Source organism: Sciurus vulgaris (assembly GCF_902686455.1).
Source record: "Sciurus vulgaris genome assembly, contig: HiC_scaffold_261_arrow_ctg1, whole genome shotgun sequence".
Lineage (NCBI taxonomy): Eukaryota > Metazoa > Chordata > Mammalia > Rodentia > Sciuridae > Sciurus > Sciurus vulgaris.
Window position 1 is genome coordinate 7,723,339 of NW_027632793.1, and position 144,179 is coordinate 7,867,517.

The 144,179-nt window shown below is 37.7% G+C and overlaps 1 protein-coding gene across 1 annotated transcript; it reads right to left on the bottom strand.

Moving 5' to 3' along the window:
- Positions 1 to 112,869: 112,869 nt before the first annotated feature.
- LOC306652518 (sorting nexin-19-like) lies at positions 112,870 to 115,745 on the bottom strand (the record flags this gene model as incomplete). The annotated part of the gene is made up of 2 exons (XM_079125369.1): positions 113,544 to 115,745; positions 112,870 to 113,031 (listed from the first exon to the last, which is right to left on the bottom strand). Exons 1-2 carry the CDS (start codon positions 115,233 to 115,235, stop codon positions 112,870 to 112,872), a joined length of 1,854 nt encoding a protein of 617 aa, XP_078981495.1. The 5' UTR covers positions 115,236 to 115,745.
- Between the last annotated feature and the right edge of the window lie 28,434 nt (positions 115,746 to 144,179).

A 144,179-nucleotide genomic window follows, 5' to 3' on the forward strand; every position in this document is an offset into this window, starting at 1 on the left:
AAGAAAAGACCAGGTTTGCACAGGATACCCAGGAAGACTTGCAGTACTAGGCTGAGGACAGTACCATCTTAGCCCTTCTCTCTAGCTGCTGCTCAAATATCTGCCAGAGACCAGACTCCATGAGAAGATGGAGAAGCCCCCAACTACAAAAGCAAGAAGGGCCTTTGAGAGCATGAGGGTGGTGGGATCTGCTCATGGTACAGAGAAGAAACCCAGCCCTGAAGACCCTTGTCTCCCCCCATTGCACAACCAGTTAGGGGAGAGCTGTACTGAATCAATGTCCCCTGACTCCTGGAACACGTTTATCTCTTATTCAATGGAGAATATTTCTACCCTAAATTACATTGAGCTCCTAACTCCAAAGACAGAGAGTGCAAACCCCTAAGTATAGTATGATCTAGTCTCTGTAGTATGACCATGCAGTCACAATGACCTTCTCTCACCTGGGAGATAAACCACATGACCTGCTAGGCTCTAATAATCCTATAGAAAGAGAAATCAGATGCTTGGGTTACTTAAAAGATTTAAACAGCCCCACTCCACCCTGCCCTCATCCTGGAAACTCCAAAGTTTCCATCCTGTGGTTGGGGGAAGGCCTTACATGACTGCTTACCCTACTTGCTGCACACAGACAAAATTTTATTTTTGTAAGAAAGCAAAATGCAGTCACTGTGTCTTTCAGGAGACAGACTGTGGCATGAGCCCTTTTCTCTCAGAGTTGACATCTCTGCTCTCTGTTGATCAGCCCTGTTCCACAACTGAGCTTCAGTCTGGCCACCTCTATTCTTTCCCAGTGCTGGTGGTGGATGATCAGGAGGGGACACTACTTCCCACCTGAACAGATTCAGAACAACTACACCTACAGAACAACAACTCCCTACAGAGGGAGCTGAGTAGGGTGTGACAGACACAAAGAGGAAAAGGGTGCAGAGGTCTAAATCATTCAAGGACAGAGCTTATTCTAAGGAAAAAGAATTCCAATGAAGGATCATTTTGTGGGTAAACAATTGGAGAGAGCAGAATTTCTTCCCCAACCAAAAATCCTTCTCTACTCTCACTCTTAGCTTTACAGTTTTGGGTAAGATCTTTATATTTTACAGGTTATTTTTATAATAGCTAAAACTTAGAGGAACCTAAATATTCAAGAGAAGCAGTGGGGTTGGGTAAACCATGGAACAGGTGCTTACATGCTCCTCTTCGTCCTTAAGAATGATGTCTTTAAAATATGAATGGTTTAAGTAACTTACATGATTCTCAAATGTAAAAAAATAAGAAATTTCATGTATGATGAGATTACTACTATGCTATTTGATGCTGTACTTTTTGAGCAAAAGGTCTTGAAGTATATACAACTATAGTGGTGCTAATGAACCTCTGGAGTAGTGTCTAGTAATATAGAAGTATATGACCCAATTACTGTCCCTGTCCCTTCACAGCCTCAGAGTTGCATGGGACACCCTACTGTGCCCTGCAATCCCTACAAAGCTGTCACCTGGAACTCTGTCTAGAAAGCTCATCCAGGTATGCCTAACCTGTCCTTCCTCATGGGAGGTGCCATCAAAGAAGAATGGCACTGTATTTTGCAGAATTCAAGTTGTCTTGAGGAATTCTTTTTACCTAAATATTTAGTCTTGAAGTTGATATTCATATGGGTGTCAGTGTGTCAAAGTTGCATGGGCATTGAACCCTGATCCTGACCTCAGGGAATTTACAATACAGGGTCAATATTCACAAGTGAACACTTTCCTTCTCTCTGTCCCTATTGTAATGGAACTGCAGGTTGCCAGACCATGCCACCAGCCACTGCCACAGTTCTCTGTGTCTCTTTCTTTTCTTCTCTCCCTGCTGCCTGGTCCCCTAACACGACCCCACAAGGGAGTTCCTTCATCAGCGCTGCTAAAAGCCATAAGTTGGCATGCTGCTTGTTAACACTAGGATGAAACGAAAGTCCTGGTCCCTTTACTGTCATTGATTCTATTTGGATCTGCTATTTGCACTGGCCAGAAAAATCCTAGGAGAGTTGGCACCTTATTCTCCATGCCCAAGAGTCTGTGCCAGTCTTCAGCACAGTACCTGGCCCGATGTGCTAAGAAGGGATGACTGCCTTAACTGAACTTCAATAAACCAGGAGTGCACTCACCTCAAGTTGTGACTCCCAGAGGCACAAGGCACACCATGGTTGGGAGGATCTTGGGCACATTTGTTATCAGTTTAAATTTGGTTTAGTTATAAAAGTGGCCTTTAGGGAAATGGCCTTAGCTAGGAACATGCCTATCACTCTCATCAAGATATGATGACCAGTCTTGGCTCCAATCAACCTATATTTCATGGGGAAAGGTAAGCCTCCTGGCCCCATCATGTGGCATTTTCTATCCTGCCCCCTGGCTCTCACATCCATTTTTCTCATTATCATGGGCAAGACAACTATGTACTGGGCATCACTGGAATTCTTGGCATGTGCCTTACGCTTCCAAGTCAATCCATCAAAAGGAATGTTTCCATTTCATAAATGGACCAAAACTTGTCTCAAAAATACCTTGGAAGATGTTACTGAGAAGTGAAAGTAAAAAATCCTGAAAAGGAACATAGAACCAAATTAATGACATTATAGCCTGATGAGTAAATATCTTTCAGTACATTTCAATATTGTCTGAATTTCTCCCCCAGTGGAGGCTGCAAAAGGTGTTAAAGACTGAGAGAAAGGTAGAGGTTCAGGGTGCTATGCAGAGGAGCAGAAAAGATCCCATCCCAACTGCACTGTTGCACAAGTGAAAGGATCCCAGGAAGTAGGGAGTCTCAAGGCCTCTCACATTCAAATACAGCAAAGAGAAGTAGTGTGCATTTTAGTACATTAGTGAGAGGCCATATGTATTTGTTTATTGGCAAGACTATTTACACAATGAAGAAAATCCAAAATCAGCTTTCATAGACTCACAAAAAAGCCAAATATATTTTTTCCTTAAAGAGAGAGACACTTGAACCCCTCTTAACAATAAACCTTCTTTGTATTATGTGACTTTTGACATCACTGAAATTTTGAGTGCAAGGCAGAGCACATAGCTCCCTTTTGAAACAGATCAGTTCTGTATGCATCAAGTCAAGAAAATGGTTGAATGGCTTAATGATTCTGTCTTTTTTTCCCTTGTAAAACACAGCGTGTCTGACTGCAATTAAGGATGTACAACTGGGCAGGACCTCTGTGGTTTTCCGAAGAAGTCAGGGGAGAGCCCATTGTATGGGATGCAGGTGACTGGCAGGCAACCTAGGAGAGCACCCAGTTTGACCTGGGCTTGTGCAAGCCTGCCATCATGTGGCCACCACAGGTATTTCTCTGAAAAATGACCCACTAGCAAGCTTGGTTTTAAATGGGTCTCTGCTCTCTGACCATCTCTTGTGATGATGGCTGTTTTCTGCCTCCAGTCAGAATGCAGCCTCAATATACAGATTAAACTCAGTTGGAAAAAATTCAGGTTCTAATGTTGCCAAACAGGTCTGAGTCTTCTCCAGGGCACCACCTGGCCTGCTGTGAACCACCACCAAAGTGGGTAGCTATGCATTTATATCTTCCCAAGGGAATGAAATGCCATTTGTTTGTATAATTTTGCATAGATACGATGTCAAGTAAGCATCACAAAAACAATTTGGGGATGTCTTATTATATGAAGAGAGTCCCATGTGATCAAAATTTGAAGGAACCTCAATTTCTTAGCATTAGAACCCAATAGAATTTAGAACTCTGGTAACAAGTGACACATATTTTAAAGACAGTCCCTTATTCAGCTCATGTTTGAAGAGAGATGTGCAAGAGAGTAAGATTTTTTCTTGATTCCTCCAAACCTTCCAAGATTCTAGACACAAAAAGTCCAGATGTTGACTCAGCCCTCACATCAGACACTTATGGCCTCTTATTGAGAACCACTCACAGGTAAAAGAGGGTAGTTCAGAGAAGATCAATGAGGTAAGTCCTCATCTGTGATCACATCTGAGAAGTCCTTTGATCTTCCCCCTTTTTTTAATGGGGGCAGGAATTGGAGGGGACCTGCAATCACAGGAGAAGGTTATTCCATGTTTAAACTGTGGCAGTACTTTCATGTTTGTACCACTGGATGTGGCTGGTAGGTTGGATATTTAATATTGGATACAAGTTTTTCTACTCAAATATTTATCCTAGACTTTATTCTGTGACCCAATATCACCACTGTATGGAGGCCTATGCATATGTTTATATATACCTGATCTGGGTGTAAAAATTTTCAATGGGACTGTCCTCTGTGGAGTCAGACAGGATGGCCAGCATTAATTAATGACCTACATGTAAGACAGTCTCTTTGCAGAGTTTCATGCAGATCATCATGGAGCTACTTGTTAATTCTGTCTCCTAGGGGAATGCGAAAGTGCACCACACAGCCAAAAAAATGATATCTCTGGTCTACGTTTAGATGAGAATTCTGAAGAAGGGTATCAACAGGCAGGAATTGGAGATGACCAAGATAGGTCCAGGACAAATCTCTATGTATGGGGACTCCCCTAAACCCTGTCCCAGTAATCTATCACTTCAATGACATACATTCCCATCCCTAAAAAATATCTAGACTATATTACTCTCCCTGGCAACCTAATAGGTGTAAATCTCCAGATTACATGTAGAAATAACAAAAAATATATATTTACCCATCATGTTCAATGTTTACTAGGAACTTAATATTTCTTTTCTGTTCCTACTGTTTTTGTTTTAGCTACCTGGCCTAGGTAGCCCTCAAACCCATCAGCTCCATTCTACTTCTAGTTATTTTACATTACTTAAAAACTAGCACCTTTACCACCAGGAAATTATGACACAAAGAGGAGTGAGGGTTTACACAAACAAATGAGGTAAAAGTAGTTTACATATTTTTCATGACTGTGCCATACCACAAAAAAAATTTTTTCTATAACCTTATCAGGTGATGAATGTGTTCTCACGTGCCTTTTTAATATCAAAGTAAGAAATATCATTTCTTGCAGCAGTTCAGTCTTTCAGTGCTGGCCAAATGAGATGTGATTGAGTTTACCTTCATTCAGCCATGCTGTAGCAAGAGTGTATATATTTTCTACTGGGCTACATTGGTATCATTGGGCTATCATGACAGTGCCACAGATGGGGTTAAACTTATTTGTGCTAATTCCAGAATCTGTATATCAAGGTGCTTGCTGGAATAATTTTATTTCAGACCCACTCTTTGACATGTAGATTGCCATCTTCTGTCTCTACATTTGCATGCCATTTTCCTATGGTTCTCTTTGTTCTTATTCCTGCTTTTTATGTGGATAAAATGTTAGACTTTACATCAATTAACTGGATTAACAATCATGATTTTAAAAACCATATATTTAAATAGAGTCACAGTCTGTGGTACTAGGTATTTGCAACATAAGTATATGAGATTTGGGGATAAGACACAATTCAGCTGGTAACATAGCCTAGCCTCCTGCTAAAGACAGACTCCCGGAAAAGGGAATGCTGTGTGAAGTGATCTGCATATGTAGCATTTCAATAGCTCAGTCAGATTACATCACATCACAGAAGGGCTGCTGAATTTCCATTGCCACAAGAAATCTCTGGTTGTAGCTGCTTCTCTGCATCCAGTATGCTCTGGGTGTTGGCATTTAAAAAGTTATTTTTCTTGGTTAATCTCTTCTCCATGTGGAAAATAAAATCCAACTGTTCCATTTTTTTTTTCAATTTCCCAAGTGACAAGTTTGAGCTATCTTTTAGTTGATTATCAGCTGTTTTGATTTTTTTCCTTCCCTGAGTCATACTCAGATTCTGGGCCCTGTTTTTACTTCCTTGCCCCTGTAGTCTCCAAGCATTTGCCCCAATGAAGAACCTGGGTTGACATAGCTCCATTACAGAAGAATTCCCTTAACATAAAGAAAGGATTTAAAATAGTTTCTCAAGTCAAAATTTCCTCCGGAGATATCTTCTCTAAGCTCTCTCTTTGAAATGGAGAAGGAATATTTATCTAAATGCACATCCCCTATACCAGGAAACCAGACTTTGAGAAGCTTAAAATGAATTTTAGACAGTTCTATACAGAGCACTTCTTAGTTCTGACACAAGCTGCTGAGAAGCCATTTGATATTTAGAAGCCTGTGTGCTCTCATCTCTCAAATTGGATGTTTTTAAAGGACTCAGTTGACTAATGGCTTCATGGGGACTATTGATAAAAGTAGTTGCTGTGCCTTCACAGCTGACAAAACACCTTGAAGTTACTGTGTAGACACTGTTTAACCATTATCTGACACCATATTAATTTTCTTTTAGAAATTATAACCTTTTCATCATGGGCACTCATGTCATCCATATGCTGAAATACAACATATCCACTCTTCATTGTCTGAAATCCATATTCCAGTTCTCTGATGTTTCATGGTACTGTCAATAATTATATGCCCCTCCTTGGCCTCCTTTTACTCTATGCCCTCAATAAAAAAAAAAAAAAATCTGCTGCATGCCTCTATAACCCATGTTCCTCTTTGCTTTGAAAATATAGGACTTTGTAGTCCTTTATCTCCATCTAGATAAGCCTGTTCAATAATTGATAAACACTGATTAACTTACCTCTTATGCAATATCAACCTATACTTTGAAATGTAGGGAGGTGTGTTGAGATGAATTCTAACTGGCGTTTGCTCTTGATGTAAACTGAACCAGGGTTCCCTGGATCCTGGAATGGGAGCTCCATGATGACAGAGGTATATTAGAATGTTCTGCTTATATAATGCTATGTAATACATACAACTGGATTTTATATACACAAATCCTGCTTTTTTGAATAATTGTCACTTTTTTAGTCTGATAAGAATAAGGAATGCTGCAAGAGTCTTGTGTGTCTGGTGGGGGTATTTTGGTTTTGGAATCAGACACAGCTCATCCTGAGTCACAGCCCACCTTCTTATTAGTTGTGGGAGTTTGTCCATAGGAGGAAACAGATATTACAGTCTGGCCATTAGGTCTAAAGCCAAATTGCCAGATAAGTTTGTATTTAATGTATTTAAACAATAGAGTCAAGGCTGTGGAAAATCACTGGGTATGTGTTTCCAAGCCCTTGGGATCCCATCTCCTTTCATTTGCTGTATGGTATCTGCAGTAGGAAAGATCCTGTGACCAGTATCAAGTGGGAAAGAATGATCTTCTTTTGAACACTTCCTGCTCCTACTTTTTCAGCCTGAAGAGAAATATTAGTAGGAAACTGTATCCCTCAAATCTAGCATAAAAAAGATAGACCAGGCTCTTTAACTCATTGACATCAGGGGACCCATAGTTCTCAAATCTGGAACTTGCTTACTTTGAACTGAGATATGCTGAAGAGAGTCACACTTGAGGATGTAGTTCCCCAAACACATATAGTTTATTAGTAATATTTTATTAGTCACATAAAGGTAATATTTTGGATATGCTGGGTTATGATATTAAAATTGATTTCAACTTTTTCTATTGTTATTGTGAATACTAGAAATATTTAAATTACCCTTGTGCCTTACATGTTGTTTTCATTGGATATTGTTGCTTTAGGAGATTGTTTCCCATACAAAATTCAATCTGTCTCCTAGACAAACCACCAAGACCAGAGAGCAGAAACGTTAAATGAAATTTTAGAGTAATTGTTCCTATATTATATTCATTCATGAATAATATACAGGCATATATAATCCATAAACTGAAATAACCTTATATGCAAGGTTTATTGCAAATGTTCTGCTGTTTGGAACTCTTGGGGTGCAATTCTTAGACCTCAAAAAAAAAAAAAAAAAAGAAAATCTCAACTAAGAACTGTCATTCTGGTCTTTTTTTTTTTTTTTTTTTTCTTGGCGGTGCTGAGAATTGAACCCTGGGCTTTAGTGCTTGTGAGGCAAGCACTCTACCAATTGAGCTATATCCCCAGCCCTCATTCTGGCCTTATTTATGCTTACACTGGACATTATTCCCTGTCACTGAAAAAGATGTCCACTGGTTGGTCTGAAGCACTGTCCAATCAGAAGCACCTAGTAAGAACTGTTCAATCCTAAGTCCAGTCAGAGAAGAGGGGGCGGGCTTCCGCAATCCGGTGGGGATATTTTCTCCTGTGTCTGCCATTCCTGCCACTCGGCGCTAGGATTCGCTCTCACGTTTTTGAGTACCCAGTAGTTCTACTGTGTGGTTGCTGAAGATCCCCAAGGAGCAGGCCTGGCTCCTGAGCACCAAGAAATGGTGAGTGTGCAGTGGCATCATGAGCCTGGGGAGAAAAGCTAGGGGAGAGAGAATGTTGAAACCTCAGGACTGGTATGGCGGGAATGGAAGCTGGAGGATGTGACTCTGAGCAGCCTCCAGAATATGCAGGCCTGGGTCCTCCTGTGGGGCATTACCTTCTCAGTCCCACTGGCCATCCATGTGGGGAGCATGTCAGGGGCAGAGACCCCTCACAGTCTTGCCTATCCCCATGGGTACCCTCAGCCCTGACTCAAAAGCTATCTGGCAGTTGTGTGCCTGCAACCCAGTATCTTCACAGACACTGGTGACTGACAGTGGGAATATGATCATAAGCAAATCTCCACAAGCGGGCTTCCTTCAGGAGAGGAGCTGTGGGCTACAGTGACTTTGCTTCTTCCTGAGATAGCTAGTTTTCATTTTTACTTTATTTTTTCTTTACTTTCCTTTTTTTATATATTAATTAGAGGTTGAAGGGAGGGATACTATACCACTGAGCTATTTCCCTTTTTATTTTTATTATTTTTTAAAATTTTTATTTCCTTTTTATTTTTGAGACATTGTCCAGCTACGTTGCTGAGATTGGTCTTGTGATGGTTTGTTTTTTCTAGACTTTTCTATTGCAATTAAATACATAATTTTTAATTTTTACATACATATGGATTCATGTATGGATTTTATTAATGATAAGTACTTATTTTCTTATAATTGAAAATTTTCTTAAATTTATATATATTTAACTTTGTGGATGAATTTTAGAACTCTATGCTCTGGTTCCTTCTTTCATTAAAAGTAAATCATGTTGATTTTTTAAAATTAATGCATTATAGTTATACCTAATATTTGGGCTCATTTTCAAATAATCATACAAGAATGGAATATAATTTCCTCCACTTTAGTACCCAGTGGTTCCACTTTTATCTCCTCTTACCTTCCTCTGTCTTCCTTCTATTTATTTATAGTTTTCTAAGTTACTGCTTTATAGATACACATAAAGGTGGAATTCACTGTGACATATTCACATAGGTACATAGCAGTTTTGATAGGAATATATTGTAGGTTAATTTGGGTGAAAATGTCATCTTTGTGATGATGTTTTATCATCTACACATGGGATGTTTGAGTCTTTTGTGCTTCTGATGATTTTTGTTTTCTTATAAGTTCTATATATTTTCTTTCTATAAATGTATAATATGAAATGCTACATGCATATGGTACCTATATAAAACTTAAACATGGTATTTTGTATTATTTTTTAAGCTGGATAAACTATAACCAAAATTGTGACTGGTCCCTAGGAACATTATTTTCCACAAATTATTATTTATCTTTTCCAAGATGTACATCCTCTTGAATCATCCTTCTGGTTTGCAAGTGTTTGGACAAGTATTATTGTGTTCTTACAGGTTATCATGGTCACTAGTGCTGTAATTTCAGTAAGTGTCTGTGGTAGGGAGTATCATGTATCTTCAATAGAAAAACATTTTCCACAAATAGATAATAATAACTTAATCTCCTCTTGAGTTTATGAGAATTCACTTGTTTTATATCTTCATCAATACTGTTTAATTTTGTCTTTGATGGGATTTTATTTTATATTTCTCTAATGTCTAAAGATGTTGAATCCTTTGTGATTATTGAACACTTAGCTATATTCTGAATAAATTGGCAGTTTGAGCCCCTCACTTGCTTTTCTATTGTGGTTTCTGGCTTCAAATATAAAAAAAAAATCTAAAAGGGCAGATAGAGTATGATTTCAGGGAAAAAAATTGTTCTACTTTTAATTATTAAAAATTTTTATTTTTATTTTTTCTTCCCCTGTGTATGTATTGTAGGTTTCTTCTCTGTTTTATATTAGGAGGTTATTTCAAATGGAATTCTAGGGCTTATCTTGGAAAGTCTAACAAAAAATTGATAAGAAAAATCTCTCTTCCCTTTGACTGCAGGTAAATGAATATATTTTCTCATATCATTTGGTAAGTAAATTGTTGAATGACAAATTCACAAAAACATCCACTCCTCTTCCTTGAAGTTTTTTTTTTTTTTTTTTCTTTTTCTTGGTATGTTTCTGACAATGAATCATGAATTCCACTGTCTGGATTTTGAAGTTTAATTCAAAATCATATGGGATAAGATTTGGCAAATTCTAGAAATATTCGTACATAATTTATTTTTTACTGAAAGATATTGTGGAGATAGCAACAAAAGGACATTTATTTTTAGAAATAGTTACATGATTTTTTTTTCAATTTCTTATAAGGCTTTTATATTTATTTATTTTCTTTCCTGAGTCATACTCAGACACTGTACCTGTGGTGAGCTTTCTTGCACCATGTAATCTCCTAGTATTTACCCTCAGTTACTAGCTACGTTTCTGAAGAGTTCCTTAAGGTGAAAGAAGGAAAAAAAAAGTGTTGCTCCTGGAATGCTTTCTCTAGGCACTCTCTCCAAATTGGGGAAGAAATAATATTTCTCTGGATTGACATTCCCTATATCAGAAGCTATCTAGTCTTTGAGGAGCTTTGAAGAGATTTCATACACTTGTCTCTGGGTAGTTCTCTGTGTGCTGCTGAGTTGCCATTTAATGTCCAGAAACCTGTGTTTTCTGAACTCTACAATGGGAATAATTTTTGAAGACACAGGTGGATAATGCTATTCATGGAGGCTACCAATATATGTATGTGCTGTCACCCAGAGCTGGAGAAAGAACCTGAAAAACACCATGCAGATACTAATTGTTTAACCATTATCACCACTCACATGAATTTTCTTTCAAAAAATTGTACCCATGTCATGCACATGCACAAATTTGAAAGTTGAATCCTCCTTGTGTGAATTTCAGATTTCAATTCTCTGGTGGTTCAAGATAGTGCAACAAATTGTTTCTTCTTGTCCTCCTTTTACTTTATGTCCCCAATAAATGAGTGCTCTACTCCATGACACTCTTGCCCATGTTCAGGTATGTTTACTAAATGACATAAATTCTATATTTTTTGATTTGTAAATGAGGATTGAGATTATTTCTGGCTCATGATTGTTCTTGATATAAACTGAACCAGGATTTCCTTGGATCCTGGAAAGGGAACCTCATAACAATTTAGCTATATGAAAAGGTGTGTGTTTGTGTGTAGACAGACATAGGTGAGGCAGGAATCTTGATTGCATTTCTTTCAGTTGAAAAATACAATTTCTAACCAATATTTTTTCTCAGGTTCATGAAAAGGGAGGGGCACTGCCCTGAATAAGAGCAGGGAGTGTTAATCAGAAAGTTTTCAGAAGTAGAGTTTTTCCAACAAATGCTGGCTTTGGTTCATTCCATTCCAGCATTCCAGATGCCAGATATCAAGCAAAAGATACATACACACACACACACACACACAAGTATATATACATACACACATATATATACACATATACATATACTACACATAAATTTAAAAAAAATGTATATTAGATAGTAGTACGTATACACACACTCCATACACACACATAAAAATCCTGCTTTTTATGAATAAGTGTAACTATGTCCTAAAATAATAAGAAAAGTTGTATGAGTCATGTGGTATAGTTGCGGTACTTGGACTTTCAATTTAGACACTTTTTTTTTTTTGTTTTTGATACTGGGGATTGAACCAAAGGAGACTTATCTACTGAGTCACATCCCCAGCAATGTTTAATGTTTTATTTAGAAACAGGGTCTTGCTAAGTTGCTGAGGTTGATTTTGAACTCACAAGTGTCCTACGCCATCCTCCTGAACTGCTCAGGTTACAGGTGTAGGCCACAACATCTGGCCTACATTTGAATGATTTCATTTTCATTCAAAACCCACTTGCTTATTGTTGAGTGTCTTTGATTATGCTAGATAAAAAGTGTCATAAACTGACCATTAGGTCTAAGAACAAAGTGCAAAATAAGGAGTTTAAATTTAATGCATTTAAATAATAGATTCAAAGCTGTGGAACTGAAGACATGGACTCCAGCTCCTGGAACTTCATCTTCTTTAACTTCCTGATATCTGAATTGAATGGACTGTGGCAAGCATTTGATGGAAATATGTTTACCGTGGATAACTTTCTGACTAAAGCTTCCTGCTCTCCCTCACGGCTTTGTCTCTCCTGCTTCTTGGACCTGAGGAGAAATATTGGTAAGGAATTTTATCCCTCACCTCTAGCATAAAAAGCAGTGGTCAGGACCTTCATCCTCTGAGGTTAGAGGAAACTCTAATATTTGGAATGTGTTTCTGTGAACTGAGATATTCTGAAGACTTGACATAGTTTTGAGGGTGCTGTTCCAAAAAAATGTATATTTAGTAATTTTGGGGGGACATAATTGATATATTGGGTTATATTATTTAAATCAATTTCTACTATTTATTTTTTATGCAAATATTAGAAAAAATTTAATAACCCTTGCACCTCACATATTATCATTGGATATTGCAGCCTTAGGGGATTCCTTCCCAGTTCAATGTTCAATGTGTTTCCTTACAAGACAGCAGCAAAGTTAAATGAAATTTTACAGTATAGTCACTTTATTATCTCCATCCATGAATAATATATAATCAGCAAATCAAAAAGACCTTATATGCAAGGTTAAATGCAAGATTCTCCTGACTGGCTGGATCCCACTTCTCCATGAAACCTTGCCTTAAAATTAGCCTCAGTCTGAGGACCTGGATTTCAATTCCCAGCAAAGAACCTTCCATTTTGACCTCATTCATTTATGCATTTGATGTCACCTCTTTTCATTCAGAAGACTCATTAGGTTCAATCTGAGCATGTGAAGACATAAACCCTGTCCACTCAGGAGCCCTTAGTTAAGTATTGTCCAATCCAGCACACAGGCAGTGAAGAGGAGTAGTCTTGGTCAACTGGTGTTGTCTTTGTCTCTGAAGCTTGTTAGTGTTGGTATACACCTCTAGGTTCCCTCTTTATGTTCAGGGGATTTGGTTTGTTCTTCTGTGTGGGTGCTGGATGATCTATATAAAGAACACTGGGTCCCTCAAAAGTCAGTAAATATTGACTGTGCAGTGGCATCCTGAGACTGGGGGCTGAGGGTGCTTGAAACTGGCTGCACTGACTATGGTGGGAACTGGTAATTGTGGACTAGAATCCCTGTGATAGTCTGTAGTGTCTGCAGGCCTGAGTCATCTGGAACTGGTCAGCTCTGAATCCCCACTGGCCAGTCAAGTGGGGCTTATGTCAGCAGTAGACTCTGGAAGTACTGTCCTATTCATGCAGTATATCTTCAGCCCCTACCTAAAGTCCTACATGGGAACACATGTGGCAGCATTCCAGCACATTTCCAGTTGTGTGTGGTGGATTTAGGAGTGAGATAATCTCCAAAATCACAACTCCATGTATTGTTTTCCTATATGAGGGGAACTGTAGTCTGGAGGGTGTCTCAGTTCTTTCTCCTAAGCTTGCATTTCTTTCTTTTTAGAGGGGATATTGGTACTGTGGATTAAACCCAGATGTTCTTTACCACAGTGCTACATCCCTGGTACATTTATTTATTTATTTATTTATTTATTTATTTATTTTTGAGATGGTTTCTGAATCTGGCCTTGAACTAGTGTCTCAGTCTCATGAGTTGCTGGGATTACAGGTGTGTGCCACCCTGCCCATATCCTCTTGAATGTTCTAAATATATGGGAAGCAAAATGTCAAATCCAGAACCCTGTCTCCCAGCATAAACCTTTATATAAATATATAAGTTATATATATATAATATATATAAATAATATATATATAATATTAAAATTTCACATCCCTATCCAAATTCCCAATAACAACTTCCCCTTTCCACATTATTTTTCCCATATTACATTTCAAATGATGAGCACAATGTTTTTAAATTATTTTACCCAAAACTGGATGGAAATTTTTAAAGGATTTATTTTCTTGCTGGGTGCAGTGGCACATATCTATAATCTTAGACTCAAGTGGCTAAGGCAAGGATTTTGCATTTTCAAGGTCAACATCAGGAATTTAGGTAAACCATGGGCAAGTTAGAAAGACCTGTCAAAATTTTAAAACAAGGGATGGGTATTATAACTCATATTTAAGCCCCTATGTCAAATCCCGAGCACCATAGAAAAAAATCAAAAGCAAAGGATTTTATGTTCTGTTTTGTTTATTAGCATTTCATGTTAGTAAAGTAGGGAAGCCATCACTTGACTTTTGCAAGAATATATGTATTTATATCCTCTCTTTGCCTCTCTAAGGTCAGACACCTTATCAAAATGCCTTTGTATTGAGAGTCCCACTTATGGATTTTAGGAGAGGGTTCTCATTTCCCCCTCTGTTATTTTCCTGGTCCTGTGTTTCCACAACTTTCTGATATGAGGATCCCACAGCTGGCATATCTTGAGAGTCTAGTGTATATCAGTACTTGGGTCTTATCTTGTTAGAGAAGAGTCCAAATCTAGGGGGCATAGTTTCTAAAGGAAGTATCTGAATGCCATAAAGCTGGGAGAAATATCCTGGTGTACTCTTCATTCAAAAGACACTTCAGTCTTTTACTTACCGGGCTACAGTGAATACTGCTACAATGAAGATGAGAATGCAGCAATTTATTTAATATACTGATTTCATCTACTTTAGAAATGCAGCTAGAATTAATATTACTGTGTTAGTTTTTAATGAACTTTAAACTTTCAATATTTGTTTTTTACAAAAATAGCTGTACTTTATTCATATTCTATCATTATTAAAGTGTTTCTTCCATATCCATATAAGTGGAGTAGTAGATATTCTTCAGTGGTTTGATACTAGCCATTCTAACAGTTGTGCTCAAGTTGTAGAAGGTCTTATAGTTCAGTGGTGCACTAAATTCCTGATGCAGGTTTGTTAGAATCCAGGCTGCCTTATACTCACTAGAAAAAGGCCATGTAAACCTATTTTAGAAATGAACAGGGATCTGTGGTTTTAACCCTTTTTCTTCAATCCTGGTGGGGATTGTACGCCATGGAAATGCTTGTATACCAATGTGAAGCCACTCTTTTGTAATCTAGGGAGATATGCAAATGCACAATTGCCATTGCTCCCAAAGCTTAATGGTTTAGGATTTAGTCCATTGAGTGGAAAACATTGAAGTTGGGACAAATGCCTTCAGAAATAATTGGTTAGGCCTGGAGCTGTTACTGAGGTGAGCTGGGGGAGAGGGCTGAGGCAGTGCTGAACTCCCACTTGGGTTGCCAGTGGTGGACTGTATTTTACCTATTAACTCTTTGTTGCTGGCTAGATAGAAACTCAACTGTTAGCTATAGCAATTTGGAAAGTATGCTGGCAAATCCCTTGTTGGAATAAATTTTGATCCTTGAGATATAACTCCTCTTTTGCCCCAGTACCATGGAATAAATCCTATGAATCTCAAATTGCCATAGAAAAACACCCCTTTTTCTCAGGTTCTGTTCCTTGTGTATGTCTAGTTCCTTCCTCTGTGTGCACCAGATAAATTAAAATTCAAATTATAGGCAATTAAGAGTTAAATGACTGAGTTCGATCCCCAGTACTAAAAAAAAAAAAAAAAAAGTGGGCTGGGGAGATAGCTCAGCTGGTAGAGTGCTTGCCTTGCAAGCACAAGACCCCAGTACCAAAAAAAAAAAAAAAAAAAAAGAGTTAAATGTGTTATATTTATGATCTTAATCAGTCTTCCTCTACTCAGGGTGATACTGCATTTGGGCATTCTGTCTCAATTTTATGGTACATTGTTCAAGGCAGGCTAATTTTCAGGTGGATCCCAACTTTTTCTACTCATCTGATGGTAGATTATTTTTCAGTTGTCCAATGTGTATGACTCTCAATTCATTTTAAGAGGGACTCAAAAGAGAAGTAGATATTTATGTGGTGTATTCATGAATGGAGGGAATCAGGAGGCTTATATTCTCTTATATTTTGAAAATCTTCCCTCTTAATATCAGTTTTTTGGGGGATGCTCATGTATAATTCACACATTCTGTACATAAGTTCTGCAGTGATCTATGCCTCATGTTCTAACATCTACCTTTAGGTTAGGTTGTATCATTCATTCACATTAAATATTTCTCTCAATATAGTTGGATTTATATAGGTGCTTTTATTGCATTTAACAATAAAATGATATTTACATACATATGGATTTACCTATGGAATTTTCTCTATTGTGATTTCTTGATCTTTAAAATACTGAAAATTGAAATTACTGAAATATCCAGTACTGATATTACTGAATTACTTAAATTTACTTGGTCTTTAAATTTGCTCTCATATTTTAGAGAGTTCTTGGTTAATTTCATATATATTTAACCTCCCAGGAGAATTTTAGAACTGCTTGCTTTGGTCCCTTCAATTAAAAGCAAAGCATGGTGAAATTTTGATGAAATGTTACTATAGATTATATTGGGAAAAATGGAAATCTTTTTAAGGATGAATTTTATCATCTATCCATAGGGTGTGTAACTGATTCTTTTGCACATTTCCTTTTTAAATATGCTTACATATGAACTTTTGAAATATATTACATATGAACTGCAACATTCTTGTGACATCTAAAACATACATGGTGTTTTATAGCATTTGTCAAACTGAATGTAGCATAACAAAAAAAGTGCCTGACTTCTAGCAATCATAATTTTACACAGTTCATTATTTATTTCTTCCTAACTGTACATCCTCTTTAAATATGCTCCTGGGTTTCAACTCTGAAGGCATATGGCTATATCATATGTACAAGTACTGTAATTTTAATCTCTGTTTCTGGTGGGGGTGTATCATGTGTATTCAATAACAAAACAGTTTCTACAAATGTATAAAAACAGCTTAAACTCTGCCTTCCCTTTATGAAAGTGCATTTGTTCCACATGTTCATCAGTGCTATTTAATTTTGTGTATGTGATGTGATTTTATTTTACATTACCTAATTTTGAAAGATGTTGAGTTTTTTATCATTATTAAAGGCTTAGATAGCTCCTATTTAAAGTGACTGTTCAAGTCTCTTGCTTGTTTTTCTGTTACACTCTGTGTTTTCCTATCTTATAAGTGTTTGATTACATGTGAGGTAATGACTTTTTTCACTCTGTCACCTCTTCTTTAACCCTTTCATCGAATCATTTGAGGAATAGAATTTTTATTTTAATATTACACTATTTATAAACAAAATAATATTTTGTATAACTTTGAAAAGAAATAACTCTTTGTTATTTGTTCTTTTTCCCTTTTGTGATATTGGGGATTGAAATCAGGGTACCTTATTTATGAGCTATATCCTCAGTTCTTTTTTAAATTTTATTTTCAGATGGGATTTTGCTCATTTGATTGGGTGGACCTTACAATTTTGATCCTCCTGCCTTAGCCTTCAGAGTACTGAATATTTCAGTGGGCACCATCATGTGCATCCTTTTTCTCTCTTTTTTATGTCAACTTGTGAATGCTTTATATTTTCTTATACATTTCAGTGTTTTTTATTCATAATTCTTATTTAGTATTTAGCATGTGACAATGTGTTGTTATATGGTATGAATGAAGGGTACAATAACGTTTTTATTATCACACAAATGTCCCAATATCCTAGCATATTTCTTTGGAAAAATATGATTTTTCTTCATCCCTGCATTGAAATCTCTATTATTTATCACTGTCTAAATAAATAGAGAATTTAAAAAATTTTCTTCTTGAGCCCACCATTTATTCATTTCATTATGAGGCCTACAGTGCTTGCTATAGCTTCATAGCATCAGTCATGAGAGGCATCATTGTGTTTTGGTCAGTGACAGACATCATGTACAACAATGTATATAGCAAATAGCTTAGCCATGTAGTAGTCTGTATAATCTAGATTCTTTTAATTACTTCAGACATTTGGAAAATGGCAGAACCATCTTAGAATGAGTTTTCCACAATGTATTCCAATCAAGCAAGACATCATTATATGTATGCATATATTGGTAATTATATAGTATATATAATTGACATAATTTTGACTTGTCAAATTTATCAGAGCTTTTTCTTTCTTTTTTTTTCCCTAGCGTTTGTGTTGGGTTTAATGGTAGTCACACACTTTGTTCACTTTTACACCGTTTTTCATAGTATGATTTTTAGGGGGAGGGAGTATGGGGTGATGGTTCTAAATTTACTTTTTAATCTTGTTGCAGCTGGATCTAAGTAAAATGTTTTGAAGCTTATCAGAAACTCAGTATACATTTAGAAGAACATTTAGGGTTTAGATTGGGGGAAAAAGAATAATGGTATATAATAAGTAAGAAAAGTGACCCACCTAGAAAGCAATGTGAGTTTGTCCATTGGTTGGCTGATAGCAGAGCTTTTTCAATTTCATTTGCTTTTGAAAAACACCAACATTGGTCTGGGGATATAGCTCAGTTGGTAGAGTGCTTGCCTTGCAAGCACGAGGCCCTGGGTTCAATCCCCAGCACTGCATACAAAAAGAGAAAAAGAAAAAAAACACCAACATTGACATTGGTGATTATTTCCATGGTATGTTCATTTTCAATGTCTTCTAGTTTTTGCTCTTTTTCTTAGGATTTTCTTTCCTCTACTCTTCTTTTTATAAAATTCATTTTTTCCAAATTATTGTGGTGGATGATTTTCTAATAAGTTATTAGCCATTTTATAGCTTACTAACTTATGTCCATATGTTTTCTTTTTACCTCAGCTTTAGATGCATCCCACTTTATTACAGCCTTATGGAGGTTTAATTGGCACATATTAATATGTATATATCTTAGGTATATACTTTTTATCTTCTGACAAATATATGTACCAAGAAAACCAGCACCTCAATCAACAAAATTATATCCATTATTACAATGTGTTTCCTGGTGTCCTTTTAAATGCCTGTTTTGCTCTCCCACACAACTGATTATGTAATAAATTTGATCTTATTGAGCACAGCAAGAACAGGCAAACATTTAAATTATAGAGGCCCTTGAATTACCAGAAAGGAAACACCTGTACTATTGCCTACATCAAGAAATAGAACATTAATGATGTCCTGACAACCTCTTCATACCCTCTTCCTCTTAATACCCCTCCATATTCCTTAGTGGAAAGTACTCTTTTCCTTTTCTATATAGTAGCATTTATTGCATTTTACAATACAAAAGAAGCAAACAACAGAAGTGTTACTTCTTCTTTACTCACTAATAAAAAAAGGAAGAAAAAAGGGAAAGCTGTGGGCTTGCTTCCAACCCTGACCCCATCCAGCCTGCTGCTCTCTGATAGGAGAGGATGTGAGGTAAATCTAGAGATGAAGAAAGAGAGAGCTGGGCAGGATATGAGGCTGGGGGCTGCTAAGAGAGGCTACCAAATTATAAGTGGTGGGAGACAGAAAAAGAGCAAGGATGGGGAGAAGGGCAATAGTGAACCAGTAGGAAGCTCAGATGGAGCAGGACAGATAGTCTAAGAATGGCAGAGTGAGCAGGAATTGTCAGCATCTAGACAGGTGGAAAAGAGACAGCAGGAGTGAAAAAAGTGATATTTCTGGTGCAGTTCTTCAAGATACAAGCAGATGAAATGCTCACACCCAATTTTATTCCCCACTCTGACTTCCCAAGGGGCATTCCATCCCAAACCCATTGGAAGAGTTCTCCTGCTCTGACCCAAATTTCTTATTTCTGCCAATTGGGATTCACTTTATCTTTTCCCTCTTCCTCTCCCTCTTCTCTGCATCCTATTTATTCCCCTCTCCATCCTCAGCAAGTTTTTTTTCTCCTCAGCCCCCTTCTCATTCTCATCTACCTCTTCTTTCTTTTTTTCCACTTTGCCTTTTCTTTTACTTTCCTCTTAATACTCTTCAAGCCCTTGGCACTAAATAAAAACTGCCTCATGCTTTTTTCTGAAATGGTGCTGAGACCAGGTTTGGACTGGTGTGAAAATTGGGCCACAGTATACAGAATTAAGGGTCCTGGACTGCAGAATGTGGCCACAGCTGGGGAAAATTTTCCCAGTGATAAAAGCAGCAGTGGTGGGGTCCAGTTCAAACATTCTCATGGAATCTTTTATTCCACTTCTGTTCTGTCTAGGGGTATAATTCATAATTCATAGTGTATGCTGAGTAGATAGCACCAAAAACTTTTCATAGTGGGTGTACCTTTTACCTTGCCACAGTAGGTTTGACAGTTCCAATCACTTAAAATCTCTGTGACCATTAGTCTTTTTATTGTGTGTGTGTGTGTATGTGTGTGTATTTCCCTTCCTAGTGAGTATACAATAGTCTGAATTTTAACTTCCTTAAATAGTATTGTTTTATACTCATTCATATGTTTATTTGTCATTTGAATGTTTCCTCCTTTGTGAAATCTTTTAAAATTTCTCATCTCTGTTGAGATGTATTTCCCCCAAGAAAATGTATAGTACCTCATATGTTTTGCACCCTAAGCACTTTACTAGAAATGTTTGCTAAATCATCTCCTACTTTTGATCTTGCCTTTGAACAATGGAGATACACTGACTTAAAATGTAAAAAGTAGAATTCACGGATGTTAAGTTCTAGAAATATACAGGGTGGGATCTTGGAAAGGAGGAAGTAACACAATCAGATAACCGAGGTACATATAAACTCCCAGAATTTTTAGATAAATGCCAGGGGTCACATGCACTGTGCTGGAATAACCATGAATATGCACAAAGGGTGAAGACAACATTAATTTGGATGATCCAGTGCTACATGCAACTGGGTAAATTTCTGTGGTTTTAGTCAAACACATGTGTCATATTTATTATCTAAACAGGGCTGTGTCCTCAGCTGTACTTCTGGGTTTGTCTCTGTTCTATAAGGTTTTTTGTTTGTTTTTTATTTGTTTTGAGTTGGAGATCTCTAAATTTTCTGTTAAGTATCTTGGAGACATTTTACTACACAGCTTTCTCATCTCACTATATTTTGTGGATATTTTTCTTGTCCTGCTTCAGTGTGCAGATACATGGTCCCCTGCTTTTCTTTTTCTTGTGTTTGGAGATGAATTTTCAGAAATCCTGGCAAATATTGTTTGTAAGTATATGCTTATGGGCAATGTGCCATCTTTTTTGCTACAAGCAGTTGTGAAGTTTGAGGGTAACTGTTGGTACACCATCATGTTCTATGCAAGGTGGGATTTGTCTATCTTGCTTCTGAATGCTATGTCTAAAACAGAGAAGAGAAGCTTTTATGTCCATAAGCTGAGCAATGCCAGCAGTCATTGCAAGCTAGAATTATTCTTTTATATAGTCTCTGCAAGTAGTGTGGCTCTGATAACACTGTGACATTTGTTCATCATCAAGATACCTAAACCATTCATAACTGTAAAGTAATAAATTTCTATTATTCTGAGCAATTATATTTGTGATGATTTCTTTCAGCAGCATTAGGAAAATTTTTTTTTCTGCAACTGAAGTTGACCACATGACCAAAGACTTATGGGATAAATATTAAAGCTAAGTAATAGTTGTCAAAACTGTGCAAATATTTAGCCAAATATGATTGAAGATTACTACCTATTGTCAAAAACAGCAACACCTTGGTCAGATAACTTCTTTAATCTGAAGAATTCATATGCTCTGCTTCTTCAAAATGTGAACTATGTGTTGTGTCCTTAGGAAACTTGCCTCTTTGGTGTAGACTATGTCTTATAATTTGTACCTTAAGAAACATTCTAAAGTTAAATTTGACTTTTTTTAATTTTCAGTAAACCACCTTGATATACATAAGTGGAGGTCTGATGCTGACTTAAATTTTCTGATAACATTTGTTTTCAGCTTTGGAGAAAGGTGGATTTCTTTTCTAATTTTATCTTTTACTAGATTGAGAAAAGGAGTTTGCTGGCTAGTGTTTGTGTCACCTGTTGTGTGTGGAACATATTTGTGGTGGCATGTGGTTTTGTTCTCTTGATTTATGTCGTACGAACTAATGTTTGACTGAGAGTCTCACCAGAATCTTTGACTTTGTCAAAGTAAAAGTGATTGCAACTTACATGTGTCTTTTATATCAGTTTTGTGGGTTTTCCATATGAGGTATCAGAAGTATTTTTAAAGTAGATATTTTCAAGGTAAGAATTTATTAAAAATTTTCAGAAGCTACAATTGGGCTTAGAAAGGTAACAAGATTCAAGGACAATCAGTAGTTTATGTATATAAGGAAACATTCAAATGTAATATTTAAACAATTTACAATAATCAAAAAGCAAGTACTTAGGAATAATTTTTAGAAACATAATGAAATCTTGAATACTGAGAACTAGAATACATGGCCTGTTTATAGAAGATCTAGCATGATCCCTAAGCCCCCTTCTTGTTTGTGAGGGCTATAACTTTGGAGAAAAAGCACCAAAATTGTATTTTTTCTCTGTGGTACTGAAATAGGATCTAAGTGTTTTACCATTGAGCTATATCACTATCACTTTTTATTTTGTTTTGGGACAGTTTCTTGCAAAGTTACTGAGACTAGATTTAAAGTTGTGATCCTCTGGAGTCAGTCTCACAAGTAGCTACCACCCCTGGAAGGGATTGTATTCTTTTGCTTTTTTAAAAACTAGGGATTGAACCCAGGGGTGCTTAACCACTGAGCCACATCCCCAGCACTCTATTTTTTTTTTTTTTTATGTTGAGATGGGGTCTTGCTAAGTTGCTTAGGGTTTGGATAAGTTGCTGAGACTATCTTTGAATGTGCGATTCTTCTGCCTCTGCCTCATGAGCCATAGGGATTACAGGAGTGTGGTGCCTAGCAGAGACTGCATCTTGACTTTCATATGGTTACAGGTTGACTGAAGATAAAATCTGGACCTGCAAATGAGTATTATTATCTCCAATTTTGAGGGAGAAGGTGGAAGCCAAGAAAGCATAAGGGTATCCATATTTTAGGAAGTGGAAAACCAGGTACTAATTCACCTGCCAGTTATTCAGTATTTAAATGTTTCCTAGATACTACAGAAGTAATTGTTTAAGAGAGAAATTGGTTCAAGAACACTGAAGGGGAACTAGGTATTTCAAAGTATCAGAGAGTGGACACAGAAAATCAATGCTCATCTACTTGGGTATGAAGAATAGAGTGTATGAGGTTTCATTGTAGAATCCTCAAGATATATAAGAATGTAAACAATGTAGTGAGTGCATTTTTAAAAGATGATCATGGGTAGGACTTGGTCAATAGTTAACGATCACACCCCATCCACATACCAACAAACTAACTTTTCTTTCACCTCACCCCTATGCTGTTACTTTAACCCACAACAACCCTTCTGAAGATGCAGCTTGCTTGAAGAAAAGTCAGTTTCAGTAGTACTGTGGGGATTACCAATGGAAAGAACTCCTTGCCTAGCTTGTGGCAGAATCCAGTAAAAGAATTGCAAAGTTCAGGATCTTCACTGCCCCCATGTCCCTCTTTCTGTCTCACACACAAAGAACTAAAGACAACCATAGTTGAATTGATGGATGAGGTGAACTTGGAAGTTTTGAACCAAATAATTGGAAAATTGAAAGTACTAATGTGCAGAAAGATTATGAATCAACATATCTCCTATCACCTTAATGTTTTCATTCACTATTTTCACAAAAGAAGTTTTTCTGTGTAATATAATCTACAGAAAACTCCCAAATTAGTTTAATGTGACAGGTTTAATGAGAATGAACAAATTAGCATATTATTATCTTGTTTATTAACAAATTTAAAGTAAAATAGTAATTTTTTTTAAAGACTTGGATTGCTTATTTTCAATTTGATAAAATCAGGCCAAGGAGAAGAATTTCCTACTTCTCTTAATTCTTTTTTGTTGTTGTTTTCTTTGTTTTGTAAATTTAAGTTGTAAAACAGTGTGTTTAATAATATGTACACAGAGAAAAATCAGTGATATAAGTAATTTAATTTATTTATCAGATATGCTACATACTCATCATGTTGAACCACCCTGCCATAAATTTTTTAAAAATCATGTAATGTTAGCCAAAATAGATGGATTTGGAACCTAGAAGTGAAGAAAGACATACAAAGAAAACTATCACATAGACTCATGTATGATGACTAAAATAAAATTTATTTGAAAGTGAAATATTGATTACTATGACTCAGAACTGTCCTGGGCATCAAGAGTATAAGAAAGTTATTGTACATGTGTGTGTACATAGGAAAATATCAAACTAAATGTTCTTAATATGTACAACTGATATGTGCTAACAAAATCATCATCTCACATTTTTACATCATTCTGTAGTGAGAATACATATAATCCTACTGTCTTTGGGAATTCCCTGTACATGGTGCAATATTTTAATTTTAGTCTTCTAATAACCATCATTCTCTTTCTATATATTCATCAGTTTGTTTTTTTTTCCAGATTTCATACATAGAGTATGCAATTCATTGTTTCTGTGCCTGGATAATTTCCTTTAGCTTTATCCATATATTACATATAGCAAAATATTCTTTTGTCACTGGAATTTGAATCCAGGGTTGCTTTATCACTGAGATATACCCCAGCAATTTTTTTTTTCAATTTTAAGACAGCATCTTGCTAAATTACTAAAGTTTGCCTTCAACTTTTGTCACCATTCCCATCAACAGAATCCTTATTTTAAAAAGTGAATAAATAAGCCAGATGTGGTGGCACGTGACTTTTGTAATCTCAGGGTTTAAGGAGGTACAAGAAACAAGACCACAAGTTTGATACTGGCCTCAGCATCTTACTGAGATCCTCTACACCTTAAAAGATGCTGTCTCAAAATATTTTTAAAAAGCTGAAAAAGATTATATATAAGTTTATACATTTGTGTGTATATAAACAGTTAAGTGTGTGTGTGTATAATAGTGTTCTTATTCAGTTATTCTTTCATAGATATTAAAAATCACTTCAGGAATAAATAGAATATGCTAATAGATCTAGATGTGAAGAAATATAACATAAAAGACCTACAAATTGAAATTTAAATTAATTAGAAACATTCTTTTTTTGGGGGGTGTACCAGGGTTTGAACTCAGGGGCACTTGACCACTGAGCAACATCCTATTTTGTATTTGTATTTAGAGACAGGGTCTCACAGAGTTTTTCAGCACCTCACTTTTGCTGATACTGGCTTTGAACTTGTGATTCTCCTGCTTTAGCTTATGGGGCCACTGGGGTTACAGGCATGTGCCACCACATCCAGCACAAATGTTTTTATCAGAACCTGAAAAAATGGTCATTGGGGTGAATGCCCATAGTCCCAGCTACTTGTGAGACTAAAGCAGGAGAATGATTTACGCCCAGGAATTTGAGGTCAACCTGGGTAACACAGAGAAACCTAGATACAAAAACCAACCAACAGGGCTGAGGATATAGCTCAGTTGGTCAAGTGCTTGCCTCAAAACACAAGGCCCTGGTTTCAATCCCCAGCAACACACACTCACACACACACACACAAAGTAACCAACATACAAAAGCTAAACAGCAACCACAAATTAAAAAATATATATATGCCTTCACTGGCACTGGTGATTTTAAACAAACTTTTATAAGGAATCAATAACAATAATTTATGATCACTTCTAAAAATAGAAGTATAAAATTTTACCAATTCTTTCTATAACACCAGGTTTACTAGATAACACATCACAAGAAAGAAAATTACAGGCTATCTTATATTATGAATATTTTCTAAGATACTCAAAACCACTAGCAAACTGAAGATAACAACATAAAAAGGAAAGACAGGACTCCTTGCCCAAGAGGGACATCTCTCAACTTCATCAATATTTCAAAATATAGTAAGTTTCCAAAAATCATTTTGGTAGAGAAAAGCTTTTGGAAAATAATATGACAATCTATGGTAAAACCTATGGCAAATTAGAACCAGTGGAAAATTTTTTTTTTTCAATTCACTAAAGAGCAGCTGAGAGCTATTTTCAGGTATCATATTTCATGGTAAAACCTAATGCTTTACAACTTAGTTTGGAAAAAAGGAAAGAATAGTATGATTTTCTGACTTTTCCTAAATGTTCTGAGAATATTAAACATGGGTATTGTACTTCAAAGAAGAAATAGCCTAGCAGATAATATTATCCATTATATAATTGTTCTAAGGAATTTTCATACAGTAAAAAATTATTAGAAGTACATTAGTTCAGTAAGAGCATAGGTTACAAGACCCACATAAAATTATGTAAATCACCTTAGCAATGAGTAATGTCAAAATTGAGACACAAATCCATTCACAATGTAGGAAAATAATTTTAAAAGGAACACATTTAAGAGCAGTTCACTACATAGTAAGAAGGTGAAAATCAAATGAAAGAAAATATGGAAACAAATGGGAAATAGCTAATATTCAGTGATCATAAGTTTAATTTTGACAAAAATCACAGTGTTTCACTGAGGATCTTCAGATTAAACTTAATTACTTGTAAATTCCGATGTCATATTGTAGAAATTATCCAGCTGACACTAATAATCATAAGAAAGTTTGAAGAATATCAAATAATGAAGTCAATGTTGAAATAAAGAGTTGTTACTTTTATAAAACTGTACATTGCAACAAAATAATTCATGTGGGATATTGAATTTTAACATTTTTAAGATTACTGATAGAACAGAAGTCCCCATACCTGAGTGAGGAGATCTGTGTCAACCTAGAGAATAATTAGGCTGAGATTGACATTTGTCACCATGGATATTACCTGATGAGCATAAAAGAAATTGAATACCTTTCATGATAACTTTCTTCTGCTTCCCAGATTTTCTTGCATTTTACTCAAGTATAGCCCAGTGTGTATCAGGTATTGGGCCTCAAATATATTCCTGCCCCTCCTGAAGATGCAACACAGGTGAAATAATGCATTCCAGTTCCCATGTGAATGGTCAAAAAGGTTTACTCTTGTTCCTCACACAAGCTGAAGCATATTTTAAGCACTGTTTTGTATATTTTGATTTTGATTTATTGGTGAGGGGTGGAAGTTTGCAGGGATTCAGGTAAAGTCTTATTTCCATACCTTCATTTATACAGAGTTTTCTCCAAGTATCCTTTGACCTAGATATTGATATTATTTCTCTGATTGTAAGTATTTTTTGCTCTGTAGGAAATGTGTAAAAGATTTTTCTTTTACTGCTAGAGTTCCATATCTGCACTATGTGGAAAGCATTCTCAAGGTACTACCCTATTTTTCTTCATACATCTTGTGAGATTCCTGAGAAAAAGCATGCATAATCATGGGGATTATTTGCAGGTTTGAGGATTTCACATTCTCACTCACTCACATATGTACTTTGAGACTGATATTAAAATATCAGTTTAATTTGACTAGTTTACATAGTTCTCAGGGAGAAGTTCAAGAACTGTGGCTTTCATTTTCCATAGACTCCTATATCCTAATATGCCCGGTGAGCTGTCTTGTGATATCATTCCTTTGATAGGACTCAGAAAATAATTATCTCATTCATTTCCAGTTAATTTTTTGTTATTTTTCTTGTTTCATGTTTAGGTACCACTCTTTTTGGCAATTCTCTACACCTGGAAAATTAACTCAGAAACTACTATTTTTACATATGATTTTTCTTTATTATATTTTGGAAGTTATTTTAGGACCCGGTTAGTGTGTTCTCCCTATACTAGTTTGTATTAAGTATTTTTTATATCTGTATGCTATTATCACTCCATTTTAAAATCAGATCTATGTCTGTGTTGATATAATTTACTACTCCTCAAAGGAAGCCAGATACACCCTTCAAATTTATTTGTTTATTTACTTTATTATTATTATTATGTATATATTTCTTTTTTGGTGCTGGGGATTGAACCCAGTGCCCTGTGCTTGCAAGGCAGGCACTCTACAAATTGAGCTCTGTCCCCAGATCTCAAATTTATTTTGCTATTAAAATAAATAATCAGCTGTTCAGTACCCCATGTGTTTCAGGCAACTTCACATCACTCTAACCAAATAATGTGACAAGAACATAAAGTTACAAGAGGAAACACTTATTTTGGATCATGGTTTCAGAGGTTCATTCCAGTCACTGACTCCATAGCTTTGGTTCTTAGATGAGGCAGAACATCAGGAAGGAATGTGACACAGGAAAGCAGATCAGGACATGACGATCATAAAACAAAGAAAAGACTCCATTTACTAGGGACAATATGTAATTACCAAAGCAGGCCCCAAGGAATGTCTTCTAGCCACAACCTACCTTCCTAAGTTTATAACACCATTGATCCATATCAGTAAATTAAATATCACTGATTTGTTTGCTGTGCTCATAATCTAATTATTTCACCTCTGAGGAGTCTTGCACTATCTCACACATGAATCTCTGAGGGAAACATCATATCTTAGCCATAAACCCATGTCCATGTTATAGTTGCATTTTGTTGAACTGGACAGGAAAATAATGAAACTATATTGTTTGACCTCAGAAAAGTTCAGTCCCTGGGTACTGTTAGCCATTTTTCATGTTTCTGTGATTTTCAACTTTGGGTTACCACCTTGAAATAGAAATCATAATTGAGGCAAAATTAGTAGGACTCAGTAAAATTTTAAAACATAGTTACATTGGTACCTATTAATTATATAAAGTAGTGGGTATTGTTCTGGCATATTTCTAGATGCACATACCATATTTAGATCAATGTCATGCCACAGGATTTCCCCTTGCCTTCTCTCAATTCTTACCTTTATCTTAATGCTTTATCATTTATTTGATAAAATACTTTTTTTCTATTGTTTCCATACATAAAATAAAATGTACACTTATTGTTCTGTCTGGCTTATTTGTCTCAAAATACAGCTTTTCAGTTGCATTTATTTACCTGCAAAACAGCTAATTTTTGCTCTTCTTTATGGTTTAGTAAAACTTCATTGTGTGTATATTCCATGTTTTCTTTATTCTTTCATCTGTTAATGTACACCTAGACAGATATCATGACTTAGTTTTAGTGAATTGTGCTTCTGTAAACAGAAATGTATGTATTATGTGTGCTCTTTTCTATTCTTTTAGATATTGAGGAGTGGTAGACATTGGCTGTATTATATAATAGTTCTGTCAGGGTCCAGCCCTAGCATGGTTGGGGGTCCTAGGTGGATGGGAGGCATTGGCATGGTGGAGAAAGAGCACACCAAGACACCAAGTGTTCTGAGGCTGAATCTGTGTTTATTTTTCTGCCAGTCTTTTTATAGATATTTTTCTTTACTAATGATCATATCATTTTATGGTTAGTTTAAAATAAGAAAAAACTTCAAAAGTATAATCTATGCTTCTTCTTAAAGTACACATTCTCTCTGTATGACAGCATAGACCAAAACTAAACTAAACAGGTAAACAAAAACTAAACTAAACAGGTAAACAAAAACAAAACTAAACAGGTAAACTAAAACAACCTTGTCTCCCAGCTAAACTGAGGGCACCATGATCTGGCAGCCTTCAACGTTCAGAACAAACACATCGTTAGTTTTTCTAAGAAACTACCCTGACCATGAACTCCAGTGTTTAACAGTAAGAAACTTTTACTATTATTAAAGGGCAAAGAAATCAACTTATAGTTAATATTTAGTCTATTCTAACTTCATATAAAAGAAGACTACATCTTATTCTGATTCTTAAAGAATTAGACTAAACATAGAAAAAGCACAAATTAGTCTTATGACTAACCTGAATGTTTTTATTATGTAAAGTATCTCTAGAATCAACTATTGAAACTAAGAAAGCAACAAAGGTTAAACACCACCAACCTCAGAGGAATGCCTCTTTATCCATCTATTATTATACTAAAGCAATCACAGCTCCTTTTAACTTGAACACAGCTACAATTGTTTATTTTCATATATTTTATCTGGGTAGTACTGCCAAATTTTTATTGTGCACTATTTTGTGTCCCAATACAGTAAAACATTCCCAAAGTTCTTCCAATAAATTTCTAAATGATATATTGATTATTAATATTAAAAAGCAACTACACATGAAGACATTCCATGCCTATGGCCCCCAAGAGGGAGGACAATCAACAGACCTGTGTCAAGTGTTGAGTCCTTTATTCCAACAGACTGTGTCAAGTGTCGGAGTGGCAGGAAATAGACGCAGTATAGTTTTATTTTTAGTATTCTAAGGAAGTATTTATCATGACTTTCAACAACATTGTACAAGTGTTCCCTTTTCGCCACACTCTTGCCAGCATTTTTTTGCTATGTTTACTATATATTATGGCCATTCTGACTAGAGTAAGATGAAATCACAGTAAAGTTTTGATTGAAATTTCACTGATGGTTAAAGATGTTGACACTTTTTCACATAATTGTTGCCATTTGGTCTTCTTTGAGAGGTTTCTGTTTATTTTATTTGCCAAATTAATAAATGGATAATTTGTTTTTATTTTCATGTTGACATTTTAAAATTCATATATTTAGATATTAATTATTTTTCAGAGTAATAAATGGCAAGATTTTCTCTCATTCAGTATGTTGTCTCCATGCTGTTAATTTTTTTTTCTTTGCCATGTAAAAGCATTTTTATTTTGATGTCATGCTGGTATTTCTTCTTGATATTACTTGCTGAGAGATGATTATTTTTTAAGAAGTCACTGCGTACTCCTTTAGGTTTTATTCTAGCAGTTTTGAAGTTCCTGGGCTTATTCTCAGGTCTTCAATACATTTTGGTTGACATTTATACATTGCTATCCCATTTTCCCAGTACAATTTCAAAAAGATGACTTCTCTTCAATGTATATTTAGGGATTTTTACCACTAATTAGATGAAGTAATGTTTGTGGGTATCTGTGGCTCCTAGTCTGTTTCATTTGTCTCTGTGTCTGTTTTTGTCTCAGAACCACACTGTTTTTTTTATTAGCGATCTGTAGTATAAATTGAAGTCAGGTATTTTGAGGTCTTTAGGTTAAAATTTTAAAGAATTGCTTGATTTTCTTGTCTTTTATTATTCCATATAATTTCTAGGATTGTTTTTTCTAGTTATAAGAAAAAATATCATGGATATTTTGTTAAAGAATGTGTTGATAATAGTTAATCTGATGGCACTTTTTAATCTACAGATGGCTTTAGTACAAGGTTGTGGTTGACCACATTGAATACTTAGCATGTGTCAGGAAAATAATACAAAGAGAAATTACTTAAAATATGAGAAAAGTCATTTTAATAATAACAAAAGTAAAGTAATTAGAAAAATAAAGCAAAATAGAATTTAAAAAATTGCCGATATACCTAAAAAACTCATTTTAACAGTAAGTGATATAAAATAAAACAAATATGAGAAAGAGTGACATTAGATGATCTTTCAAAAAGAAATAACCAATATTAGAAACATACATTTGTGCTGGGGATGTGACTCAGTGGTAGAGAAGTGGCCTTGCTTGTGCAAAAACCCATATTGATTGGGTTTATTTTGACAAAATCATATATGGTTCAATTTGATTTGCTCCCTTTCAGTCCTCATTACCCTTTTCCTTTTCCATTCTCCCTACCAATATTCTCCTTCCTCTACTTACTAATCTTCCTTTAACTCATTTATTTTTAATTTGTGCTTACTACATATATATAAACATGAAATTTACAGTGTTAGGTTTATACATGCATATAACATTTTGTTAAATTTATTCCACATTTCTTTTCCTTTTCTGCCCCATCTCTCTCTTTCTCAGTCCTAATCTTTCCTATATCTTTATGAAATCCAATCACCTCACTTTCCCCTTGTTTTGCTGTAGCTGCCATGCATGAAAGAAAACATTTGACCCTTGATTTTCTGAGTCTGATTTATTTCACTTAGCATAATGTTCTTCATTTACATCCATTTACTGGTAAATGTCAAACTTTAAATCTTTTTTATTCCTGAGTAAAACTGCTCTATGTGCCTATGTGTATGACATTTTCTTTCTTTATTTTTTTTTATTTTGTGGTGCTGGGGATTGCACCCAGGGCCTTGTGTTTGCCAGGCAAGCACTCTGCCAACTAAGCTATATCCCCAGCCAATGTGACATTTTCTAAATCCATTCATCTGTTAAATAGCATCTAAACTGCTTCAATAAGTTGGCTATTGTGATTGTGCTACTATAAATATAAATGTGAATGTATCAAACTATAGTTTTAATTAAATATATATATATGGGGCACTTGACTGTTATTCAATATTCTTGGCTATTCAGAGACTTTTTCTGATACAAATATAAATCAGTCATGAGGAGAACAGAAGAACACTTCACTGATGATCAAATATATAAAGCCATGGTTTATTAATGTAAATATTTCTTAATATAGAAAAAATTATTTATGTAAAATATCACCTCCATTTTTATTTGCCCTTTTTTCTTGGCAGTGGATTTGACTGTTCTGTGCCTTCTGTACACACTTTTGTTTTTTCATTCTGGTAAAATATGCATAAAATTAAATTTACCATTATAAACTTTTTAAGGGTACAATTCAGTACCACTTAGTGTACTTGCGGTGTTATCAAACAATCACAACTCTTTAGTCCCTGACATTTTTTATACATAAAAAAATTCAGGGCTGGGTTTGTGGATCAGTGGCAGAGCACTTGCCTAGCATGTATGAGGCACTGGGTTCGATTCTCAGTACCACATATAAATAAATAAAATGAAGGCCTATTGCCAACTAAAAAAGTTAAAAAAAAATTTAGTGCCAATACTCATTCCCAATTTCTCCTTCCCTCAGGTCCTAAAATGACTAAGATGCATTTTTCTCTAATATATTTGCTTTTGTGTTAAAATTTTAAATAATTTTACCTATGCAGCATGTGGCAAATTTCTTTAATTTCTTTCCCTTATCATAATGCTTTCAAGGCCATGCATATTATATATTATTCTACTTAAACCTCTTGATGAGTACAATTCTACTATGTGTACATACCAAATTTTAGTTATGACATTTGCAGTACTATGGATGAATCCAAATGAACTCTTCCATTAAGCAACATTCCCAGACCAATATATTATTATTTTTTTTTTCATTTCAAGTCTGGGACTCCATAAACCTGCTCAAACTTGTGATTTCCCTGCCTACAGCCTAGAGTTCCTGGAATTCTAGGTTGCACCACGATGCCTGGCAGTTATCAGTTAATCTGCTATTAGATATATTGATTGTTTGTACCTTTTGTTATTTTGAATAATTCAACTATAGATATTCATATACAAAATGTTTTCTATGTTTTTAGCTATTTTTGTACATGTATGGAGTGAATGCTCATTCATTTTGTAATTAATTGCTATTTTTATATTATTATTATTTATACATTTATTACATTGAATACATGAAGGTGATATTCACAGTACTTCCAACATTTTGCATTATCCCAGAGATGTAAAGAATTTGCAATTTTCCACAGTTTTGAATTTTTTAATCTTTTTTTCTTGTTTTTGGGGTTTTGGTAGATTTTAATACTATTTTTGTTTACAGCACACAATGCAACAACATTTAGATAGAAAAAATGTCAAACAATCTCTAACTCTAAATTCAGCTCTGAACAAAAAAAAATATACTATATACAGGAAAGCACAGGGCTTACACAGGCCATAGTTATCAAAATCTAGATCCCTAGGGGCCAGTTTGTACATTTCAGTTTGTTTCAGGTCAACAAAACTTTATGGAACCACCTTGATTTCATAGGCACAAAAAATTCAGGGGCTCTGGAATGTGTAAGGTATCTCTAATGGTATGGTCTCTGATATTTGGGTGAATACGAAGAATGCATAGTGGTATTGCCGTGTGAAAGCCTAAAACACCAGTGTTGTGTGTGTAGCTCTAATCATTTTCTCAAAAAGGGAAAATAACTGACCTTCAGCTCAAGCTAGAAATTTGTTGAGACAACTCTTTAAATACAAGAAAACACTGTTAACATTTTCTTACTTTCATGATAATCTTATATTTTGCACAGAACTTTTTGTTTAGTAAAGAGTAAACGTTTTTCTTGGATTAATTTTGCACTCTAAGGCTCCATTGCCAAATCTAAATTCATGAATACCTAGTTCTGCTTTCTTGTAATTTTTTACAATTTTTGCTATTAAAATTAGGTCTATGGTTCATTTTGAGATAATTATTTTATAGGAATCTCACTCTTTTGTATGTAAATAAGCATTCATCTTAACCTTATTTGTGGAAGAGACTATTATTTCTCTATTAAAATATCTTGAGCACTCTGTCAAAAATAAATTGCCCTCAGGTGTGTGGTTTATTTCCAGACCTCAAACTTTCTTCTCTTGATCTATTTTTAAATTGTGTTCCCTTAAACTCTTTTTAAAAAGCTTCAAATATTATGCTTAAGGTTATAAGATTCACTAAGTTCACTAAGTTATATGATAGGTCCAGCTAGATTGTTTTAACTTAAGGATATTAGAAATTAACAAAAATTATTAGTAAGAATAATTCTAATAGAACATTTCACATTTTCTCTTTTTTATTTTTGGGTGCTGGGGATCGAACCCAGGGCCTTGTGCTTACAAGGCAAGCACTGTACTGACTAAGCTATCTTCCCAGCCCATATTTTACATTTTAAAGAACAAATTTTCTATTATGTATGGCAAATAGAGGAACCCATTGAATTCTGTGATTTTTCCACAATGATGATTTAGAGGTAGTTCACCAAATATCTGTTGGAATGGCAATATGTTATTATGGCTTTACTGAAAATTATTGCACTTGTATTTGTGCTTTTGGTATTCAAAAACAGGGTCTTGCACATGTCAAACAAGTACTCTACCACTTAACTACAACAATAGCCCCATAAATGTTTAAACTCAATTATAAGAAAAACTTACAGAATATTCTATGTTAATTGCATAAAGCATAAATTATCATATTAAACAGTTATACAAATAATTATTGTAGGCTGTATTAACTGATGAATACAAGATTGTAGGTGAAACAAATGAAAATATTTTATTGCCTAGCTTAATGTGATTCCCCTTAAACATTCATTAATACATTTAATTTTCTTGACCTATGAATATTTAATGCAAAAATTATAACACTGTATTATGAAAATAATGCACAAACAAAACAATTCTTGAACAATGAAAGAAAAACAGTCTAAGATTTTTATATATTTCAATTATTAAATTCATACTATAGTTACTCAATACAAATTGTAATATGTTAATATACATACTGTAATCCTTAGAGCAACTAGTAAAAATCAAAAGTTGTCATATTTTAATACTGATAAGAAATTAAACTGAATCCAACAGGTATTTGTTTAAGAATGTTCATTGGCACTGTAGTCCTAATAGTGCAAAACAGAAAATAACCCAGATGTTTTTCAATACTGAAGTGGTTGAACATATTGTCATGCATCTACACAATAAAACACTGCTCAGCAATACAAAGGAGCATATTATTGAAGCACATACCCTTGTTGAATCTCACATGTATGCTAAAGCACTTGGACATGAACTCACATATATTATATGATTTTTGTGCCAAATTAGCACATGGTTCAAAAAATCATAATCATAACTTATTCATCTGGCATAGGAAAATGTTGGCTGGGAAGATCCACAAGAATTTTTTCTTGGGATATTGTAAATATTTTATGCTTAAAACAGGAAGGTTTTATAGATGTATTTGTCAAAGCTGCACAGTTAATAATTGTTATATTCAATATGTATCCATCTAAATTCACCCAAATGTAAATCAAGTGGGATCTGACTGGGGAGTGGGTAGTAACATAGAAAAAGTAAAAATAGCACATAAATAGCAGATGTTGAATCTGGATGACAGGTATATTGTATTCATTTTATTTTATGTATTTTTAAATTTTATGTAATAAACCATTTGTATAAATATAAATATCTGATCTACATTAGTTCTTAAGATCTTGGTTGTCTTTTGGACTTTGATAGACGAAATTGATTATGGGTGCTTTCTGAGCAAGACTGGTTTATTCCTTTGTTAAACAAATGTGTTTACTTTGTGAAAATCTAGAAAATCATGTGAAAGCATCACATGATTGCTTTGTGTGTGTGTGTTTTGTCTGCACATCCTATATCAATGTAAATGATAAATATGATTGATTTTCCCAAAATTGTGTATCTTAGAATAAGAGCAACAATTTGTTTTTCATTTTAAAGTAGGACATTGTTGGAGTCTTAAGCCCCCTTGCTCTTCTCGACCAGCGGCAAGGGAAGGGGACACTCCCCACCAAGGTCAGAACGGGATAGGTAAGGCCGACTGACCGCCCACACCCAGCCCTCCAGATGAAGGACGATCAGACGTGTCAGGGAGACCCGTCACAGCAGGAACTTGTTTATTGAGGAAGTCACACAGCTTTTATGTAGGGTGGGGGCTAGGCGGGAACCAATCAGCTTAAAGGTCAGCAAGGCATGGGGTGTTCACGCAGGCAAGAGTCCCATAGGACTATATGGCAAGCACAAGCTGATCACATTCACGGAACTATTGTTAACCAATCCCTGACAGTTATCCGATTCATCATCATTAACTATTGAAACCACCTTTGAGGCCTTGATCTTGCTCACTCTCCAGGGAGTAAGGAGTCAGCCTGAGATAGTTAACATGTCATTAGTCCCAACAGGACATGACTACTGATCTTATAAATTTTAATATTCTAAGGTATTTTTATATATGTCCTAACCTTGGGCAGGGGGAACACATTTACCTTTTCATTTTATTTTAACCTACATTTAGATGGATTTTTTAAAATTTATTTTTCAGTACAGGTATGATCCTCAAGGTTACTTTACCACTGAGGGCATCTCCAGCCCTATTTTATTTTTTAATTGTGAGACAGGTTTTCGCTAATTTGCTGACACTGGTGTCTAACTTGTGTTCCTCCCACCTTAGCTTCCTGAGTTGTGATTACAGGGTAAAGATAGAAAGAGCCCACACATGTGTAAATACGAGGCTCTTCCCAAATTGCCCTCAACTCCTCATAAAAGCCACAAAGAATTTTTGTCTCTTATCTTATCTGTAAAGGCCAGGTGGCTGACCCAAAAGCAAACTTTGCTGCACAAAAGCAAACTTAAAAATAACGACCACCCTCCTCTCAGTGGTCAGGGTGAACCAGAACTTAAAATAACATGCTTTGTATACAGTTTTATATGTTAGCCAATCAAAAAGAGCACTGTAAAAATGCTTGCCTTTCATTATAAAAACCCTGCTAAACATGGGCTCAGGGCCTCTTAGCGTCACCGGTTACCGAGTGCACGGAGGACCGAGCTCGAGCTTGCTAATAAATGACTCTTTGTGGTTTGCATTGATCGTGGTCTCTGGTGGTCTTTGTGGGATCTCAAGCTGCAGGGCACAACATCTTGGGGGTCATCTGGGATACCCCAAGCCCACCCAGACACCTGATCATAGAGTCATAAGTGATATCATTGACCAGTGAGTAAGGCATTGTCACATTTTTTTCTTATCTGAATTGCCTGCAGGTTCTGGTTCTGGGCTGGTAAAGTCCTGGCAGTCATGCTATAGGACCCCAGCAGGGTCTCGGGAGACGTCCCCTCGACCCATCAAGGCGACTCTTTGTTGCATCTGGGCAACTTTTGTGTTTCATCTGGGTGACTCTGTCTCAATTGGAAATTTTTGTTTTTGTCCACAAAATACCAACTAGCCAATTTTGATCTAGCACGTTATATGTCTGTCTGTTTTTGAATTGTACCATATGGTCTTTACTCTTGTCTCATATTAAATTCTTCATTGGGTTAGTCCGCTACTATTCTCACTGTTTCTTACTCTTAAATTTCTCATCTTCAATCTGGAGGAAAACGGGTCTATAAATCTCCTGATGGAAATGAAAAATACTAATAAATGGTCAAACTCATGTCTTCCTTTTGGAATTATACAGGGAACAGGCTCAGGTGACTCCTAAGACTTTCCTCCTGAGTCACTCCTCAGAGGTCTGTGCCAGAGCACGGAACTTCGGTGTAGACCACCTAAAGGAGGATGGGTTTGCTACACTCTGCTCCACGGAGTATGCAATCTTCACCAATGTCTATGCCAAGTGAGGTAAGTAAGCTTCTCTCTCCATGCATCCCACATCTGTTTGAGGTGCAACTTTCTGTCTCTTCATTTTTGGAGGGTAAAATGGGCTACACAACACTCCCACACATCCACTCCCTCCTGGATGTTCCCCTTCCCTTGCTGGTCAGACATAGGAATCCAAACTGTAGGATTAAGACCTGGGACAATTAGTATGGAAACACCCAGGTTCCCTTTGTTTGCATAGTTAGCCATCATTAGTTTGTCCTAAGCACCTCTTTGTTTGTCGGAGGATGGGCTCCCTTTGTCCTCCCTCAGGTCCCCTATCTTAGGCTTAGGGATACTCATTTAGGACTACTTTAGAGTCCTTTTCCTTGTTCCTCAGAGGTTTATTTACTCCATTGCCCCTAGGCAGAGAGCTCAGCAGCTCCCAGCTTGCAGAGCAGGCTTAAGGTGAAAACAAAAGACAAGAAAATGACCCCCAGGCCTTCACTTCAAACATTGTAACATCTGAGGAAGAGGAGACAAACACTAATTATAACAAAGGTCTCCTGCCATCTGCCCCTCCCCCTCTGTACTCTTGGAGTACTCATGGCAGTAAGGAGTATGATATAGCAGCTCCATTCCTCAAAAGTAGTGTGAAATAATGTTTTATGATTTTCTGCATTCAAACCTAACCTGATTTCTCAACCTGGAAAAAAAAGGTTAAAAGATCCTAGGCAATTTCCCCTGCCTGGCCTTGCTGAAATCTGCATTGGAATGTAAACTGCAGCAGTCTCAGCGGAATGGGGGGGGGGGTTTGACCTGAGATAGAAAAAAAAAGGTGTCCGTTTTAAACTCTTGGGCTGCTACACAGAACTAACTCATTTTCTAGGATTCTTGTTTTGTTTTTCTTTAATGCTGCATTTTTGAGCTCATAATTTTGATCCTACATACCTAAGTTAATGATTTTTTTATCAGTTCTATTTTTACCCAACTCTAGAGTTATTTTTAAGCACTTGTTACATTGCAATGGAGATAAACATTACAAGGCCTTTGATTTTGTGTTATTTCTAAGTCATGCTGTCTGATGTCATGTTTTGTCTGTATCAAAACTGAGCGCTCCTAAAATTAAAATTTAAAAATGGATCCAGATACTTTTAATTCACGTGATTTAAAGGTTCAATTCAAATTGGGTAAACTAATAAAAGTGAAATGTCTTTAGAAATAACTCAAGTCTCTAGGTGGTCAAACTAATGAAATGTTGATGTTAAACAATGTCTAATATCTATTGTTTCTAGGACTTTTCTTCAACAGGAAAGAGATGCCAAATACTGTTCAGGACACTTGTCTGTTATCTTGTTTTTTGTGTTTTCAAAATAAATAAATTAAATTTAACATATATGAGACTACTCAAATGTGTTTGTTAGCGACATCTGATTAATTTGCAAAGTTAAAATGCTAACTGTTAAATAACATTAAGTACTCTTAAGTCCTTAAATTTCATGGGGTAACATAATTAAACATTATTGGTGTTTTCATAGGTTGGTATATAAAAAGGGTTTAAACTTGCTTTGTGTCATCACTAAACTAAAAACAAGGTCCCTAAGAGTCATGTCCTAACAGGTGCAATTCTATATACAAAGGGTCCCAAAATTTCAACTATGTTTCAATTAGAGTACTATAAATAACAAAATATTTAGTCTTATTAAAATAGAGTAATTTATCTAAATTCAGAAATTTCATAAGAGTTGTTTCAGAATGTGAACAAAAAAAGGGATCAACAAATAGGAAAGACAAAATAAAAGGTTCTGGGTATGGAAATATATTTACTAAAAGGGAAAAGGTAATGATTCTGGGTAAGAAAGTGCTTGTGTGATGAAATACATGAGGGTCTAAGTAAGTGTTAAGAAAGTCTGTGTAAAGTAAAGGGCAAGTTTCAACAAGTTTCAACTAAGTTGGTTATATGTATGTGAGAGAGCTAAAGCTATTAAAGGTTTTTCCTAAGGTGAAATACTAATGTTCTGATATAAACCAAAGTTTAATCTATATGGTACAATGACAATGGTAAAATGACAAGGATTTCTTAGAAACACTAATTTACTCTTAACTTTGTGTCTATTAAGCTTTATTCTTTAGGACAATTAGTCTTAAAAGTTGGGGTTTATACAATTATGGTTAAACAAGTGTTAAAGTATTGTACTATATTAGAGCCTAAATTTTTCTTTCAAAACTAAATTTGGTTAATATAAAGGTATCAAGGTAATTGTGAAATTGTCACTCTTTGTATATTAAATGTGTTCATATTTCCAGATATATATCTTTAAAGCAGAAAATTTAACAAGCTGCTATTCTCTAGAATAAACTTGTCTGTAATGGTAATTTTAAACTTAAAGAGTACATTTTATTGGGGATTTATTTCTATCATTTAATGTTCTTATGGGACCTATTATCAATAAGGTACATGTAAAATTGATTACTTATTTTATTGAGATAAAAATTTAAGTGTAAATGTATTTCTAAGAGGTAGTGACAGCCTGATTTGTTTAAAGGTTCATATAGTAGAAGGTGAAAGCATTTCGCTACACAAAAGGAAAGTTCAAAGCTCTCTCAGCCTTTCTTTGATTGATTCCTGTTTTGGATATAATGTTAGACTGTGTTAACTAATGTTCATATAGACTCAGGAATCAATATATGTAAACTTCTTAAAATGACATTTAAGAAAGAGTGTAATGTGCAATAGCAAAATTGGGACAACAATGACTGAGATTGGGGTCTCTGACCACATGACTGTAGCATGCCTTGTGCCTGGGAGTGTTCCTGTGTAGGAGCACAAGATGCCTAAGTGCTGTGGCAGTACCCTCTCAGGGAGGCTCTGTACAGGAGTCCTATCAGCTCTTACATTGATCTCAGGCACACAGCTCTTGGGCAGATAGAAAATGTTTTGCTAGATAACCAGTGTTTCATCAGCTCCTTTCTCTATTTCCTGTCCACCTTACAGTAACTTTGGACAGTGAACTTCTTAGAGAGCTACAAAGAGTTCCTAACATTGCACTTTGCAGTTGTGAAAAAAGTTACATAGATGTTCTAGTCTCTGTAACTTTCCTGAAAACAAAGAATAATGCTTACATAGTCTTTAACCTAATAATAAGACATGTATAAATATTGCTAACATAACTCTTTAGATCTGCATCTCCATCAGAGAACAGAGCTCCATCTGATCTCAGCTTAATCTTCAAAATCTGTGTTTATGAAACTTTCTTTTCTAATACTCTTTTGCCCCTTACTGAACTTGAAAATTTGGTCATGCTGGTCATGGCAAAAGGGGCAAAAAATAGCTTCAGGATTAGAACATTTTACTTAAGATTTGTGAAGAGCCCTGCCTCATGTGAGATAAAGCTCTGCCTCACCCTGCTGCATTATAGAATCGCTCCAAAGTATGACAGAAATTAACTCATTTAAAGTTGTGCTCAAAAGTTTGATGTTTGTTGTAAAAATTACTGTGATCTCAAACAGGGTATATAATGTAGAACTCAGCCAAAATTCAAGAGAGCTAATATACAAGCTGAATATGTAGTTTTACTCTTGCTAATTTCATTTTGTAAAACTGTTACATGTTAATGTTTTGCAGAAGAAGCTGCTTGAGGAACACACAACCTAGGTAACTTGTGATAATAAGCCATCACCTTTAGAAGAGATAGTGGTAACTTCCAGTACTAATACAGACTCCAGTTAGATAAAAGGGTAAATAAAGTTATGGACATTGAACTTAAAGCCCAGTACTCTTACTTTATGACTGGTGAGACTGGCTTGCTGGATGATTTAAGATCAAACTTAGAGTTTGGAATTAAATACAGAAGGCAAGATAGACCAGTATTTGGAACTTTTGCCCTCAGTCAGCCTGAACCCACGAACAAGAGAACTTCTCTAAGGAGCGTTACAACTCTGGGTCACACAACCTCCTGATCAAGAAGATTGTTGAGACTAGAGGGTGAAAAATCACTCAGTGCATCTTCTGCAAAGGAGGGTCATGGAAAAAGGGAGACATCCCTTGATGCTTCCAAAGGAAGCCACCTCAAGGAGACTCTGCCTAACCAAAGGCACTGGTGGAGCTAAGAAGCCACTCTTATGTTCTCTATGAGTGACCCCTGTGGGAACTCAGCTGACTCTTTAACAAGACAGGAACCAGGTCAATTTGACCAGCTTGATCTTAGACACACAGCAAAACAGTTAAAACCAAACTATAGCCATTCTTGGGCAATTAAAAGAAATAATAGTTAAATGTAACTTAAGATGTACACTTGTATTAGCCCACTAAAATAAAGACTGGAAGCTACAAATGAAAGAAAGGTTCTTAGGCAAATGTGCCTGATAACTATCAAGAGAAACTGCCAGAGTCAGAAGATTTTAGTCAGTTGAAGGCCTAAAGTCACTGGTAGGCTTAATCTGTGTTTGCTAGTATGATTACCTAGCCCTATGTAACAGAAATATAGAGATCTCAACTAAACACAGGTTATACAAATAAAGGGATATTTCACAAAAATCAGATGACATTAAGTATCTCAACTATATTTTATGGGGACATCAATGACATTAAGAGTTAAATATTGTGTTTACATTCCTGATAACCTGGACAATGTTAAAGTCCCCAAATTAAGGCCTTGTCCTCTCTGGCCTTTGCTAGGCCTTGTTATGGGAACAACTTCTCAGTTCTTCCACCCCCTGGTGAGGAATTATTGACTTTTATCATCTTTATGATATTCATTGGCATGTTCCAGATGCTGCAACATTTACTTTGTACTAATCTCCTTTCAATATTCATGTCTTTTTGTTCTTCTCTCATAGAAGCACCCATCCCCAGATGACTTTACAACCTGCTCTTCCCCAGCCAGACTTCTACCTTGGACTCCTCGATTGACTCGATTTTTAATAAAGGGAACTCCAAACTGCTTGCCCCATGCTGCCCCCTTTCAGCTTCAAAGCAGCCAGAACAATCAGAGCCCCTTTCTTTTCCTTACAGCAGTTAGAAGTTACTAAAGCAAAAGGGGGAGGATGAAGCCAGAATTAAGAACAGGTAGTTAGTGTAGAAATAGGGGATTAGGTCAATTCGATGAAATGAAGGCCATGAAAGCCATCTGCCTCTGGAAGTTGGAGACTGCCCCTGTGAGAATAAAATGTTAAGGATCTCCAAAGCTTATTGATTACCAAACTTACCTGTCTTTAAAGACTGTAAGCAAGGAGGTCTATGTGCAGCCCTGGGAGAAGTTTGGTTTTATGCTAATAATTCTGGAGTAGTGAGGGAATCTATGGCAAATGTCAGAGAAGGGCTAGCAAACAGAAAGAATGGGAAGCTAGTCAGAGCTGGTTTAAATCCTGGTTCAATTTTTCCCCTTGGTTAACTACTCTGGTGTCCGCTGTAGTGGTAACCCTAATATTGTTGCTACTAGCTTTAACTAGAGAACCTTGTATAATCAATAAGTTAATTGCTTTTGTTAAAGATAGAATAAATACAGTGCAGCTAATGGTGCTAAGGGTCCAATATCAGCCCGTGAAGCAGCAAGGGTTAAAACTATAGAGACCCACGATTGGCTCTCTAAATGTTCTTGGAAAGGGGGGAATGTAAAAATAGAAAGAGCCCGCACATGTGTAAATACGAGGCTCTTCCCAAACTGCCCTCAACCCCTCATAAAAGCAACAAAGAGTTTTCGTCTTTTATCTTATCGGTAAAGGCCAGGTGGCTGACCCAAAAGCAAACTTTGCTGGCACAAAAGCAAACTTAAAGATAATGGCCACCCTCCTCTCGGAGGTCAGGGTGAACCAGAACTTAAAATAACATGCTTTGTATACAATTTTATATGTTAGACAATCAAAAAGAATACTGTAAAACTGCTTGCCTTTCATTATAAAAACCCTGCTAAACAAGGGCTCAGGGCCTCTTAGCATCACCGGTTACCGAGTGCGTGGAGGACCAGGCTCGAGCTTGGTAATAAATGACTCTTTGTGGTTTGCTTTGATCATGGTCTCTGGTGGTCTTTGTGGGGTCTCAAGTCACTGGGCACAACTACAAGGCCTTAGATTTTGTGTTATTTGTATGTCATGCTGTCTGATATCATGTTTGTCTGTATCAAAATTGAGTGCTCCTATAATTAAAATTTAAAAATGGATCCAAACATTTTTAATTCACCTTTTTAAAAATGTTCAATTTAAATTGGGTAAACTAATAGAAGTAAAATGTCTTTAAAATTAACTCACAATCTCTAAGTGGTCAAACTAATAAAATGTTTATGTTTATAAAATGTCTAATATCAATTTTTCTAGGACTTTTCTTCCACAGGAAAGAGACAGCAAATACTGTTGGTATACTTGTCTAATATCTTGTTTTTTTTTTTACACTAAGATAAGTGAATGAGTTAACACGTATGGGATTACTCAAATGGGTTTTTGTAGAGAAAATTGATTTGTAAACTAGAATCAAGGTTACTAAGAGTTATGTCCTAACAGGTACAATCCTATATACAAAGGTTTCCAAAGGTTTCAGTTGTGTTTCAATTAGAGTGCTATGAATAACAAAATATTTAGTCTTATTAAAATGGAGTAATTTATATAAATCAAGAAATTTCTTGGTCTGGGGATATAGGTCAGTTGGTAGAGTGCTTGCATTGTTAGCACAAGGACCTGGGTTCAATCCCCAGCACAGCAAAAAAAAAAAAAGAAAGAAATTTCTTAAGAGTTTCGAAATGTGAACCAAAAGGTAACACATAGGAAAGAAAAAATAGGGGGTTCTACATATGGAAATATATTTGGTGAGAAACAAAATGTTTCTGGGTGAGAAAGTGCTTCTGTGATAAATACATGAGGGTCTAAGTAAGTGCTAACGAAGTCTGTGAAGGGCAAGTTTCAACAAATTTGCATGTAACTAAGTTGGTTGTATGTATGTGACAGTTGGAGTTATTTAAGGTTTTTCCTAAGATAAAATACTAATGTTCTGATATAAATCAAAGTTTAATTTATATGGTAAGATGAGAAGGATTTCTTAGAAATGCTGATTTGCTCCTGGCTTTGTGTCTATTATGTTTTATTCTTTAGAACAATTAGTCTTAAATATTGGGGTTTGTGCAATATGGTTAAACAACTGTTAGAGTATTGGACTATGTTACAGAGTCTAGACTCTTCTTTAAAAACTAAATTTGGTAAGATAAAAGTGTCAAGGTAATTATGAAATGGTCCCTCTTTGTATATTAAATATGTTCATATTATCCAGGTGTAGAAGTTTTTAAAACAGGACATTTATCAAGCTGCTGTTCTACAAATCAAACTTGTCTGTAATGGTAATTATAAAGAGTAAACTTTATTGGGGATTTATTTCTATCATTTAATGCTCTATTTTAGGACCTGTTATCAATAGGGTATATGTAAAATTTGTTACTTTTACACTGAGAAAATTTTAAGTGTAAATGTATTTCTAAATTTAGAGCCTGATTTGTTAAAGGTTAATATTGTGAAACATGAAAACATTTTGCCACTTTTGCCACAAAAAAGGAAATTTAAAAGCTCTCTCAGCATTTCTTTAATTCATGTTTTAGATATAATGTTAAATTGTGTTAACTAATGTTCATATAGACTCAGGAGTCAATATATGTAAACTTCTTAACATGACATTTAAGAAAGAGTGTAATGCACAGTAGCAAAAAAATGGGACAACAGTGATTGAGATTGGGGTCTCTGACCTCATAACTTTGGACAGTGGACTTCCTTGAGAGTTACACAGAGCTCCTAACATTGCACTTTGCAGCTCTACCATCTTAGATCTACAGGCTCAACTTGATTTTTTGGCTGCTGTCATCCTGCAAAATCATCATGGTTTGGATCTGCCAATGGCAAAGGAAGGAAGGCTTTGCCTGTTGCTTGGTGAGAAATGCTGTTTCTACACCAACCACTCTGGCATTGTACAAGATAAAATCAAAAACCTACAAGAAGATCTGAAATATCGTAGGAGCAAGCTCCACTCTAATTTCCTCTGGACTAGGTTATACTGGTGGCTCCCCTACCTCCTCAGGCTTAGGGGACCTCTAATCACCATTATCCTTGTGTTCACCTTTGGGCTTTGCATAATCAATAAGCTTATCCATTTCCTGAAAAGATAGGCTAAGTCTGTGCAGCTCATGGTGGTCTGACAGCATTATACCGCCCTTCATAATGATGTCAGGAGCCTATAGTAACATGGATCACTCCTATTAGGACACTGGGGTCTAAGTGTATCTCCCTTAAGCCCTGCTCCTCCTGAGGGGCCCGCCTGAAGTGCTAAAGTAGTAGTCAATGACGGGTAAGATCCTCAGAGGAGGACAACCTAAGACAGGCACACCTTTGAGTAAGGCGGACTCCCAAACTGCTAGAGTAATGTTCCAAGACAGGTAAGACCTTCCCAGGGGCAACATAAGACAGACACACCCTTAATATAAAACAAAAAAGGGGGATATGTAGAACTAATGACACGTTCACTAACTCAGGCTGACTCCTTACTCCCTGGTGAGTGAGCAAGATCAAGGCCTCAAAGGCGGTTTCAATAGTTAATGATGGACCACCATCAGGATTAGTTACAACAGTTCCCTGAACAACATTGGCTCGTGCTAGCCATATACTGCTATGGGACTCTCACCTGCATAAACCCCCTCTGACTTGCTGACATTCAATGCGGGGGCACCTGGCTCTCCTTGCAGTGCTTGACAGAGTTCCACTCAAGGATGATTACAGAGACTCATCCTAAAAGGATTGTAGCCAGATGTATGCCTCCCTAGCTTGGATGTTATTCTGTGGAGTTTTACTAATAATATATTACTCACTTCAGTCTGAGGATCTTGCTAGAGGTGATGGGAATAATTCTACAAATTTCCAGAAAAACATCACGGAGACAAAACACATGTTGAAACCCTGTGATGTTAACCTCACTACAGGAGAATGTTTTTATTATGTTAAAAATCAAACACTGCATTTACTGGCACAGCCAGAACATGTTGGGGCACAGAAATTTATATATAACAATGTTTCCCCAAGTTCTAAACACAAAGCACCTCCCACAGTAGCTACTAGATATGGACTAGCTTATTTTATCTATGGCAAGCCCTGGTACCCCCCCTAAAGGCAAGCCCTTAGAGAAGGTAGATATAGATCTCCCCCTGTCTCCTACAGGGTGGTTTAATCCAGATGATGGTTGTGTTTATGTGTGATGGTAAGGTAAAAAATAAGGTTTCACAACATTCCTTCCTTCCTACAAAGAATAGCTCACCCCTATAATAAACATTGGTACACAATGCCCTGTTCTGGGAAAAAGAGCTACATAAGACAATGTAATCTATTCAGTAAAAAATCTTGGCCACGGGAACCATTGGGACTGCTGCCCTCCTGTGGCCCTTAACTCAGCAATTTAGATATTAACCAGATGGACCTAGTAGAAATGGTCATGTGAGATTATTTGTCTATCGCTTTAACTGCCAGAATAATAATAGTCTTAGGCCACATAGAGTTTAGATATTAAGGAAATAAACATTGTATTAGCTCATTGACTTAGTTAAATATTCTTAAAATAATTGTAATCTGTACTGTTTCTGATTTCTCATAATCTTTTGGTAAAAACAATTTCTTCCTATGCTTTGGAAGCTTCTTTGATTTTATTAATCATAAGCCTGTCATCATAGCCTGAAGAAAAGTGTATATAAACCCAGCCTTCCCCAGAATAAAGTGGGATTAATTTCACCAGAACTAGAGTATGTGTCTTTCATTCTCCATCCATTGCTGACGCTGTCTCCCCGCACCCCGTTTACTAGTGTGGAACCCATGGACTCCTGCTAGGGCTAGACCCCGGCACTTTAAGCTGGTTGGTTCCTACCTAGCCTCCACCCTACATAAAAGCTGTGTGACTTCCTCAATAAATGAGTTCCTACTGTGAGTGGTCTCCCTGACGCGTCTGACTGTCCTCCACCAGGATGGCTGGAAGCAGGCATTCAATCTGCCCTACTTAACCCGGTCTGACCTTGTTGGGGAGTGTGCCCTTCCCTTGTCTCTGGTTGAGAAGAGCAAGGGGGCTTAAGATCCCGACAACCCTGAGGTTCTCAGTCTGTGAAGTTCTATGCAGGGGAGTAACCCTAGACAAGCCAATCAATGACTAAGGAATTCTTAATTCTCTTTTTCACAACAATCTTGCAAATGACACTTTGCATCTCAAGACATACAATCTAGGGGTTTGTCCTGAGGGAAAGAAATATCCAGTCTTTATTAAGGAGGAAACTGGTTATAGCTAATCCCTGTGCAGAAAATTATATCATTGATCCATGGAGGACAGGGCATTAGGAGAGGCAGGGCTTTGTGGATATTCAAATATGCTCAGGTTGTCAGTATGAAAGGAGATTTTGCTGATCATTTGGCATTGCATCCACAGCCATTACAGTCACGATCATCTGACACCTTCTTTGATCTTTTTTTTCTTTTCATTTTCCTTTTGGCATTTTACTTGGAAAATTCTGAGCAGCAAAGTGCTGTGCAAAATGCACAAGTCAGTTATGGTTGTGGATCTTGCCTATAATCTGAGGTAGGGGTGAGTTAGAGGAAGGCGTTTCTCCTGGGAAAGGCCAGTTTTTTTCAATGAGGGAATGCCTCATCAACTTAGACGATGTCAGTAAATAGAAAGAGGCAAAGTGATAACTTACGTGGTCTGGCTTCCCAGAACCCACATTTGCTGGAAAAGGAAACATTCCACATCCAATTTCAATCTTCCTTTCAGTATGTTTGTAGGTTTTTCTCTCAAGAATTATTAGAATAGGATAAGGGCTGAAATTCATATCCCTGATCTCTCAATGATTCAGTTGCCCTTAGTTACCAGTGCTCCTGTGACATGAGAGCAAAATGGGAGAGCTGTTGTTATCCAGGTGGAAGGGTCAGGCATCAAGCACGTTGGGTGGGAATGGCTGGGTGATTCCAGGCTCCAATTGGAGAACAGTTGTTTTCTCTCCACAGAGGGTTTTTCGGAGCCTTTTGCAACATGGAGATTGAGCAGTGACTCCTGTGACCTGGCACCCAGACCACGGATTCTGCCTTAGGTCAGAGAGGAGAAACCTGAGAGCTCAATGGCATCATGGTTCCCATGGCAACCAGAGGACTTTCATCTCCTGGCTGCTTCACACCAAGATTGAAAACAAGCACCAGCTCAGTTGTGATGGTCACAGGAAAGAAGAAGGGAGCGAGTGCCATGGAACTTAGGTTTTCCAAAATGTGATTCTAACCTCTTCAACCAGGAGAGCACAGCCCCATGGTCCATGGATCCCTCCAGGACCAGGTAGGACAAGGTACTCCTCTGAAACCTGACAGCTCACACTAAGCCGCAAGACTGCTAGGTGTCGCTGCACTCATTTGGCTGCACCGGGCATCAGGACAGAGGGCAATTATCCCCCACCAGTTCCAGTGGGCCTGATTGGGTGGAGGTGTGCTTGGGGACACCTGGATAACCAAGCTGTACACTGCTCCAGCTCTGTTTCCTTCCGATCCCATTCCTGCAGCACTGGGCACACCCAGAATATCCCAGTCAGAAAAACTAGCCTAGCCCCCTAGCATCCACACTGAATCATGGTGGTGAGAGCTTAGGGCAGTGGAGCATGGATTGAGCATTGTGGCTTAGGTAATCTTTGAATTGGGACACTTCACACCCAATCCTGAGGGTTGCTCCTTTTTTCTTAGAAAGTTAAGCCCGGTGACAGCTGGAACCTGGGAAGTGGATCTTCTAGGTGCAGGTGGGTGACTCTTCTGAAGGCTAATATGGAGTCGTGGGAGTCATTCAGTCAGCATGTTTTACAGAGGATAGGATGGTGCTGACATGCCAGGAGAGATATTCTGTGCTCACTGCACCTGCAAGGCCACACCTCCTTGGCTGTGGCCTTTCAACTAAGCTGCACTCAAATATTTACACTGGGGCTTCAGTGATAGTAGGAGAGTGGTACCACCATTTGCTGGTGATGAGTTCTGCTCCTTCTAATGTTGAAGATGGAACACTAGAGGGGCAAGCCAAGGCAAGCATATTAAGCAGGTTTTATTTAAAAGTAATAATACATACTTCTCCCAGGAGAAAGAAGGGGGCCATGGCTGATGTTCTAAAGTCCTCAGAAGTGAGCGCACCCTACATCTTTCATAGGTTAAAGTCTCTTTTGTTCTCCAGTTCTCTCCCCCATTATCTCTCCTTCCTGCCTATGTAACTAGGCCTGGTTTTTCATAAAGTGGGAAACCATGGGCAGGGGGAAGGCCAAGGTGATTCAGGCAGATAAGGGCCCAGGGGGCATTAATTAGTAGCTCCATGCTTGCAGTCCTTGATAAAGGCAGATAAATTTGGTAATCAATTGACTCTGGAGATCCTTGACATTCCATTCTTCCAGGAACAATCTCCAACTTCCAGAGGCAGATGGTTTCATGGCTTCATTTCCTCAATTTTACCTGATCCCCTATTTCTACACTAACTACCTGTCCTTAATTCTGGCTTCATTACTACAGGTAGTTAGTACTTACTTGGCAAATAAAATCTTACTCCATTTTACTTTGTGAAAAATGGAGTTCTTAAAACCAAAGCCCTTCTCTCCAGTGCACAGTGCTCTGAAGTTCTCAGGAGTTTGAGGAACAACATTTGAAAATAGTTCAAACATTCACCATCCAAACAAATTATAAAAATAACACAGAATTTGTCTCCTTTGATAGCTCTGCTGCCAGAGATACAGCTCCTCTCTGGAGTTTCAATAAATTTTGTTGACATTCTTCAATTTTTTTTCTTAAAAGACTTATCCATTTCTTTTGTTTTGAATCTCACTGCAAGTTTTTCTACTTTTGCTTCACTGTCTATTGGAAAAAGAAGTGACCAGAATATTAACATAACTTATAAGTTGTTTTATGTTTCTATGGATTTTAGAAAAGTCCAAAAAGGAAAGAAAATTAGCATTTAAATCTAGAAACTCACCAGCATAATCTAAAGTAGTTCAAACTAAAGCATTATTTGAAACATTTAGGGATTTTAATCCCACTGTTTTGGTGATAACATGGTTTGCACACACTTTAAATACCTGGTCTCTTCTCATTAGGATCTGATAGCGTAAGGCCCCCAAAAAGGAAACCCCAACTCTGTCCCATGGATTGACGGCAACCCCAATCAACCGCAGGAGGCGTCACTTGATGCAAACCGCAAGAGGTGTTTATTCCAGCGCGCAGGGACCCGACTCATGACTCTCGCAGGAGTCCAGGAGTCGAGTCCCTAGCAGAAAATCTTGTAGGTTTATAAAGGCAGAGACCACACATCGGGAGGGGTCGCACATGAAAGGGAAAAGGGGGACAAAGCTGCCGGGAAATTTCAAAGGGGGTCTGAGTTTGCTGATAACATACAACATGTTTCACAATGTTTTACAACAGGGCATAGATTCTGGTCAATAGTTTCTGGTAATCCTACTGTTTGAGCACTATCTGGGTATCTGGCTCAATTTACCCTTTTACTCCCTGTTTGGGGCTGATTCCTGGAACAGCTTTAAGGGCTTTGTTCCCATCACTGGGAGGGAGACCTTAGGGAGTTGAGATAAAACAGACAGCTTAAAAAAATGTCCATTCTTTCAATAGTAATTCTTCATTGTATGCCAAAGAATCTTTATATCTACAACACCTCGCTCCTTCCTCTGACTGACTTCTCTATCCTACTTATAAAGTTTGGCTCTCTCTTTAAACAAAATTTCTTAATCTTCTTCTCCAGATATTATTTCTACCTATGAAAAAAGATAAACTCATCTGTAAGCTGATGCTTATAATTCCATAACAAACTTCAAAAATCCAAATTATTAAACAGATTTTCCTTGTAAAGACATTAATAGATTTTATTTTATAGGTTAAGAGGCTTCAAAAACTGCTGGATTTTGAAAAAAATATTAACTACTGACTGAGGTTGAAAAGTGACAAAATAATTCTTCTAAAACAGCATTCTTGTCCAAAAACTATAAAAGAATACTTTTTACTGAAACGACTTTGGCAAGTATGGAAATTACTTTATCCCTAGAATTACATTATGAAAATGAACATGATATTCTAAAAACATGAAAAAAATTATTTTTACCAACAATTACATATACTAATTACAAAGCAAAATCTATATACAAACTTTAAAAAGAGGGCTTGTTAGGTAGGAAATTAGACGACTGTAGGGGGCAATGCTGAGCAGCCGAAACAAAGACCAGCCCACCAAAGGTGACCAGAAAGTTTACTTAGTGGCAAGTACTCCTGGGTTAAACCCCCAGTACCAAAACAAAATAACAACAAAAAAAAAAAAGAACAAAAACAAAAACACTGATGTCCAACATATAGAGCTATGACTTCAGATTATAAGTATTCTGAAAGAAACAACCGTAGTCCTAACAAATCAATCCAGGGTAAGTTTTCAGCTTAAAATTAAAATTAAATAATCAGTAATGCTGTGCTGATGATATGCTCTATCGCATAGGGTGCTTGCCTAGCATGCCCAAGGGCCGGGGTTCCAATACCTAGCACTGAAGAACTGCAGGGAATAAAAGTACTTAGTAAAATTTTCACTCCCTGACATTTACTTCTGGTAATAAGACTATTGGTGCAAAATGAATATCTTCACTATGAACTACTTCTTCATCACTACCATCTTCATCTTCACCAGCTTTACTGGTTGTCTGTGTTCCAAACACAGTTGCTCCAGTATTTGCCCACTGGAAATTTGTATCTGAGTAAAAAATTAGGATATGTAAACCACATAATCTACTTTTTAAAGGTTTTTAAAATCCTGCTCTTAGATTATTAGTGCAACATTATCATTTCCAACAACCGATACATCTATTAAAAATGTTTACAATAAGCCAGGTAGGGTGGCTGGGGAGGCAGAGGCTAGAGGACTGAAATTTCAAAGGGAGTCTCAGCAATTTGGTGAAACTTTAAGTAACTTAGTAAGACACTTTCTTAAAATTAAAAAAAAAAAAAAAGCCTGGGAATGAAGGTCAGTACAGCAGCCCTGGGTTCAATCCCAGAACCAACCCCACCCTCCAAAAAGTTTAAAATATTCTGGCAAGTTCAACTCACACACAAAACTGCAATGAATTTATACTTTCAGTTACTATAACAAGCACATCTTATATTGAAGCAAGAATTCAATACCCAAGAAAACAAATATAATAAATCTGATACTCTGCAATTAAACAAAACAAATGGAAGAACTGAGAAAGTCAGAAACTATTCCTGTGAAAAGACAAGCACACTGATTTCTGATTTCTGTCACACCTTAAGAACAAATAAATTAAGTACAACAAAGTAAGAAAGTAAGAAAAGAAGATGGTGAATGGAATGATCTCACTAAAATGGAGAATTGATGGTCAGGAGAGAATGTAGTAGGTAAGGCTTATTTAAGAAAGTCTCCCTCCTTATGTTTTTCCTATTTTACACATTCATATGCAATTATGATACAGTACTTGGTTATACTGAGCAAACACACCAATTTTTATATGGCACTTTTTTTTTGCAGATAACTGTACCCAATATATTGCTATATCTGCTGACTTATTAATACTTTTACTTTTTAGCCTATTAGGTTAAAACAAAAATAAAGAAACCTGTTATTATGGAAGCCATAAATTCTAATGTAACATCATATCCCAAAGTAGTTTACTGCTTCTGCAAGTAGCAAAAGGTATGAAAAAATGTGTAACTAAGTGGGGATACTAGTTATTTGAACTGCATTAATCATTTAAGAATATACCTTCAATAAAATTTATTCCATAAATCAAACATCTTATATAAGAAAAATTTAGATGGTTCAGACATGAAATTTTTATTTCACAGACACGAAAGACATAAGAATGAGAAAACAAAATGAACAGACTTATGCTAATAATCTTGAAACAATTAAATGATGAAATCATTTTTATAAATGTACTGTTTTATATAAATGTTACCAAATGGATTAAAAATAGAAACATCACTGATACTGAGAAAGCACATTATTTATAAACTTATTTTAGCACCATAAATTAGCATTGACCATAATACTAAAATCCAAATCATCTTCTTAAAAAATTCAGATTCAGGGATGGAGATATAATTTAGTAGAGGACTTGCCTACCATGTATGAGGCCCTGGGGTCCATCCCTAGCACCTTAAGAAGGGAGAAAAAAAGTAGATTCCTAATTCTTGAAATATCAACAAATCAAATCTAAAAGTACATATAGTTATAAGAAAAATATTACCAAAGTCAGAATTATTCCAAAACTGAAAAAATAGTTCTGCATTTAAGGACAGGGAAGATCATTAAAGTAATTTATACAAAATTTTAAAAATTCTTATGGCTGTATTATTAATAATGAAATTAATCAGTGTGTGGTCCTGCAGATCTGTAATCCCAGAGATTGGGAATGATGAGGCAGGACAATCACAGGTTTAAGGACAGCCTTAGCAACTTAATAAAACCCTGCCTCAGATTAAAATTTTAAAAAGAGGTGGGCAGTATACACTCAGTGATAGAGGGCACCTGAATTCAATCCCCAGTACAAACAATCAACCAATCAGAGAAGTCCTTTATTATGTAAACAATAAAAGGGGAAGCATTACTTTAGTGACAACACTGTAACAAAGGTCTGGTTCTTTAAGTTGCATTCTGTTCTGTTAACATGATGATTAAAATAACTTCTTTATCTTACCTTTAGGACCAAAGGCAAAATCCCTATAATTACTGAAAGCCAAATCTGCAAACGATTGTCCTCTACCACTTCCAAATCCAAATGAAACTGTTTTACTTTCCACTGACAAAAGAAAAAGAACAATTTATTCTTTCACTTAAGATGTTCTGAACATCAAAGATTTCCCCAGGACTGAAAAATGGACAAGACTTTCTATACTATGGGGTAAAGGGGTTCAGTTTCTATATTTTGGTAATTTATGTATTTTGGTAAATTTTACATCCAATTTTGAGCTTCTTCAGTAATGTCAAGTTTACAACACATTATTCACAATGAATACAATACTGTGCCAAATGCATGCCAAAAAATTAAAGAGGTAATGAATTATTAAGCTATATTACACAATCATACAGTTTCTGCTTTGTAAAGTCTTTTACAAAAAGTTGCTAAATCAAGCAATGGAGGGGAGAATTTCAGAAAACATCTGTGTAAAAATGATTTGTGTTCTGTATTATAAAAAAAAGCTCACAAAAACCAAATGTCTCATTTACATTTGATCATCAGAAGTTTGAGGTTATCTGAATTCTATATGATCTCTGAAATCACTATGCCTTACAAATTTGAAAATGTAAAGGTTTTAGTTGTGCAATTACTTTCCTCTTCTACCATAGTAAAACTCTAAAGTGTCTATAAATGTAATATTTGTGACTTATTTAGGACTCCTTTTGGGGAAAAAAATCTGTACAAATAATACAAAAATATTACAAAGTAATACAATTTACAGAGACTCTTCTTCCACCTCAAAAAAATAAACAATTAGAATGAAAAAATGGGAAGAAAGAAATACCAAATATTAGTTACTATTCTTGAATAATTTACCAAAATTTTAGGCTTATAAAAAAGAAATATAAGCTTGAGCAATACTATTAAGCAAAACTAAAATAAAAAAAATTATCACAAAGAAATTCACCATGTAAGTAAACTATTATCTCTTATGTTCAGGCACACAGGTCAAGAGTCACAATACTATGTAATCCCTGTAATCACAGGTCTAACAATAAAGATGTTTATTTTCTTTGTTGGCAAGACAGTATGACTTTCCTTCTTAGTATTTCTGATATCTTATGCCCCTTAATATCTTTAAAAGTCTATCTTCTCAAACATACAGGTGTATTTTATGTAATACATGATTATAGACACACATTAAGTTTTACCTTGACTTGTAGATTCTGTATCAGTTTCCTTTCTAGTAGGTAAATCTACAGGTTTTTCCACTGTTTCAGAGGAAACAGATGATGAACTTATAGGTTTGGTAATGGAATCAGGTTCTTCAGATTTACAGAAAAGTACTGCAGTCACTTCAGTCCCACCTGTATACACAGTCAGTTGTGTTAGTTATTTCCTCACTCTGGGATTTCTGCACAGAGGAAGTAACAAAATGTTATGCCATTAAATATTGACTTATACCTCACAAGCATAAGACCCTGGGTTCTAATCTCCAGAACCACAAAAAAAGGAGGTATCACAAAACCAGACATTAAACTGTACCATAGAGCAATAGTAACAAAAAAGGCATAGTATTGACACCAAAATAGATAGGCAGACCAATGGTACAGAAGAGAAGACACAGAGATGAACCCACATAAATACAGTCACCTCATACTAGACAAAGAAGCTAATAACATACAATGGATAAAAGAGCCTGTTCAACAAATGGTGCTGGCAAAACTATAAATCCATATGCAGTGAAATTAAATTAAATCTCTAACTCTTACCCTCAACTCAAAATGGATCAAGGACTTAGGAATTAGAACAGAGACACTGCATCAAATAGAAGACAAAGTAGGCCCAAATCTTCATCATGTTGGCTTAGGATCAATCTTCCTCAACAAGACTCTCAAAACACAAGAAATCAAAGCAAGAATCAATATATGGGAAGGACTCAAACTAAAAAGCTTTTTCTCAGCAAAGGATACAATCAATAATATGAAAAAAGAGCCTACACAGTGGGAGAAAATCTTTTCTACATGTACATCAGATAGAGCACTTATCTCCAAAATTTATAAAGAACTTATAACATTTTACACCAAAAATACAAACAACCCAATCACTAAATGGGCTAAGGAACTGGACGGACATTTTACAGAAGACATAAGGTGATTATAAATATATGAAAAAGTGTTCAACATCTCTAGTAATTAGAGAATGCCAATTAAAACAATTCTAAGATTTCACATTACTCCAATTAGAATGGCTATTATCAAGAACACAAACAATAATAGATGTTGGTGTGGATCTGGGAAAAAGGCACACTTTTTCTTTGCTGATGGAGCTGCAAATTGGTGCAACCACTTTGGAAAGGTGTATGGAGATTCCTCAGAAAATTTGGAATGGACCCCCTTTTGATCCAGTTATCCCACTCCTTGGTTTATGCACAAAGGACTTAAAATCAGCATACTACAGTAACACAGACACAGCAATGTTCATAACAGATCAATTCACAATAGCTAAATTGTGGAACCAATCTAGATGCCCTTCAACAGATGAATGGATAAAAAAACTGTGATATATACATGCAATGGAATATGATTCAGCCATAAATAAGAAAAATATTATGGCATTTGCAAACAAATGGTTGGAATTGGAGAATATCATGCTAAGTGAAATAAGCCAATCCCCAAAAAACCAAAGACTGAATGTTTCCCCTGATAAGTGGAAAATAATATATAATGGGGGTGTGGGGGGGAGCGAGATAAGAATGGAGGAACTTTAGATTATGTAGACTTTAGATTATGGCAGGGAGGGGGTATATGAAAAGTAGTGGAATGAGACAGACATCATTACCCTTTATACATATATGATTACACAAATGGTAGAAATCTACATCTTGTGCAACCATAGAAACAAAATGATGTACCCATTTGTGTACAATGAATCAAAATGCAGTCTGTAAAAAATTAAAAAGTAAATAATTTAAAATAAAAAAAACAAGTTTCCATTTCTTATAAAAATATTGACTTAGAAAAAGGATCACATAACCTGTTTTACAAGAAAGTGAGGACTTGGACTTCTGGAAAGATGTAATAAGCACTCTTCACCCTTTCTCTCCCCACACTAGATTCCTGGACTGAAATATGCAGAGCAACTCTATAAGAAGCTCTGAAAGGTGGATAAGCATAGCAGACTTAAGTATCTTAGAACAGATGGGAAATCTGGTGGTTTCATCCATGTGGAATTTTTTTCTGTCTCTCCTATATCCCAGCCTGGTATTACAATGACTCAATGAAGTAGAACTACCAATGGCACACACATATGCCAAAGTCTAAAGCCAGTTCTCTTTTACCAGAGGAGGGAATGGTCATCAAATGACTCATGTGTTGGAATTATCCAAAACAGAACTTTTTATTTTTTTATTTTTAATAATTTCTTGACAAGGTAAAAGAATTTTACGTTACAATCCAAGGGTGGTAATGTGATGGGGCAGCAGAAAAATTGAACAGAAAGAGAATCTGAGAAATGCATGATAGGAGGAGGGAAGGGTTTTAGCTTGAAAGGATGGGTGGGGGTAGTTAGGGGCACTGCCCAACTAAAATACAATTGGTTTGTTACTGAACACTATTCATTGGAAGACAGCATCCCCACTCCTTTTCTACAGAATACTGGGAGTAAAAATGATGTCTCCCAGGTGGAAGTATGACTGGGGGTTGGAAGGCATACAGGGAAGAATAAAAGAAACAGACACTGCGAGTCACTGGCAGACTGACCACAAATATCAACTCTCATTAGAGGGAGAATAAAAAGCTGGGGGAAGATGGGAGTTAAAAAAAGCTGTAACAATAAATGATAGCTCTGGAAGGTTCAAGAGAGGCGACTTTCCTATGGTTTTGACTTGCCTGGTGTACTTTCACATACACACACATATACACACAAATGACTGGTTTCCCCAGAAGCACAATACTATAAATAAGAGAAATATTTTCCAAAGGAGCAGCAACATCTGGACCTCACAATTGCAGACACCTGACCCCAATGTACAATTGGCCTAGGAAAAGGCAATTAGTAGTCAGAGTACCGCCATTGCATAACACCAGAAAGGATCAAGTGAGAGAGGAACAGGCCTAGAACAGATATTAATTGTGGAGCACTTGCCTATCATGCATGAGAACCTGGGTTCTATCTCCAGCAACACCCAAAACTGAGTATTTGTGCCTTATCTTTAAAAAAAAAAAACTGATTTCTTCAGTACTGACTTTATTATTTTGTGTAATTTTGAAATGAAAATTGAGTACTAAAATGTATGTTAAAATATGTTTTCCAAAATCAGGTCAGACACCTGGAAGAGGCAAAGTTGTGTGCAGAAAAGGGGCTGGACTCACAGGCACTGCTGTGAAATAGGATTTGAAAAACAGTCAAATTTAATCATTGTTTTTAAATTTTTATTGTGTCCCTGAAAATTAGAGCACTGGATGAAAAATCTTTCATTTAAAAACAGAGAGAAAATCACCTACAATGGTGCCTCACAAGATATTTATATTGCAGTATTTGACATACTTCTTTCCACCTTTTACTTGCAGATTTCTCAGATCTTCTGCATGTATCCCAATTATGTTGCCAAAATAAATCTTTATTGATGCAGAAATCCATCCCTAAGCCAATTACTCTGACCAGGAAGGTGCACTACTTTCTCATTGATAAGGTTGGATTTGTCATACCTGGATATGAAATAGAGTCCTGGCTCCCAGTATTAACCAGGTTAAGAAAATAAAAGGGAATCCCCAATAGGAAATTGCACTCTGGGCATGGAACACAGTTGTTACCCCAGTTACATGAGAGGCTAGTGTAGGGAGATCACAAATTCAAGAAGCATTCATAGAGACCCTGTATCAAAATTTAAAAAGATAAAACAAAAATGTTTGGAAATGCATTTCAATGGTGGAGTTGTCCAAGGTTCAATTTTCAGTATCACTCCAATAGAGAAAATTGAGATCTTCCCTGAAAAAATGGTAGCAGTCATCCTAGCCTACTGGAGGTAAAGCAGCTCACTTCAGAGAAAAGGGAGAATTTTTTCTCTGGACATGGTACATTACATGAATTTTCTTCCCAAAGATCCTAGTCCCATATCCCCAGGTACTTTACTAGATGTGAGGACAGGCTGTTCCTCTCTGATTACCAAAGGTGACATTTGAACAGGTAGGTTCAAATCCTTTATTTAGAATTTCTATGTTTGTAATTCACTTCAAGTCTCTGAGCCTCAGTTTCCTTCTCTGTAAGGTTACTGTCACAGGGGATTAAGGTGGTGCAGTGACATTCTCGACAAAAGGTATTTGAACCATGATTTGCATGTGCTGTCAATGTGAGAGAAAGAACTCTGAACAAGCCTTAGACCATGTCATGGATCTGGCAAACTTCAGGGATCACATTCACCCAGAAGCCAGGCTTATTCAGGGCATTGCTCAGTCTTGACTTTAAACTCCTTGCTTGTCCCAGAGAAGGAAGACATAGGATTCACATGACAAGATCTGCTGAGAACTTAGCATGCATTTCTTTCTTCAAGAGTAAAAATTGCAGAGTGTGCACATCTAGGTATGAAAAAGTGCCTGAGGGTACAATAGGCATTAACATGCCTGCCAACTTCGTGAAGGATTATGGAACTTGTTTGTCAGCCAAGTAAAAGGAGTAAAAGGCAATTCACACCCCCATTGTGTTTACCTTCTGTCCTGTGTGGGCTTGTTCCTGCCCCATTCCTGACTACCTCTGAACCTTGGAGAGACTTTGGGCCACACAGCATGGTCACTGCCATAGATACTATATTTGCCCTCTGTTTATGCTTCCTGCCAGGCCATCAAGTGCTTCCAGAAGAATGGAGTGATATAGTTTCTGATTGTGCCTTTCCCTATAGGATAGGCAGGTCCTGCTCTTTGATAACCAACATGTATCTGTGCCAGGGTCTGATCCAAGCATTTGTGTTCTCCTGTATATACTCTATTCTTCCCTGTAATCTCAAGGACCACAACATAGGGTGCTCCTCCATGCTCCATCATTCTCATTTAACCAATAGAGAGGACATTGCAAGCTAGAAGTCCCGAAAAGCAGTAGTCACTTGGAAGAATCTAATAACAGTAAATAAATTATTTTCTTTTACTACTCTGTCTGCTTCTTCAAAATAATATGATATTAACTTAATGAATGAAATGATTTTTTTATTGTAAACAAACGGGATACATGTTGTTTCTCTGTTTGTACATGGAGTAAAGGCATACCATTTGTGTAATTATAAATTTACATATGGTAATGCTGTTTGATTCATTCTGTTATTTTCCCTTCCCCCACCCCTGAAATGAATTTTTTTAAAAAAATAAAAGGTCGAGAGAATACCTATCATGAACAAATCCGTGGATTCAATCCCCAGTACCACAGAAAAAGTCAATAGGAAAACAAAGTACAAATTGTAGATAATAATCAAATAGGGCCAATAGAACAGGTGAAAGTGACACCCTAGTGATTGTGGAAGCTAAGACCTGGGCTTGTTAAGAACAGGGTGATATCTGTGCAGCTAACTGTCTTAATCACCAGAATAGAGGCAGTTGCGACTGCACCCTCAAGAGCCAATACAGGACAAACAAGACTGCTGAGCACCCGTGCTTATCGAGATTGTTAAGAAATATTTGACAGAGGAATGTGCAGCTGCCTGGAAACCTTATCTATCAAGGACGGGGGGCCTAGCCCCGACTCCTCTCCTGCATATTTCACCCCTCCTCTCCTCCCTTCTTCCTCTAGGACCATTCAGTTCAGGCAGGACCCAATGAGAATCAAATAGATTGGCAGGACCCAACCAGAGGAGGACTAATGTTTAGCTGTTCAAATGTTAGCCAATAACATACAGGTCTTTGTGTGTGAATGCTTGGAAATCTCTTAGAGGACTTTCTCACCCCTCGGGGCTGCTCCCCACTCAGCCATTGCAGTCTTAGAGGCTGGTTGTGGTCTAGGCTCGAGCTTGAAATAGACCTTGTTGTGTGTCTTGCATTACTGTGTGTGCACTTTGACTCTCTGGGGATCAGCCGATATCGGAGACCAGTCAATTTTGGACCTTAACAGGCTCTGTGGTCTGGTTTAAATTCTGGATCTAGCTTTTAACTTCAATGAGGGTTTGAAATCCCTATAGCCTGCTTCCTTGGTCCACAAAAGGAATGTAAAACGAGTGCCTATTTCATAGGCACCCCAAAGATTAAATGTCACTTTCAAATTGAAGGATCCAGATTAGCTCCTGGCATAGAATAATCTTTGATCATTCAAAAAGGCTTAGGGTTAGGGTTGTAAATGGAAAAACAAGATGATGCAGAACAATGTCCACAGCATGCTCTCTTTTGTGATGAAAGGCTAGGAATTTGTATGTTCAGTTTTTCTTGAGTTTGCAAAAGACAGTACTAGCATTTCTTATTTTCTCTTTTACTTTGATAAATGTTATGAGTCTGTTTATGCCACTTCCTTCTTCACATTTTCTATTACCTATGTAGCATGTTTTAAGCTGAAAATTACAACTTGGTCCTTAGGTAACAGAATATTTGAAAAAACTATAACAGAATCTGATGAGTCATTCAAATAACCCCAAATGCATAGCAGTGACACCTGGGATTGTGCATTTTATTGCAAGAAGAGGGAGAGACATTTCTTCAAATGTCTGAATTTTATCTGTATATTGCTAGGTGGAAAGCAATTATTTTTTGTACAAATTTCAAACATGAGCAATAGAGAAACATGAATGCTAAGAGGCCATGATGTGTGAGGGAGAGATGGAAACAAAGTTGTCCTGGGTTTGATCTGAAGATGACTGTCCACTGGATGTGCTCTGTGTTTCTGTGTTTGGTAGTTGTTTCAGTGGTTTCGATCTCCTACCCAAGCAATCAATACAATTATCTTTGGTTTGATTTTGCTGCTGCTCAGTGCTGGCATGAGCTGCTGGTGGTGGTGTACACTTGCCTCACATGGGTTGAGTGATAGGTATTGTCTGAAGGCAATGGTTCCTTCCTATCCACATATCCCTCACCAGATGGGTGACCCCTAGTGAAGATTACACTGGTTCTGATGGGCATAGTGGATATGCTGGGTGGTGAGGAAAGAAGGTTTGACATATGTGACTGTACTGGGCATGGTGCACATGCATCTGGGCCTACATCAGGTCCTTTGTAGACCCCACATAATGGCCAGGAGGCATGTTATGGGTGTTAGAGAACTGGGAAAGGTGAATGGATGTAACCAGGACCCAGGTTGGTGGGCCTGGGCAGGAGTCTTTCAACTTCTTCTCCAAACAAAGATTCTAGGAAGAAGGAAGATTAGACACGATTTGGACTGAGTGACATGGATACTCTTGTTGATGTAGCTCTCCATCACGTGCAAGAACTGGAAATGATGGATTCCCCCAATAAAATTCATAAAAATCAAAATTAAAGATTTAAAACACTGGCCAGGTACGGTGATGCCTGCCTATAATACCAGTGACTTGGGAGGCTGAGGATCTCAAGTTTGAGGTCAGCCTGCACAACTTAGTCAGATCACCTCTAAAAAGAGGGTGCTTAGGGGTATAGCTCAGTGTTTGTTTGCCCTTGGGTTCAATTTCAACTATTGAAAAATAAATGCAAAGAAAGATTTTAGAGCATATGCACCATAAGTATTTTTACGCAAATTTTCACCCAATATTTATCTCCATGGAAGACAAAGGGCAGGGTAGTCTCCACTCAGGCTCTTACCTTTTCTCATGCTACCATGTAGGTAAGGTAGAGGATTTGGACACTGAAAAGTGTAGTTGGGAGCAGGAAGGAGGTGCCCCCATTTCTGTGCAGCAGCTTCAGCAAATGTGACATTTCTACTCTAATCCTAATGAGCATAATTTCCCTGCAGCCTCCCTGAGGTCTGAGATCTCAGTGACTGGGGGGAAGTTTCTTTGAGCTGTGTGTAGAGAGGGGTGGAGGAGGAGGGATGTACGTGCAGAAGAAACCAAGGTACTGTTGCAGTTTTGAACTAATCACTCCTTGGCAGCTCTCCACTCAGCTGAGGCTAAGAAAATGTACCCAGAGAAAAAAGTGAAAGTTGAGGTTAAGATATAGACAGTACTGTAGAAAAGGCTGGAGGACAAATGACAATTCAAAAAACATACTGGTTCAGGGCTGGGGATAGAGCTCAGTTGGCAGAGTGATTGCCCCTCTAACACAAGGCCCTGGGTTCAATCCAGCACCACACACACACACACACACACACACAAAAAAAAAACTGATTCTTCCTGTCTTTCCTGCAGCTCCTACTCCCACAACCCAACAAAGCAGTTTCATGTCATCCTGCCTGCAGACATAACCATCCAAACTCCACAGAAAACTGATGGGGATGGCAAAGCCTGGAAGTCAAGAGTGGATTCCAGCACCTTCCTGCCAAAGAACTGTGACAGCCAGAGCTGTGACCTGCTCCCCAAAAGGGTTTAGAAAGTCAGGGATGATTAACCATATTTAGGAATCACAGTGACAAGTGATAAAAGGAAAACCAGAAAATGCAAAGCCATTTGCCTCTGTTGGATAAAAAGAGACACTGTGAGACATGAATACTTGCGAGCAGAGAAGTTGGTGCACCTGAGACAAGCAGAGGTAGGGAGGACTGCACGTGTGTGTGTGCAGGCTAACAAGGAAAAGGAAAAATAAAATGAGAACAGATAAATGCCAGGGATTGGGGGAGCTGATATAGGGCAGTCAACTGGGCAGAAGTGCTTCCTAATTAGTTTCCATAGCTTTCTACTGATTCTGCTCAATGGTAGTGTTCTCATATACCTTCCCAGAATATGAAACACTAGAGGAGAGTCAGAGACACCATGTATGGGTGATTCCTACCTGTCTGTTGCTGCTGCATCTGCCACCCTGATTAGCAGGTAACAGTGTCAAACCCAACTGCCTCTGTATGCCAGGCATGAGAGGTGAAAAACAGAGCTCGGTACAAAAGCTGGCAACAGTGCAATAGCCAATTAGTGGGATTTTTGAAAAAGCATAAACAAAAGTATTTTAAGCCAGTCTCAACTGCATACCTCTTCTCTTACACCTGCAACCTGTGAAGATAACCAAGAATCTGAGGAATGAGCATAGAGGATCCTGATGTCCCAAGCTCCAGCATCATCACCCCTGATTTGTAGTTCAGACTTACTATAACTGAATATTATGAGAGAGAGGGAAATATTTACTTGTCAGTGACTATCAAAAAGTACTGTGTCATAATCACAATTTGCATAGAGACCACCACAACTTTATACAAAAAGTGCTTCTATAAGGATCTGCCCAACCATTGTCTGGGCAGTCTCAGATTGATACCACTCTTGGTTTTAACCATGATGGCCAAGGTTTAGTGTTTAAGTAGCTGATGTAATAATCCTCATTAGTTTTGCCTCTAAATTTCTGCCCTTGCCTCAATCTATTTGCCCACAGTTCACAGCAGGAGGAATATTCCCACTGTAGTTCTCAGGTACTACTATTTTTGGGGTACCATTTGGGGTTCAAGTCCTTGATGACCTAAAGAAAGAACTGAGGAAGACATGTAGAAGTAACAGGCAAGAATGGAATTAATGAAGGTGAAGGTGCAGGCAGCACTCCTTAGGGTGGAGTGGAGTGGGTTGACTGAGAGAGAGGTTCAAGGTCCACAAATCTAGGAAGTCCAGAAATCAGTGTCTTATATGCCTGGATATGAAGCATTCACTTCCCTATTTAGATCTGATTGCTCCCATTGATTACCTCCCATTGGTTATTTTGTAGTACTTGATTAGAAGTGTCAAAATTTTTCCCCATTGGTTACTTTAGAAAATCTTATTAGAATACTGTCCACTTCATCACCATTGGTTGTTTTATAATGCCATACCTAAGGCGAGAGTTGCCATGGTCTCTTTAGTGGCAGGAGTTGTCATGACAATGGAACTTACAGAGTTGTCATTGCTCAATTCCCTGTCTTGTTCTGCATTTTTCTTGTAACCTGCCTCCACCATCTTGGTGTACCTGAACTCCTACCTAACAGTACCATCATCATAGAAGTCTGCATTCCCAAATAATTATCATTAATATTTGGGGAAGTTTTTTCCTTTTTTTAGACCAACATCCCTATTGCATGTTCCATGCAGTCCTATCTCTTCTCCCTTCTCTGTGTGGCTTCTCTCTCACTTGTTTTTAACTTTGGTGCATTTCAACCACAGAAAAGATATTAAGTACATGTGATAGTTTGGCTGTGCAGTTGGGGCCTAGGTCCTTGGTTATTAAAAGCAAAGATGAAAACAGCACTGTGTAGTGAAGTGGAGTGGGCTGAGCAAGAGAAGTTCAAGATCCCCAAGTCTGTAAATTTGTCTTACATGCTGGCTGTGAGGCATTCCCTTCTCTATACAGAACTGATTGAAGACCTCACCCAATTTCCTCCCATTGGTTATCTAGTAACACCTGATTAGAATAGTGTCCAATATTCTCCTATTGGTTACTCTATAATGCCAAATTGGAATGATGCCCACTTCGTCCTCATTGGTCATTTTGTAATGCCAATCCTGAGGTGGGAACTGACATAGCGATAAGTCCTTAGTGGTGGGAGTTGTCATGGCAATGGGATTATGGTAAATAAGGATGAAATGACTCAGCTCCCTGGCTTGTTATCCAGTGGCATTATCCTGGTTACCTGCCTTACCATCGTGGAGTACCTGAACTCTAAGACCTAAAAGTGAAAGAATGGACATTTTTTTAAGCTGTCTGTTTTATCTCAACTCCCTAAGGTCTCCCTCCCAGTGACGGGAACAAAGCCCTTAAAGCTGTTCCAGGAATCAGCCCCAAACAGTAAAAGGGTAAATTGAGCCAGATAGCCAGATAGTGTTCAAACAGTAGGATTACTGGAAAATATTGACCAGAATCTACACCCTGTTGTAAAACATTGTGAAACATGTTGTATGTTATCAGCAAACCCAGACCCCCTTTGAAATTTCCCGGCAGCTTTGTTCCCCTTTTCCCTTTCATGTGCGACCCATCCCGATGTGTGGTCTCTGCCTTTATAAACCTACAAGATTTTCTGCTAGGGACTCGACTCCTGGACTCCTGCGTGAGTCATGAGTCGGGTACCAGCATGCTGGAATAAACACCTCTTGCAGTTTGCATCAAGTGACGCCTCCTGCGTTTGATTGGGGCTGCCGTAGATCCATGGGACAGAGTTGGGGTTTCCTTTTAGGGGGCCTTACATTTGGGAGCTCATCCGGGATAAGACGGCCCCCCCTCATCCACGGAGTCGACCTTGGAGTTAAGAAGGGGTACACCGAAGTTGTCTGTCTTTGTCTTATGTTTTGTTAGTTGGTCTGGTTCTGTGAGTGCGGTTTCGGTTTCGGTGGCAACCTTTCAGTGACTCGTGAGAGTGGCCGAACAGTGATCGGTAGATGTGCCTGGGGGGCCACAGGTTGCAGCCCTAGGGGACGCCCTAAGGGTGGAGGAGAGCCAGGGACGCCTGGTAGTCTCCGTCGGTAAGGGCGCTGATGGGGTTCAATTGGTGGATCAGAGATTGGCGCCCGTCTGTATCTGGTTCTGTTGTGTGTTTGTGGCGGACAAGGTGGAGGAAGGGTTGGAACAACTGCGGGCTTCTCAGACGGGCTACTCTCGGGTGGACCCCAAAGGTTCCTTCTCTGGACTCCCCCTCCCGACAGCCCTGAAGGGTAACTTAGCAAAGTAGCTTTAGTCTCAAAAGTAATGAAAAATAAGGTCTCATAATTTTAACATCCAACCTGTCCTGATGAGATGGCTAAAATGCCTTAGACACAAAGTTTCTATTAAAACCTGTTAGATCCTTCCAGATCTCAGTCAAGGCTTACATTGAAATATAAATAAAAGAAGCCTAAAGGCACAGTAGGAGACCGGTCTCAAACCCAGGGAAAGAAAAGGTAAAAAGAGTCTTTAAAACACCAGCAATGTAAATTTTATGGTACTTTACTAAAGTAATTAATGGCCGTATCATTTTTCCAGGACTCTTGTTTTTTTAATTATATGTTTTTTTGAGCTCATGATTTTTGATCAGTTCTATTTTTATTCAAATAGAATTTTTGAACATCTGTTACATTGCAATGGAGATTCACCTATAAAGTTACAAGGCCTTGATTTTGTGTTATTTCTATGTCGTGCTGTCTAATGTCATGTTTTGTATGTATCAAAACTGAGTGCTTCTAAAATTAAAATTTAAAAATGGATCCAGATACTTTTAATTCACGTGATTTAAAAAGGTTCAAATTCGGTAAACTAATAAAAACCAAATGTCTTTGAAAATAACTCACAAGTCTCTAGGTGGTCAAGCTAATAAAATATTGATTTTAATAAAGTGTCTAATATCAATTGTTTCTAGGACTTTTCTTCAACAGGAAAGAGGCAGCAAATACTGTGCAGTACACTTGTCTGATGTCTTGGTTTTTACAGAATAAGTGAATTAGAGTTAACATGTATGGGATTACTCAAATGTGTTTGTAGAGATATCTGATTAATTTACAAAGTTAAAATGCTAATTGTTAAATAACATCGAGTACTTTTAACTCCTTAAATTCCATGGGATATCATACTTAAACATTATTGGTGTTTTCATAGGTTGGTAAATAAGTGTTTAAAATTGCTTTGTGTCATTACTGAAAACTAGGTTATTAAGAGTTATGTCCTAAAAGGTAAAACCTCATCCTGGAGGGTGAGTGTTCCATCTGCTAAGCTCCAAGGAGCTCTTAGATTTGGTTTTAATGTTACCATCTCCCCTCTCACAGTGTTTCAGTTAGAGTACTATAACAACAAAGTATTTTATCTTGCTAAAATAGAGTAATTTATCTAAATTCAGAAATTTCATAAGAGTTGTTTCAGAATGTGAACAAAAAGGGGTCAACAAATAGGAAAGAGAAAATAAAAGGTTCTGGGTTTGGAAATATATTTAGCAAAAGGAAAAAGGAAATGTTTCTGGGTAAGAAAGTGCTTGTGTGATGAAATACATGAGGGTCTAAGTAAGTGTTAAGAAAGTCGGTGTAAGTAAAGGGCAAGTTTCAACAAGTTTGTGTGTAACTAAGTAGGTTATATGTATGTGAGACAGCTAAAACTATTTAATGTTTTTCCTAAGGGGAAATACTAATGTTCTGATATAAACCAAAGTTTAATCTCTATGGTAAAATGACATGGTAAAATGACAAGGATTAAATATTAATTTACTCTTAACTTTGTGTGTATTAAGTTTTATTCTTTAGAACAATTAGTCTTAAAAATTGGGGTGTATACAATTATGGTTAAACAACTGTTATTGAGTATTGTACTATGTTACAGAGTCTACATTTTTCTTTAAAAACTAAATTTGGTAAGATAAAAGTGTCAAGGTAATTGTGAAATGGTCACTAGTTGTATATTAAATGTGTTCATATTTTTCAGGACCACAAGTTTTTAAAGCAGGAAATTTATCAAGCTCTGCTATTCTCCAGATTAAACTTGTCTGTAATGGTAATCTTAAACTTATAAAGAGTGAATTTTAATTGGGGATTTATTTCTATCATTTCATGTTCTATTATAGGACCTGCTATCAATAGGGTATGTGTAAAATTTGTTACTTTTTACGCTGAGATAAAGAATTTCAAATGTAAATGTATTTCTAAACATTAGAGTCTGATTTGTTCAAAGGTTAATATTGTGAAACATGAAAACATTTTGCCACTTTATCAAACAAAAGGAAAGTTAAAAGCTCTCTCTGGCCTTCTTTAATTCATGTTTTAGATATAATGTTAAATTGTTTTAACTAGTGTTCATATAAACTCAGGAAACAATATATGTAAACTTCTTAAAATGACATTTAAGAAAGAAGCAAAGATCAACATCAGAATTAGAACACTTAAGATCTGTAAAAAGCCACGCCTTACCTGAGATAAGGCTCTGCCTCCCACCTCACTATGTGTAGAATAGCTCCAAAATAAGCCAGACTTCAGCTTATTTAAAGTTATAGACAAAAGATTGGTTCTTGTTGTAAAAGTACTGTGATCTCAAATAGGGGATAGAATGTAGTTCTGAATCAAAATTCAAGATAGCTATTATACAAGCTGAATATATTTTTACTCTTGCTAATTTTATTTTGTAAAACTGTTACCTGTTAATGTTTTGCAGAAGTAGCTGCTCCAAGAACACACCACCTAGGTAACTTGTGATTATAAGCCATCACCTATAGAACAGATAGTGGTAACTTCCAGTACTAATGCAGACTCCAGCTAGATAAAAGGGTAAATAACTGTAAAGTTATAGACATTGAAGTTAAAGCCCAGTATTCTTACTTTATGACTGGTGAGACTGACTTGCTGGATAATTAAGATCAAACTTAGAGATTGGAGTTAAATACAGAGGTCAAGAAAAGTCCATATTTGGGTTTTGCCCTCAATGTCAGCCTGAACCCAGGGAATAAGAGGACTTCTCTAAGGAGCATTGCAACTCTGGGTCACACAACCTCCTGATCAAGGAGATTGTTGAGACTAGAGGATGAAAAATCATCCAGTGCATCTGCTGCAGAGGAGGGTCATGGAAAAGGGGAAACATCCCTTGATTCTTCTAAAGGAAGTCACCTCATCAAGAGACCCTGCCTAATCAAAGTCACTGGTGGAGCCAAGGAGCCGCTCTTAAGTTCTGTATGAGTGACCCCTGTGGGAACTCAGCTGACTCTTTAACAAGACAGGAACCAGGTCAATTTGACCAGCCTGATCTTAGATGCCCAGCAAAATAGTTAAAACCAAAATATAGCCATTCTTGGGCATTTAAGGAAATAATAGTTAAATGTAACTTAAGATGTACACTTGTACTAGCCCACTAGAATAAAGACTGGAAGCTACAAATGAGAGAAAGACTTTTCAGCAAATGTGCCTGATAACTATCAAGAGAAACTGCCAGAGTCAGAAGTTTTTAGTCAGTTTAAGGCCTGCAGACCTTCCTAAGCTACACAGGTAGACTTAATCTATGTTTGCTAGTATGATTATCTATTCCTAAGTAACAGAAGTATAGAGATCTCTACTAAACACAGGTTATACCAATAAAGGGATATTTTACAAAATCAGATGACATTAAGTAGCTTAACTATATTTTCTGGGGACATCTATGACATTAAGAGTTAAATGTCGTGTTTACATTCCTGATAACAATGTTATCAGGACAATGTTAAAGTCCCCAAATAAAGGCCTAGTTATGGGAACAATTTCTCAGTTCTTCCACCTCCTGGTGAGAGATTAACTTCTTTCATTTTCATGATACTCAGTGGCATGTTTCAGATGCTGCAACATTTACTTTGTACTAATCTCATTTCAGTACTCATGTCTTTTTGTTCTTCTATCATAGAAGCAGGCACCCCCAGATGACTTTACAACCTGCTCTTCCCCAACCAGGCTTCTTCCTGGGACCCCTCGATTGACCCAATTTTTTAAAAAGAAGGAATTCCAAACTGCTTGCGGATTACAAAAGGAGTCTGGGTTTTAGAGTTTTATTGGACACTATGGACATGCAGTTTGCACAGTCAGGGACCTAGTTGTGCAGGTTAAAATTTTAGCTTAGGAAGGTAGTTGTTAAAAGTTTGAAACTCATTATTATCTGGGGAAATATGAGTCCAGATCCTGGGGGATAAGTACTCAAATCTTGCCCATTGCTTTTCTTTCTCTGAGATCCATTGTGTCCCAGAGTTTTGATAATTTTCTGTGCCTCCTTTTAGGACTATTTTCTGTGCCTCCATTTAGGACTATTTTGCAGTGGGTCAAGGTCAAAGTCCAGAGCCCTGAATTCAGTATCTGCCCCTTTCCTTCAGGGCCCATTGTTATTAGAAAAGATTTACTGGGAGGTTAATGGTTAGCTAATTGTCCCTCCCTCCTAAAAGATGCTTGTCTCTCTACTTTTCTTTGGGAGTTATCTTGTAGGAATATTATTTTCCATAACCCATTGCTTAGGAAATGATAAGACTGCACTCAGAGAGTAGGAGAATCCAAAGTTTATTCTATGCCAGCAGGCCAGAAGTTAGCAGGGCAATTATTCCTCCTGAGGGGCCTGCCTGAATAGTATTTGATGATAAACTAATTGCTCTTCCCCAACACTGAAAATCCCAGAGAACCTTCATTTATTTATCAATATTTGTCCTGTTGGGAACTAAAACTGAGAATTTAAAAAGGACTACATTCACTTGAAATACTGTGAACACATTGCATGTTAACACAGATAGTATTTTTAGCAAAATATATATCGATCACCAAAAAATCAGTGGAAAGAGTGGCATTGTTGTAAAGTTTTGCAAAGCTTGCTGTTTGGCTAATTAGAATACAACTGGATTCCCTTCTTTCTATATTTTATGTTCAACTTGTGTCATGTGACCTGTGGACAATTCAACTATTCACTCTTGGGAGAACCAGAAAAAAGGCAAACAACATTTTGCTGTTACAATAAAATAGCTTTGAACTTGTGGTACCCTATAATCAACTATGGTGTCCCAGGATCTGCCTTGACAATGATACTCTATACCATTACATAATAGCTTGTTTGTATATAAATGTCTTTTGCTATTTAGAAATACTTGTTTTGTTCTTTTTTTTATTTTTTGCAGTGCTGGGGATTTGAACCCAGGGCCTTGTGCTTCCAAGGCAAGCACTCTACCAACTGAACTATATTTCCAGCCCCCTTGTTTTGTTCTTGTGGTTATCATCCTATTCAAACCTTTAGTTTCTTGGTCTCTTTTTAAATTTAAACTTCTAATATATGACTTGTTAAGGTTTTTCCATATACTTTATTGAAGTATAATTGAGTTATAAAAACTTGCACACATTTAGGTTGTGCTCTAAGGAAACTTCAGCACTTCCAGGATAATAAATGTATCCATTTGCCCCAGAAGTTTCTTTCTCCACCTTACTACCTCCTTGTTTGCAAGAAACTGCTGCTATGCCTTTTCTCCCTCTAAAATTTTAATACATTATATAATCATACATTTTTCATGTTCTTGTCTATCTTGTGTAATTTTGACTTTCACATCTTGTGTGTATTATTTTCTTCTTCTTTAGTACTGATTGTGTATATTTAAGTTTGTTTATCCTATTACCTATTCACATTTGCTATGCATGTATAATATACATGCAGAACTCTACTTTAATTTTTCTTGGTTGATGCCCTGTAGCAGAATATGTTGACACTTTAAGAATCTGCCAAGTTCTTTCCAGATAACCACATTACATTCTCACCACCATGTACAAAGTTACAGTTGTTGTACCTTGTCACCAGTCCATGTCCATAGTCAACAGTCCTTTCATTTATTGCTCATGTCTTTTTCTTTTACTGGGATTTGAGTCCAGGGCCTTAAGCATGCTAGGCAAGTGCTGTACCTCTGAAGTACACCCAGTTCTATTTTTCTTTCATACATCTGTTGTGCCCAGCAGCTCGAGACCCCACAAAGACCACCAGAGACCACGATCAATGTAAGCAAAACAAAGAGTCATTTATTAGCAAGCTCGAGCCTGGTCCTCTGCGCACTCAGTAACCCGGTGACGCTAAGAGACCCCGAGCCTTTGTTCAACAGGCCTTTTATAATGAAAAGCAAACAGTTTTACAGTGTTCTTTTTAATTGGTTAACATTTGAACAGCTAAACATTAGTCCTCCTCTGGTTGAGTCTTGCCAATCTATTTGATTCTCATTGGGTCCCACCAGAACTGAATGGTCCTAGAGGAAGAAGGGAGGAGGGAAGGGGTGAACTGTGCAGGAGATGAGTCGGAGTTAGGCCCCCCTGTCCTTGATAGATAAGGTTTCTAGGCAGCTGCATATTTCTCAGACAAATATTTCTTAACAACCTCAATAAGCACGGGGGCCCAGCAGTCCTGTTTGCTCTGTATTGGCTTTTGAGGGTGTAGTCGCAACTGCCTGCATCCTGGCAATTAAGACAGTTAGCTGCACAGATATCACCCTGTTCTCAACACTTCAGACTGTTTGTATTTTACATAATTCAATCAAAACCAAGGTTTTGATGATTTTTATCTCTTGTTTTAAAAGGTTTTATATTTTTAAGACTTACATTTAGATCTATGATCATTACTGCTTAATTGCTCATAGTGTGTGAGGCAGAACTTGAGACTAATTTATTTATTTTTGCATATGGTTATGAAGTTTTTTCTACACCCATTTGTGGAAAAGATTCTCCTTTTCCCATTGACATGGCAAGTTTGTCAAAACTTGCTTGACCACTTAGGTGTGAGTCTGCTTGTGTCCTCTGCTATCTTCACTTGATCTCATTGTCCTTACACACTGTGATATTGCTGAGCTTTGCAATAATCTTGGAACTGGGTAGTGCTGTTCCTCCAACTTCTTTTCTTCTGTTTTGACTCTTCTATACTCTTTACTCTTTCACTCCATTTTAGGTTCAACTTTTTCACAAGGCTTGCTGGGGTTGTGTTTAGAGTTACAAAAAATTAATAACTTAATGTAAGGAAGAATTGAGTTTTAGAAAAATATTTAATCTATTCATCTATGGCCATGAAACATCTTTCAATTTATTTAAGTCATTTAAATTTCTCTTAGTATTTGTTTATGGGCATAGTTTTCAGGATATATGTCTTGAATAAATTTTTAATAACTTTGTTTTATTTGTTTTTTTAAAGTATATGGTGCTTGATATCTAACCCAGTTACTCACAGATGGTAAACAAGCACTCCAAAACTTAGCTGTTGAGTAATTTTGCTCAAAAAATTTTTGATTTTTTTATTGAATAGAATAGGAAGATAGCAAGCAGGCAGCAGATTTTCTACAATAGCAAAGGTAATAAAGTAACAGATTCCTCTGAAGAGAAGAGGCTCCAGAGCCAGAGCCTGGACTCCTATAGGAAAGTACTGACTTTTCTTTTCAAAGGTTTGGGGTACTCCTCCTTTCTCTATCTCTTCTGACTCCAAGCTCTCTTTTCTTTAATGTTGCTTCCAGTTCCTATGCCCACACATCTATTTTAGACTTTCTGTTGGGTCTCTGCTCATGTCCATGGGCACATTTGTCAGCTAGACTAATGGCAGACACTTTTTGTTCTCTCACTGTCTGGACTTGCTTTTGACATCCTCCTTTTCCATCCTGTCCTTATTGCCCACACTATTCTAAATCTCCCTCAGGTTTTTATATTAATGTTTCTTTGATGGGTTGTGAAACTTATTTAAGAGTACTTAAATTTTTTTATATCTGTTGTAAATCATGCTATTTTAAAGTTCAATTTCTGCTGAGTGCAAAGAGCCTTACCTGCATTCCCAGCTACTCAGGAGGATGGCGGCAGAAGTAAAAGTCAGTCTGGAATATTTAGTGAGGCCCTGTCACAAAAATAAAATTAAAGGTGACTGGGTTTGTGAATGACCCTTGATTCCATCCTCAGAACTACCAAAAAATCATTTTTTGATATTTGTTGTTACAATTTAGAAATACAATTGATTTAAAATAATTTTTGCAGTAATATTAATTTTCAATTTTTCATATAACTTGTATCTGTTGGCAGAATTTGTCCATTTAATTCTGTTTCAATCTTTCATCAGTAAAAATATTCTAATTATTAAAGAATACTTAGGAAATACAGATAAAATGAAAGAACAAAGCTATAATGTGAGCTAGGGATATAGCTCAGTTGGTAGAGTGCTTGCCTCACAAGCACAAGGCCCTGGGTTCGATCCCCAGTACTCAAAAAAAAAAAATTGTAATGTTTTATGTTTGAAATATATTTTTCTTGGATTTAAAACTCCAGCATTTTCAAACTTTTGATAACCATATTAATTGTTTTTTTTTAAAAAACATTTTATTTTGGAGTAGGTGAAAATTCATGTGCAGTTATAAGAAATAAATCAAACATGCATACTTCACTCCATTTCTCCTAATGGTAAACCATCTCACATAAATGGTATACTGGCACAATTAGGAAGTTGGCCCCAGTGTGCTCCAGCTTAAGCCTAGTTAGATTAACAAGTATTACACGTACTGGCAAGTGTACATGCTTCTGCAGCTTTATCATATGTGACTCAGAAATTTTCAAGATTCAGATTTATATCATAAGCATCCTCTGCAAAGACTTTTGGGTAAATTGGTATTATTTCCTCCTTCAATTATTTGTAAATTCTGTACACAGTGATGCATGCCTGTAATGCCCAGTACTCAACAATTTGTGTTAATAAATTACACATTGTGTAAATTTTGTGGATCGGCTCTTTTTACCTAGCAACATTTTCCAAGCAGGTTGCTGTGTCTGTCAGTAGGTTCTTCCATGTTATTGCTCAGTTGCATTCTGTGGCATGGGCAAGCAGCTCTTCATTGGCCACCATCAAAAGTTCATGAGGATATTTCCAGTTTGGTGGGTGCACATGAATCTGGCCCTGGGATATTTATATTGGGATATTTGTGGAGCTGTTTCCATTTCCTTGGTATGGATGACAAGAGCCACTGCTGGGACCCAAGTGTAGTTGTTTAAGAAAGTGCCAAACTATTTTTAAAGGTGCTGTATAATTTTATATTCCCACCAACAATAAGTAAAGTGATCCAGTTTCTCTGCCTTTTCACCAGAATTTGTTTTTATTTCACTCTGATGAATATGGATTGTTTTCTCACTGAGGTTTTTCTTTCTTTCTTTCTTTCTTTCTTTTTCTTTTTTGGCGGTACTGGGGGGATCAAACCCAGGGCCTTGAGCTTGCAAGGTGAGGTTTTTATTTCTATGTTTGAAGTGGCTAATGAAAATTTTTCATGCTTTTACTTTTTCTCCTTTCTTGATAAATACAGTTGATCTTCCTGTAGATCTTGTATTCCATGATCACATTAAAATGATTTATTCCTTGTAGGTGCTTTTTAGTAGAAGATTCTATGTAGACAATTGTGTTGATGCTGCACATAGCTTTCTTTTCTTTCAGAGTCTAGTTTTATTCACTTTTCTTTATTGAACTGGATAAAACTTCCAGAACTTTCCTTTTATTTTTAGTGTGATGAGTTTTCATCATGTTATCAAATTATGTCCAATGCTTTGTTTTGCATCTTATTAGAAAATTGTTGATTTTAAAAGACTGATCCATCTTTACATTCCTAGGATAATTCTTACTTGGTCATGATGTATTGTGCCAAGATCAATTCATTAAAGTTTTTAGAGGTTTTGCATGTGCCTTCTTGAGTTATTTTTTATTTTTTTATTTTTTCTTGTGGTCCCGGGGATCAAACCCAGGGCCTTGAGCTTGCAAGGCAAGCACTCTACTGACTGAGCTATCTCCCCAGCCCTGAGTTATGCTGGTTTAAAGCTTAGAAAACCTGGGCACATTGGTGCACATCTGTAATCTTAGGTACCCTGAATGCTAAGAGCAGGAGAATTGCAAGTTAAAGGCAATTTAATGAGAACTTCTCTCAAAGTTAAAACCACTAGGAATGAAGCTAAGTGGTGCAGCATTTGCCTCCTATGTGTCATGCCCTGGGATTAATTAGCACTCCATTAAAAAAATAATTTGTTAAGTTCACCAGTAAACCCACTTGAGCCTAAATTTAATGGAAATATTTCAGCCAACTCAAATTTTTTTACAGATACAGGTTTGTACAGGTTATCTCTTTCTCATGTAAGCCTTTATATTTTTTGCCTTTTAGTTAATGTGTCTATTTCATTAAAATTCCTGAATTTGTAGGCCTAAAGTTTGTAATCTTTCCTTATTTATCTATTCTAAACATTTCTAGGATCTCTAGTGATATTCTGGTTGCACTTTCTAAATTAATTCTCTTGTGATCAGAGAATATGGTTTGTACAATTAGAATCCTTTTAATTTTATTGAGAGTTTTGTGGTTTAGACTAAGTTTTTTTTGTGAAAGTGTTCTTCCTTATACCCTGGAAACCAATAAAAAATTATCCTGTGGTTTTGGTGGTGTTTCATAAATTAAATTAGGACAAGTTTGTAAGTGTTAAAATCTGAACCCTTATAAATTTTCTTTACATTTTAATTGAGAGAAGTGTTGAGATCTCAAAAAATATCTAGTTTTTTTTTTTTTTTTTTTTTTTTTTTGGTGCTGGGGATTGAACCCAGGTCCTTGTGCTGGCAAGGCAAGCACTCTACCAACTGAACTATCTCCCCAGCCCTAGATTTTTTTTTTTTTTTTGACACTGGGGATTGAACTGAGCCACATTCCCAGTCTGGTTTTGCATTTGATTTAGAGACAGGATCTCACTGAGTTGCTTAGCACCTTGCCATTACTGAGGTTGGCTTCAAATTCATGATCCTACTGCCTCAGCCTCCCAAGCTACTGAGATTACATGTTTCCTCTTTATTTTTTATCAGTTTTTTCTTCATGCATTTAGCACACTTTAGGAGTGCAGTGTTTAAAATTATTTTGTGCTCTTGTGGATTAACCCCTTTCTCCCTAAAAGACCTTCATACCTGATATGATGGTGTCTATCTAAAAGTCTATTTTGCCTCATGAAAAGGTAGCAAGAGTAACAATCCTAGTAATAGGACTGAGTGACAACATTGTATACCTCCTGACCTGATACAAGGGTAGGTACCTATTATATAGTCACTTAGTGCATGGGAAAGATCTGGCCTTGAGCACCTTCTCTATATTTAAGGATGGTTCCAGCACCCCCACTTGTTCCCATTCTATCCACTGGACCACTTTGTCAGTTGTGGTGTTTCTCAGCTTATAGATGATGAGATACTCAGGTGAGACACTCCTTGACCAGGGGAGGACCCCAGATAGAGATCTCAGAGTCTGACTTCAAACTCTGTTGGTCACTTTGGCCTATTCATAATTCTCTGCCAGAGGTGGTGATCTGTGAGCTCATGATGTCTTTACTTGGTTGAAGTAAATGTTTTTCTCAGAAGGGGAGGTCTCACAGACATGACTTAATGTTTGTTTCTCTTCTCTGATGAAAATCTCATTTGGATTCATCTTGGTCAGCAGTGAGAACACAGGCCAATTAATTGCCTCAAGTGCTGTCTGGCTGACCTTTGCATTTGACCTTTGCCAGTTAACTGTGCCCTTCCCCATAAACATCATCTGCAGTGCCCTTGGAGTTTTCCCATGTTTGCTGGATAAGGGGCTGTTTGTGTGGAGTGACTGAGCTTTCGTCCAATTAAACCAGCAACACACCTTGTGAATACTCTGTCATGACTTCTCTGTCACCATAGTTTTACACAGGGTTTTATATAATTACCAACAATTAAAATGTCAGTGTTCATGATTTGCATCACCATTCAAACATGCGGGGTGTGTAGACTGTCCCCATGCACACATAAAGGACTGTGTTTCTGTGGGATGTGTCTCCAGTCCAAGGTGAGTCAGCTAGGAAGAACAGGACCAGAGTAGGACCCAGAACTTCTGAGTATACATCATTACTTGGACCATCGTCACTTCTGCTTTATTTGGGATCCTAGAATAGTCATCCGTCCTAGGCTGCCCTGCACCAATTCTTCTGTTTGTTTTATTTTTTTATCAAGCAAACTTTTACACATTAATGAAAGCATGGTGAGATACATTTCCATGTACAGTAGTGATCACTACTACGGGATTGCATGTTTGACAGGTTAAAGGATAAAAGGATAAAGGATAAAAATGCTTCATGTTTTTGCATTTCACTTACTATTGTACCTTTATGTTTAATAGTTTGCTTGAATCAAAGTCCAGATAAGTGCCACACACTGTCATTTGTTGAGCAGTATTTTTGTTTATATCTCTCTTTCCCCTTCCTATTTATTTATTTTGGTACAAGGAATTAATTACTGAGCCACATCTGCAGCACATTTTATTTTTTTGAGACAGGGGTCTGCTAATTTGCTAAGGATCTTACTAAGCTTCTAAGGCTCATTTTGTTTTGTTTTGTCTTGATTTTGGTTTTGCTTTTGGTTTTCAAAAATAATGTATTTTTATTAATATTTTAAAGGCAAAAATGGATGTTATCATCTTTACCATTCTTCTAAAACTACTAATCTTTTTCTGAACTCCTCCTGGAGGATAGTCTCAAGTGTTGGGGACAGAAGTTTTCTTATAGTAATTGATTAAGAGCTAACATTTGTTGGCAAAAGTTGGTACTATGGTGTGCATAAACAGCTATTTACCTTGGACACAAAATTCTTGGGGCTAAGGCTGACTTTGAAATTGCAATTAATAAAAAAAAAAAAGAAATTGCAATCTTCCTGTCTTAACCTCCTAAGTTGAGTTACTGAGATTATATGTAATTTTTTAATTTATTTTTAATAAAATTATATAAATGCAATGTGTATGTGTGTATAATTTACAGCATACATGTGGTTTTGAGATGTATATTTATACATATATATACCTACATGTAATCCTCTGAAATAATTCCTTCAGGAAGAATCTATTTTCTGGTAGCAGAACTTGAGCCAATAGTTCCACTGGGAAAATATTTGACCCCCTACTCTAATCCCCGACCACATGTCTTTTGAAAACTCTTTGTGAAATCTGGATTTTTGTGTTCATGCAAGTTTGGCCACTGAGAAGTCAAGCACTTTTCTTGTCTGGTCTGTAGTTTTGTGGGGAGTTGGAGCTTGGTGATCAATGATGGAGATGAGTGTCTTCAAATAATTTGTGCTTTCTTTTTTCAGGTCTGTATTGGCAACAGAGGACTATAAAGTATATATACTCTTTTGAAAAAGGATGAGGTTGCTGACTGACAACTTGATGAAAGAAAAAAAAATTACAGCATTGAAGGTAGAACAGAACATAGAAGGTGTTACTTCATGGAAGTCTGAAGACACATTGAACTTTCAACAGTAAGGTGTGTGTGTGTGGGTGTGTGTGTGTGTATCTGAGTCTGAGAGAGAGAAGCAGACCAACATTTCACTACACTCAAACATTAAGACATGAGACTTAAATACTGTGGGTTTGAACTATGCATTTAGCAAAATCAGATTAAGACAGTCACAAAGGTCTTCCATGGTGAAGATGAGCTTCTTGGAACTAACTTGTGCCATTCAGCAGACATCAGATGCATACCTCTTGTGCATTCAGCTTTGTTTACTTCAGTAGGAATGAAGAGAGTGCAGTTCAGCCTTGGTGTGAGGGCACAGTCATAGACACCATAAAGTGCAGAATATTTTGTATTCTGGGTTAACTTTTGGTGGCAGGCTGCACACACACACACACTCCCTTTCTGCCAATCCAGCCAATCTGCCATCCCTGGTGAGCATACAGCTCACTCAAGCCTACTTTCTTCTAAGTTGTCTTTTCCTGTCCTGTGCTGTCATAGAGCCCTCAATGATTTTTCTCTTGGGTCTGTCAGTTCTGGTCTCATACTCTCCATCCACATTCTACCCTGTCTTCTGCATTCCACTGTCACCTCTAGTCACTTTCATCTTTGGGAACCTTGTGTTTTGGATGATACTGGCCATAGTGTTTGGGCTGAGTTCAGGGGTCCCTAAGCTCTATCCTGAGCCCCATCACTTGGAAAATGTACAAACTCATTTCCTTTCCTTGGTGTGTTTTAATCAGTAAGAGGAAATAGGTGATGATGGCACCTGCCCGGTGGAGGTGATGAGTTGGCATCCTACAATGTGAGGATGCTCAGTGTTTGTGGAAGCATGACAACACTGCTTTCTACTATAACTAAGACAGCTAGCACCATTATTGTTTACTAAGAACCCAGCATTCCAGCATTGGTGGGAATAGGTCAGAGGCCTTGGGTTAATGAAGAGTTTGGCATGTGGAAGATTGGAGTTATGTGGGCAGTGACCACCTCTATAGGAGCTTATTGTGCACTGAAGTCTGGTGGATAGTATCCACTAGCATTCATAGGGACCCCACATGAGGGTGAAAGTGGCAAGCTGAAGGACAGAGAGGAAGGTAAACTCTTATTTGTATGAAATATCTGCTGGCAGAAGTCCCTTGTCCTACTTCTCATGAAGTATAAGCCTTTTTTTTTTTTTCAGTTGGTCACAAGAGATCATTTTTTAATTAATTTTTTTATCATTTAGTAGGGGAAATACACAAAGATAAATAGCTTCAATAGGTGTACTTCATGAGGATAGAAGTGAAATCATAATGCATATCAGTAGCAAATACTGTTATTGCCTTACACAATATAAGGACCTTTGAAACAAAAAAAAATAATCTTTTCAAAGTTTTTCAATTTTTTATGTATTACTTTGGATGTAGATGAACACAATAATTTTATTTATGTGGTGCTGAGAATCAAACCCAGTGCCTCACACATGCTAAGCTAGCTCCTTATCACTGAGCCACAACCCAGTCCTGAAACATTCACTTTTACTTGAAGGGGGGGCATTTTCTTCTTTACACCCAACTCCCATCTGCCTTGAAACCCTGATCAAAAAATCAGACCTAAAATTCAACAAGTCCTAGCACTGAGGAAGGTAGGAATGGTAGTTACATAGCACTACTAAACTCTCCCAATGTCAAAGTGCTAGTTAGATGGTTTAAGATTGTTGGAACCTTCTGATTAAAACCTTTTCTTGACACTAATTAATCTAGAATTCACCTCCCTTCAGCTTCTATCCACTATCATCTCTGCCCTCTGAAGGAAGAATCAGTGAATTTCTTTCTTCTATAAAACTTGGGAACTACTTATATCTGCAGGTGAAGAAAATGTTGAAGTACATGTCAAGAGTCAACATAATCTATCATTAAATGTCAAGTGGAAATAGGGCCATGTCACCAATCCTATGAAACACAACCTTTTCTTAAATTTATAGTGCACCAATCAGAACACTGCCTCTCCATTATAAAGGGGATAAAGGCAATTTTACCAGATGTTACACGAATTACGCTGTCAGACACATGGGAAACTCAGTGTCACCATATATGCTCTTCAAAACATTAAATGACACATAGTCACTTCAGTACTCATTCTTGACAGAATACTGTAAATTACAAAATAACTCCAAAAATGCAATATCACCTGATGTCAGAAAATTGGTGCCAGTACAAAACCTTAGGCATGACAGAAAGCAAATAACACCAGAAGTAATGCTATTACATACTCAAGAGTACACTAGATAGATTTTCCACATAATCAGTTAACTATAAAAAGAATTCTAAGTAATAAAAAAGAACAAAAAAATTTAAAAGGGAAAGATACATTTTATATTTGATAATGTAGCTAAAATTAAAATAGTCAGTATTAAGATTTCTTCATTTTGTACTAAAACAAAATGTTTCTTTTACTTTCAGCTTGTCACAAAAATAAGCATATGTTGCTACCAAAGCTCCTAAAGAACCAATAAACTTCTAAGTTATACATGAAATAATGAATGAACATTTTCTACTATTAATTACAGTAGTAATAAATTAATTTATTTCCTCTTCATTATGTACCTAAAGTAATTATATAATTTGTATTGATAGAATATACTGATATTTACCACCATACTATCTGAAGTAGCAGTATTCTGGCTTGAATTTTATTGATCATCTTCCACTGGAAATACATCTTCAGTGGTCAAGAATGTGTACCTTAAGGATAACATTACCAAATACCTGCTAGGGAAGGAATCCTGCAGCAGGGAAGAGCAAGAAGAAAATTCACCCTCTGGGCTACTGTCAGTGCCAAATGCAGTATTAAATTTAATGTTTTTTGAATTTTTACACTTGTTTCATTTTATAGCAGAGACCACTGACTCAGTCAAAACTTACATATTTATACTGTAATCAGTGCATTAAAACGAGAGGTTTCAGGGGCTGGGGATAGCTCAGCTGGTAGAGTGCTTGCCTTGCAAGCACAAGGCCCTCAGTTCAATCCCCAGTACCGCCAAAAAAATAAAAATAAAAAGAGGTTTCCAGGAGAAGCTCCCTTTTTTAACATATAAATCAGACAAAACCTATACTCCTAGATTTAATAACTGATTTTCTTTCTTATAGATGAAATCTGGTCCTTTGTCACAATACATAAATATTGGCAAGGAATAGTGCTGACTAAAAAATAAAACACACTTTGAGTGATAATGACTTGGATAAAACATTTAGTGTGCCAAAAATAATTACATAATACACAGTTATAAAGCTGGAAGAGACCTTGAAAGTCATCTTTTTTCCCCATATCATAGATAAAGAAAAAAATGCTGATGTATAGGGAGCAGGAACTCCCTAAAAGTCACCTGTTAAACTGCTCATCAGTGACATAGCCAGAACTATAGAGCTGGGTTCTCCATACTCCATGCCCTGGTCCTGTTTTCCAATTAAAGAATTAGACACAGTCCCAATATTTATAAGAATCCATGACATTGCTAGAGAGATTAAGGAATGATATCATCATAAGTGCAAAATTATTGATATTTTATATATCAATTAGAGCAGCAAGAACTTTACTTCCTATAAAAAATTATCAATGTGTATATTTCTAAAATATGACTTTTTCTTCCCTTCATATACTTTAGTTTTTAAATTTTTTTGTTACTAAGATAGACTTAAGTACATTCAAAGCCAGGAGAGTCTTTCAAAAATGTCACAACTTTTAACCAATTTTGGGAGAAAAACCCCAATAACTTGGAGTTTCATAATCTTTTAAAGATATGAGTATCTTTAAAACATGAGGTAATTTTCCCAACCCAGTTTATCCCCTCTGCCAGTCTTTTTTTCAGTCTTAAGAAATTCATTAAAGTATTTGAATGCAATAATTACTTCCCCTCTGAGATTTAAATGCTAGGCAACAAAAAAATCTCTGAAGCTTAACTGCCCAACAACTTGTAAAATAACTCAACTTGTAAGCCATTTGCTAAACAATATTAATTCCCACATTAAAAAATAAGTGGGGGCTTGTGTTGTGACTCAGTGGTAAAGTGCTTGCCTAGCATGTGTGAGGCCCTGGACTTGATCATCAGCACCATAGATTAAGTAGATTAAGTAGTAAGTAATCTTATTAATTGTTGTACCTCTGAGTCTTTGAAAAGACATCTTCACCCATCAACTAAAACTGAATGTGAATTCTTTTTGGAGAGGCAAAATAGAAGAATTTTCAAGCTAATATTGAATGTCAATTCATAGGGTGGAAACACTTTTAAACCAAATCAGGAGCCAGAGTGATTTGATTTTAATATATTTTCCCTCTGGGCTCTCTGCACATCTGCAGAAGTAAAAGAAAGAGTTAACTGAACCAGCTTGCCCACACTGTCCTGGTGACACTTGGACTATGAATGTTTTGTCCCAAGTTTTCTCACTAAGCAATTTAGTCCAGTGTAAATTGCCAGGAGTTGCCATGTTTATGCAAAATACACCAAAAACATATTGCTACAGAAAATAACATGCAGAAGCCACTGTCCCTCCCCACTATGCCTCTCCTCTGTGATGGCATCTTATTCACAACTGGTGGGTTTAACTATAAGACTGCTCATAATCCCTTTATGCAGTAATTCTTCCCAACAGATGCCTCAGAATGCTGTCAATGTGCCCAGAGCAACCCGTTCAGGCTGGGGTTGGCTTCAGTGTAGACCAAGAGTCTTCTTTACCAACCTGGGGCACATTCTTACTGCACAACACAGGCACATAACAGGACAACACATGTTGTATAAGCACAATTAGGTCTCCTGTTCTCATTGACCTTAAAAATTCATGTTTAAATTTTTTGTACAAAAAATGTTTTCAATTAATTTGCATTTGCTATATTCCAGTGGCCAATCCTAGTATTAGAAGGTTTCCCTGCCCAAGGTAGAAGGCTGCTGCCATTACTTTGTATTGGTGTGGTTGTGTTATAGTTAAGGACTGGACCATCAATCCATCTACCCTAAGAAAGCACTTCTCTGTCTAGGTTATTCTTTCATTCTTATAAGTTTATATGAAATGCCAACAAGGATAGGCTTACATAATCTTCAATAAAATTATTGTTATCTGCTCCTACTCACCGCTAAGTCTATCAGACTGTCATTTGTTTGATCCCAAGCACTGACCACATTGTTATATTATGATGTCTGAGGTTTTCTAACTAAACAAAATATGAGCTCCCCAAAGACAGAAACTTTGCCTCTGTGTTGTCCTACAAGATCCTGAATGAATGAATTATGCATCTGAGGTCTGGGCAGATCTGTCAGATAAAGACAAATTCTTTTTCTTTCAGCTTGGGTACTCCACTTTGAAAATCCTAGAATGCCCATCCCAAATGTCCTTGGAGAAGTTGGAGTCAGGTTCAAGGTGAGTTTCTAGTCACAGTGCTGTGTACTGTGCAGTTTTTCCATTGTGACATATTTGCGCCCACTTTGCATTCTGTTTTTGCTTGGTCAGTAGGCATGCATGGCTCTCTGTTGGAAAATTGGCAATGTGGAGCCTGGAAACTTGCCTTCCTCCCAGAAGACCGAATCTGTGCTGGGTTGGGAATCTTCTTTATCTGTGAGACTTCCTCTTTTGCCTTGAGTAAGGGATAAAATTCTCCTTCCCAGTGGTTGTAAGAGAAAGTCCAGTGGGTTCCTTCACTAACTGTACCAGGTCTTTAGGTTCAGAAATTGTGGAAAAAAGATGAGATCCAGAGAAATTCAAACTGGAAGGCTTTATTGGAGATTTTGCCTGAGAAGAAAGAATAGAGCTGCATTTCTGACTGAGAGAGTGCCAGACTGTCCTTGGACGAAGGGATCAGTTTTTATTTCTGAGTATTTGTTGTTTTTCTTGTGCCAGACTAGCTCAGACTATTCTCTGGGTTCTGTTCTTAATCTTCCTTCATGCTCCATTGTTCAGTGTAGTTTCTCTTGTGCTGGACTAGCTCATATGCAGGTAAGCAGTGCAGAGTCAAGTCCCAGACTCTGAGAGTTGCATGGAAGCAGGCTTGTGGTGAGAAGCTTGCAAACTTGTTTATTGTGGGAACAGCTATACATTTTACAGGTTTTTTGTTCAATCACAATGTGACCCAGGGGATCAGACCACCAAATTCCTATAATGGGTTCCCTTGTTAACATTGACTCAATTTGTGGCATTTGTGTACTTTTCTAGGTGGCCGAAGAACACTCCTCCCTGTAAGTTTTCCTTATACACTTGAGATTTTCACTGCTGCCAGCCAAGAAGTAGGATTTCTCCCAACATGTATTTGTTGCAGGACAGTGTTAGTCTTAGACTTTTATTGGTTTAGGGCATAGTTGCAAAAGGTGTTTTTTTTTTTTTTTTTTTGGACCTTTGCAAACATTAGGGCTTTGAGAATTAATCAGTCATCTTGGAGCCTGGGCTCTGCTAAATTCCTTCTGCTGGCACAGAATCCTGTGCATACATTTTATCCTGTCAAGGATGAATTGCTACAGTTATATAAAAAATAGTTGAGTGGAAGAAAAGAAAGCACTTAAGTAACAAATGAAGTGAATACTTGCTTTCAGCCTGATGCAATGATGTCATGACAGATTATTTTATCTAGCTTATCCCTGGAGACTGTATGATAAGGCATTCTGGTTTTGATAAATACTTGGTTTTGTTGTTATTGTTGTGTTGTTTTATTAGAGATTGTACTTGAGGCATTATACCATTGAGCAACGTCCCCAGTTCTTGTTATTTTTAAGTCTTTTGCAAAATTACCCAGGCTGGCCTCAAATGTGTGATCCTCACACATTCACCTGTTGATTCCCTGGGGTTCCAGGTAGGTGCCACCACACCCAACTAATATACCTTGATTTTTAAGTCAGTAAAATTGAGAAGATAAAAAACACACATATCTTCCTTTTAAGGGTAACAGTGAGTTACAGATGCAGATTAGAAAAAAAGCATATCATACTCTTAATTGCTGGCAGAAAGTTCAATTTTACTTTTTACATTTTACTTTTTTCACATAGGATCCGTGACTGTCTCACTGAGGGGTTGTCATGATCAAGCTGTCAGTAACATAGACTAAATATGCTTGTTTCATTCACAGTGTCAGGATTTATTTATTAATAATAAATTCACATGATGCAACACTTTAATTTCTGTTGGTTTTCCAAACACTCATAGGTCATCATGAGTCACCTAAGGTCACCATGATAGTTCTAAGCTGGAAAAACAGTTCATTTATTTCAGTTTTGATTTCAAATATTGTGACACTCTAATCACACCTCACTTTTCACACAGTGATTATTTATGTCACAGAAAAACTAAGAAATGTTTAGAATGACTGCAGAGTTACAGACTGTACAGGTCAGGAGCACAGGCAGAGATCTGAGCACAGAGTCACAGTCACCATAGTGGTCAACTGAGTATTTTAAAAAACAATTCTGCAGAGTATTCAAAGCAGAGAATCCAAATGGGTGGCAGTTTCAGTGTCAGAGTGACAGCTCAAGTGCCAACTTGGAGTGTGCTCTGTGTGATCATCACGGGCATGGTGAAATCTGAGGATTGAGATTCAGAACACTGTGGTAATTTTCCTATGCAGGGCTCATGGTGAGTGATTGGGTAATGAGTTCAGGATGCTGGCCTGTCCATTCTCAGGGGTTTCCTTTTATGGGTGTTAGGTGAGGGGGTTGCATGTGGTGAGGTTGATAAGATTCTGTCTGGTGTTCCTGATATGATTTGGAATGTCCACATGTGTTAAGGTACTACTTGATTTATTTTGTAAGTCAATGCATATAAGTTATTTATCCATTGTATCTGATGGTTTCAGGCACATGGTGGTGATCTAATGAAACAGGCAAGGTGTGGAATCATTCTATCTTGGCATTTTTACTCAAAATGGAGTAGCTATGGCAAATTACTTTTCTAGGAGATGGAGTAATTGAGTTCAGGCACAGCCTGAAAACTGCTGTTCCATACACCATGATATGTGTAGAAGTCTCAAAGAAGGTTGTGCCCTAGTGCTCAAAACCTAAGATGCACAATCCAGGGACTTGAGTTCCTGCCCTAATTGTTTATGGAATCATATTTTATGTTTTTATTGGAATGATTCACATAATATAAATTTTAACATTTTAAAATATATTTATGAATGTCTTTAATATATTTACCATGTAGCATAATTATTAATTCTTTTAAGGATGGAACATTTACGACAAAGTCAAGAGATGCAAATGTTCCAGTGCAGAAGGAGGGTACAGAGGACATCAAACAGGACAAGGCACAAACAGACAAAACCTTGGGAGTTCCCAACCCCATGCACATAGTTGTGACAGTTTGGTCTCCTCCCAGATCTATGTACATTTGAGGAAAAGCAGGTAGGCAGGGATCTGCTCAGGCCTGCCCCTGAGAGGTGCTCTGTTGACCTCTCAGGTTGAGGTAGGATTCTTGTGTTTCTAGATGCCTCTGTCACTGTCCTGACTTTACCGCAGCTGCCATTGGAGAAGGCAGTTAGGGGACTGTTTTCCTTTGGCAGAACCTGGGGTATGTGCTTGTTTGAGGGCAACCTCATCACTGCCTCTCCACTCTGGGTTCCTAAATAAGGCTTCTCCCACCACCATTCTGGCTAGTAGAAGTCCTGGAAAAGGGTAGGGACAGGAGTGGGTGAATCACCTCACATTACTAAAGGCACATATGGACTTTCCAGGGCTGGAATTCCCTATGCCTGAATCTTCTTTTCCACAAGATAAGTTAGACAAAGGTTACACATACAGGAAAAATGCAGCAGAACTGTCTAGGCTTTTACACTGTATGTGAAGATGAGGGAGATGCCTTTTTTGATGCCCACTTGCTCCTCAAATCCAGAGCAAAAACTGCACTTGTGAAAGTCAGTGTTTTCATAATTACCTGAACATTCAGCAATGGGGGCTGGGTAGGGGCAGGACAACAGCAAAGATGGGTAGGGAAAAATGGTGGACCCAATACACAGCCAGGTAGAGCTATATCTGAAGATTTGGTGGCTGGTGGGGTCCCCCAACACCCCATATGCCTTGAGAAGCACATGGATTAATGGGGTAGGGTTTTGCCTAGTCTCCATGTGGCCCCTTGAGTTCACCTCCAGGTAATCCCCAAAAAGCAGAGCAAATTACATAAGACACCCTAAAACTTAACAGCACACAGAGAGTTCCCCCACCCCCATGTCATTTAAATTAATCTGGTTGGCCCATAGAAAACAAGTATGTATATTTGGTTTTTCCTATGTACACATATATAGATTTATTTATGGAGCCCACTTCTCACCTCTATGGTGGGAGGAGCTGGGGATGCTAGAAGAGGTGAAAATAAAGGGCTCAGAGAAAGTGAAAGGAGTGGAGAGGTGGTTGCAAAGAAGGGAAATGATCCCTTTCTCTCATTTGGGAAGCACAGGAGCTCCTTTGACACTCATCCTCTGCCCCCAGCTGGTGGAGGAGGGTGTGTGTAGGTAGTTTGAGTCACCCCAGTTGACAGCTCTGGTGGTCTCGCTGGCTGTTGAAGGGGGAGTGAGGGAGGTTGGGTGGGCTGCAGGAGTGGGAGTTAGGGGATCTGGGAGAGCCATGAGAAGGAGGGGCAGGGCTGCATAGGGAGGAGAAAGTTGTTGGCAATGTGGCAGAGCTAGGAGCCTTCTTGCTGACTAACTTACATTCTGATGCCCCACTGATGTTGATGCCCTTGGAAGGAGTAGGGACTTTGGGCAGGATGAATTGCTCACAGGCTTTCTGGACATGGTGCTTGAGAGGGAGAGAGCCAATCAGTTGCCAGGGATAGATGTAGGCAGTGTCCGTGAGGGTGTAGTATTCCTTCAGGTGCTTGTTCTCTTAAAGAACCTCCACCTTGTATTTTCTGGGTACATTCATTTTCTTGCAAATGAACTTGGTGATGTGCAAAATAGTCATGGCAGCTGTTCATCAAAAGAAGGACACCCCTGTCTTCTCCTTGTCCCCATCTCCATTCCACAGGGGTCCTTCTTCTTCCTTACATCTTGTAGCAATCCATGAAGAGGCTGGTAATCTAATCTTTGCTCAGTTTTGCCTTCTGCTTCAAGAACTTGTCTAGGTCCTCACTGGAGCCATTGGGGACTTTTATGAGGAGGTGAACTGTGTAGAAATCCCATCACCATTTCATCTCACCATTAAAAATTCCAGGGACCAATTTATAGACAATGTCTTGGAGATTTTTTTCCATCTGATACTAAGCAGCAGTCAGGATTTATGGAATTGTGCATCTCACATGGGGCAGTATTTGTTGGTCTGCAGGTAGCAATGGATGAATATTTTCCCGAAGGAATGCAAGTACTCCATGATGGTGGTCACATGGATGTGTGCCCCACACAGAGGGCACACATATGGTTAGGTTTCAGCTCCCTCATTTTGATCCATGTGGTGTCATATAAGAAGTATGATGCCAAGATTGGGACTGGGAGAACTGGGGACCTTCACTATTTAAGGTAGGTTTGGGTGTATTCATGTGGCTGGTTCTCTCTGATGCTCTCAATGTTCACTAGGTACCCAGGTTTGGATTCCTGTAGGTCTCAGGGAGGGGAGGAGATGAAAAGGTGGGAAGGAAGAAGGGCCAAAGCCATGTCACTTGGTGGCCAGGGGTGGGAGAAACCTATGCTAAGGAAAGAGTTTTTGAGAGCAGCTTGGGATGGTAAGGAGAAAGAGGAAACTAACCCTCAACTCTTAATTCCAGAATATTTTTATCACCTCAGTAAGAAATGTTATATCTTCCAGCCTCTTCTTACCTCCATCCTTTGGTATCTGCTACTTTGTGTTGCATGTGTATGGATTTTGCAGTTCTGAACATTTATGTAAGTCATTATTATATGCAGTATGAAGTCTTTATGACCAGCTTCTTTCACATTGGGATTTTTTCAGGGTTTTTCATTTCACAGTGTGAATCATGACTTTTTTTGACTGAATACTATTTTCTACAAATACACCAAATTTTATTTATCCATTTATTAACTGGTGTGTGTTTACTTGTGTTGTTTCAGCTTTGGGGCTATTGTATGTAAACATGATATGATTATTCATCCTTAAGTTTTAGTGGGTTTTGTGTTTGTGTACAATGTGTTTTTGATTTAATTTTGTATATGTACAGAAATAGAATTTCTGGGTCATATGGTGACTTTGTTTACAATCCATTTTTTTTTTTAGTCATACCAATCCTAGTGGTTATGGAGTCATTTCTTGTGGTGGATTTATTTTGTATTTTCCTAATGATTAATCATGTTTAGCATCTTTCCCACCAGCAAAGTATATAGGTAACAGGTGCTTTTTGGCCACAGTTATTGTCTTTGAAAAAATATTTTTTCAAATTGTTTGCACATTTTTAATTAGACTACTTATTTTTTCCCTCATTTCCACATTTTTATTGGTTCATACTCATATGCTCACACAAACTAATAACATAATTTGGGCAATATCACTTCCAATACTTATTTGTAAAGGTTAACTGGAGTCCAGCAATAAGGGTTAAGGGGAGAGCTAATAAAGAGGCAAGTACACAGGATGGTGAAGAGCAAGAAGTGTTTTTTGTTGAAAAGTCAGTCCACTCTTATTATCTATTCCAAGGTCTTATCAACGTATATTAGGTTACATAGCACAATTAGATTAGCAACTGAGCAGATTACAGAAATTACTTGCTTCCCAGAGCCCACTAATACCAAAGGTTTTGTAATAAGATAATGTCTCCAGGCCTCAAGGACAGAGGTGTTGCAGAGCATTTCTAAATCATTCAGAGTTTCTTTTGTCTTAAGGAGTTTGCTCAATTCAAAAGACTTTTGCTCCTCTGTACATTGACTGACCTGAAATCCCTACAATTCCCTTTTTTGCTGTGTATGGCCTTTTCAATAGACATGATTGTTCTTCTGTTTAAAAAAGGTGGAGGGATAAAGCAAGGCAAACATTGGCAAACACAAGCACAGCATAATAAGGCAAGTATCAGTAAAAATCCTCCAGTGAAAAGCTGTTTGATCCATGTGAGATTTGGCAGCCATGGGGTTAACCAATCTAATAAATCTCAACCACCATCATCTTGTAACTTTCTTTACTATCTCTTTAAGATAATCCAATTCCCTTTGAGTGGGTTTACTATTATCAGCTAAATTGAAAACACTTATCATTAAAATCTTGGCATCCTATATGATGTAACAGCAAATAATCCATAGCAGCCCTATTATCAAGAATAGCTTGAGGATACAAACTTCAGAAGAATTACCAATTTCAGCTAAATATGAAGGCACCCCCAACAGGGATAAAATAACAGAGAAATAACACAATAATAGCTTATTTGTAGAATTTTGGGTAAGTTTGGCAAACAGCAACAACCAAGTTTTCCAGGGTATATTCTAAACACATTTAGATGAGAAGATGTTGAGTAGATGTTGTTAAATTCTTTATATCCCCCCAAGTCACTAGATGATTCAAAGAAGAGGGTCTCTTGAACATCTTTTTCTTATTGGAGGTTCCTTCTTTGATTCAGGGTCCTCTTCATCCAAGGTCAAATAAAACTTGGGAATTGGATTGTGATGTTTTTGCTTTAAAAAGCACATTTTAAGTGTTTGATGTGTACATTCAACTAAGGTCTGTCCAGTAAGATTGTGAGGAATTCTATGGGTTACGACTATATTCCATTGTATTACAAAACTGAGCAAAGGCACTAGAAATATAAGCAGATGCATTTTCAGGTTTTAAATGATGAGGTTTACCCATGGTAGCAATGCAAAGGAGCACATGAGAGATACAGTCTAAGACCTTCTTTGAACAATGTGCATTGGTCCATATAAGGCCTGAGGAGATATCCATGGTAACATGTGAAAAGGATTAGGGGTGGAAAGAATAAAAATGAGTTACATTCATCTGCCAAAGAGCATTAGAATGTAAACGTCAAGGGTTTACGGTTTTCCAAGCAGGGGAACAGAGTGTGCAATGAGAGCAATTATTAACAATAAAATAGGCCACTTGAGAGGAAATAAAAAAGATCTTTATTAATGAGTGAGTATTTTGATGAAAAAAATTGTGTGATTTTATAGCATCTGAAAAGAGGATAAAGTAATTTTATAGAAGCATCAACATGAGCATTTTCTTCAGTGAATGGTCCAGGAATCTTGGTGTGGCTACATATGTGAGCAAGAAATATGGAGCCGAATAATCCTGTAAAAGAGATTGAAGAGTGACAAACAGGGATAACAAATTAGAGTCCAAATGAGGTAACAAAATATCAGGAAATATGAGGCATTACTTTGATCATACACTGAGAATCTGTAATGATGTTTAAGGCAATGGGAAACATATGAAGAGCCAAAATAATTGCAGCTAATTCTGCTTACTGAGGAGAAGCTTGAGGCAATGTGTAATAATCAGTCCATTTTTTATTAGTGAATGTAGATACCACACCCCATTGTTTTCCTCTGTCTGTGTAGACAGTAATCCCACTGGAAAATGGAATGGAGAAGATTATAGAAAAAGGAGCATGAGAGACTTGACCCAAGAAGGAAAGACATTCATCTGGAGGTGTATGTAAAGCAAGGGAAGCTAAAAAAAAAAAAAAAAATCAGTTAAGACAACTAGATAAGATGAAGAAAATTGCAAATAGTGTAAATGTAAAGTCTTTCCATAAATAAGATAAAGTACATAAATAACCATTATTATAAGACATAAAATACAATTGTGATCATCTGAGAACAAGTGAACATACATGTCAGCATAAGGGAGAAGATTTTTTCCAGAAAATTGAGGAGAATATAACCATTCTATTATATATATGTGTTTTGATTATAACTGGCAACAACTGCAGCAAAGGCATAAGGCTTTCCTGTAAGATTATTAGAGATAAAGGATCATTGAGTTGTGGGAGCCTGTCTATAAGAACTGTAGATAATTTCTCACTAGCACAGTGAAGAGCTGGAGTCAGTGCAGCATTAAGTGGAAAAAACTGGTGGGATTATGTTGTTTTTTTAACAACTGAGAAAAGGGCAACAACATATCTGTAGTTAAAGAAATGCATCATCAAGCCCAAATTAAATGTCTAAAAATTGTTGTAAATGAACTAAGGAAAATTTGGAAGGAAGAGTCAGTTTTGGAGTATGAGGAATGGAAAAATGTTGGAGTGTCTTATGTCATAAATAGTTAATAGGGAGTTGTTGAATTTTTTCTAAGGCCAGATTGTAATAGAATGTTATAATTTAATTAAAGTATCTTTAAGTATTGACCCAGCAATCAAAATATCATCTATATAATGATAAACAAGAATATGTAGAAATAATTTTCAGAATGGCTGAAGAGCCTTATTTACTAAACATGAGGCTATTTAACATACAGTGAGGAAGAACTTTCCACTTTTATCTATCAGCAGGCTTATGATGATTGGAAACAGGAACTGTGAAGGCAGATTTTTCTCAATCATAAGGAAAGAGAGTAATAGTAAAAATACAGTTTTTTAGGTGTATTATACATAAGAAAAGATCCTGAGGAATTATATTAGGGTTAGCCAATCCACATTGAAGTGGACCATAGGCTGTATACATTTATCAATTTCTTTTAAATCTTTTAATACTTTCCATTTCCCTTATGGTTTCTTTATGATAAAAATGGGTGTGTTCCATGGGCAGGTTAAAGGTTCAATATGTCCCAACTGTAAGTATTCTTGAATGAGGGCCTCTGCAGCTGCCACCTTCTCCCTAGACAATGGCCATTGTTCTACCCAGACATGAGTGGTACCCTTCCATTTTAATGGTAAGGAGGTCAATTCCACTGAGGCCCCTATAAAAAAGAGCAGCAACTCCATAGATATTTGTAATTTGTGTAAGATTTCTCTGCCCCAAATAGGAAAGGGAATTGCCATAATGTATGGTTGAATGAGTAATAACTTGCTGTGTGTTGGAAGGGGTGGAGCATTGCAACAATAGAGAGTTTTTAGACACCTATTCATTATTTCCTCCAATGCCCCAAACTGGGTGTCCACTTTGAGACAGTTATCTGTAACATCAGCACTGGTGTCCAAGAACCCTGTGATTGACTGTTCATTTAAACAAAAGGTTAATTTTGGTCTATTTTCAGTAATAGGTAACAATGCTCCAATAATAGTGGAACCAAGTCCTCCATTCCCTCTTTCATTTAGGGGTTGTTCAGCAGTAATATAAAGAGTGGCAATTAATTGAGCTACTGAGGATCCTTTGGGTAGTTTTAAGAACATGTGAGACCAAAATTCAATGCATATTACACCAGTATAATCAAAATTAATCACTCCAGGAATTATAAATTTTCCTTCTTTAGAACTGTGAGAGCAGGGCGAAACTGAATTTGAGTAGCAATTTTACAAACTTCCCAAGGGGGTTGTATTTGAGCATCCTCAGTAGTAATCAAATCTCTTTTTGTGTTCCCTCTAGTGTCATGAAAGGATTGGTGAAAGGAGCTTCTGTTTGAATTGGAAATTTCTGTGAAGGAGATATCTGCATCTGCAGATGAAAAACCTTCCTCCTTCTTTGGCCCTGGGTCAGGAGTTCACCTGTAATTGTGTTTCCCAACATGACTCTTAGATTTGCATTGATTAGCTCAATGAAATCCTTATGACAGATTGGATATTTCTGATTGGGCCATTTTTGTGACCCTGTTTTTTTATTTTACAGTCCTTTTGAAGACAGCCAGGCCTTTGAAAATTGTAACAAAGTTTATCAGGGGTTTTTAGAGCAGCAGCCAGTAAAGCCACTTTAGGAGTTTCAGTTCCAACATCTTGACTTGCCTTCATTAAATTAGAAAGTGTAGTATCCACTTTATGGTAGATTTCATTACTTCCTTACAATCTTGATTGGTATTTTCATAAGCTAGTTGTTTGGTCAGAATATTGACAGCCTCCAAATTGTCTACTTGTCTTTCAATAGGTTTACTCAGTCAGTTAACAAAATTAATAAAAGTCTCCCCCGAGGCTTGTTGAATTACAGCAAAGGACTTGGAAGAATCCTGAGTGTCTGAGATCCCCCTCCATACTTTACAAACTAAGATTCTTATCTGGGCATTGGTGACTGCAGGCAACTGAGCTTGCTGTTGTGTTGTAATGTCCCTCTTCACCCCAGGCCAAACAATTCATTATAATCAACATTTCCTAGAGCATTATTCTCAGCTTGAACACAGGCTAAATCATAGTATTCTTGTAAAAACACTATTTTGACCAGGAGAAGTAACCATCTTCAGCAATGCTTTCTAATCACTGGAACCAAGGCATAACCCATTCCGAGTCCCTCTATCATACTGAGTGAAATTACTATTAATTCCACTCTCCAACACCATTCTTCTTAATTTCTTAAACATGGCCAAAGGCAATTGTTCATATTCTGACTGATTAGCATTATTTAATCTAATGAGGCAGACAGACAAGGTAGAAATTTCTCCCTCTGCAGTTGATTGCCTGAGATATTCAGATAATTGAGACTGGACTGGGAGAGGGATAGGAGGGGGAGAAGTAGAAATGTAAGGAGATGACTGAGAAAAAACTTCTGTCTTAGAGACTACCAGAGAAGTTAGTGGTTCTGTCAAGGCTATTTTTGAGATAGGATCTCGACACAAATAGTAAGCATGTAACACAGGTATAGGAGCCCTCAACTCCTCATGTAATTTTTTACCTATGTCTTTCCAATCTTGGGGTCATAAGGACTCACTCTTTCAATACCATGGATAGCAAGAATCTATTTCAGACAGCAAAGCAGCAAGATCAGCATTACTCACAGTATGTTTACCCTTACAAAGCAAATAAGACAGTTCAGCCCAATATCAATGTTAAGTGTCAGACGGAATTCCCCATAGCCTACCAGTGGAATCAGTACCAGCCAATGAGTGATGCACATCAAAGCCTGTTCAAGGCAGTAAGCTAACCCCTTCTCCCATCAACACAACCATAGGGTACCTGTGCAGTGCCCCAGCTATTAAGGTTAATTGGGGCCCATTTATAAGGGTTAAGGGGAAAACTAATAAAGAGGCAAGCTCACAGGATGGCGAAGAGCAAGAAGTGGTTGTTGTGGAAAAGTTAGTTCAGTTTTATTACCTATTCCAGGGTCACATCATGTTACCTAGGTTACATAGTACAGTTATCTTTGTGCATGTGCAGATCACATAACTTGCTTGCTTCTCAGAGTCCAGTAGTAACAAAGGTTCTTATAATAAGATAATGTTGCCAGGCCTCAAGGACAAAGGAGTTGCAGAGTATCTATAAGTCATTCAAACACAGCAAGTTTTGTCCTAAAGAGTTTGCTCAATTTGAAGGACTTTTGCTCTCTGAACATTGACTGACCTGAAATCCTACACTTCTCCCTCCCTCCTTACCTCCCATCTCCTGATCCCTTTCCTCTACTAATCTCCCTTTGATGATCATTAGATCACCTCTATTTCTTCTCTATCTTCCACATTTGAGGGAAAATATGCCACCCTTAATCTTCTTAGTCTGGCTTATTTTGCTTAACATGGTCTTAGATTCCATCCATTTTCCTGCAAATGACATAATTTCATTCTTATTTATGTCTGGATAAAACTCCATTGTGTATATATAAATCACATTTTCTTTATCCATTCATCTGTTGATGGTTATCTAGTCCCATTCCATCATTTGGCTACTATAAATTGAGCTGCTAGAAACATGAGTATGCATGTATTCAGTATAGTATAACTTTAATTCTCTAGGATAAATACTGAGGAATGGTGTAGCTGGGTAATTTAGTGGTTACTTATATTTTTGGTGTAAAATGTTTTTTTAATTCTTTATATACTCTAGATATTCATCATCTTCAGAAGACTAGCTAGCAGAGAATTTTTCCCATTCTTCATTTTTTCTTCACAATTTTAATTGCTTCCTTTACTGTAAAAAAATTTTTTTTAATTTGATGCAATCCAATGTATTAACTATTTGGTATTATTTCCTGGCCTGAGTTGCTTAATTTCTGGTGAGATTTCTAGGTCTTTGGTCTACTTTGAGTTGATTTTTGTACAGGGTGAGAGATAAGGGTCTTGATTCATCCTTCTACATATAAATAACTAGCTTTGACAACACCATTTGTTAAAAAGACTATTTTCTCTAACAAATGTTTTTGTCACTTTTGTGAAGGACTGACTAACTGTAGATGTGTAAAGTTGTCTCTTTGTCTTCTGGGTTCTACCATTGGTCTATGTGTTTGGTTTTATGTCACTATCATGCAGTTTTTGTTACCCCTGTAGTGTTATTTGAAGTTAGGTTTGGTGATACCTCCAGTATTGCTTTTTGGCCTTTGAATTACTTCTAGTATTATGGACTTTTTATTCTTCAAATAAATTTAGTTCTGTGAAGAATATCACTGGTATTTTGATTGGGATTGCATTGAATCTGTATATTGCTTTTGTATATCTGGCCATTTTAACAATATTAACTCCATCTATCCATGAGCATGCAAAGTTTTCCTGTCTTATGAGGTTTTCTTCTTGAGTGTCTATAGTTTTTATTGTAGAGGTCTTTCACCTCTGGGGTTAAATTTATTTATCTAGGGTTTATTTTTAAACTATTATGAATAAAATTGTTTCTGATTTCTCAGATTAATTTTTAGTGTATGGGAAAGCCATTAATTTTTTTTAGGTTAATTTTATGAACTGCTCATTTTCTGGATTTATTAGCTCTAGCATTTGCTTCATGAAGTTTTATGGATCATCTAGGTAAAGAATCATATTGTCTGCAGTGATAATTTGACTTCTTTCTTTTATTTCCTTCTCTTGCTCTTCAATTGCTCTGGTGAATTTTCTAGAGAGAATTTTCTAGAAATTTCTAGAGAGAAAAAAGGCAGGAAAAATTAATTCCCCAGCCTGGTTAAAGAGGCTATTTTCATCCCATGTCCTGAGACACAGAAAATCTGAAAGTTGGGAGTCAGGCAATGGGACTCTCAGCTTTTCCTCAGGCCTTCAGGCAGAGGAAGGGAAGGTGGGTTCGTGATCCTATTTCTAGCAGTGGTGTTTGACTCAGACACTGGTGTGACTGAACCAAGTCTTTCTCTTTTCCCTGATCAGTTGTGGATTTTTAACTAATGAAAACTGAGTGTCCATTTGGGATAAAAATGAGCTTTGTTACAAGATCTGAATGTAACATCACCTTTCAAATATTTCTTAATTATCGTTCAGCTGGTGATTTTTCTACCATTTTTTTTTTTTTTTTTTTTTTTTTTTTTTGGTGCTCGGGATTGAACCCAGGGCCTTGTGCTTGCAAGGCAAGCACTCTACCAACTGAGCTATCTCCCCAGCCCCGAATTTTCTACCATTTCTAAGTGAAAAAATTTACTCACATTCTCTAAGAAAGAGTAATATGTTAAAATATAGCAATAAATTCCAGTTTTTAAGGTGTTTGAACGTCTTTTTTCTGACTTTCCTGTTAATAAAACATCTATGTTCAGTGACTCCTATTTTCTCTTCTGTATCCTTTGGTGGTTTTCCAAACCAGATATCAAAATATTCATAAAAGACCATACATTCTCATTATTAAAGAAATCACTGGTTCCCAGGATAAGGCTCTTTGGTTTCAGAATTTCAGAGCTTGCTTCAGTCAACTGATGTTAGTATGCAAAACAAGTGGTTTATGGAAATGTCCACTTGGGGGCGATGCTTCCTCTGAAAATAGAACTAGATCAGAAACATTGTGATATTTTTGGGCCATTGTACATCAGCAGAACTGGCTGAAAATGCAGTCATGTGTGATGTGTGCTTATGCCTTCTGAAATCATTTCTGTGCCCTTATCTTGAAATAAGCTGTCAGGGCTCCAGTAAGACTCCACCTGGTCACAACAGGGCAGAGCAGGGCAAGATGGAAGGAGGATGATAGCTTGTAAAAATATGGTAAATGAAGGAAAATGGTAAAGGCCTGGGAAAAGTGGGAGACCAGAAAAGCTTGTTGAGGGTGTGAGTAGATCTGACCACCAGTAAAGCAAATTTCAAGGGACTGTTAGGCTTCCATCCAAAATTCCAGGGAGGAGTTATTGATAGGCCTTGAGGAACAAGCCCTGTGAAGAGAGTCATGGTCAAACATGGCCACTATGAAGCTATCACCAGACTCACCTGAGGATGCTGAGTCTTTCAATCATAGCTAAAGCAGTAGGGATACAAATGAGGTTCAAGGTGAATGCAAACAATACTAGCACCATGTTGACTAGTATACCTTGTCAACTTGGTCACACTGTCCCTCCATTGTTCTTGGGGAGCTGTACTTTAGGAATATTCTTTTCCATAACCCTTCAATGAGGAAGAACAAAAAGGGGAATCTTGGGTTGACAAAATGTCACACAAAAGAGAGACACAAACTGGGTGTTGGTGGGGCACCTGGAATTACATTTACTCTATTTGGGACACCACCAAGCCCTCAGCCAGGAGGATCACAAGTTCAATACCAGACTGGGGGATAAAGTGAGAGACCCTGTCCCAAGAGAAAATGATAAGCCCTCCCTGCTTGGTGGTGTGTGGGTGTCATTGCAGTAGCTTGGGCGGCTGAGGCCGGAAGGAGGATTGTGAGTTCAGAGTCACTCTCAGCCACTAAGTGAGGGCCTGCCTGAGAATAAAAGGAAACAGTGGCTCTGGATGTGGCTCCATGGTTAAGCGCCCCTGGGTTCCATCACCCTGGTGCCAATGAATGAATGAATGAATGAATAAATAAATAAATAAATAAATGTGTGGATGCAGCTCAGGGATAGATCACCCCCAGGTTCCATCCCCAGTATTGAAAAACAATGTTTGTTTATGTATGTATGTATGTATGTATTTGTGTGCTTATATATCAAATACTATTATACATATATATGTATGTGTGTATGTGTGTGTATGCTTTTTTCTTTTTACGTATTTACATTTATATGTGAGAGAAGTCATTCAGTCACCCACAGAATGTACCAAAGTCCCTGATAGTCAAAGGTCGAAAGTCACCTTTGCTGCAGAGATACACACAAGCTACGCTTCTCTCCTGCCAGCCCGTCTAAATGAGAGAGGCAGAAGACAAATAGATGTAGACTTTTGACATGTGCCTGACCAGATTCCATGGATGGGCCAGGAGTTGTCACTTGTTCCTGCTCAGTCAGGGTCTGAGGTTCCCCCAGTGACAGTGGCCTCTTAGAGGAGCAGAGTGCTTTTTCACATTTCCTGGTCACCCACACCCCTTTCCTTTCCTTTTCTGTGTTTGGGGACAAAACTCAGGAACTCACATGTGCTTGCTGATCCCTCCACCACACCCCATGCTCACCCCCATCCCCAAACACTGCAGTGAAGCCTTAGCTTTATATTGACTGTCCCCTGGCCTGCCTCTGAAATGTCCCTCATTTGTGTCTTTGAAATGAAATGTAATTGAACTGTTTAAGTTTTATGCATCCTAGGCCTCTGGCCTAACTCCTGGGTACTGTACTAAGACTCCTCTGCTCTGCCCCCTCCCCACAAAAAAAAGTGAAAAAACCTAGCAGACAAAGTCATGGTGAAAAGCAGGAAAGGAAACTGTAAGGGATTTGGCCATATTGAGAAGGAAGAGCAAGCTCAGGCATCTTGGCATGGTGTTCCTGTGTTGCTGGTGGTGGTAACTTCAGGTTTGAGTTGAGCGAGGATTGAGGCTCCAGCATTTTCAGATTGAGTGGATGCAGATGATGGTCATCTGATGGATTTTCCTGGATTGTCATCTGTATTGGATGTTTCCATAAACTTTATGAGTCTCCTGTCTGATAATGGGCACTGGCAGGGAGGGTATCAGGCCCTGTACCACCTCTCTTCATGAGAGTGGGTGGTGGGTGAGTGGGTGTCATTAATGATTCCTGAAACCTACGGGAAGACAGAGCTAGCTGAATGGGGGATTGGCTGCCATCCAGGTGCTCTGCTGCTGGCCTGCCCTCCCTCCTTCCCTCCCTCCCTCCCTCCCTCCCTCCCTGCCATGCCCAGGGTAGGACACTGGCATTTGCAGAATTTTCTGCTCTATCTGGGGATGCACACTAGGATATGTCTGAACCGAGTAGTGAGTCAGATCAGGGGAAAGAGGTGGCCTGACTATGTAGTTGGGGCGCATTCCCTTGGATCTCCATCCCCTATTCACAGGCAGAAGAGTGGAGAGGTTACAAGGTGAAGTGGTAGGAAGCCCACCCAGGAAGGACAGGCAAGCCTGGAATGTGTAGTCTCACTGCTCCTGAGTTCTGGCCACAAGTACATATGCATCTTTGACGTGCTCCTGGGAGGCGGTGGTGGGTGATGTCCCTCTCTGTTCCACGAGTAAGGAGACTAAGGCACCAGATGTGGACTCTGATCCTCGATGTATGTCTGATGAGTGGTTTCAGGGGAAGGAGGTTGATTTTTGGTGAATTGTTGCAGAGGAAACCCCATGTCCTGTAGCTATTCCTGCATTGTCCCCCACCATCCTCTGACTTATAACTTGGGTCTTTCAGAAGACACAGCCTCCTTACATCCTTGTTACATATATAGACACCTTAAACGGCCTAAGGATAGGGTTCCATATATATATTTTTTTCTTTTTCCCCCTCTCTTTCCTTTTCAGTTTGTTTGTTTTACGAATGTTCCTTGACTTCAGATGCACTGCAAACTGTGAGGGCACCTTCTTCACTTAAGTGTCTTTGCCTCATGAGTTCAGCAAGAACACCCTGGCTCTGACCTGACCTGACCTGACTTTGCACTTGGTACTCTGAGGGTGAAGAGTGAGGCAGGTTTGGTAATGTCAGCATTTGGGGTGAGTGGTGCTGCAAGGGTTTGAACCCAGGGTGTTCTACTGGTGAGCCCTATCCATAACCCCTTTTATTTTTGGAGGCAGGAAATCGCTAAGTGGTGGAGGCTGGTCCCAAAGGAAATCACAAGTGATCCTCTGCTCTGGGACCACACTCCCTCCCTGAGTGTTTTGAGGTGGCTTGTTCTGAAGTCCCTCTGTGGTGGTGAGGACCTTGTCAGGAGCCAAGGCTCCTTGGGAGAGAAAGGGGAGTTAGTTATATGTGTTTTGGTGACTCCCAGCAGCTTCTGCTCCCTGCCTGGTTCAGATGAGGGAGAGGGATTTTCTGGGAGCCTTCCTGGGGTGTGACTGCCTTACAGCTGTTTGCTCCCCTGCTTGGTCTGTGGGTCCAGCCTGGGTTCCTGGGCCCAGCCCTCTCTGAGTCCCACAGGGGACCCCCCACACCCAGTTCTGCCCTCCCCTCTCCAGTCCCTGCATCTAAATGGGGAGGTCCAGAGGAGTGGTCTGAGGGGACTCAGGGCCAGGCTGATTGCCTGTGTTTGGTAGAACTTCCTCCCCCCACGCCCACCCACCCCCACCCCCTTCCTCGAGTGAGGGATCCCATTCTATTCTCCATCCTGCAGCCTCACCTAGCAGATTCTGTTTCTGAAGAAGGTGTAGTAGAGCCTGCAATGGGAACCAACTAAAGAGTTAACTCTTGAGAGACATTTGTGGGCGGTGGCAGCAGCAGCAGCTGTGGCAGCAAGAGTCAACTCTTGGGAGACCTGTGTATGGGGCAAGAGACCATTCTCCTGAGGAGGCCTGGGTGGGTGGTGGCGCTGGCGCTGCTTGGGGAGAGGGGGGAGGAGGGGCCTGGCTAGTGGCTGGTAGGCGGGTTGGTGGGGGTGTGGAGTAGGGGCAGCCTCTCTTCCTTCCTTCCCCCTCTGTCCTTCCCTGTTCTTGAAATCACCATCCTGCAAAGTAACCTAAACCGAGCTGGAGCTTCCTGCCCACTCCTGTGGCACCGCCCCACCCCACTGCACCCCTGTCTGCCCCTCTGCCTCCTTTTTTGTTTTCATTTTGGCGCCACCAGTGGGTTGAGCCCGGTGTCTCTTGCCAGCCCACTGGCTGCACTGGCTGCGAGGTGTTCCCTGTCAAATTACACACTTGTTGGCTCCCAGTGAAAATAGAGTGGTGGCCTCAGGAAGCAGTGAGGTTCCAGGCCTCTCTCCCCGCACCTTCTGGGAAAGCCTTTGCTCTGCTCAGCTGATTTTCTTACTGGCTCTGAACTGCTTACCCTGCAGGCACCTGCAAGGCTCTTGCCCTAAAAGGCCTTGAACCTTCCTCAAAGGTGGGAGTAGCCATGATTCACTTATGCCTGAGCCCACAGCCCATTTGGAGGGATGGCCCTAGGAGTGGGGGATTAGGCCCATTGATATGTGTCCCATGCTCTGTGAACTCTGACTAGTCTATACCATCCAAAGCATGGACAGACTATGTAAGTCAGCAGCTACATTGATTTATTTTCCCCCCTTGGTGATAATGGGGATGGAACCCCAGGGTTGCTGAACTAGTGAGCCACATCCCCATCCTTTTCAATGTATGTGTGTGTGTGTGTGTGTGTGTGTGTGTGTGTGTGTCTATATTTATACATACGTAGGTTTAAGGTTAGTTAGGGTTAATTAGTGGTCTTGGGGAATGGATTACAAATGAAAGGACAAGACCTTAATAGGGGCCTCCAATCTGGAAAGTATCAAGCTGGGTCACAGGGTTGCGGTGGTGGGTGGAAGCCTGACAAACCAAACAAATGACCCAGACCAATGAATGAAAAGCAAACATGGATTTAGTTTTCGTACTTCGGGCTGCTTTGGATTGGGGAGTGGGTGTGTTTTCGGAGTGACATGTGTACTGAAGCGTGTTTTCCAGGGTGAGTTAAGTGAGAGCACCCTGTTCCTGGTGGGCAGCACCTGTTGCTTTTTGAGGGTGGAGAGTGATTGAGGCACATGGCACATCCTGCTCCTCTGGAGTCACCTAGTGGATTTTGAGATAGGGAGAGAAGATGAGAAGGAGATGGTGCACATGGCAGCATCATCAGCAGTGGGGGGGGAACCCAGCGGGAGAGGGAGGAGAGAGGGAGAGAAATTGTGTGTAGGGGGGCGGTAGTGGTGGCGGGTGAACTTGATAGGAATGGCTTGTGGTCGAGGGCAACCACCTCCTCTGGAGGGAAGTGGCCTGTAGCCTCCCTCCCTCCCTTCACAAGGAATCTCTGACCTGCTCTGTGGATTTCCTGACTTGGATGCTTTCGTCAACGGGAATGATTGGAATGAAATGAAGTGAAATGAAATAATATTATGACACCATCCCTAGAAGTTATAATCAATATATCTAATTGCTCTCGATGGAGATTCAATCTTGTATAACTACTAAGGCTGTACGTGAGAGTTTATTGAAGTCATTTTGGATGGTAAAGGCTTTTGCTGTGGAAGTGCATAGATTGTTTACTGTCTCTGTAGTTTGAATGCTTTGAGTGAGCAAGATGGTGGCAGTGGATGTGGTGGCTAGAGCAGTTACCAGGGAATTCATTCCTGTGATAATGAGGCCAATGGTACACATTGCACAGTGCAGGATTTCATTCAGAAGATTCTTCACTGCCATGTCCCATTGATTCTTCCATTCTTGGGACATGTTCACCAGAAGCCATACGGCAGGAGGAATTCTAAGAATAAACACATGCTTAGCATTCATAGCAGGGTTTAAGCAATTAGAAAGGCAGCACAAAGAGTTATGTGTACAAGAAATTTGTTTAAATGTTATATTTGGACTTCCCATCATATTAATTATCAGCTTAGTGAATGGTGGTGTGACACAATTTGAATATAATGGGTATGAGTGTAATTAGGAAAAATCTTAATAGAAAAAGTAGTTCCTATATTATTAATATTCATATAACTGGCTGAGACCCCTTTTATGGGCCTCATAGCAAGTAATATGGGTGTAAGATCCATTGTGCAAAATTCATTCCCTGCATAATGATTAGTTATAAATTGTTCATGGTAGTAGGATGCACAATATCCCTGTTGAGTTTTGGGTGTATCTGTTATATTCCAGGGGGCTGCACTCGACCAGGCACAGAAATGTTGATATAATCCAGAAATGTTTCTACCATATAACAGATACGGCATTAAAGTAATACATTGATTCCAAGTAAGGTGTGAAGTTATTATCTGAGGAGGGTAATCCAAAAAGAGTGTTTCGAAAGCTAGACAATGAAGGCTTTTAGCATATACCACTGGGGGGTTTATGAACATTGATCTTTTTAGCTCTGATCCTTAGATCTAATAAGGTTAAGCCAACATAGCATTAGTTATATTTATCTACAATTCTTCCTTCAGCAAGGGAGAAGGAAAGAGGTTGGTTTGGATTATAGGTGTCACTCATAATATCCAAGAAACAAATAGATCTATTAGGCAATGATATGCTAGTATTCTATTTTATGATAGTTAATGTCATATTTAGTTCAGGATCAATAATAGTTGAGTCAGTAGATAAGAATTTCAGCAGTGCTCTTTCCCAATTTGCTATAACAAATATAGTGGTCTGGTGACCAAGGCCTGATTTACCTGACAATTAGCTTCACTGCTTGCTTTTAGAGCTGCATATAGGAACACTACAATTATCATTCCTGGAATAAGACCCCCACTGGGTGAGTGTCCATTATAGTACCTTGCTCAACTATGCCTTTAAGATCACCCCAGGTTACTTTACATGAGACTTGTTTTTTCTGTTGAGTCCTGTACTTCAGGGACTCTCTTCCTATGATAGTTCTTTCATCTTCTTTGTTGGTGGTTTGAGGTTTGAGGGTTTGAAATTTCTAGTAGGTACACAGATAGGTTGAAGTTCATTCTCTGGGATGACACAAGCAAACCTTTGATCCATTGTTAGAGGGGTCGTGCAACTTTCCAAATGTTGTTGGGGGTCCTTCCATAAAACTGAAGGCAAATAATAGGGCCTCACAAGGGGAGCCCAATGCTTATGGGCTACTGTTTCTTTTAAAATTTTTGATGTGGTAAGAAATTTTAAAACAAATAAAGCACAATGTATGGCATCAGGTGGGGAGCTAGTATAGCTTTACCCACTCTGTTTTTGAAGCATTGTTTTAAATTCTTTATGAAGGTGCTCAACTATAAGGTAACCCAGTCACATGATTTATTGCCAAAATGAGCAAAATTCTTTAAAGGTGTTGTTCATATAGACTGGGTCATTGTCTCTGGATCATGTGACTTCCATGATCCCAAAACAACTAAGAAAATGAAAGATAACCCTTTTTGTGGTTTCTCCAGAGGAAGGCATAGCTACAACAAACCCTAAATAGGAATTAATGGTTACATGTATATTTTTAAGCTTGCCAAAAGGAGAATAATGGGTGACATTTGCCAAAGAGCATTGGATTTCAGCCCAGGAAGGTTTTACTCCTGAGGGATGTAGGAGTCCAATGAGAAGAAATAAAGCACACTTTTTACAATCCCTAGCTAATTGTTTACAAGCTTCCTTAAAAAAGGACAGGGAACAGCCTACAGAGGCTTTAGGTGGATTAGTGGAAATGTGTATGCAACCAGCAGACTTTGTCAGTTATTGTCATGGCCTTTATGGGCCAAGTAAGTTGATCCACTGTTTTAGTGAGATCCACTAATGGTCCTGGTAAATGAGAATGTGCCCTGATTGATAAGTTGGACAAAAAGAGGGCATCTTCTTGCTTCTGACATAGTGTGGATGCTAGAAATCAAAACATCTAGTGGTTTGCTTAGATCTAGGTTGCAATAAGAATAGGCAAACTGGGGAATTAACTGGGCATAATATTGGCTATCTGAAAACAGGTTAATGGGTTGTAGAAAACTAGAAGTTCTAGATATTGGGGGGACCACAATAGCTTGTCTCTCTGAAATATCTGTTGTTAATTGGAGATTAGATCCAAACTTACAATACAAAGGTTCCATTGGAGGTGGTTTCAGTGAAAACTAACATAGCTTCAGTAATGGGCTGAGTGGACACAGGGTTTATATACTGTAAGGTTAATTGGTTCAGAGTCTGGAGGAGTTTATCTTGAGTCAAATGACTGTCTTTTATGCCTGGGTATCCTTTTTAACATATATAGTATAGAGTGATTATTTTGTAGTAGAAAGTTCAATTACTCTTTTGAGATCTATGAGACTCTAACCCATAAGTCCCTATACTCTGCACTCTTGGACTTTGTACTAAAGTGGTTAGGGCATTGAGTGGGCTGTAGATCTTAGGCATAGTGTTGGAGGGCAAATTCACCCATTCTAATATATGTTGTTTGGGTTGTCATAATACCTCTGTAGGAAGGCCTGGGGTTGCCAAAGCATTGGCATACAGATCCTTATTTGGGTCAAATCTGAAAAATTATAATGTCCCTAATGCCTCATTAACTAACCAAATTGCTTGTATTGCCTCAGGAGTTAACATCCTCAAAGAATTTGGTTGTGGGTCACCTTTAAGGCAATTGAATAAAGGAGTAATTTGGGCTGTAATAATCTTAAGCCAGGGCCTTATCCACTTAGTATGTCCTAATTGTACTTGAGGATCCTTTAAAGTTATTTAATCTGAAATGTGAATAATGGACTCACTAGGGCATATGGTTTTAGGGAGCACCAATGTGCCCAAAAGAGAGTAAGGTGGGATCTTTTGTACCTTTTCAAGGGCTATACAAAGTCTGGTAGACTTTAAGTTGTTCTGTAGGATCATGAAAGCTTGTTCTATATCATATTCCTTAGTATCAGCTAGCAGAATATTATCCATGTAATATACTACTGTTAAGTGTAGCCTAACAATGGTTCACCACCCTATAGTACATACATTTGACATATGGTCAGACTATTTTTTATCCCCGAGGAAGAATTGTCCACTTATATATTTGCATTGGTACCATGTTATTGGTGACAGACATAAGTGAAGGCAAATTATTCTCTATCTGGTGGATGTAGTGTAATACTGAAAAACAAGTCCTTAACGTCTAAAATTCTATTTAAATGACCCATGGGTAAATTGGCAGCCCTTGGTAAACTGGGCTGTGTAGTGCCCATTTTTTTCATAAAAGTATTAATACCTGTGAGATCACGGAGAAACCTGAATTTTCCTTTTGTTTTCTTTTCTATGATGAAAATGGGAGTATTATATGGACTGATAGAATGTTCTATATGCCCAGTTTTTAATAGTTTCTTTACCAGAGACTTTAAATGTGACAATTTGTCTTTCTTTATGGGCCACTGTTCAATCCAGATAGGCTCTTCATGATGCCATTGTAGTTTTTGGGAGGTAATGAATGAACAGAGGCCCTCGGAAATGGGAGTGTTTTTCTTTCACCCCTCACAAGTTTGGATCATATAGCTCTGTGTCCATAATATCTTCATAGAAGGCCTTGTGATCAATAGTAAGAACAGCTCCCATGTGCATAGTTCAAAGAAAGGATTAGACTGAACATGGACAGTCCTGGCCAAGGAAGTTGGGGACTGTTAAGGTTGTCCATTTTCTCCTCATCTATCTGTAATTGCTGCATGAGTTTAGATAGTGAGGAGTAAACCTTCTTTGGCTTAACTATCCCTATTTTAGTTTCTTTCTCTTCCTATTATGCATCAACAGGTTGAGTCTTTGCCTTTGATGTTACAGTAAACTCTTTCTCTTTCTTCTTGTGTTCCCTTTCTTGACACCCTTTTTCTGCTGGTATTGTGGCCATGACCTGACAAGGATGGGATCCATGGTGGCACAAAGATTGTTGAATGGCTGTCATAATGGGGAAAAATTTAGAGGTAGGAACCATCCTTGTCTGACCTATCCTTGCCTAGCATTAACTGGATTCTCTGCCACATCTCTGGATCAAATACATCAACAGCTTTAACCCAAGGATTAGTGCTCAGTACTATATCTCAAAAATTTTTGCTTCCTTTTTATTTTATGTTAGTCCTCTTATACTAAGAAGGGTATGAAGCATTTGCAGCTGCAAGTCCTTCATGGAACTTGTAAATTGCTCATACATCCCCTAATTCCTAAGGGGTCCTACACCCACAACTACCTGCTTCCCTCAGATCCCTGTTTGTGGCAACAAATGTGGAATCTCTTGGTCCAGCCAGGACACACTGAATAGATGAGGTGTGTGTGGTGATGGAGTCAAAAAATGACCTCCAGAGACCAGTTTCAGAGAACTCAATCTACTTTATTGTTATATAGGCATGCTTATATTGTTAAACAGTTGCTGGGCAGAATAAGTCTGAGAGTTGGATGACCCAATGGGTTTACAACATGTTCAAGGATGAAAACCAATGGGCTAAAAGGCAATGTAAGCCTTTTCCAATTTCATGTTTCCAACATTAATTCATTTAATTTCTGTTTATCATGTAATGCTTTAATTTTATTTTGAACTCTGTAGGAAACATTTTTGCTGGGTACAGTAGTGTTCATTGACACCTTATTTCTTTTGCAGTTTTTTTAAATATATTAATCCAAACTCTTGTCTTTCAGAGTCTGTGTTGAATAAAAGCATTGGAATTTGAATTGGTTTACCTCAAAATATAACCATTCAATTTGACCTGGCACCATAAAAATTATTTTTTCAATAATTAAAGCATTTTTAATGTAAGGTGCATTGCAGTAGATCTATTATAATTCAGTTGATTTGGAGTCCTATCAACATCTTTTTTGAATTTACATATCATTCCTAAAAATTGGACAATTTTTCAAGTTCTTTCTTTGAAATTTTTGTTTATCCCAGTAGTTTATATTGTGGAGTATTCATCAATCCTAACTGTTCTTCAATTTGGTTTCTTGAATATTCTTTCATGGTATCTTCACAGCTTTACTTTATGGCAAACTTTAGATATTTGATTATAGAATATGTATTTTATTCCTTAAAAAAAACTGTATTCAAATTAGTCTACTCTGTGCTGGAGTTGTGAATCCAGTGGAGAACCCATCACAATCATATATAAATAAATAAATAAAAATTTAAAAATACATATCAAACATATATATATATTTTAAAGTGATCTAATATATTGGTCACATTATATGCTGCATTTTTTCTATCAATAATTTGTAATGATTCTACTTTTGATTTTTAAATTTTTAATTGCAAAATTGATTTATTTGTAATTATTTGATAAACATGACTGGAGTTTATTTTGATATATTATGCAAATCTGAAGTATATCTTTCTAATAAGGATCTCATACTTGTGGTTATATGTGCTGTTTCACTGGTCAGGTATTCATATATGAACATATGAAAGTTATGTCTGATTCATTCTATTGTCTTTCCTATTCCCATTCTCCTCACTTTCCTCATTTCCTTTTGCTTAATCCATTCTATTATCCCCTTCTTTTGTTTGTCAGCATAAACATATCAGAGAATATTTGGACTCTGCCTATTTTAGCTTGGCTTATTTTGCTCAGCATTATAGTATCCAGTTTTATTGATTTGCAATAAAATGACATAAGTTCTTTCTTCTTTTTGGCCAAGTTGGTATTCATAATGCATACATACCACATTTTTCTTTATTCATTGATCCATTGAAGGCACCCACTTTGGTTCCATACTTGGTTGTTCTGAATTGAGCTGCTATAAATATCAATGGGGAAACAACACTGTAGTATACTAATTTCACTTCTTTTTGGTATGTACTGAGGAGTGGAATATTTGCATCAAATTGTGGTTCAATTCCATGTTCTCTGAGGAATCTTCATACTGTTATTCATAGTAGTTTCACCAATTTCGAGTCCCACCTGCAAGGTATGAGTTTATCTTTTTTCCAGCATTCACACCAACATTTATTGTTTCTTTTATCCTTGATAACTGCCATCCTGACTGGAGTGAGAAAAATCTCAGCATTGTTTTAAACTGAATTACAGAGGTGTTGATCTTCTTTATTTATTTGAAAATAAGTTGTATTTCTTCTGTGAAGTGCCTTTTGCTTTCTTTAGTCCACTAATTGGTTATTTATTATTATTTTTGGTGTTATTTAATTTTTGTAAATCCTGAATATTAATGCTCTATCTGAAGTTCAGAAGTCAAATATATTCTCCAAATCTGTAGACTCTCTCTAAATACTCTTGCTTCCTTTGCCATGAAGAGGCTTTTAATTTAAATACCATCTCACTTACTGATTATTGATTTTACATCTTCTGTTTCCAAAGTTCTGTTGTTGAAGTCAGTTTCTAAGCACACATGATGGAGAGTTTGGTCTACATTTTGTTTCCAGTAGTTGCAAGTTCTCTGATTTAATGACTAAGTCTGTGATCCATTTTCAGTTTATTTTTATGCAGGGTGATAGATACATGTTAACTTTTTTCTATTATGTATGAAATTTCCCAGAATCATTTTTTGAAAGAAAGTGACATGAATTTTTGGGTAATATTTCAATATTTAAAACTGATTATATTTCTGGAAAAGTTAATTTAAATCTATCCTATGGGCACAGGTAGAAATGTGAATGCATTTAGCAGCAAAGGACTACCTCAGAAAGAATGTGATCAGAGATGTCTAGCACAAAATCCCCAAACTTTCAAAGCAAATTTGAGGAAGAATATCAATGCTGCATTCTCCTCTCCACAAACCCATAGGCCACCAATCATTCAGATTAGGGTTGCTATATGTGAAAAGCAAGCAGCCAGTCAGGGAATGGGTAACTCCTGACTTTTGATGAACTTTCGTAGATCTGGTTTCTCCTCCAGACGGGTCTGCAGATTCAAGAACTCCCAGAAGCGTAGGTTCACAGTGTGGTAGGCCAGCTGCTGCAGGCCACTGCTGTTCTCACCATTAAAGGCTGTCTCATACTGAATTTACCTCAGAAGGTAGGACTTTTCTTATTCCTGAAGACATTCAAGCACAGACTTGGGAACCATTTGGCATAGATGATTAATAAAGTAGGCTGGTTAGAACAGCTGATCCCCGCAAATGGCCAGAGGTCAGGGTGTCTCAATGTTGCCTGGAAAGTTTTATTTTTAAAATATAGAGAACCCTGGGACTCTACTTTGGATATTCTCCTTCAGAATTTGTCAGGGTCTGTCAGAATCAGTGTATTTAAAAAGCAGCTCAAGTGATTTTGAGGTACAGCCAGGATTGGGAACCACTGGAAAACCCTGAACTTCTGGCTTGTTTGTGTGAGAATAGGGTAAGAGTCTACTCTGCCTTACAAATTAGCTTTAGACCATTCATATATAGATGTTTGTTGAATTAAACATAGGAAACTAAAAGTCATCACCCCAGAGAACATTAGTTTTGCTGACTCTGATTTTTGATTGCAATCCCAGCCCATGGTGGGTGCCTGTAGCTTGAATTCTGTTACCTTCACAGTGTAGAGTGTATATGGGTGGAATCCAGTGCCACTGTGCTCTCGGGCAGTAATGGTGCCAGTGATACGAAGGTTCTGGATGACAACTGGGCCATCTGGACTGCTCAGGGGCTCAAAGCTGAAAGTGGTGGAGCTGAGAGGACCAGGTGGAGAGGAAGAAAGTGTAACTGGTGGCAGAGTTGGATCAAGGGAGCTCACATCATTGATGAGATCCTTATTATCCAAGCATGAGGGTCCCAGGGGCTGGATCTTTTTTGGTTCCTCCCACAAAGCTGTAAGAGAGGTGACTTCTCCTTCTTCTACCTCTTTGTCTGCTGTGTCAATCTGGATCTCTGGGCAAGAGTTCAGCATGGAGACCAGTATGCCTGCTTCTGTGCCTGAACCCTCCTCAGTCTCTACTCCTTCATTGTCCTCAGTTCCCTCACCTTCCTTTTGCTCTAGAGCCTGGGAATCCTCTAGGGCACATAAGGCATCCTGGATCCTGTCAGAGAGGAAGTTGCCTGGGGTCATGAGCATGATGGTTTCTTTGCTCAGTTCAGACAGTGGAGACTCCAGTTCTGAGTCTTCACATAAGAACAAGGGGCCTCGAATATCTGGTTGTAGGAAATGAGATGAGTTGCTTCCTACTTTTCTTTCTTCAAGTATCCCAGTCATTTCTGCCTCTACAGCTTCATGGCCTTCTTCAACCTCTGGGGAAGGGCCTGGCTCACTGCAGTTTAGGATCACTGGGGCTTCTAGTGGAGAAGGAGCTCTTTGTTCTGGCAGACTTTCTACCTCTGCCACAATCAGTGGCAGAGATGTGGGCACGGAGGGCTGTTCCAAGGAACTGGGTGGGCAGAGTGATTTATCCACTTTTGCTGAATCATTTCTGGCCTTGGAAAAGATACCCACAAGTACAAGGTGGCTCCAGTCGGGATCTGACAGCTTGCTGATCAGTGGTAAGATTACATTGCAAGTAATGAGTTCAACCACTACATGGCGTCCAGTTCTAGTCTCCAAGTGGGGCTTGGGCACTAGCCCTTGAAGCAACAAATTCACAATGCCACGGGTATAGGTGACCTCTGTACTAGGACTGCGCACAGCAGGATGGGGGTCAGTAACCTGGCAGTAAGCCTCCCGGAGCTGGGAAGGTTGTACTGGACCACTCTGCTTCTCTGCAGTGGTCTCCTTTGCCTGAATGTAGCTCTGCAGGTGACAACCACAGAGAGTCAGAACCCTTTGGGCAAGAGCATGACTGTTCACAATTCCCATCCTCCTCTGAAGCTCCTGTACTAACCCTTTCATGGCTGCCTCCATCTCTTCCTCAAAGGCTGGCTCCTGGCTTACCGAATGATACCAAGATAACACAAAATCTCGAATAATCATCTGGATGGTGCTGTTGATCTCCTGCTCCAACTGCCTTTCTGCCTCAGGGCACGGAGGACAGGTGGCCACTGGGATGAAGCGCTCCAGATGTAGTCGACCTGAAGGCCCCACAATGGAGCTGGATCCCAGCCAGCCTCCCAGCACCACTAGCAATGCTGAGAGAAGACACAGAAGCCACACATTGACCAGAAGGTGGATGACTAGTAGCCAGCCAAGTAAGATCCCCACAATCATCAGCTTCCGGCTACTCCACAGATTACTGAGATTACATAAAGATCCAGCAGGGGTCTCCTGGACAGGGGCCACTACGTCGGCCTCCATGGCTCAGTGGCTTCCCCCGGATGACGGCCCTCTATTTTACTTAAGCGTCAGGGATGGAGACAGGTACTGTGTTCCAGATACAAGAACCGGCGGGGACTTCGCGCCCTGGAAGCCCTACGGTCGCTGTAGAGCGACAGCAGCAGCTCTGCTTCTCCCCCTCACTACTGCCAACAGAGCTGGCCAGCCAGCCGCTCCCAGCGGAGATGCTGTTTCTGAGGAAAGCTCTGCGGCCTTCATAGTGCCCCGGGCCGAGCGCCTCTCTGCAGCCTCAGGGAGCGTGGCGCAGGCCCGGCTCGGCCCCCACACTTACAAACGCCAATGCAGCGGCGGGTCGGGTCACACGTAGCCAGTGGCCCCGCGTCCAGTCTGAGCCCCCGCCTGGAGAGGACTCTTTGGGGTCCCCGCCGACAGTCTCAGCCCGCAGCCACCGCAGGCTTGAGCGGCTAGGGCGACCGCGTTCCGCAGCTCCGACTCGGGCCAGGGCTGCCGGCCGGCCGGCCGCCGGCGACAACTTCCCTTCAGTTTGTTTTTATGCAGGGTGATAGATACATGTTAACTTTTTTCTATTATGTATGAAATTTCCCAGAATCATTTTTTGAAAGAGCTATTTTTATACAATATATTTTTATGAGAATTTTGTCCACTCTGAGACAACTGCAATTATGTGAGACATATGTGTCTTGTTCCATTGGTCGTCTTGCATGCTTTTCTGCCAACACCATGTAATTTTTGTTACTGTAGATCTGCAGTAAATTGTAAAGACTATCTCTGGCTTCAATTTTCTTGATGAGGATTGCTTTGAATATTCTGAACCTCTTATTTTCCTAATAAATTAAATGACAACTTTTTCTATTTCTACATAAAGAACATCATTGGACTATGAGTATTGCATTAAATCTATATATTGCTTTTGGTAGTATACATATTATGACAATATTAATACTTCTTGTTCAAAAACATTGGTGTTATCTCCATGTTCTCATGTCTTTTTCAACTTTCTTCTTCAGTGCTTTGTAATTTTCACTGTCATCTTCTTTTACCTATTTGTTAGACTGATCCCCATTTTTTGAGGCTATTGGGAATGGGGCAGTTTCTGTAATTCCTCCTTGGATGGTTAAGCATTGGTGTATAGAATTGCAATAAATTTTAGTTTATTAATTTTTATTCTGCTATATTGAAGAATATGTTTATGAGTCCTGACATTTTCTCGTGGAAAACTTCTACATATGGAATGTTTTGCTGACAATAGAAACAGACTGAGTTCTCTTTTATCTGTTCATATTTTTAAATTTCCCTGTTCATGTTTTTATATTTCTTTGTTTTGTCTAAATTCACTGCCCTGGTTTTCTAGGAATATTTTGAAGGGAAGTGTTGAAAGAGGGCATGTCTTTCTTTTCCTGTGTTTAAAAAATGATTAACATTTGTCTCCACTTAGAATTAGGTTAATCTAGGCTTCATCAAATAGAGCTTTTACAACGTTAATATGTGTTTCTGCTATGCCTAGATTTCTATTTTGTAGTGTTTTGAGAATGAGTAGATGCAAAATTTTGCCAAATGCTTCTACTTCATCTATTGAGATAGGAAACAAATTTCTAGCAAACTCATATTTGAAGCTTTCAGCCCCTGCTTGGAAAGATGTATCTGCCAGGGAATACAGAAGAGCAGTGGTAGGAGATATTGTGCTTGGATTTTAAACCATAGACCATAAAATGTGGAGGCTAAAGATGATGTAGAGGACTAAAATTTAGCTCTTTCACCACATGAGTGGAAAACACATGAGATCCCATAGAGTACATTTTTCTAGCATGAACCAGCCATTACTGGTCTCTTGAGGTGTGCTGATTTAAAATCACGAGAAAAATTGGCATTCAATGAAGATCCTCTAGCCCACCTAATGCTAGACACAATCTCCAGGAATTATGCCAATGGGATTGATTCTCACTCCAGCAGTGCAGAGAGTGAAACTTCATGCTCCTCATGACCCTGCAAAAAACTGTTAAGAGAAGCTGTGAAACTTTTGAACTACAACAGAAAGAATATGTTAACTTTTCATGGATATTATTTCTCCTTTTTCTTTTCTTTTTTCCCTCTTTAGTTATGACCATAATGGTACATAAATATTTGTACATACTCATATTTTTTTCTCTTTTCTAGAATTTTTGAAGGGAGTTATTTTATATGGACCAGTGTGTTGAGGACTAGAATATTTCAATGCATTTCTTAAAAACTTTGTTCTGTATTCTTTATCCATTTATATTTTTAAATTTGTACTACATATATGTTATTTTCTTTTATGTTTTTGTTTCCCTTTATTCTTTCTCCCTCTTTTCTTCTACTAACAGCCAATCTCTATTGTTCACTCTTTCATTCATCTTTTAAATTTTTACTTCTATCTTTTCTCCTCCCCCCACATAATCATCTCACTCTATATCACTTCTATTCTGTCCCTCTTCAGTATTTGAAATTGTAAAACTTATTACAATCTTTCTGTTTTTACTATATGCAATATCTGAACATAACATTTATGTGTATTGTGTTAATTAACATTTTAGTGATCACAGTTAGAACTATTTAGTTGAATGTTGTGTATTTTTCATATTGCATGCTGTTATTTTTGTCTACTCATAAACAAGGTGTTACTGAAAACATACAGGGACATTATAAGTAAACACAGCAGAACCATATATTAAGATGGATAGACAAAGACACATAAAAAATTCAGAGAAAAAAATCTTCTCAAACAAACCAAGATACTCCACTAACAGAACTCATTGACAGAACAGTGGAAGAAATATCAGAGGAGAAATTTATAATGTAAATAAACTGATCTGCAAAGTAAAGATCAGGGTGGGGACTGAAATCAGAGAGAAAATACAGAAAGTGAAAGAACATTTTATAAAAGATATAGAGATTCTGAAAGTAAAAACAAGCAGAACTCCTCAAAATAAAAGAATCAATACCAAAAAAATAATTTTCTTGCTATCATCACCAACAGGCGAGATCACTTGGAAAGCAGAGTTTCAGTCAATTAAGACAAACCATAAAATATGAAAAATGAAGTTGACCATGGAGATAAGATGTTAGAAGAACACGAAAAGAACTTCCAAGAAATATGGGGTTATCTGAAAAGACCAAATTTTAATCTTATTGAGATAGATAAAGGCTTGGAGATACAAATGAAAGAAAGGAACAGCATTTTCAAAGAAATCATATCCAAAAATTTTTTGAAGTCTTAAGAATTAAATGGAAAGTGAAGTACAGAAGAATAACAGGACCCCAAATACACAAAATTATTTGAAATGAAATAAGGTACATTATTATAAAAATGCACCATATACAAAATATATACAGAATTATAAAGTCTGATAGAGAAAAATGGCAATTAAGATTTAGACAGGCCTCAGCTGATCTCAAAAACCTGTCCCTCAAAGCAAGGATGTCTTGGAATAATATATACCAAGGTCTAAAAAAAAATATTGTTGTCATCCAAGTTTACTATAACTATTAAAAGTGAGTTTCATATTTGAGAATGAAATAGAAATCTTCCATGGTAAGCAGCTGTTAAATGAATTCAAAACTAGAAAACTTGCATTATAAGACATACTCAAGAAGATATTTCATTAAATATAAGAGAATACCAGCAGAGGAGGAACTAAGCAAAAAGAACAGTGAATTAGGACTGGGGAGATAGCTCAGTCAGTAGAGTGCTTGCATTGCAAGCACAAGGGCCCTGAATTCAATCCCCAGCACCCACAAAAAAAAAAAAAAGAACAGTGAATTAGTGGATAAACTAATTTGAATTAAAAACCAGATATAAATCAAAATGGTGAGGAATAAAAATCAAATTGCAATACTATCCTGAGAAGAAAACAGCCTATCCCTATTAAATGAAAGACATAGACTGACAGACTGTATTAAAATACAAGACCCAACAATATTGTGTCTCCAAGAGCGTTACCTCTTTGGCAAATATATCCACAGAATGAAGACCAAATGATTGGAAGTATATTATTCACATGAACTGGTAAACGTGCAGGGGTTCCTTTCCCATTTCTGATACAGTGGACTTCAAACCACAGTTAATCAGAAGAAACAACGAAGGTCATTTCATACTTCCTAAGGGAATTGTACATCAATGAGACAACAATTGTAAATACTTATGGCCCAAACAATGGAAAGTCTATATACAATACATTAAACAAACCATTCTCAATTTCAAAAGGAAACATAGCACAAAACAGTAATACTGGGTGACTTTAACAGAACCCTCTCACATTGGATTGATCCTCCAAACAAAAATGAAATAAATAAGTTATACAAATAAAAATACAATTAATAATTAAACTTAAAATATTTATGTATATATATATATATATAGTGTATTATCCATCGACATGGAAATATACTTTCTTCAGAAAAGAAAGTGGATGCTTCCCTAAAATGGACCATATAATTAGGTCACAAAGTATCTCTAAGCAAATAAAAAATTAGAGATAATACAGTGTATCCTATCAGATAATAATAGAATGAAATTAGAAGCCATTGATAAAATAAAAATAGAAACTATTCTAACACCTGTAGACTAAATGATATGAAAGAGAAATCAATAGAAAAAAATAAGGGATGAAATGTAAAATTACTTAGAGGACAATAAAAATAGCAATAAAACATATCAAATTCTCTATGACACTATGAAATCAGTGCTAACAGAAAATTTTAGTATATTAAGCTTATTAATTAAAAGAATAGAATGTCACCAAATAAATAACCTAATATTACATCTAAGTGTCCTTAAAAAGAACAAATCATCAATGAAAGCAGAAGAGAGAAAATAATTAAAATCTCAGCTGAAATAGAAGAAATTGAAAAAAGGACCAATTCAAATAATTCACAAAATGAAAAGTTATTTATTTCAAAAAAATAAATAAAATTGATGAATTCATGAAAGCTGACATAAAAAGAAAAATTAAAACTAAGAAAATATGGTGAAAAAATATCACAATGGACACTACTGAAATACAGACAATAATCACAACCTAGTTGAAAATTTATACTTTTGAAAAATAGAAAGTTTTAAAAAAATCAACGAATTTTAACAAACATATGACTGACACATGTTGTATCAGGAGAAAATAGAAAATATAAACAGATAAATTTTGAGCAATGAAAATTAAAGGCACTATCAAAACCCTACCAACAAAGCAAAGCAAAGCCAATGACCAATCAGACTCTCAGCCAAGTTCTACCAGACCTTCAAAGAAGTACAAAAACCAATTCTCCTAAAATCATTTTATGAAATAGAAAAGGAGGGAACTCTTTCAAAGTCATTCTATGAAGCTTTGATATTACCTTGATACTAAAACAAAAGACACATCAAAGGAAAGAAATTTTCAGACCAATATCTCTGAAAATTATACATGCAAAAATTCTCAATAAAATTGCAGTATCTTGCATACAAAGAAGGGGAATACATCCCAGGTATGCAAAGATGGCTCCACATACAAATTTAATAGATGAAATTTATGATATCAATAGACTTAAAGATAAGAATCTTATGGTTATATCATAGATGCACAAAAAGCTTTTGCCTAAATACAGAATTAATTTATGTTCAAAACACAAGAAAAGCTTGGGATAGTAGAAACATATTTTAACATTTTTTTATTATTGTAAACTAATGGGATACATGTTGTTTCTCTATTTGTACATGGAGTCAAGGCATACCATTTGTGTAATCATAAATTTACATAGAGCAATGTTGTTTGATTCATTCTGTTATTTTTTCCTTCCCCCCACCCCTCCAACCCCTCTTTTCCCTCTATACAGTCCTTCCTTCCTCCATTCTTACCACCCTCCTTATCCCAAACCTTAAACCTAACCCTAACCCTAACGCTAACACCTACCAACCCCATTATATGTCCTCATCCGCTTATCAGCAAGATCATTCGTCCTTTAGTTTTTTGAGATTGGCTTATCTCACTTTGCATGATATTCTCCAATTTCATCCATTTGCCTGCAAATGCCTAATTTTATCATTCTTCATGGAGGAGTAATATTCCATTGTATATATATATGCCACAGTTTCTTTATCCATTCATCAACTGAAGAGCATCTAGGTTGGTTCCACAATCTGGCTATGGTGAATTGAGCAGCAATGAACATTGATGTGACTGTATCTCTGTAGTATGCTGATTTTAAGTCCTTTGGGTATAGGCCAAGGACTGGGATAGCTGGGTCACATGGTGGTTCCATTCCAAGCTTTCTAAGGAATCTCCATACTGCTTTCCAGAGTGGCTGCACTAATTTGCAACCGCACCAGCAATGTATGAGTGTACCTTTTTCCCCACATCCTCGCCAACACCTATTGTTGCTTGTGTTCTTGATAATTGCCATTCTAATTGGGGGGAGATGAAATCTTAGGGTAGTTTTGATTTGCATTTCTCTTATTACTAGAGATGGTGAACATTGTTTTATATATCTGTTGATTGCTTGTATATCTTCTTCTGTGAAGTGTCTGTTCATTTCCTTAGCCCATTTGTTGATTGGATTATTTGTATTCTTGGTGAAGAGTTTTTTGAGTTCTTTATAGATTCTGGAAATTAGTGCTCTATCTGAAGTATGAGTGGCAAAGATATTCTCCCACTTTGTAGGCTCTCTCTTCATATTACTGATAGTTTCCTTTGCTGAGAGAAAGCTTTTTAGTTTGAATCTATCCCAGTTGTTGATTCTTGCTTTTATTTCCTGTGCTATGGGAGTCCTGTTAAGGAAGTCTGATCCTAAGCCAACAAGATGAAGGTTTGGACCTACTTTTTCCTCTATAAGATGAAGGGTCTCTGGTCTGATTCCAAGGTCCTTGATCCATTTTGAGTTGAGGTTTGTGCAGGGTGATAGATAGGGGTTTAATTTCATTCTGTTGCATATGGTTTTCCAGTTTTTCCAGCACCATTTGTTGAAGAGGCTATCTTTTCTCCATTGCATATTTTTGGCCCCTTTGTCTAGTATGAGAAAATTGTATTTATTTGGGTTTGTGTCCATGTCCTCTATTCTGTACCATTGATCTACCTGTCTATTTTGGTACCAATACCATGCCATTGTTGTTACTATTGCTTTGTAATGGAGTTGAAGTTCTGGTATTGTGATACCCCCTGCTTTGCTCTTTCTACTGAGGATTGCTTTAGCTATTCTGGGTTTTTTATTCTTCCAGATAAATTTCATAATTTCTTGCTCTATTTCTGTGTTACATCATTGGTATTTTAATTGGAATTGCATTGAATCTGTATAGCACTTTAGGTAGTATGGCCATTTTGACAATATTAATTCTGTCTATCCATGAACATGGGAGATCTTTCCATCTTCTAAGGTTTTCTTTAATTTCTTTCTTTAGTGTTCTATAGTTCTCATTGTAGAGGTCTTTCACCTCTTTTGTGAGATTGAAACCCAAGTATTTTACTTTTTTTTGATGCTATAGTGAATGGGGTAGTTTTCCTAATTTCTCTTTCTGAAGATTCATCACTTATGTATAAAAATGCATTGGATTTATGAGCATTGATTTTGTAACCTGCTACTTTACTGAGTTCACTTATGAGCTTGAAAAGTTTTCTGGTGGAATTTCCAGGTTCCTCTAAATATATAATCATGTCTTCAGTGAACAGGGATAGTTTGAGTTCTTCTTTTCTAATTCGTATCCCTTTAATTTCTTTGGCTTGTCTAATTGCTCTGGCTAGAGTCTCAAGGACGATGTTGAATAGAAGTGGTGAAAGAGGGCATCCCTGCCTTGTTCCAGTTTTTAGGGGAATGCTTTCAGTTTTTCACCATTTAGAATGATATTTGCCATGGGCTTAGTGTAGATGGCCTTTACAATGTTAAGGAATGTTCCCACTACCCCAATGTTCTCTAGTGTTTTGAGCATGAAGGGATGCTGTAGTTTATCAAATGCTTTTTCTGCATCAATTGAAATAATCATGTGATTCTTAACTTTAAGTCTGTTGATATGGTGAATGACAGTTATTGATTTCCGGATGTTGAACCAACCTTGCATCCCTAAGATAAAACCCACTTGATCGTGGTGCACTATCTTTTCAATATATTTTTGGATGCAATTTGCTAAAATTTTGTTGAGAATTTTTGCATCGATGTTCATTAAGGATATTGGTCTGAAACTTTCTTTCCTCGATGTGTCTCTGTCTGGTTTAGGTATCAGGGTGATATTGGCTTCATAGAATGAGTTTGGGAGGGTTCCTTCCTCTTTTATTTCATAGAATACTTTGAGGAGTATTGGAATGAGCTCGTCTTTAAAGGTTTTGTAGAACTCGCCCGAGAATCCATCTAGTCCCGGACTTTTCTTTGTTGGTAGGTTTTTGATGACCTTTTCTATTTCATTGCTTGAAATTGATTTATTTAAGTTGTGTATGTCCTCCTCGTTCAGTTTAGGTAATTCATATGTCTCTAGAAACTCGTTGATATCTTCAATGTTTTCTGTTTTGTTGGAGTATAAATTTTCAAAATATCTTGTAATTATGTTTTGTATTTCACTCGTGTCTTCTGTGATATTTCCTTGTTCATTCCTAATTTTAATAATTTGAGTTTTCTCCCTCTTTTCTTTGTTAGTGTGGCTAAGGGTTTATTAAATTTGTTTATTTTTTCAAAGAACCAACTATTTATTTTGTTAATTTTTCCGATTGTTTCATTTGTTTCAATTTCATTGATTTTGGCTCTGATTTTAACTATTTCCTATCTTCTACTACTTTTTCTGTTGGACTGCTCTTCTTTTTCTAAGGCTTCGAGGTGTAGTGTTAAGACGTTTATTTGTTCATTTCTACTTCTTTTGTTGAATGCGCCCCACGAAATAAATCTTCCTCTAAGTACTGCTTTCATAGGGTTCCAGAGATTTTGATATGATTTGTCTTTGTTCTCGTTTACTTCTAAGAATTTTTTTTATTTCCCTCCTGATGTCTTCTGTTATCAATTCATCATATAATAGTACATTATTTAATCTCCAGGTATTGGAGAAGTTTCTGTTTTTTATTCTGTCATTTATTTCTAATTTCAATCCATTATGATCTGATAGAGTACAAGGTAGTATCTCCATCTTCTTGTATTTGCTAACAGTAGTTTTGTGGCATAAAATATGGTCTATTATAGAGAAGGATTCATGTGCTGCTGAGAAGAAAGTGTATTCGTTCATTGTTGGATGGTATATTCTATATATGTCGGTTAAGTCTAAATTGTTGATTATGTTATTGAGATGTATGGTTTCTTTATTCAATTTTTGTTTGGAAGATCTATCCAGTGGTGAGAGAGGTGTATTAAAATTGCCTAGTATTATTGTGTTGTGGTCTATTTGATCTGGAATTGAGAAGGATTTGTTTAATGTACATGGATGAGCCAGTTTTCAGGGCATAGATATTTATGATTGTTATGTCTTGCTGATTTATGCTTCCCTTAAGCAGTATGTAATGTCCTTCTTTATACCTTCTGACAATCTTTGGCTTGAAGTCCACATTATCTGAAATGAGGATGGATACTCCAGCTTTTTTCCTGTGTCTGTGTGCATGGTATGTTTTTTCCCATCCTTTCACCTTTAGTCTATGGGTATCTCTTTCTATGAGATGAGTCTCTTGCAGGCTGTATATTGTCAGATTTTTCTTTTTAATCCAATCTGCCAGTCTATGTCTTTTGATTGATGAGTTCAGGCCATTAACATTCCTAGTTATTATTGTGATATGATTTGTATTCCCAGTCATTTGACTCATTTTTGGTTTCTGACATGTTTTGGTTTCTCCTTTATTTGGCTATTCCTTTAGGCTAGTTCCTCCCTTTGCTGATTTGCATTGTTGTTTTTCATCTCTTCCTCATGGAATATTTTGCTGAGAATGTTCTGTAATGCCGGCTTTCTTTTTGTAAATTCCTTTAGCTTTTGTTTATCATGGAAGGATCTTATTTCATCATCAAATCTGAAAGTAAGTTTTGCTGGGTATAAGATTCTTGGTTGGCATCCATTTTCTTTCAGGGCTTGAAAAATGTTGTTCTAGGCCCTTCTAGCTTTTAGGGTCTGGATTGAAAAATCTGCTGATATTCTTATTGGTTTCCCCCTGAATGTAATTTGATTCTTTTCTCTCGTGGTCTTTAGAATTCTGTCTTTATTTTGTATGTTAGGTATTTTCATAATGATGTGCCTTGGTGTGGGTCTGTTTTAATTTTGTATATTTGGAGTCCTATAAGCCTCTTTACTTGGTTTTCCATTTCATTCTTCAGATTTGGGAAATTTTCTGATATTATTACATTGAATAGATTGTTCATTCTTTTGGTTTGTTTCTCTAAGCCTTCCTCAATCCCAGTAATTCTTAAATTTGGCCTTTTCATGATATCCCATAATTCTTGTAGTTTCTGTTCATGATTTCTTACCATGTTCTCTGTTTGGTCAACTTTGTTTTCAAGATTAAATATTTTGCAATGTCTGAGGTTCTGACTTCCAGGTGTTCTATCCTATTGGTTATGCTTTCTATGGAGTTTTTAACTTGGTTTATTGTTTCCTTCATTTCAAGGATTTCTTTTTTTTTTCTGTATCTCTAAATCTTTATTGAAATGATCTTTTGCTTCCCGCAATTGCTCTTTTAACTATGGATTGGTGCAATCATTTAATGCCTGCATTTGCTCTTTCATCTCCTAATTTGCTTCCCTGATTGTTTTAATTATGTACATTCTGAACTACCTTTCTGACATTTCTTCTGCTGTGCTGTCATTGGGTTTTATTGATATGGTATCTAGGTTTGTTTGGGACATTTTCTTTCCTTGTTTTCTCATATTGGTCAGATGTCAATGGGATTCTGAGATATTGCAGATTTCCTCTATTGGCTTATAGTGTCTCTGTAGATTTCCAGTGTATCACCTCACAGTCTTCAGTAGCTTGAAGTCTTGGAGGAACTTGATATTTCAGTGCTTCTGAAGAAAGCTGCCCCTAGCCTGCTACTGGTTCCAGGGCTTGGAGCTGGCTCTGTGTGGAAAGGCTCTCACTGATGGGCCTGCTCCAAGAAGCTGGCCATGTGGGAGGATCCCACTGCCAGAGTGAGCAGTGCTGCCTGGGGAAGACTCTAGCTGCCCTGCCCTGCTCTGATAAGCCAAACCTATCCATGCCTGCCACCCAGGCCAAGCTTCACCAGGTGGGGGAGACTCACCCCATGGCTCTATTTTAGTCCGAGTCTCTCAATGCCTCCCCTTCTTTAATCCTGGTTTCTGGAACAACTGGAGATGCAGTCACCCTCTAGTCCGCCATCTTGGATCACCCTGTGGAAAGAGCCTGGGGCTGGAGGGGGCAGTGCCACCTGGAGAATTCTCTGGCTGCCTTGCCCTGGTCCCAGAAGCTGCCTGTGGGTTGAAGCTCTCCGTTGGCTCGGGGACTTGTGGCTGGCTCTGTGTAGAACGGCTCTTGCTGGGCGGTCTGCTCCGAGAAGCTGGCCTTGAAAGACGCCTCCTGCAGGAGGGAGCCAGTCTGCTTGGGGTAGTGCCTGGTTGTCCTGTCCTGGTCCCTGAAGCTGCCTGTGAGCTGAAGCTCACCACTCTGGCTCCGGGACTTGGAGCTGTTTCTGGGCAGAAAGGCTCTCACTGGGGGGCCTGCTCTGAGAAGCTGGAGAAGCTGGCTGTGTCCATATCTTAACATTTTAAAAGCTATACATGCTATCCCCAAGAGAAATGTCAATTGAGATGAGATATATTGAAGCCACTCCCTCTAAGAGCTGGAATGAGACAGGAATGCCATCATTCATCACTTCTATCCAACGTAGTCTTAGTAACTCTAGACTGAAAAATTAGAAAGAAGAAAGATATTAAAGGAATACAAATTGAAAATTTCCCCTGTTTGCTAAGGACATGATTCTAGATTTAGAGGTTCCAAAAAATTCTATTGGAAAACTTCCAGAACTCACGAAAGAATTCAGAAATGTAACATGATATAAAATAAACACCCATAAATTAATTATATTCCTACACATAACAGATGAATAAACTGAAAATGAAATTAAAGAAACTATCACAGTCATAATAGCCTCATTATATTTGGTAATATATCTAACAAAAGATGTGAAAGACTACTATAATGAAAACAATACAATAAAGGAAGAAATTTAAGAATACCTTGGAAGAGAGAAAATTACCCACCTTGGAGAGACAAATTTACATTGGCAAAAGATCATAAAACAAAATGTGCTATACAGCTAAAATACAATTTCAATTAATATTCCTATGACACTTTCACAGACTCATAAAAGCAGCAATGATATTCATTTGGAAAAATAAGGAGTTCAGAATGGTTAAACCAATACTCAGCAAGAAAATGAAGCAGAAGACATCACAATACCAAACCTTAAATTTTACTACAGAGGTATTGTAACACAAACATTGGTACTAGAACAAATGCAGATGTGAAGACCAATGGTACATAGTAGAAGACAGGGAGACACACTCACAAAAATACAATTATCTCATACTAAACCATAAATACATTGAAGAAAATATAGCCTCTTCAATAAATGGTAAAGAAAAGCTGGATATTCATATGTAAGAAAATAAAATTAGACAGCTATATCTCACTCTGTGTAAAATTCAACTCTTAAGTGATCAAGTACCTAAGTATTACAGAAAAGACCCTGCCCCAGGGATGGAGGTTATGGCTCAGTGGTAGAGCACTTGCCTAGCATGTGTGAGGCACTGGGTTCGATTCCCAGCACTGCATATATATAAATAAATTAAATAAAGGTCCACTGACAACTAAAAATATTTAAAAAACAAAAGACCCTGCCCCTACTAGAAAAAAATATACAACCAAATCTCTGTTATATCATTTAGGAACTGATTTCCCCAACTAGACTCAAAAAGCAGACACACACACACACACACAAAAATAATATAAAATAAAATAAGTAATTAATAAATGGGATTGCATTAAACTTCAAAGCTTCTTCAGAGAAAGGAAACAATCAATAACATAAATTGAGAGCCTATAGAATGGGAGAAAATCTGTGCCACCTGCACCTCAGATACACCATTACTCTCCAGGAAATATAAAGATTTAAAAAAACTTAACATCCCCAAAACAAATAACCCAAACACTAAATGGGCAAAGCATATGTACAGAACCTTCACAGAAAAGGAAATGCAAATGGTCAACAAATATATAAAAAAGTACAACATTCCTGGCAATTTGAAAAATGTAAATTAAAACTATACATTTTATCCAGCTACAGTTACAGTGGCAAAAATAAAGAATACAAGTAACAATAAATGTTGGTGAGGATGTGGGGGAAAAGGTACAGACATAGCATGCTGGGCAGACTGGAAATTGGTACAATTACTATAAAAAGCAGTATAGATTCCTCAGAACACTTAGGATAAACCACCATTTGACCCGATTTTCCCACTCATTAACAAATAACAAAAGTACTTAAAATCAACACACTGTGGTGATGTGGCAAAATTTATAGCAACTCATTTCAAAATAGCTAAGCTATGAAACCAATCTAGGTGTCTTTCAATAGATGAATGGTTAAAGAAAATATATTACATTTTACCAATGTATAATTGCTCAGTCATTAAGAAGAATGAAATTATGACATTGGTTGTAAGTGAATGAAACTTGAGGCTACAATGCTAAGGAAAATTAATCAGTCCTACATCAGCAAAGGCCAAATATTTTCTCTGATATGTGGATGCTGATTCACAATAGGTGGGGAGGGAGAGGTGCAGGTTCACCAGATTGTGCAGTGTGGTTGGGAATGGAAATGGGAAGATAGTAGTGGCACATTATTATCTTATGTTCATATATGAATACACACATTGTAATGCCATGTCATGTACAACCATAGAAATGGGAAGTTATATTCCATTTGTGTATATGTCAAAATACTTCTGTGGTCATGTATAACTAAAGAGAACAAAAAAATGAAAAACATAAAAGAAGCTCAAAAAGAGCAGAAATGAGAAAAAAATGTGTGTGTTGTGTGTGTGTGTGTGTGTGTGTGTGTGTGTACAGCAGTCCTTGAATCAATCAGTAGAAATTCAAACAGAACAAAAATAAATATATTTTAAAAAAGCAAAATAAAGCAACAATAGCAAAAACAAAATAGGAAAATCTTGGTGAAAAGTTGATAAAGTAAGAAATTAAGAAGTCCTTTTCACTATGGTGGACAGAATTATCAGTGAATAAATTATGTTTCCTCTCTGTGCCCAAGTGATTTTCTTATTTCTTCTTGAGAGATGAACTAAATCAGGGTGTTTCAGCAATGTGCTGTGGAGTCCCTCCTTTATATTGTATTATTTGACAAATTGGCAGTTGGGGCTTAAGACTTCCAAACTTCCATTTTTGAGAGATTGGTGTGGGCAGTGGAGGCTGAAAGCCCTCTGGTGGAGCAACTGGCTAAGAACTACAGGATTGACATTAAACAAGCATGCCAGGTCAACTGGGCTATTGCTGGGCAGGTAAGCAGCCAGCTGGGTGAGGTGGTGCAATAAATTTTCAGTGGGCCAAGCTGGCTGAGTTTGGTTTGGCAAGGCATTGAAGAGGCAAGCTGGTCAGTCTGCATAGCAAAAGAGCTGGCTGGGTCATGTGGGCTAGTCTGCATAGTGAATGGCCAAGCAGGCTGGGCTGAAGCTGCTTGGCAAAATGCTTGTTTATGTCTGGCAGGGCTACCTGACTTGGCCAGATGGTTCAGTGCCCAGTGATGGGCTTTAAGGGCTGGTGGAGTAGCAGTATACTTTTTCAGGTAGGCCTCATGGAAGTGGAGGATAGTAGGTTGGGCTGTGGGCTGGCAGTGGAGCTGAAGTCACACTAGGTGGAGTAGTGGGTTTATTAGGGGGTTGGGGATGCTGGAAGACTGGGCATTGTGAGTTCAGGAGGACCAAGTGGTTTCTAGGATGATTCAGGACTGGGCATTTGCCAGGATTTTTCTCAGGCAGTTTGAAGTCCAATGCTCTCAAAATCACTTATCCAATTTTCTAACCTGCTCTAGCTGGCCATGTTTAATCCTATGAGCTTCAGGACACACAAGGTTGAGAAGATTTGGGTTCTCTCTAGCCTATACAATCTGTGTTCCCCCAGGCAAAATGCTCTCTGTTTATGATTTTCCACAGGTATTTTTTTTACTATGTTAAGTAATTGTTTATCTCAGGTTTATTCAGACCTAGCACTGAACTAATGAATCTGGGTTTCCAGTTTACATTTGGGCCACTGATCTGTATTCCAAAAATGGTTTCTGAAATGCTTCTCTGTGGAGAATTGATAAATACAGTGTGACTTTTTTAAACATAAAATATGTTGAGTTGAATAATATGGCAGGTTTCTATTTCAGTCTCAGAATTTTTTATTTTAAACCTACGGAAGAGGTAATATTTCAGTCACATGAGTTCTAAATAGCTGAGCTAGGAGAAATGCTGTCTCACTCTAACCTGCCACCTTGTCATTTCTCCATTAAATTTTTAACATGGTGAATTAAGTCATTTTGAGGACTTCCATTTGTTTCTTTTTCAGAATCTTTCTCTGTCGAAATAATCTTTCACTTCCTCTGTTTTATAATTTTACTCCTTACAGTTTCTTTTAGCTCATGGAACATTTTAACTACAATATTTCTCCTTTTTTTACTCTGAAATGTTCTCCATTGTGGTATTTGGAGATTAATTTTCCTGAAACTCTATGGATTGTCCAGAATGGTTTGCTCCCTTGCATTTTCATGTTGCTTACATCTCTAATCAATCTTTTTCTTTCTTCATTTAAACAAGGGATTACTTTGTGAGCTATTTTCTTTTAAGAGCCCTGAATTGGGCAAATACCAAGTTTATTGATGCTTAAACTCAATATGTGGTCTCTGCTGATACTGGTAACAGCAACATTGTGAGATCAGTCACTAAACCCTGTTTGATACAGTCAGTTTGAGTCAATCCATGTACTATTCAACCTTAATAAAAGTGAAAAATGTGCTGATATTGTTCTCCAAAATTCCTATAATTCAGACACAAGCTTGAAGTAGAGTTCTGAAACAAATAGAAAAATTAGTCATTAAATATACTAAGTTTGATGTAGTATTACATAAGAAGTAAAATGGGCTGGAAAGGTGGAACAAAAAGAAATAAGAGACAAAAGATAGCATATACAAAGGAATAACACCCACCCAAGTAGAAGAAAAAAGATGAATAGGGGTTATTTGCTGTAGCAGCTAATTTAGTAAAAGGGAGAATATGCATTATTTGGAACAAGTACAAAATTTGAGTAGGAAAAAAGAGCGAGAATTTTGCCATTAATGCTTTAAAATACTAGAAGTAAAACATTCAAATATATTTTGAAAGTGCCATTTGATTATTAGTTTAACAAACAACAATTAAAATGAATAATAAAACTGATCAAAGTTGATGTTAGAAGTCCTCCAAACATCCTCAATGAATCTTTGTAATCGATCAATGACATGGCAAATCAGTGAGTTTAAGTCCATCCCTTACTGTTTTTGTTTTTACTTCAAGGCCACAGACTCTAGAGGTTCACTGTGAAGCTCAGTTTGCAAAGAGTTAGTTGATGATAGGGTCAAATATTTGGCAAATGTCAAAACTCACCCCTGTATTAGGCACAAAGAAAGACACTTATATTCTTTGCTTTCTATTTAAGGGGCCAGAGATACACAGAAGGACTTGGAGTTATATGCAAAAAAAAAAAAAAAAAAAAAAAGAAATTCAGGATGCAGGCCTGCTCTGACACAGACTCATTTTCCCATCCTGCAGTTATTTCATGGTAAAGGAGAAACTGAAAAGGAATAATAGGGAAGGACATTTTATTCTGATTTATTTTCAAATACCTCCACTATATTACTGTCACTGAAATGCCTCCTTGCTAACCTACCATGATATTAAGTTGGAGCCTTTCTTCCCTGGGATTTATTTGGTAGCCTCTGGTCAATTATTATTTTACAACAGGCATGTACTAACACCCACTACAAGTCCCACTAAACCAGTCTCTGTGAACAGTAGCAGATTTCTGAATAGAATCCATGTAGGCACAGAGACAGTTGTGGTAACTCCACTGTATATGTGAACATAGCTGTCTGCCTCAGTGGTTAGTTGTCAGCCAGGGCAATGGTCACACCCAGGGGACATTGGAACTGTCTATAGGCATTTTTGATTTTCAAAAAGTGCAGGGGACAATGCTAGTCATTGTTCAGGGATGCTACTGAACACATCATTATGAAAAGGGAAAATCCAGAACACAAAGAATCATCTGGTATTTTCATGTTAATCATGATGATGTTCAGGAATGCTGGTCTAGATCATAAATGCTACACAGGAAGACACTGGACCTTTTCAAGTTCATCCAGTTCTTGAGGCACAGTGAGTGTCTCATAGTAGGTGAGGAAGGAAGACAAGGAAAAAAATGTAAGAGGGAGAGGGAGACACACAGCCTATTCTCAGGAGAAACTTAAAGCCTGGGGGCAGGGGAAATACTAATTTGGACCTGATCCTCATACTACAGTCTGTCAAAGAATTTGAACATTCTTCCAGAAGTTTTCCTGTCCAAGTCCAGTAGGTGATATCAAGCCAGATATTCCTCCTTGAATATCAGGCAAGATTCCTTCTAAGCAGTAACCCCCAAATGAGAAATAGTCTTTCCTACTCCTCTATCCCACACATGCACAGTGAGTCAAAGAGCACTTGACCGGCATGTGCATAAAATCACAAACACACATTAACATGCAGGGCCAATTGAATCCATTGCCCCATGCTGGAGCTGATGACCTGAAAAGGTCTCATGCCAGCTGCAAGGAAAACCTGTTGATTTCTGATCTTGTTCATTCCAGTGGTCTGTGCAGTGCTTCATTTGTCCCTTCCAAGTTGCCATAAGAAAATATAAGCTCCAGTGAGAAAAAAATATCTTGCAATGTTTGCCCACCACCCTCTTTTCTCTGGTAAGTCTGTCCTTGTCCCAAGAATCCTGAGCTTTCTCCAGGTTGGCATCTCTGGGAGACAAACTGAGGATCAAAGAACAGTCTGTTGCAGGTAATTTGCATTCTATGCTCTGCTTACCAAGCTTCATTTCAAACTGGAAAGCTTTATTTCAATTTGAAACCCATTAAAACAGAGTCCTGCTTCTGTGCAATCACCCAAGAGTCTGTTTTTCATCTGTGAAGCAAGTGATCCAGAGGACCATAAACACAGGTCTGGAGGGACCATAAAGCAGGCTTGCTAGGGGCACCTGCAGAGTTACAATTTCTTCCTTGTTGGGTATTGAAAGTGCTTTCTTAACTATACCATTGCTGTTGGCACTCTCTTTCTTTGATATCAGGTCTTTCCTGACCCTGAAGGGCATTACTTCCTTGGCCATTTGTTGCAAGAGTGTGTGGGTATATGTGTGTGTGTGTGTGTGTGTGTGTGTTCGTTCAAGCACATACACACACACTCACACATTAGGGGAACTTGGATTGAATCCAGAAGCATTCTACAACTGTTCCAAAACTTAACCAGATCCCTAGCACCTTTTTAGAATTTTTAATGCAGGGTCTCATTAAGTAGTTCAGGCTGGCCTGAAACTTGTGATACTTCTGCCTCAGTCCCTTGAGTCACTTGGATTACAGGCATATACCACTATACCCAGGGTATGCCTTCCTGGAAATAACTAATTTCTAGAGAGTCATTTATGTCCACAGCATGTTCACCTTACTCAAGCTAATTGATCTTGTTCTCACACCACTAATTCTATCAGGTTCATATACCAGAGACCCAGAGATGGCCCTTGTCCTTTAGAGAAGACTGAAATCTTTGAAACATACTAATCCTAAAACTTCTTATGCTGCTTCATCTTTTTTCCTGCACAAATAAAATGAAGTCTTTTTCCCATGTTCTCCCTCACCTTCCACATGCTCTGCCTCTTCACCAACCTTGGTGTTTTCCACATAGCCTGAAATATTTGTTTGAGGAAACTGTAGCAGACTGTGAGAGCAAAATCTCTTTCTGTAAGTCTTACCATATCTGATTAAAACAAACTCAAGTTACCCTTAAAACAATGTCAAACTTGCAAAGCTTGTCAAAAGAGCCAAGGAAATTGCATCCATAGCCTGAACCCCCAAGCCTGTGTCATGGGGGACACCTGTCCTCTGCTTTTGTTAGGCCCTCCCCATCTTAGTTATGAGTAACAGGAAGGGCTGTCAGAGGTGGGAGTGGAGGAAGATCCCTGCACCTTCCAAGTGAAAATTGTGAAAGCACTATTCCTGTTTCAAACACTCTCTACTATTATGGCTCCAAGCTTGGGTCACAGAAGAGGCACAGGAACAAAGTTCACAATCAACTGGAAAAGAGCTACACTTGGGCACATGATTCAAATGCTAGTTCTCTTCCCACCTCCTCAGTTACCCTCCCAATGAACACTTTAAAGCATCACAAAAGGCTGGTCATTTAGTTTTCTGGGTGTCATTAAAATCAAATTAGACTTCCCATGACTTTATGACCTCTCCTCCTCTTGACTGGTATTATTAGGGTCTGTGACTAGAGCTCTGCCACCCCCAGAACTGAGGACTATTGGAAAATGTCAGTCTGTCATGCATGGGAACTAGAACTTGTAAAATTCTAAAGGATTTTCCTTATACATTAAAATGATTATTTCTCCCTCTTGTTAATGACCCTGACTGATTATCACTTCCTGAATACTGCAGGAAAATTGTCCTCAGCACACTGACAACTTAGGGACTTAGATGGGACTTAGAAGCTTGCAACCTGACTGTGGAGTTTCCCTCAGTGCCAGCAGGAAAGTGCACTCTCACCATCTGGTGCTATTGAGGGGCAACTTCAGGAATCTACACACCAGGAACCAGGATCTTCCACATAAGAAAAAACATAGTCCTCCCAGTTGTGGTCACAGAGCAGTAACGTGGCTTTTGGAGTTTTCTAAACAACAGATAAGGTAATACTTCCACCTCCAGTAGAAAAGTAAGAGTCAAAATGTTTACAGGATTTTGACTATTAGATATGGAGAGAGTAGAGAACCTTAAAGGGAACAGTACAATAGGATTCCCTGGATTCCTTGGCACTACAGAACTGCATGTGCAGCCCCTTTGGTCTCAGGGTTTGTCTACCTGGACTGAAACTGTCCCTCCCTGGAAGTCAGTCTTCCTGCTGTGTCAGTCAGTGAGGCCATCATAAAAAGGCTTTTTTTTTTTTTTTTTTTTTTTTAGGTGGTGAAAAAGATCCTGTTCTTGGAGGAAACAACAAAACAGGTAGTCAGTCCCAAGTGTCACCTGGAGCGATTGTGAAAATTGGGATTTTTGTGTCTGATACTGTACATCTGGGGTTTGGCCTGAGAATCTGCATTGCTATTATGTTCTCTGGTAAAACTCATGTTGGTCTGGAATCCACTCTTAGATACCCATTCTCAAACATAGTGTGACTTAGACTGTTCTTTTTTTCTGCAATGATAGGTGACAGAGAGATGTGAGTTGTGAGAATGTAAGGTTAAGAGAAAAATTCTATAAAATGGGCTCAATATGCTGATCCACATGTGCATTCTTTTTCTATAAGCAATTTATCTGCATCCCTGCCTGGCCTAAGTGGACAGGATATGTCACATTTCTCAGCAAACTACCTATTTTGGAAGGAGTAATGCAGGTATAAAATAATGTATATAAGGTGGACCCAAGTTACCTGGAAGAGGGAGAATTTTAACCTTTCCACAAACCAGGGCCCAAAACCCAGGGAGATAAAGATAATTATTTCTAATTGTAAAATATGTAAGAATTTATGGTTAAAAAATCAATGAAAACCAGTCAGCATGGGCCAAATGACCTAGATTTGTTATGGAATTGGGGACTTGACAGTCTGAAATCATCTAGTTGTCAGTAAAAATTCAAGATTTGGCCCTTGGTGGGACTCACTGGAAAATTCTCTGAGACCCTCTAATAAAACTAGATTGCAGAAGAAGCACACAGTCCCTCATTTCTTAGAGGACCCACTCTGTCCCTTGAGAGTGTATTTCTCCTTTGTTTAATCCCTTCAGTAAACTCAAGCCTGTTAATCTGAGTGACATGTCTGAAATCTTTCTAACTTGATCACAAGAATCAGAATTTGAAGGGGGTCTTAGTACTGCCTCAGTTTTCCAGAAGTCATAAACCCTAATATACTAATTTGAAAAATTCTGTTCTATATTGATCTTGCTCCAGATAAACTGTCATGATTTCTGAAACTTCAGTCTATAGCTCTTTCAGGAAAACCAAAGGGAGAAAGTATAAGAATAGAGGAAATCACCTGGGATAGCCTTTTCCTTCTTACACTTTAACAGATGGGTCTACTGAGAGATAAAGTTGACCTATTCCTGAGCATCAGTTACCCTTGTTCTCCACTGCAACATGAAAATGATCAAGTATGGCAGGACGTTCATTATCCAGGATCCCTGAGGCCAGGTTTTAGACATCTCCACAAGATGGACATAAATTTCCATTTCCTTTAAACAAAGATTTGCATGTGAGGCTTTTCATGCTATAGATTTACCTATGCAAATGAAAAGCCTCTGCACTGTACAACCAGCATGATTTTACAGGGTGATCATTACCAGCCTGCAATATCCTGCATAGATGGTTACTGGTCCAATAAGAAAACTGTGCATTCGGCCAATCAAATGTGAGAGGTGCTCTGAAATCCTCCCTCCCATCCTGTTCTTCACAATCAAACCTCAACTACAATTTAACCAATCAGAAGTGATCATTGCTCTGACAGCTCACCAAAGGAAATTCACAACATAGATAGCTATACCTATTCTATTTACTCAAGAAATGTGCCTCAGTAGATGTGGTTCTCAAAATGCATTGTAGATCCAGTGAAAATTGATTTGCCTGAAACAAGAAAGAAATTGTTTGTTACAAATATATGCCCACTGACAAAATATTATCTATAATAAAGAAAAAAGCAAGTATTTTCAGGGTTGATATATCCATTGGGCACAAAAATCACAGTACCTGCATCCCATGGAAATGTTTTATTTTGAAATCCTAAGGAAAATAAATTAATGCAATCTTTCTTGAATAATATTCATCTTTGTACCAGCACAGTAGTAAAGTGTAACTTATAATCTTTGCATATGGAGGGGCCCATGAAGACAGACTCAAGTCTCTGGGATTGTCTAAAGCTGTGCTCCAACATGTGGCCAGTGTCAGGTCATTCTCAGGCTTTTATGGACTTAAACTTTTTTCTTATTTTTAATTCATGTATTATAGTTTTGAGTCCAGGGGGAAAACTTGGTAGTTAATTGTCAAAGCACAGGAAATGGGTAGGTAGCATTCCCCATCATCTGGTTGCTAAGTGCCCCCAGGGGAGGGGAAAGTTTACATTTTCCAACCCAAGCAATCATCTGCTGGATAACTCTCTTCCTGGCTTTTGGTAAACTTCAGTCATATAGGTAAGATAAGGAAGAGGGGACATGAAAATAAAGGAAACTTAAAATCTACAATAGAAAAAGATACCACTGCATCCTCAAGCATCAGTTCTGGACCCACTTCCCTCCAGAGGAATCTCTCTCTCTGTGTCCCTCTCTCCCATTGTTCTATTCTATAAATAAAACTTGTTTTCTTGCCTCAGCATTTTTGGGTGTTTAGTCTTCAAAACAGGTGTAACAAGGACATGATCCTGATTTTCAAAGACTTCACTCAGTTGTATATAATGCTGGGATTTGTTGTTACATATTATACAAGAACACAATATGACAATACAATTTGGTGGAAATTATTCTACAGCACTTCATCCCTCCCTCCGTACTTTCCACACCTTGGTCAAATTTCTCTGCTGATCTTTCTTTGATTTTAGAAGATCTGCCCCCTGCTTTGTTTTCCTTTTCCTCTCTAGCATACATATATGACATATGACACTTAACCTTCTGAGTCTGACTTATCCCACTTAAATGATGTTTTTTCATCCCATTCATTTTCCTCAAAGACATAATTTCAGTTTTGTTTTTGGATGAATAAAGCAATATTTGGTGTGTGTGTGTGTGTGTGTGTGTAAATAACATTTTCTTTATGGTTGGATAAAACTACATTATGTATATATGGATGATTTTCTTCCTCCATTCATCCATTGATGTGCACCTAGACTGGTTTTATTGTTGGCTATTTTGAACTGTACTGCTATAAACATGGGTGATGGGTGTGTATATATCACTGTAGCATGATGACTTCAATTCCTCAGGATAAGTAGTACAGAGTTGTATAGCTGGGTCATATGGTGCTTTTATGCTTAGTCTTTTGAGAAACCTCTATATCATCTCCTAGTGGTTGTATTAATTTACACTTCCTCCAATGGTATAAAAATACTCCTTTTTCTCTATGCCCTTTGAAGCATTTATTATTTGTATTCTTCATGACTGCAGTTCTAACTGGTGAGAGATGAAATCTCAGTGTATGTTTGATGTACGTTTCCCTAATTGGTTACTTGAACAATTTTTCATGTTTTTTTGGCCATTTATATTTCTCCTTTTAAGAAGTTTCTGTTTAGTTCACTTGCCCATTTATTTATTAGGTTTGATTTCTGGATAATTTAATCTTCTGTTGTTCCTTGTTACCATTCTCTTGTCACTTCACTGCTGCAAAAGAAAGGAGATTGAGAAAAAAATAATTCAAACATCACTCTTTCAAGTTTCAAGTGACAGAAAACTAAAACTAACTCAAACTAATATAGGCATAGGTGTGTGTGTGTGTTTGTAGGGGTTTATTTTACAAGTAAAAACCTTGTGGGTAGTTCTGGATGCAGACACAGCTGTTATCTATAAGCCAGTCTCTTTTCATCTCTGTTCTCTTTCCATTTTCTGGCCTCCCTGGAGCCCCAAGATGGCAGTAAGATTTTCATACTCACTTCTAAACAGTCACTTCTGGGCCTCTGGAGCAGTCTGTCTGCATGAGCTCAAGTCAATTTGGAAGGGAATTTCTTTCTTTTTCAGAGGACTTCCATGCTCTGACTACTTAGGCATGATCACCTGCTCTACTTATCCCACCTGGGGTGAAATGCAGAGGTCGAATCCCAGAAAAAAAAAATGAGAAGTTACTTATGAAGGAAGAGTAAGTGGATACTGGAGAGAGATAAAATGCTCTGGGTTGACACCCCTCTAACTTGCAGGGAAACAGTTGTTTTTGCCATAGACCTGGGAGTCTCCATCTTTATCAGCTCATGGCACTGTCTAAGAACCCAGGCACTGGGATATCCTCATTTCACAAATGAGGAGACCAGGGCCCAGAGGGAGATAAACCTCCTGCTGAAAGCCACTGGTCTTGAAAGTGGTATAGCCAGATTATGAAGTCAAATGCATTCTCCAAAGTGTTGTTTTTAATTAACCATGGCTTCCCAGTTAATTGCTATTCTCCCTTGGGTACAAGATGATTATATAGGCCTAAAGGAGAAAGAGGGGAAGCAGAAGAATGATGCCAACTTGACAGCCCCTCAGAGAGATTCTACACCAGTCAGTCTGTTACTCAGATTGGGAGGATTCCTGCCACTTATATCTTGTAGACATTTCCAAACATATTTTTTTATGTAACCCTTGATATTTTGGCACTTGTATTATTTTTGCTTTATTTAGTTTTCTTAGTTCAATTTGCCTGTTTTACTTACAAAAACATATTTAAAATCTCAATTGTTTATGGCAATTACCAATCAAAATTAGTCCTACTTTACTCAAAAAAATATTGTCCATCTTTGCACTTTCAAAATCACCCTTAATCTGAGGCAGGGTGTTAAGGTACAGCTTGAAGAATTTGAGCTATAAGGTCACACCAGAACACAAATGAACCCTGTGCTCCTCTGCCACAAGACATTTTCCAGGCATGACTTCAGTCATCTTTGCACTCTGAGAGCAAGTTGAGGAATGCCCTAGCTCCTCTCAATTAGAAGTTCAGGATGTTCTACCATAAATGTGGCCTTATCACAAGACTTTGTTTCTGGCCATTGCATCCTTAGTTTCTGACCACATACACTTGCAGACATATGATATTCAGCAGATGTAGTGCCCTCCAGCACCTTTGTGCCTAAAAATTTAGTTATATCATTACCTCTTTTATGATTATTACTGCTTAAGGACTCTGGGAAGAATAAACCATGTTTTCACAGTGTCTGCAAGAAGCCAGACAGTACTAGGCTTAGCATAGTCACATCTTTGCACACTGTCCTGTCAGCTGCTGCTCAAATGTCTACCAAAGACAAAATTTCAACAACTCCAGAATAATAAGGTCTTTGAGAGCAGGGGAGAGAAGTGGTTCACTGTACAGAGAAGAAAGCCAGTCCTGGGGCCCCTTGTCTTTCTATCCTGCACAATCATCAGGGGCAGAACTGTATTGGATCAATATACTCTGACTCCTGACACAAGGTTTATCATTTATTCAGCTGAGAATATTTCCAAACCAAATTACATTGTGTTTGGAGCTCCAAGTATAGAGAGTGCAAATCCTTCTCCCTAGAATAATCTAGTCTTTGTGGTATGTCCACATGATCAAAATGATATTCTCTCACCTAGGAGATCAGCCATGTGACCTGATAGACACTAATAATCATATAAAATAGAATAAGATACTTAGGACACATAAAAAAGGTATGAACAGCTCTATCCCACCCTGCTCTTATCCTGAACCCTCCACGACTTCCCATTCTGTTCATGAGGAAACTCAAAGCAGATGGTGCATATAGATTAAATTTCATCTTTCTAATAAAGCAATATAGAGTCACTCTTCCTCAGAGGTGGTAGGCTATGGCCTGAGACCTTTTTTCTCTCATAGGTGACCTCACTGTTCACTACTGCTCAGTATTGTTTCCCAAATGTGCTTCAGTTTAGTTACTTCTGGCTTCTCCCCCAGTGCTGGTGTGGGATGACCAGAAGTGGGTGCTCCTTCATACCTGCCAAGATTCAGCACAACTACAACAAGAGGAGAGGTGAGTAGGCATGAGTCACACAAGGAGTCTAAGGAGACAGAGGTCTGAACAATTCAAGAGCAGAATTTGTGCCAAGGAAATAGAATTCCAAGGAAAGCAGTTCTTGTGGGATAATGATGGGAGAGAAGAGAAATCCTCCCCCAACCCAAAATTCTTTCTCTACTCTCACTGTTTGGTTTACTTTTTGGGTAAAACTTTATAATTTACAGATTATATGTATGATTGCTAAAAACTAGGAGAAAACAAATATTATAAAAGAATAATAAAACTGAGCCAACCAAATATTATAAAAGAATAATAAGACTGTGGTCAGTGACCACTGACCACAACTGTTCTCTTATGCAATCTGCTCTTATGCAGATTATAGAATAATGGTTTAAAACTATGGGTGGTTTATTAACTCAAGTAATGCTCAAATATAAAAAGAACTGTAAATTGCATGTATGATGAAATTACTATTGTGCTATCTGTTACTGTGCATATTGAGCACATTATCTGAAGCACATACAACTGTAGTGGCACTATGAAGCTTGTGGGTCAGTGTGTAGAAATATAGAAAGATATTACCTGCTTACAGCCCCTCTTCCGACTCAGAGCCTGTGGGACACCCAAATCTTCCCTGCATGTCCTACAGAGCTGTCATTGGAAACTCAGGCTAGAAAGCTCATAGAGATGATTCTAGCTGCCCTGACTCAGGAGAGGTGCTATGCATAAAGAATGGTGCTGAATTTTGAAGATTCCAAGTCATATTAATGTTTTATTTCCCTAAATATTCAGGCTTAAATTAGATATTCATATGGGACTAAATGTCTCAAAGTTGCTTAGGCATTGAGCCCTGACCCTGACCTCAGGGAGTTTACATCACAGGGAAATTATTAACAAGTTAATACTTTGTTGTTCCTCTAGCAATGTAATTGAATTCAAGGTCAGTAGACCATGCTTCCAACCATTGTCACAGTTCTCTGTGCCTTCTTTTTCTCTCTCCCTGCTGCTCATACCCCCATAGGACTCCACCAGGGAGTTCTTTCATCAGCACTATTTAAGGTCATATGTACACATGCTGCTTGTTAGCACTAGAATGAAATTAGAGTCATGGTTTTCTTACTGTCATTGCTTCTTTTTGCGACTGCTACTTGAACTGGTCAGAAAATCCTAGGAGAGAGCGAGCCCTGTGTTCCATGGTCAAGAGTCTTTGTTAGCTTTCAGCACTACACCTGATCTGATGTACCTTATAGGGATGGCTTCATTAAGTGAACATCAAAAATCCAAGAGTGTACTAGCCTCAAGTTTTGACTCCCAGAGGTACATGGTATGTCATGGCTGGGAGACTCTTGGGTGTATTTGTTACCAGCCTAAACTTGGCTTCACTAGAAAAATGGCCATTAGGAAAATGACCTTAGCTAAGAAAATGGCCTCTCTCTCTCATCAAAACCTGAAGACTAGACCTGTATCCTTTCAGTCTACATTTCATGGGGAAAATTGTGGCTCCTGGCTCCACCATGTTGCATTTTATCTTCTGCTCCTGGCTTCCCTTCCCTTTTCTCATTCCCCTGCATTTTAGACAACAGTGTACTGGGCTTTAATTGAATCCTGGTCACGTGCCATAAGTTTCAATGGGAATCATTGTTCCCATTTCATAAATGAAGCAAATCTTGTTACTAAATTACCTGTATGCTATTACTGAAAAGCAAAAAGAAAAAAATTACTGGAAAGGAACATAGAATCAAATTGATGTTATCATTCCCTGATGATAAAATCTCTTTAAGTACATTATCATATATCTGAATTTGTACCACAGTGCAGGTTACCAAAATTGTCACAGACTGAGTGGAAAGCAGACATTCTGGATGATACACAGAGGAGCAGAGAGAACTACACCCACCATCCCCATTCAACAAATTTGTAGAGATCCTAGTAAGCAGGGAGTCTCAAGGTCTCCCACATTTAACTATGGCAAAAAGAAGGATGCATTTTAGTTGATTAGTGAATGTCTTTATATATTTATTTATTGGCACATCTATGGAGTTTTTCACACAGTTACAAAAGTCTGGAATAGGCTTTCCCAGACTCACAGTGAAAGTAAAATACATTTTACATAAAGAGAGAGACCCTTGAGCTCATTTTAACAATGGGTATTCTCTGTATCATGTGACTTTTAGCATCATAGAAACCTGGGGAGCAAGATGGCACAGAGTTTCTGTTTGAAACAAGTGAACTCTGTTTACATCAAGACAAACAGTCCAGGGTGAGTAGTTCAAGAAGATTTTTTTCCCTTGAAAATCACAGAGTGTTTAAGTGCAATTAAGGATGCACATGATGCACATGTGGTCAGTGCCTTTGTGGGTTTTGTAGAGGCAGGTGAGTGACAACTGACTGATATCCAGGTGACAAGCCTGGAACTTGTATGTGCAAAAATGTTGACCGAGGTTTGTGCAGTGCTGCCATCATGTGACCACTGGAAATATTTCTCACCAGTGAACTAGTGAGTCCAGAATTTCAGCTTGTTTTACACCATTCTGAGCTCTCTATCAAGTATATTCTGAAATTATTGTGATTTTCTGGCTCCAGACTGGATGCAGTCTCAAGATATAGATTAAACTCACTTGGATGAAATCAGAGTTCTAATGTTGCCATCCAGATAAAAATCTTCTCCAGGGCACCTCCCAGACCTGCTATGAGCCTCCACAGAAGTGGGCAATAGTGCATTGACAAATTCCCAAGGGGCTGAAAGTCCATCCTTGTTTATATAATTTTGGATTGTTAATGAGATGACAAATCAGCACTCCAAAGGAAACTTTTGATCAGTTTTATTATAGAAAGAGGCCCAGGTAGTTATACTTTGAAGAAGTGATGGTTTATTAGCACTAAAATCCAACAGAATGTAGAAGTGTGGCATCCACATTTTAGAGACATTTTTTGTTTACCTCATGTTAATAAAGATCTACAAGACAGCAAGTTATTTTTTGATGAGTCCAAAGCTTCCAATGTTCTAGGCACAAAAATGTTCAGAGTGGGAGCATATTTAGA